The sequence below is a fragment of the Phoxinus phoxinus genome (genome assembly GCF_949152265.1).
Source record: "Phoxinus phoxinus genome assembly, chromosome: 17".
NCBI classification, from domain to species: domain Eukaryota; kingdom Metazoa; phylum Chordata; class Actinopteri; order Cypriniformes; family Leuciscidae; genus Phoxinus; species Phoxinus phoxinus.
This window is the reverse complement of record NC_136892.1, coordinates 6,081,745-6,192,926: the sequence shown is the minus strand read 5'-3', so window position 1 is coordinate 6,192,926 and position 111,182 is coordinate 6,081,745. Positions and strand designations below refer to the sequence as shown.

The following is a 111,182-nucleotide window of genomic DNA, read 5'->3' as shown; positions in this document are numbered from 1 at the left end:
TACTCATATATTCCCTATAGATTTATAGAATTTACATTTACATATAACATCTGCAATACAGTTCTTGACACAAAAAAGATAGCAATACAACTTTATGTATTAAAATTTTGTTGTAAAATGATGTGTATATCAAAGTGTATCTGTGTAATTATATTTTCGTTTTAGTTGCTTTTAAAAATGATCAATGATTACCAAACAAAAAAATATTTTTTTTAGACATTTCAGCTTTTTTCTGAATTTATACAACCTCTGGTTTATGGCTCACAAACTCCCTTAGCAAGGCCTATCGTGAAACAATTAGAAAATGCGTCATCTCACAAACCTAGCGAGGAATTTGTAAAAAAATAGTCTCGTAAAATACGCTAAAATATGTGATTGGGATTTTTACCGCGTACGTTTCGATTTCATGTCATATTAATGAAGCTGTTGGAAATGAGCGTTAAACAAACAGTGGCTTGGTAACACACCGAACACAACAACATACGCCAGGTGACGACAATCGGCTGCATTGCTGGAAACGAACCTTTAACCCTCTCTGCTCACCGTCAGTTGTAATACTGTACATGGCCATAGTGGCTAAATTAATGGCTGAATATTGTCAAATGACCAAATCTATTGTATTTCTTTTGAAATAACATTGTTAGTTCAATCCTTGAATGTTCAGTTGTCTTATACACTCATACAATGACAGTTCCAGAAATGTGCAGGATACTCAAATGCAACATGTATCTTAAAAAAAGGAAATATTTCAACCAAAAATGTCAATTCTGTCACTATTCACTCACCTTCGTGCCGTCCCGACCCCGTATGTTCAAAGAAGACATTTCGAAGAATCTTCACACGGCACTTTTCAACACAACAGTTCATAGCGACGGAAAAATAACAGCAAGAGTTTGGAACGACATGATGATGAGTAAATAATGACAGACTAATAACCATTTTTTTCCATTTTTGAGGGAATTATTTCCTTAGCTTTGAAGCGTAGCTGGTGCAGACACCCTAAAGCGCAGTAACACACGTCACAAACACACATACTCGAGCACGAGAACAACAAATGTTCCTTTTGTTCTGATGTTGCCAAAAACAAAAGTGGGTCAAACCGTGTGGGCCTCGTGTGGGTTACCAGATTTAGAATATGCAGAGAATATTCCACAGACATTTCAATTTAAATGGTTTCCAAGGATGACAGGAAATTAAATGCATGAACAAATAATCCGAGACACACTTAAAAAAAAAAAAAAAAAAAAATCAGACAGACAGACATGAACAGACCAAAGTGGAGAGGGGGATGCTGGGATATGCTAATCTGAACATGGCCAGAATGGACAGGAGTTTGACTAAATAACCCTGAATTATCCACTGACTCCTGGACTTACCAAGTGCTGATGGTCATTTATCTGACGTGAACCTGAGCTAATAATTAACATAAAAACTCAATTAATTTAATAATTAACTGTCAATATAATGTGTTTAAATTTCAGTTAAATAAAAAGTTCACCCAAAGACAAAGAAAATCGCTTTTTTTTGTCAGTGTTATTTTAGTATAATTGAGATACTATTATGTATTTCCATTTTCATGTTAATTGTAGTAAAATAAGTTAGTTTTTAATATTTATTTAAAAAAAAAAGTCTCACCCTCATGTTATAATAATAATAATAATAATAATAATATTATGTTATTCCCGTATGAATTGCTTATTTCCGTGGAACACAGATTTATTATTAAAAAAAAATCAAAATAATGGAAGAGAGTGAGGACCGATTCATGAGCGAATGATTCAAATTCACGATTCGAATGAATGATTCGTTTATGAATCGGACTGATCTGGTTCATTTTCAGTGAATGAAGTCTTAAATCTAGGTTTGCTCATCCCACCATGCTATCTCACTAATTCAGCAAACCTGAAACACACAACATGAGTGGTATACGAGCCACTTTAACAATACATTCATGGCGCTTGTGTGTATTTTCTGAAGCTTGAAAGCTCCAGCCACCGTTCATTGCAGCTGAACTGAAAACTGCGACCAGGCAATTATTTAGAATTTGTGTTCCACGGAGTAAAGAAAGGCATGCAGGTTTGGAACAACACGAGGGCGAGTAAACGATGGACGAGTTTTCATTTTTGGGTGAACTATTTTAAAAAACAACTTAGTATGTTCTGCCAGTCATGGAACAGGTCTTGAATTGAGTTGAATTATCATATGGCATTTCCCCGGTGCTGCATACATGCTTGTTTTGGAACTTGGATGAGATTGAAAAACAAAAGAAAGGGTCTCATGTTTCATGGGCTGCTTCAAACTGTTGAGCGCCTCAGAGGACCGTTAAGCTGCCACCCAACAGAGAAGCGTCGAGGCAGGCTTGGACAAGAAAACAGACGTGACGAATGGGAGTCGTCGACATGAAGTGTGTATGCCAAGTCATTGCGTTAGCCTGAGAAATGTCTGAAATTGATTCGCAAAGCGCAAAAAAGGCACATTTCCCTTTTTTTGATATACCTTTGTAAACATTTCAGCAGTGTACATGCAAAAAAAGAGAAAATATCACTAAAATATGTCTTTCTGAAAGTCATATTCCGTCTGCTCCGAGTACATGACTCTGCTTTGTCCTTTGTCCTGCTCCACAAACACTCGTGAAGAGCGAACTTCACCTCTCTCCTCTGAGAATCAAGCAGGAATCGCTCAATCCCTTCAGGATGTTCGGGGGCAAGCGGGCAGGTTGGACTGGCGCTGGTAAGGGAAGGGTGGCGTTAAGGCATTGTTATGATCTAAGGCAGTCATTTCTGATGGAACAGAAGAGGCTTGACACTCCCGTCTTTAAATTTTGGTAGCTGATGGCTGATGATCTCTGCCAACATCTCAGGAAACTCCACGCTCAGAGATTTATTCACAAACGTGTAGAAACAGAAGTCGAGGAGCCCCTCCACCATCTGTGGACAGAAGCAGCATTTCAAAAGAGCTTTTACATACATGGCACTAACAATGCAACCGCAGGACAGCATGTGTCCTCAGAAATGTCAGTGGTACAACCGTCCCAATATCATCATGAAGAAAAGAGCCGAAGAAAAGAGCCGAAGAAAAGGCAGGAGGGAGGGGCTAGTTTTGCATGTTTTATTATTGCTTCTTTTAATATTTGCACCAAATCAAGTCATGTGGTGCAACCGACATAACATTAAACATTAAATAGTATCATAGGGAGGACAACTGCAGACTCTCATGACTGTCTGACAAGTCTTAACAAGTCTTTCCGATAATTTTAAGTACATTTTATATGGGATTTTTATTAATGTTTTGGTTTGTTCAGGTAGTAAAATGTCACGTGGTACAACCTCCAAGTTAATATAATTAATGATATCTGTATAAAATAAAAATCACAATAATGACTAAAGTGTTTACATTCACAAGTAGTGGTGGAATGATATACGTGTCGTAAAAGTCCCGCTGACTTTTATTTTGATAGCGCCGAGAACCGTCTTCTGTAGTTTACTGTCTTTGTTGAACAGTTCTGTCTAATAATAAAAAAGGCAAACACTATAATACTTTTTAAAGTATTCTCGGCATTCAGTTTCCCCCGGAGGCGCATTGCTTGTCGGTTGAGTCATGTAAGGTGGTGTTCAAATTTCAGATAATCACAGGACTGTTGTTTTGTTCCTGAATGAATCAGGGTTTTTGAATGTGTTGGTTGAGTGACTTGCTCATAAAAAACATCAGAATCTTAAACAATACCGTGATACAGGTTTGTGGTCGTACCACCCTGCACTAGTATCTTCCAGCAAAATTCAGCTCCAACCCTAATCAAACCGAACCAGCTGATTAGGGAACATCTGAAAGTTGCAGACAGGTGTGTTTGAGCAGAGCCAGAACTAAACTCTGTAAAGGAAGCTCTCTAGGGACAGGGTTGGGCTTTGAAGGATTATTCACTTCAGAAGGAAAATTTCCTAATAATTTACTCACCGCCACGTCATCCAATATGTTCATGCCTTTGTTTCTTCAGTCGAAAAGAAATTAACATTCCAGGACTTTTCTCTATAGTGGACTATGGGACAATGGGAACCAACGGTTTGAAGGTCCAAATTGCAGCTTCAAAGAGCTCTACACGACCCCAGCCGAGGAATAAGGGTCTTATCTAGCCAAACCATCGGTCATTTTCTAAAAAAAATTAACATTTATATACTTTTTATCCACAAATGCTCGTCTTGCACTAGCTGTGATGCGCCACGCATTACGTAATCACGTTTAAAGGTCACGTGTGTTCTGGTTCAAAAAGGTAAGCTATGGCGAAAAACTATGAAAATCGTCCGACGTTGTTTTACCTTTTATTTTTTTTGTAAAGGGCGTTTGATTTAGCCTTTTTGCACGTTCGCTTTGTAAACACTAGGTCGGTACTTCCGTCTACGTCACGCGTGACCTTTCAATGTGATTACGTAATGTGTGCCGCATCACAGCTAGTGCAAGACGAGCATTTGTGGTTCAAAAGTATATAAATGTTTATTTTTTTTTAGAAAATGGCCGATCGTTTGGCTAGACAAGACCCTTATTCCTCAGCTGGGGTCGTGTAGAGCTCTTTGATGCTGCATTGAAACTGCAATTTGGACCTTCAAACCGTTGAAGTCACTATATGGAGAAAAATCCTGGAATGTTTTCCTCGAAAACCTTAATTTCTTTTCGAATGAAGAAAGAAAGACATGAACATCTTGGATGACGTGGGAAATTTAATCACCAAATTATCAGGACATTTTTATTCTGAAGTGAACTAATCCTTTAATGCAGTATGTGCAATAAGCAGAGGTGGGAGCAAGTCTCACGTGTTCAAGTCACAAGTAATTCTCAAGTCACAGTAACAAGAAACAAGTAGCCTAGAGTTTATATTGGCCACGACCTGCTTAACTTCCTTAAAGGGGTGGTAAAGTATGATTTCACTTTTTTAACTTTAGTTAGTGTGTAATGTTGCTGTTTGAGCATAAACAACATCTGCAAAGTTACAACGCTCAAAGTTCAAAGCAAAGGAAGATATTTGTAATTTAAAGAAAAGGACTACAACAAACGGCTGGTAGGGACTACACAGCATTCCTCCCGGGTTAGTGACATCAGCAACCCTAAAATTTACATAAACCCCGCCCCCGGGAACGCAGTCCATGTTGAGAAGAGGAAGAGTTGTTGTAGTCGAGCACATTTGTGAGTCAGCTCAAACTTTAGCATCCATCTTTTCACATGCAATAGAAAGTCACTCTGTGTGCATCTCACAACAGTTCCTATAGCGATTTATAGATTACCATGACAGAATATGCTAAGTGAAGATAGTTAACTCCACATCAGCAACATAAATTCATCAACTAACCATTCAGAGACGTCCTGTTGCATTCTACATGTTGTCACTTCTTCTTGAGTCTCTCCATCTTTGTCTGACTCCGTTTTAACATCAATAAAGGCAGAACCGTTTCTGTCATGTTAGTGTGTCTGCGTGAGGTAATCGCAGCTGCTAACACACACATGAGCTCTTGAAACCCCGCCCTCTGCAGCAGCTCATTTGCATTTAAAGGGACAGGCACAAAACTGTGCGTTTTTGCAAACCCTCAAAAAGTGACAACTTTAACATGCTTTATAAAAATATCTGTGGGGTATTTTGTGCTAAAACTTCACACACACACTCTGGGGACATCAGAGATTTATTTTACATCTTGTGAAAATGGCATTTTACCACCCCTTTAATTTTACATTTGAAACCTAATATTAATAATAATTTATTATAAGTAGTCCTTAAATTTGCGACTCGTATCAAGTCACGTGACTCGGCTCCGCCACCTCTAGCAATAAGTATGTAGGCCAAACATTTGCAATGTGCTGACCACACGGTTCCATACTTGCATAAACGTTTCTAGTCAAGCATGTTTTCCTCTCTTGTATGCGCAATAATGCCGTCAGTGCCAATAACGTCTCTTGTTTGTGTTTGCTGATTGTAAGAGAAGCCCGCTTACCTCCTGCATGGTGTCCAAAAGCTTAGTGAGCTGGTAGAACCTCTGCCAGTTCTGGCTGGAGTTCTCCTCTCGTTTAACAATGGCTTTTCCCAGCTCCTTGATGTACGACATGCGGATTTCATCAAACACAGCTTGGCTTTTAAGGCCATCCTTTGGTACTGTGAAAACAGATGGGGTCAGGATTAGACGTTAACATTACATTATTGCCTTTTAATCAGAAAAATATTCCAAGGAGTAGCAAAGTCTGCGAGTCATTATGTCATTAAAGAATCAGATTTAAACAAATGCCAATACTAAGAGTGCGTTCACATTCAGGAAAGCTCTGACAGAGCATAAGAACATATTTACTATGTCAGAATTGCCCTTCTGACTTAAAATCTGCACATCAATCTTCATGTTATATGTATATATACACCTTTGAGCTGAGACACACCACAAAGCTTATTAAAAGAGACTACACCATATGTGAGGGTTCCTCTTGCAACGGTGCTACCGGTTCACGTTCAACTCAAAGGAAAGTATGCAAAGCTGAGTCCCTGAGGGGTTCAGATCAATGGCGTATAGGCCAGGATGCTGGACTCCAGCCCAGGCAAACACAAACGAACCTATGCAAAACGCAGAAGACGTTGAGAGTCTTGGTGGAGTTATATCCTGACCTCTAATCAGACAAGACAGCAGGACTTCAACATAGAGAGATCTGAGGCTCATCGGAACGTACGGCTGTTTGTCAGGATGTTTACTGAATTTTGTGCAGTAGAAACTATTGCCAACTATGTTTAAAACGGTACTGAAAGTAAAACAGACTGCAAGCATGCAAAGTGTTCCTTCTAAATTGTTCTCATATAACCTTACTATGTGCATGTTCAATTCAGCACTGGTGTCCAGTTATCATCTGGGTTATTTTGCACGATTTTTTATAACAGAAAAATATCCCGGGATAACCTGGCTCTCGAGACTCTCGAGACTCCCCTGCTAGTTCACCGGTAATGATATGCTAAAGCCCGCCGGCACATTGACGTGATTGGTTACAAGGTGGTTTGTGACGTAAGAAACACCAGCGATTTCAAACCTTGTTTTTGAGACTGTTTTTAGTTCTCTGCAGTTTTAAAGAGAAAATACTCAGCAATGGTGTTGACTTATGAATTTGCACATGGTTTGTCTTAAAGCATATTAAAAACACCACATAGACATATAAACAACATTAAACACTTGATTTTCACAAGACATACACAATATGTAAAAAAAAAAAAAAAACATACAAACCTCTCCTGTGTAAAGTTATATACAATTTTTACAACTTTGTTTGTAGAATGAACTGCCAAAAAACCCTACAACCACTGTAAATACGATGGTTTAAGGGGGTCATGTAGTGTATTTTTTATTTTGTTTCCTGAGGACACGTTGTTAGGATTTTTACATCAAAAACGGTCAATTTAGAAACAGAAATAAAATGTTCTACCCTGCTTTTAGCCCTTTGATTCGAGCACTCTGTTTAAATGGGCTTCTCTTCGATGTAAACTGCTGTGATTGGGTAACATTGGTGCATATGAAATAAGTATTACATGTGGAGCTCTTTTGAAAACTTGACTAGTTTTTACTATTACAGCTGCCGAGATGAACTAATCATGGAAAGTCTTGGTTACAGCATTATATTTAAATAAATATACTCTAAATAAAAGCTTGCAACACGAAGCATTTTAGCCAATCAGTCAAGTCTGTTAAACACACAAATGAGCTCACTAGTACTACTTGTACTTATCTTACTACTTACTATACACTACTTTACTTTCACAAATACTTTAATCATAAAACTAACAATGTAAATATACGCTATTCATTGATCAGTGTAGACAGTGTCATTGATTATAAGTTTTATACATTGAGTTTTGGCGAGTGAGTTTTGGAAAGGATAAAGGGAGTAACTCAAACTCACGGTGAAAGCCCTGCACAATTAAATCCATATTGCAACTCGTTATTATTGTTTGTTGCATATTTGTTTGTTTTTAGTTGTCAACAGACCTAATAAAGTTATTATTTTTGAAATGTTATTGAAACGTTATATTTCATATTATATATTATTACTGTGGCTCTTTTGGAAAAATGCATAAACCAAAAATAAAATAAAAATGTCTCTTTGATCAAAAAAGGTTCCCAAGCCCTGGTGTAAGCATATTCTATTACATAATAAAAAAGTAGAGAACGAGTCATTGTGGAAGCTTGGTTTCAATAAAAGCTGTTTTTGGACTAACAAGGAAGTTTTAACTTTTATAGTACAATGACTTCTTAAATGAGAAATTTTGATTTCTCAAGCCACGACAGATGAAAATGAGGAACCAGTCTAAATTACAAATGTATTCTTGTAATCAACATTATGTCACAAATGCTGTTACTTAAGCTCGTCTTGAACTCGGAATATTCATTCAAATAATTTTGTATAGAAAATCTTTCGACATTTGGCTGTGCAATAAAATAATAAGTCAACAAAGGCTGTTAAAGTGCACTTAACCTCAATTCATTCACAACCATCTTTAATGTAATTAAGTGTTAAATTAAGTGTTATGTCCATTTATTTTAGTTATAAAAAGAACAATGTAATGATGATCCATTATTTGTTTATTATTATTATTATTATTAAGTAACAGTTTATTAAGTCAAAGAAATGACATTATATCCAATTTGTGTTATGCACTATAATATAGAAAGCAATTATATACATATTTTAAATTAATATCATCGGTGTGGTTTAACCATTAACTGATAGTTGATAGAGACCTGATTTCAATGGAGGAGATCGGGTCATTTGTCACATAAATAAAAAAGGAAACTCGAGAGCATTGCATTGTGGGACACAGTATTCCATGCAGTAAGACACTGAACACTGCACTGGGAAGGAGATGTCCAACTCTGCTGCATGAAATATGTCTCTGTGGTACAGGCCATTCAGATACATGATATGATACGATACATATCATTTTCATTGACACTAGCTCCATCCGCCAATTTTTATGCGCATTTTGGAATATCGCATAAAAAAAAAAAAAACTGGATGGAAACATCAAAATGTGCATAAATTCTACAAATGTGCATAAAAAAACGTATGCGCAAAATTGAGTCGCATAAACCTTTTACCCGATAATAAAATATCCGATGAACTACGACGGAAACACATTTACCGAATAAATTCCTTGATGCACATCAAAAAAGACATGTGACATTGCGATAGGACGCATAACTGGACCAACCAGCGGACCGATCTCATTGGACAGCATCTGAAATTATGTTTTGGTCACTAGTTCGGTATAATTACCTCCCTGAACTGTCTTACAAGACTGCGTTCCCAAACACCAGGCTTCTACCTCGGAAAGCTAAATAACTTTATTGCGCTTTGTCTGCGCGCTCTGAGGCGCAAGTCATTTATTATACACAAAAATATGACATACAGAAGCTTCTCCAACTGCAGCAACTTCCATTTTCTTAGTAATATTTAGTGCCAGTTTATCAGGAAGTGACGATTTTGTTCTCTTCGGCTCACTGGATGGAAACGGTGCATTATTCGCAAATGTTTGATGCGAAATTCTGATTCTGCGCACAAGTTAAATTTACAACTTTGGATGGAAACAAAGCTAAGGTAGTAAATGGTTAAATAAAACCAGAGAAATTACTTCATGAATAAAAGCAATTTCATTAAGAGGCAATAGAAGTGCATCCTGATGTTTGCTTTTTCTAACATTCCGGGATTATAAGAAAAATAAAAAAATATATATATAGATTTTTTGAAATATTTTATAAAAAGTTATTTTTATAGACAACCTGTTGAAACTCAATTACTAGAGTTTATTTACAAGGTAGTACATTAACAAGCATATGCATAAAATAAATATTATACTGGTTGGTGACGTTGACGTTGTTACAGTGTAATTTTACAAATAAGTTTGTTATAATTAGATGTAAGGTTAGGGTTTTGGTTAGTTGTTTGCTATTATGCATAATTTACTGTTATTACTATAGTATGTACTGTACATGTAAGATGTGTAACAAAGACACTGTAAAATAGTGTCACCATATAACCAATATACTATAGAAAATCTGCATAGGACAGTAACACAGTGGCCTCAGAATCTATTTGGACACTGAAGTCACATGAATGCATTAATTCACCTCACACAGGCATCCTAGGAAAGTATCCACAGGTGTATTTCATCACATTAATTATGAACATGTTCCACTGTTGTCTGATAAAGTGTCCGAATACATAAATTATACATTCTTTTATAATTTGAAACCACAAAATTGTGAAATATGTGCTTTCTTTAAAATAAACACTTGACATCCGTGCATTTTTCAGTATGACTTAGGTGTCAAAATACTTTTTTGAGGTGGCTATAAGTGCGATATACTTGTGTATTCGGATGAGTGCTGGTGCAGTACCTGTGCTGAGGAGGAGAAGCACTTTCATGCAGAGATACTCGTCGTAGGACACCTGCAGCCGGACCAGCTCACTGGCAATCTTCAGCATCTGGTTACACTGGTCACCCATGTAGGGCAGTTTCATCCTCTCCCTTTAACACACACACACATATTTATATTCTACAAGCATTTCACAGCACCAAGCGAGAGAGAGAGAGAGAGAGAGAGAGAGAGAGAGAGAGAGAGAGAGAGAGAGAGAAGGCCAAAAATCATGGCAGACAAAAGAAACGGTTCAATCATGATAACGAATATGGCAAAGTTAATGTATTTGGTCTCGACTGACTAGATCTTCTACGTATGAACTTGCACACTGCTCACAGTGAACATGTAAGATACGCTGCTGCTGCAAATAGATGTCCAAATAAATCCCGTAGGCAGGTGGAGCTGGGGAAGGTGAAGGGTTTTACCCAACACACAACACTGAACCAGACTATTTAAATGTTGAGCAAGCAATCTCATTGGCTGCGGGATCAGCTGAGACATGTGGTAATGATGCGATTGCTTGCAGATTTCATGTAAAGGACAAACAGCCTGCGCCATCTAGAGTTTTATGAACTAGATATTTATTCTTACATCCGATAATGTTATCTTTGACATGGACATAAAGCAGCATGCCTGTGAAATTATACAGGTTTAATTGGATTTATTGACGATGGGATTACAGAAAAGAATATGCTATATAATGTGCAATTCCCAAACTGACAAATTCAACATGTACGATTTGCATTTCGTTGTTCTGGGTATTGAAACATCAAATGTTTCAATACCCAGAAGCTTTCATTTCTCACATAGCATTCCATGCAGACTAATATAAATAAAACATCTCGTTTAATTCATGAAATGCATTCTTTCCTTTGTTTTGTATTCTTAAGACATTTACGAAAGCAATACATTTGGAATATACAATTATTATTTTTTTTTACATTATACAGTTATTTTTAAAATATTATTCACATTTAGAAGTTTTTGTCTATGTTATTTTAGTAATGCAAATTGTATTATAATAATAATAATCAATTCATTTGTTACATTAATATAGCGCTTTTTCTGAGACCTCAAAGCGCTTTACATAGAAGAGGGGAATCTCCTCAACCACCACAAATGTGCAGCATCCACCTGGATGATGCGACGACAGCCATATTGCGCCAGAACGCCCACCACACACCAGCTTACTGGTGGAGAGGAGACAGTGATGAAGCCAATCAGTATATGGGGATGATTAGGAGGCCATGATGGACAGAGGCCACTGGGCATATTTTGGCCAGGATGCCGGGGTTACACCCCTACTCTTTTTCGAAGGACATCCTGGGATTTTTAATGTCCACAGAGAGTCAGGACCTCGGTTTAACATCTCATCCGAAGGATGGCTCTCTTTGACAGTATAGTGTCCCCATCACTATACTGGGGCGTTAGGACCCACACAGACCACAGGGTGAGCGCCTCCTGCTGGCCTCACTAACACCTCTACCAGCAGCAACCTGGATTTCCCAGGAGTCTCCCATCCAGGTACTAACCAGACTCAGCCCAGCTTAGCTTCAGTGGGCAACCAGTCTTGGGCTACAGGGTGATATGGCTGCTGGCTGCCATATATATATATATATATATATATACAGTCTTGGCCAAAATTGTTGGCACCCCTGGTAAATATGATCAAAACTGGCTGTAAAAAATAAATCTGCATTGTTTATCCTTTTGATCTTTCATTCAAAAAATTGCCAAAATTCTAACCTTTCATTGAAGCAAGAGAATTGAAAGTGGGGCTAAATCACATTATGAAATAAATGTTTTTCTCCATAACACGTTGGCCACAATTATTGGCACCCTTTTATTAAATACTTTTTGCAACCTCCTTTTGCCAAGATAACAGCTCTGAGTCTTCTCCTATAATGCCTGATGAGTTTGGAGAACATCTGACAAGAGATCAGAGACCATTCCTCCATACAGAATCTCTCCAGATCCTGCAGATTCCCAGATCCATGTTGGCGCTTCTTCTCTTCAGTTCAGCCCACTCATTTTCTATAGGGTTCAGGCCAGGGACTGGGATGGCCATTGCAGATCTTGGTTTTGTGCTCAGTGACCCATTTTTGTTTTGATTTTGATATTTGTTTTTGGATCACTGTCCTGTTGGAAGATCCAAACATGGCCCGTTATAAGATTTCTAGCCCCGGCTGTTAGGTTTCGATTTTTTATCTGTTGGTATTTGATCCAATCCATGATGCCATGTATCTGAACAAGATGTCCAGGACCTCAGGCAGAAAATTAGGCCCACAGCAGTAAAGATACAGCAGAGTATTTCATTTTACACATGGGGTACTTTTTTATCCCTGTGTGCACCAAACCCATCTTAAGTGTTTGCTGCCAAAAAAGCTATTTTTTTGGTTCCTCTGTCCATAGAACGTTTGAAAAGTACCTGACACTACTGGCACTTCAAACGGGACGGGTTCTATTGTCAGATGAAACAAAAAAATAGCTTTTTTGGCAGCAAACACTTAAGATGTTCATAATGTGATTTAGCCCCACTTTCAATTCTCTTGCTTCAATGAAAGGTTAGAATTTTGGCAATTTTTTGAATGAAAGATCAAAAGGATAAACAATGCAGATTTATTTTTTACAGCCAGTTTTGATCATATTTACCAGGGGTGCCAACAATTTTGGCCATGACTGTATATATATAATATATATGCAATAAAGCTCCTAGGTTGCTACAATACGCATGTCTGAGAAAGAAGTAGTTGATGACTTGCTAACTTTTGCGAAGTTCAGTGGATTGAATCTTAACACACCATGTTCCATGTCCTATTAAATTGACATTTTCGTCCCTCTAGGACCAGAGCTAACATCTCAAAAGTCAGCGCACATCCCTGCTTTGCTCATTATTCAGATATCAAAAGACCTAGACTTTCATTAAGAATAACCCAAAGGAAACACTTACATTGAAATAGAGCACATATCACACTTACAAGACAGCTCTAGGGTTTTTCATCATTAGACAAAAGTCATTTCAAGACAAAAAAAGAAAAGTCTGATAACCAATAGAGGAAGATAATTGACTTATGGTGCCAGTGTAAGTCTGGAAGTTGAAAACCACATGCCCTGTCATTTAAAGCCAAAACATTTCAATAGTGTGTAGTAAAGGTGGGCTCACTCATTGATGACGAGGTCTGGAGCGAAACACAGCATGCCTCCGTCACACTGCTGGTAGGATCTCCAGCCCAAGCCGAAGGACATGAGGAAGAGCCAGGAGCACTGCAACAGCGTCATCTGGTCGTCCAAGTGCAGGTTTCTGAAGCCTGGATATGACAGGGACGTTAACTCTATAGGAAGTATACATCTTAAAAACACCATAGCCAACACAAGCAAAACAGTTCATGACATAAAGAACGTTCTCTGCTGAACCAAAGAGCTGCAATGAATCATCTAACCGGGCCTCATTTCAAAATGTAAAATGGTTTGAATTACACTTTGTTTTTGAGATTGAGCCTGTACCATATTACACGATTGCTCTTGCTTCAGATCTCTCTAACGCAACTTCATAATGACATCTCTCTGTTCTGATTTTGACATGATTTTGATGTCACTAAAATCAAAACCAAATATTCTTTCCTGACATCAAAACCTTCCTAAGACACTGGGCTTTATTCATGAAACTGGAGCAGAACAAATTTGTGTAAATTGTTCATGAAACCATTCTTACATAAAATGTCAGATTCAATTGAATAAAAAAAAAATCATTAGGGCCAGATATACACATCACATTAGGAAACAGAGGGAAATCTTCATCTTTGAACTTCCACTTGTGTGTCATGTTTTCAAGAGGTGGCCTGATGGAAAGAGACTGGTAACCCGGAGGTTGCGGGTTTGATTCTCGATACTGGCAGGAAATGATGAGCAAGGCATCAAACACGCAATCGCTCCCCGGACGCCGCAGTGAATGGCTGCCCACTGCTATGGGTGTGTGTGTTCACGGTTTGCAGTGTGTGTATGTGTGTGTGTGTGTGTACTAACTTGGATGGGTTAAATGCAGAGGACAAATTCGGAGTATGGGTTACCATACTTGACCTCCACGTCATGTCACTTAAAAAATAATGACTTGTGTTGTCAGAATGCTAAAATGGCTATAGTATATTTTTTCCATCTACTGTACATGTCTCTTTAAAGGGGATGTACAGCTCGAAATGAGTTTGCTCAACCATGTGGTTCTTTTGTAATCCTCTTCCACAAGCATTTTTGCCCAGTAAGCCCATCACACACTGCCAGAGCAGAATATCATGTGCTTCTCTTCTCACGTCTTTGGTCGGTGATGAGTTTCTACTAGCCCATTAATTTTAAAATAAAGCAAAGTAAAATAGTGCTGAGAAATCGATTAATCGCATCGAACATACTAGTTTGTATAATATATGTGTGACATAAACATAATAATATATATACACACATATACGTATTATATAAACACTTATTTATATATATATAAACACTATGCGATTAATTGCGATTAATCGAGTTGACAGCACTAGTTCTGGCATGATATAAGGTATGGATCATTCTGAGGACTCACCAGGAAGGGCTTTGGCCCACTTGACTGCAGAGACGACTTGGCGGCCGCCCAATCGGTTAAGTGTCGTCATGAGGCGGGTGGAGGTGTCCGGGATGGTGCTGTCGTACCCCGAGTAAATGATCTCCGGCTCGATGGCTTTGAGCAGGGACAGCATGGTGGGCACCAGCTGGGGCATGGCCTTGGGCACCAGCGAGCACATGTGCTCATCGGGCAGAGTGGGCGCCTGCTCACTTGAGGACGAATGTCCCCGCAACCGCATCAGTTTCTTGTTTTTTCGAGCTGAAATAAAAGAGAAAAATGTGAATCTTAATGAATCAATGAAGACATTGATCTAACAAACGATTTCATCTGAATGTTTAATATGGCAAGACATTGACACAAATTTCATGATTCGATTTAAAATTTCTTCAAAGAAAAATTATGTAAACTATACAAGGTACATCACTATATTATTTAAGGTTAAAATTAATTGATTTACACATAAGGAAGTTATTTGTAACAATGTTTTAATAATACATTTTTATTGACATTATTATGTTTCTAATCATATACTTTTTTTAAATATAAACATTTAAATGGTGGCTGCCATAAAAACATGAAGGATTTATTCAAACACATTAAATACTGAAGAACAGGTTAAGTAAAAATACAATGAATATGCAATATGATGCATATATTTAGCAAAATGCTCCTCTCCATGTAATTTTTTCTACCCGATTAATGAGTTTTTGGGACATTGAATGTCTTTCCTGAGGTAAATGTGATGTCCGTGACATTAGGTGCGCTCACTCCATGTCGTAATTACCGTAGCGATTCTGAAATGTAAAAAAGCCTTCACGTGCTTGTAGAACTTGTACTTACAATGTGTAATTTTCTGAGAGCTATGAATTGTGCCATGTGGCCGCTGTACCACCTGACCACTGCAGATTTAAGATGTTTTCGGCTTGAAGCAAAGTGCCGTGAGAGCGATTCGAAAGCATACGGAGCTTTATTTACGGTAATTACGACATGGCGTGAACGCATCAAATGCTTACAAGTGGTTTTATTGAAGACTTTACGCGATTGAAACACTGATTGCGTGATGACATGACGGATTTCTGTAAGTTGCACTGTATCTTTTAACATACCTCTTGTTGTTCATTCATGTTTTTTTGTTGTTGTTGCTGTAACTAGTAGTAAAGCGGAAGAGATGATATGTTAACGCGAGCTCCGTTCTGCCGCTTCGCTTAAACTGCTATGCGATCTGTCGCGCCAAAAAAATAATAATTTCACAATAAAAATGACAGAATTTGACAGCTGAGACTTTGTTTTATACCAAAAGTAACAGCACAAAGCTTATTGCGATTTATTTGATTGGAAGCGATACGAAGCTTTGTTCATACAGCAACTGAAAACAACACAGACTGAAAGATCGATGCTTGGGATTTAAGTGCAGACACTTACATGACTAAATAGACTTTGATCTTTTATCTTGATACAGCCTTTGGGAAATTAATTCTCACATCTTCTGTTGCTGTTCAGGTTTTGTAAATGATTCAGTGACAAGGATCTCAAAGATGAATAACAAAGCAATCTAGTTTAAACCACATGTGCCAAGTTCTAAGAACAATCATTGCTGAACAACGTTTGAACATCTTCAAAACAAGTAAAAAATTCATATGGTGAGTACAAAGTACATTTTCTGTGCACGTCAAGTCACATTTATTTACAATTAGTTCCATTAGTTAACATGAACTTGCCATGAAAAATACTTTTTAAAGCATTTATTAATCTTAGTGTTCATTTCAGGTTTCAGCAACTACATTATTAAAATCAAAAGTTGTATCCAATAATATTATTTATACTACGGGGCTGTTGAATGCTTGAATCTGATTGGTTGACAAACGTTTTAAGGTGTGATATTATTTTCAGGGAAACGCATGACTAAAGTAGACCCAGGCAGGTCTTGACCGCATTACAGTTGCATATCACCTCGCCAATTAATGTCAGTTATTTCAAAGGTCTTTACAGCTGACAACAGAAAAAAAAAAAAAAAAAAAAAAAAAAACACACACTGACCAAATAAATCAATATAGTAAACAATAGGAGAAAACAATCAAAATATTTCCATGTTTTTTTTTTGCCACACGATTACATTTTACTATTTACGGAAAGTAAACTCTCTTTCTCCTGCTCTCTCTCCCACTCAAACACACACACACACATACAGTAAGCACACACTCGGACAGTAAAATAGTTTAACATGATATTTCTCATTGGCAAGGTAATACTGGTGCTGTTCTTGGAGCAGATGGACGTACAGTTTCGCTTTTAGTATGACACCGTTGAGACGCACAGACTCGGGTAATTCACATCCGCTTAATCTCTCTCTCTCTCTCTCTCTCTCTATAACTGTATTAATAACTGCAATAGACTGCTATCAGCGGAAGTGTCGAAATCTCAGAAAAGCCAGTAAACTCTTCTTTGTTGCTTTGTTCAATAAGGCAACTATCTGAGGAATCATTTGGTGTTCAAAAAATGTGGTAATAAGGTAATGTCAAACGTTATGTCGTATATCAGCGGTCTACTTCTGCAGCATTATTGTTTTCAATTAGTCAAAACAAAAGAGCAAGACAGTTTCCTGCACAACAAGTGTTATTTTCCAAATATTCTTTTTCATGTCAAGTCTTTTCTTTTAGGAAGGAATGTATTTTGACGTTGTTAATGAAATTCGGTCTGATAAAATGACCACAGGTAAATAAATAAATAAAGATGAGAATAGCAATAATAAAAATGTGTATTCAAGTTAATTGTATGGATTTCTGTGTGTGTGTGTATAAACAGACCTGAACAACCAAAAGCAGAAGCCCGCATCAAAGCTAATTAAAGTGAACAAATCCAGATTCTAATGTTCTATTAAAGACAATGTTCTCAAGTGATAATGAGAGTAAATAAGAATTAGCATGTGCTTTTTAGTCATTTATTGTGAACTCTGAGATCCTATATGAAGGAATATTCTAGTGAATCTTTCAAATTTTAGCACTGACTATATGAATGGAGCTTAATACGGAGACATGACCGGCTGTGTGTTTTGATGTGCGAATGCCTCTTAAAGGTTTTCTCTCGTAAAATCCCCGTTCTGTTGATTGTGAGCTTACCATCAAGCACAATGTCATTTTGTCCCACTTTCTAAATTTTCTGCCATAAATGTTTCTATGGCAACTAAAAGCCTCTCTGGTACAACCCCAGATTTAGTTAGCAGCTCCTGCATCAAGGTCTTTTTTTCTCCTGTTTGGTGCTTCACGCAAATAAAGCATCCATAATTTTAAAGGCTTGCACGGAGACGGATGAATCCTGACCAATATCTGTGAAGTACATCACGCTGTCACTGCACTGCTGCCCTCTCAAAGCTTTCTGGACATCTTTTGCGCATGAAAGAAAAGTCTGCACAAACAGTCTTTGGTCTGACCGTGCTTTCACCACCTACTTAAAGGGGTCATGACATGAGAAACCAAATTTGCCTTGATCTTTTGGTATATAAGAGGTCTTTGTACCAACGTGTTTGTTTAAAACGTCCTGCAAGTTTCATAGCTTAAGACGTCCTCCCCATTATAAACGAATCATTTATTTAATCAAGCTCTAAATACAGCTCGTTCTGGATCCATGGTAAGAAGTGACGTCACGGTACGAAGTGACGTACCAGCGTTTGCATATAGACCGTCTCCAGCACAAGACAACTACGCTTAAAGCGCAAGGCAACTACGCTCATTTCGTATCGTTGTCGCGCCCGCGCGCCTCACAAGTGTTCAGTCGACGGACAGCGAGTGGGTCTGTGTACAGGGAAATTACGATGCAGCAGATGTGCTGTTCCTGGCTGTGGACAAACAACATCTTTGAATACGCTGCGAAAGATCCAGTCGTCAGGGAAAAATGGATGCACTTTATTTTTTGCGGACGTCTCAGTCACGGCAGTGTTAGTTTAAGCGTTTGTTCTGTACATTTGAAGGATGACTGTTTTGAGAACAAATCCCAAAATTATGCTGGCTTTGCCAGAAAACTGTTGCTCAAAGATAAGTCCGTGCCGACTATTCTGGGCTCAACGACGACGCAAACTGTAAGTAATGCATTTAAAACTTTAAACTACTTTTAAAATACACTGAATGCGCAAATGTTCTGGCTGGGGGCGTTAATAATTGATGCATAGGCACTGACGTTATCCAATCATAACAGTGGGCGTTAACACTGAACTCTTAAAGGGGAAACACCCCCAAAACAGACTGTTTGAATCAGAGGATGAGAAACAGGGAAAAGGTCATAAATCACTACATTTTAAAAGTTTTTTGTAAAAAAAACTATAGTAATACTATAATTGCACCTAAGGGAACATAATAATAAAATAAAAAAAAACATGTCATGACCCCTTTAAGGACGTGCACTGGAAAAAAAAAGTGTATTCTTTTAAAAGAAATACTGGAACTGGATTATTTGATGACATTTTATTCAGTTGACATTTCTCGATCATTAATGCGAAAAGTGTACCATATTAAAATTGAGTTTTTTCCTTCAAAGCGGTTCAATCGGAATCTATAATTTTTGGGAAAGTCCTCACAAATGTCACTCCTAGTTACTTGCTGGTTTGCGCTCCTGTGCTGTGGCATATAAAGGTCATATAAATCACTCAAGTGAGCCACATGACAACCGCTCATCAATCCATCAGAGCATCCTCACCTTCCAGATTCATGCCGGCCTGAAGACACTTGCGGAAGCGGCATGCCGGGCAGTTTTTCCTCCTTATCTTGTCGATAATGCAATCATTTCTTCCAGCGCAGAGATAGTTGTGCTGCCCTGGAATAAAGAATTACAATTACAATGAGCGCCTCTGATGTTTTGGGGTTATAGCCCCCCCAAAAAACCCCAGATAGACTTTGCAGTAAAGTGACAACTGAATCCATAGTTATGTAGGTTTAAATTTTCACTGTAGGCTCAGCAACAATCAGGGAAAAAAGTGACAAACCGATTAAGTGTCCTAAAAGTAAAGGTAGAAGTAAAACTAACTATAGGGGCTTTCGCACCGGAGGAACCTTTTCATAGTTCCTAGAACTATTGGCTGGTGTTCCCGGTTTTTGGCGTGTTCGCACCGCAGGAACTAGGAACGATTTTAGTTCTAGGAACTCCTTTTGGACGAACTAATTTAGCTCCTACAGTACTTCAGAGTGGGGTCTAAACCAGCACTATAGGAACTATCCGTGACGATTGTCCGAACGCACGCGAAACACCAGCACCCGCCATTTTTTAAAAAGGCTGTGTAAACAGATTATAGCCTATATATTTACTCCAGAAACTAACTCTACGGACATGGAAAACAGTGATTGGTCCTCTTAACCTTTACACTGAGGAGAAAATCCAACGCGACTTTGAGGGGACCAAGAGAAACATGATTATGCATTTCTGCTTAGCTAGCAACACTGGACATCAACCACACGGCATACGCTAATACCTTGTCATATACTGTCTACTTTCTATGTATAACAGTTCTATCTAATAACGTATTACAGGACTGTTAGACAGATCGTGAACACGGAGAATGCGAGCGCTGTGAGCTCAGGCTCTGGCTGGCGTTCTCAGAGAAGTCAAAATAAAGGTCCTATAAAAATCCACGCTATAAAAATTAATTCACAACAACACTTCAGAGTTCCTACTGGCGGTGCGAATGCAACAAGGAAATGTTCCTAAGGGAACCATTAGTTCTCGGGGAACCATCCTGGTGGCTAGATCCTAGATCTATCCGGTGCGAAAGACCCTCATAGATACGGTTAAATGCAGTGCTGACATTGACAATCAAATATGAGTATGGAACACTGTGAATAAAAATGAAATGATATTCTGCATTTCCATTTGTGTTTCATGGAAATAATAAAAAAAAATGATACAATTCTTCTTAAAGAAATAATAGAGGGCTGGATGACGTGAAGGTGTCGATGACATAGTAAAGGTGTTGTGACACAATGTTTAGTTTTGGTTGAAGCATCCCTGTAAAAAAGCCATTCCAGCACATGCTGTACACATTCTGAGAACATAACGGTTCTGAAACTCCTGAAAGCTTTAAGTCAGACATGCTTGGAATTATTACAGACTTGTAAGCCAAACCAGATGAATAATCAAACGCCACCTCTACCAATCTACTGCCAAGCACTCAGCCAAGGACCTTTGAGGATCCCTCCATTTGGTGTGGAGAACGTGCCATCCAACAGTCTGTAGAGACCCAACTTACAGAATTGTTCATTTTGAAGCATTTTGAAGCATCCAATTGCCAAGTATATGCTGCCATTAAAAACAGTTTCTGTCTCTTTGCTCTATTTCTCTCTAACTATAACATTGCATGGAGGTTTTAGTGTGACAATCTAATAAGAAGCTATACAGAATGTTCTCGAATTGTTATTTTTACATTATATGTGATAATGAAGTGTTCTGCTGTTTAGTTACTGTCTATATGCATGTACTATATAATGCATACATATGTTTGATGCAGTGTTTGTCCACAATGACCTTGAACTTGGGAAACGCACTTTTAATGTCAAAAAACAACATTACCAAAATATTTCGGGAACCATGCATGGAAATGCATTTAAGTAGTGACAATTGTTTACATTACATCTGCATAGAGAAGATTGAGAAAACTTTAGATAATATATCTTTAATTAAGCATATTTTTTATAGAAGCAACTTTATTAAGCATATTTTTCCCCTGATGAATAAAGCTTGGAAATCCATTTATGTGTGCCTTTCAACTAAATGGATTAGGAAAAGTTATCAAAAGACAATTTAGCTTTATCCTCATTTCCCGGAAAACAGCTTGACACCCCACGTCCTCTTTTCATTAACTGTTCAAATAAAACAATAATGTCTCAAACATGTTTAGCAGGCTTGAAGCACTCTGACTCAAATGTCTTCCCATTAGTCATAGTAAAGACACATCAACAAAACCAGTCAATGCAAATGCACTCATACGGCAACTCACGGGCACTAACTGTGATGCAAGCAACATCAAGTCAAGTGCAAACTATGATGATTATCAGAATGCAAACTAAAGGCTAATAACTAATGCAGTTAACATGCCTGTGAGCAGGGTCAGAAATCAACTTGGGTTGAATAACAGTGACAAAAATGTCCTAAAATATGAACAGTATCAGAGGCAAGAGCTGTTCTAGCTAATATAAAATGCTGAAAAATCATAATCAACTTTTAAAAATTCAAACATTAAGAAAATATTCATAAACTTAACATAGAGGTTAGTAGATTGATGTAATCAAACACATGTGCCCGCCAATTATTTCAAATATATTTGAACAGTGTTCATTGTGTTATAATATCTTGTGCATTATTGTCAGCTACTTGAATTTAATGCTGAATTGATTTTACACATAATGGCCATAACTGAGCCATAATAATGGCCAATATTGAAAATATGTTGTTTGACATAATTGGAGAACATGTTTTTTGTGTTTTTATTTGGTTAGAATGAAAAAAAAAAAAACCCTGATAAAGGTGAAAAAAAGGAAAAAATCTAGCTAACCATTAATTTGTGACAGTGCTTGTGGGTGATTTCTTTTCCCGCTCCAAGGATTGAGCTTCATTGTACCAGTGTTACTACTATGAATTATTAGACAAAAGCATTTAAGCACAGGTGCATTGTGGGGCGACTGTTAGCAAAAGCATTATTTAAAGTGAATTTATTTACCATCTGTGTTTTGCCGCGCTCTCCATCCTTCACCATTGCCAGAGCAACCGAAGAAATCAGGGAAGAAAAACAAAAATAACAGATATAAGTGTTTCAGGTGCTGAAAACACAGCTCAGTTCATGCTGACACTTTGACAACAAATGATGTTGGTTAGCGGAAGTTATTCATTTCAGTTTAGCTACAACTATGAATTTTACAATATGAAGAATCCTCTATGCAGGACACATTCATATCTGTTATTTTTGCATAAAAAGATTCACGCCTTCTCGCCACAAAAACAGTCGTTTCACAAAAACCACCTTTAAACAGTGTCCAGCTGTCCACACAATTAGTCTTTTAGTCACACTGAAGGCTAAAATACTGTGCAACTGTTACAGATTTTTATATAACTGTTTCGTTTTCATGGACTTTTAGTTTGTATATCTTAAAGGATAATTCCGGTATTTAACACCTTGAGTCTATATTGTAGTTTGTTTTGGATGAACAAGAGTGGTGGACAACATTTTTTTGACAATGGTTCCTCTCTTGAGTTTTTGACTATATAAGAATTGGCCATGGACCCATTTAACATTGGAGTCAATGTGCATGTCCGAAAATGTCATTAAAACAACCTTTAACATTAGTTTTCAAAACTGTGCAACTCACCGAGTGATTAGTGGTGTTAGTTGATGTTCCAGAAACAAAAAGTGTTGCGAAATACAGTTTCTGTCGTGTTTTATTCGTCATTGAGCGGAAGTTACACGGTTGTGAAGTGTCTGAAAAAATAGTTCCACTATAGCAAAATAAACGGATTGGAATCATATATTGCGACGATATATTGTTTATAATCATCAACGAACACCACTAACCACTCGGTGAGTTTAACAGTTTTGTAAACGAACATTATTGGCTGTTTTAATGACATTTTCAGACATGCACATTGACTCCAATGTTAAATGGGTCCATGGCCAATTCTATTATAGTCAAAAACTCGAGAGAGGAACCATTGTCAAAAAAATTTTGTCCACCACTCTTGTTCATCCAAAACAAACTACAATATAGACTCAAGGTGTTAAATACCGGAATTATCCTTTAAGTTTTCTGGTTTCCTTTGTTTGACTTTCCCACCACTCTTTAGTTATCATGGTTACTAATATGATTCTTTCTTTTAGTTCAGCTGTGTTTCATTTATGAACCTTGTTTGTACTACTGCTTAAGGTCCTCCTTTTCTTTTGTTCGGTGTCCGGTCTCACCTGTGTAATAGTGATGGGAACTTCCGATCATTTTACAGACTCTCGTTTGATCTCGTTCATTAACATTATCTTTATACGAGTCATTTCGTTAATTTGAGTGGCTTTAAATGTTATACTTTTAACAGCCAAATTCCCTGAACACATCCACCTACACAATCTTGATCATATTTTGAATTAAGAAATCATTATAATGCATCCTTCTGAGTCTTTTGTTCATTTGTCACAGACGAAATTAATTCACGAATGACCCATCACTACTGTGTAAAGAGTGTTTGCACCTAACTTTTGTTCTGTGGCTATGTGAATTATTATTAAAACTTTGTGTTAAAACTTCACCATCATCTTTGGGCATTTGTCTGCAACACATCGTGACAGAAGACCGGATCCAGAATTGATTATGCAGCTTAATTTACTGCATTGGCCCGGAGAGGCCTGGAAATGATGAACTTTACAGTAAAGTTTTGCTGCCTCGCCAGCAGCGCTTCTTTTGACGAAGAGACCATCAAGTCATTGTATTGATTGGGGCAAATTACCATCAACCTGTAGATCTCCCAGAGCGTCTACCCCAATCAGACTACAGCTAGACCTAGACCCCAGCCCCATGGAGATTTCGTGATGAATGAGCCAGAGCCAACTGAAGTGAGGACACCGCCGTCCATCGCCCCGGAGCCGGACCCCCCAGAGTGAGTCTGACCAGGGGTGTGAGCCAGTGACATCTGTGGCAGGGGGAAACCTGGTGGAATTGGACAAAGAGGCCTGGCTGATAGATTGGGACACTGAGGTACTGCCTCCCACTCTGAATCATTTGTTCCTTCATCACCACTTGTTCAAGCCCGCATTGAGAATGTATCGTCAACCTTTATGGACTTTGAAATATCAACATTGATCCTGTCGAGCTTCCCTCTCTCACCCTCATCGCAGAGTTCAGTCAGTCCTCCAGCTCCGCCTCAGCTGGATGCCAGCAGCCCTTCATTGTCCCCTGTGATGCCTTGAGCTGTTGTAAAGCCTCAGGTCGGGCAATCACCAGTTTTGCTGAAGCGAGAGGATCCCTCGGCTCCACCTTGGGCCTCAAATCCCCTCGCTCCACCTCACACCGTCGACCTGTCGGCTCCTCCCACCCTGGGCTCCACCAGAGACCCTCGGCCTTACGGCTTCACCGGGTTCCCTCGTCCCGCTGGCTCAACCTTGGTTATTTGTCAGTCTGCCTGCGCCATGGACTAACAAGCCTTCGGCTGCACTAGGTCTGTCCACCCCTACGGCTTCAGCGGGTTACTCCTTCCCCCTGCCTTGATCCCACCGGCTCCGCCTCAGTCCTCGGGCACTCTGGCTCCACCTCAGATGCTCGTCACTGCAACTGCACTTTGGTCTCCAGTGCCAGCGGTGTCACTCAAGTCCATCAGCTCTCCGTCTGCACCATGGGATCCCCTGACATCGGCTCCATCTCCGTCGGGCGTTCCACGGACGTCATCAGCCACAATGTAAACTTGCAACTCCTCCCTCCTGCGACTCCGCCGTGGGCTGTCAATCCATGCTGTGCTCTGGGTCTCTACCACCTGGCAACTCCGTCACTCATCACCATCATGGATACTTCCACCATCATCGCCTGCAGGGTCTTGTCTGCCTGCTCTTACCATCCCTTCGCCATCTCCTCGCCCTCCACCTAAGCCGCCGCATTCTCCATGCCACGGCACGATATATACCCAACGGAACTTTTTTCTGTACTTTAGGCATGTTTACCTCAATAACTGTAAAGAAACTAAGTAATTTATAGATGTGTCATTGACCTTATGCCATTTCTGCCTTATTCACTGTCTGCATTTTTTTTTATGTTAGCATACTGTAATATTTACCTGTATGAGTTTATTCCAAAGATAGTTTCTATCATTTTAGGTAGTTTTTAATCACACTGATGTAAGTTAAAATATTTTTTTAATTTTTTTTTATAAGTTTGGTTTTAGTTAATTATTTGATGCTATAAAAATGGGAGTGTGGTGTCATGATTGACAGCTGAGATTGACATATTCTCTAAAGGAAGTAGTCACTGAGGCACCAACGGACTTTTTCCGGGAGGAGATTGGAGCTTTACCTTTATTTTCTACTTTTCCATATTTCACATCAACATAACGAGTTGTTCTGCAGTAAACTGTACTAACCGATTATGCGGGAGTGTGGGCGGGAACTTGATACCGAGGCTCCACTTCAAGCTCACTTCACAGGTTCCGAATCAACGCAATATTGGGACATTGGTGGCTTCACTTTTCTACAAAAGAAGATAGTGAAGGTGTGTCATCCATCTTTTTGATGGGGTTTTCTTCAGGATTATGGGTAACGTAGTTCTCCACTGTTGTTGTTTTTTTTATGCAACTGAAATGACTTGTGTACATAGCTTCTACAGAAACACCATCTCTTCAACCTCTGAGTACGTGAAAGGTCTGTTCTGAAAAGTAATCTAATTTGAGGAGAAAATGAATTGTATTTTATTTGTGGAACTTTATTTTGTGCTCTTCAGAGAATGGATGGTGGATAAAGCCAAAGGAGTAGATATTATGCAGGTGCCCTGTGGTTCAGTATTCGGATGGAGCATGTGTTTAAACAGGAGGGTATTTTGTCAGGTAGCCAAGCACACATGCTTTATTGCTGCATGCTCTTTTTCTAGACACATTCTGTTACAACTCTCAAAAAAATCTCTCATCTCAAGGTAACACCTCCACAGGAAACCACACTATGACAATGTGACATTTTTTTTTTTCCTGTGATTAATTGAGGCAAACCTGATCATCTGTCTACTGAGGTTTACAGAAACTCTGATTGATGGAGTAGATCACACAGAAATGACTCAAAGGATACAGATTAAGCTTATGCTCAGGACACAGTGTAGGTGACTCTTTTTAGGGGAAAAAAGAGCAGTGGTTCAGAAGTGTGTGTAAATGAGAAATATTTCAGATTCTCCACTGTTTCTAGGTCACTAATTCTGACACTGACCATGTGAACCACATTGCACTAAAGGTCAGATGTTCCTGCTTTCATTAAAAGCACAGAAAATGCCCTTGTGAACAGTCTCAAACCGTGCTGAATGACTTTAGATTCCACTTGTGGAATGAATTTTTCCTCCCAACTTTTGTTCCCTAATGTTTTTACACTTTTGAGCTACTCATGCTTTCAAACACAAGCTGGAAATGGCTACTTATGACCACATATTGAGTGATTTACAAAAGGATCACAATAATAAATCTAAACCTTGCAATATCAGAATTAATGCACAAATATTAAATGCACACTCACCGGACAATTTCAAATAATACCATTAGTGAGTATATTATTTAACCTTCATTAAATAATACATAAAATAAATGCTCATTTAATTTCATCAATTGTCTGTGCAACTAATTTGCTACGTACTATTAAATTGTTTTTATGCATTTCCTATATAAACTAGAGGTTAGGGCATTAAATATCAAAGGGTCTTGTGCTATAAATTAAAATGTTGTGTACATTCCAAAAAGAAATCACACTTTTAACATACAGATGGCCTAACAGACATGGACAAAATAATCAAAACTCTATTTTGAGTGCATTTTATCAGCCATTGTACGCTATTCAAAATGTATTCAACAGGACAACCTAATTACATGCAATTAATTTGTTGTTCACTGTATAATAAAATGAGAATCAACGCATTTGTCAGCCCAGTGCGGTCAAAAAGGAAGATGAAGTAGTAAGTGTAAGTCGTGCAGGCTCACCCTCTACGGCTCTCTTGAAGAAAACCTTGCAGCTGCCACAGGTGAGCACCCCATAATGGCATCCGGAGGCCTCATCTGAGCACACCAAGCAGATCTTATGGCTGTTTCCGCTGGGCTTGCCTGATCCGGACGGATTGGAACTGCTCACTTCAGGCCTGGCCAAAGAGAAACAAAAGAATACAAAGAAAAAAAAGTTTAAGGCATTTCAAATGAAATTAAATAGCTCTTCTAATACAATCACCAAAAGACCCATATTTCACATTGGACATTAAGTGGCCACCTAAAAAAGTATTTAATATTGAGTTTAATGTAGCCTGCCTGCTATTACCAAGTCACAAATAAAGAGGCCTATGCACCAAAAAAACAAAACAAGAAATTTGATTGTACACGTAAAAAACACAAGTTTACTAAGAAAGTGCAGCACGAGCTCAGAACAGTTTCATTTCAGGCCGACCTCGATCGCCGTTACTACACCGAGCTGGGAGATCAAGCGAGAGAGTGTTTGAATTCGCCACAGTATTAATAACATTGAAGCGAGATCTAGTGAGAAGCATTCAAACTCAGTGCAGAATTATATTTAGACAATAGGAAAGTGACTATTATAAAAATCATCAAGAAATATTTATTGACAAATTTGCCACTTTTTTGAAGTATGAAGTAGCAAAAGTCTCATGAAAAACTAACTTTTCTATAAATTGCAACTGAATCACACAAAGCAAGATCTCTCCTTTCATAATGACTGAAGCTGTCGGTCAGTTCAGTATGATACTATAGAAAAACAATGGTACTTTTAATAAGTGTAAAATATATTTATAATTAGGTTTTTACACATTTCTGTTGTTAATAAAAGTTACATTTTATCTGCATCTCAACTCAAGCTCAGTGCTTTGCTGTCAAATGTCCAAGACATAAACATGTCATATTATTAGTAACTGCACTTATTAAATTACTTTTATGATTAAAAAAAGTTGAAATAAAAAATTTAATAAAAAAAGGTGCTGGTCCCACCATGTGTAGAAACTAGTGGCACCGGTGCTACTGCTCTCAATGTTAGTCTGAAGCCCTGGGCAATGTGCATGATGTATCCTAGCCAAAAAGGGCATGCTTGAACTGGAAGGAACATGAACCTGATAAAACGTAAAACCCTCGTGACAAAAGTGACCAAAAAAATCAGTTGTATCATAATCTTAGATTTAATTCAAATAATTGTGTAGCAATCTTTGTCAAATGTGGTAAAAAAAAAAAAAAAAAATGACATTGTGTACAAATCTTTCCAAATCTAGAAACACCGACATAAGGAATTTTAGTAACTCAAACAAAACATATCTTGCACAGATTATATGGCTTTGGCAAATCCAGGAACTATTTCTGGATTTGTTTCCTAACTTTTGTTTCCCGAAAGCATAAGGGACTGTTCACCCGGAGCCCTGTGTACCCTGACCTGACCAGCTCATTGCCATTTTAAGTCTGCAATACCTAGACAACTTTTACCCACATTTCTGCCCCGATTTACAGTCTGGATAAGTCGACGCTAGTTGCCGATTAAAGTCAGAGCAAGTCTGTAGACTTGAGCAGACAGATTTCACAGGAGGAAAAAAAAATTGCTTTAAACTTTGATTCCCAGTCGTAGGACATCAGATATTTTTTATATTTTAAGCAGATTTTAAAAATAATGTTTTTTTTTCATTTGTCATGCGCGAAGTTTGTATTCTCTGAGCTGTTTTTTTAAATTATATATCTATATTGATAATCTCTCAATGAATGGATGTTGTTTTTGAGTTCTAAGCTGTGAAAAAAGGCAATGAAAAAATATTTTCCTCAGTAACCATTTACAAAGTCAGCAAATGTATGATGCCTTGTGTTTTCAGATCTGTTCTATTCCAGCGTACAACATGACGCCATCCGAGGGTTAACACCATTAATCATCTGGCAGGAGATGCTCAGGACAGCTAATAATCACCGGTGGAAGAGTGCCACTGATCATCAACAACTGGTAGAGCACTCTCACTCTCCCGATAGGGCTTCATTTGTGCTGGTTTACCGCTTTGATGATCTGCTTTTCGGTATTACAAATCCCTGACACCTTCTCAAGTAACCAGAACTGTCTGACAGGTTAGCCAACATGCCGCAAGCTGCCATATTTAGCTCCCATCTGCATGAACACATTAAGCTGTGTGTCAGCTGATTGACAGGCTATTCGGAGCAGAGAAATACATTGTTGCGAGTAATACCTTCACACCCGTTTAAAAACGACACCAATTGCTATAAGGGTTTCAGGTTTCAGAATACTGTAATACCAGGCCCCATGTTTAGCTCACAAGAACGCTTGTATTCTAAAGCCCAACAAGTCTGACCTAAAGTTAGGTCTGCGGTTAGACCAGAGGGGTCACTAGAAAGATGATACCGCTCAAACCGGTGAGGCAGGCTCTGTTGTGGCAGCCAAAATCACTCACGCTATACTGCAATTCAGTTCAACTGACAAGTAGTATGAGTAATCATTTCCTTTAAACGCTTTCCTCCCTGTGAGTTACAAATGCTTATCAATCAGACGACCGTGCCTAATGATTTTTGATGAGATTCAACGATTTTGGATCCATTTCCATAAACCAGCAGTATTCAATTAGTTACAAGAGGTCCAGTCGCAACACTTATTTCCCAGCAAACTTGTGTATGGCTATGATGTGCATTTCAGAAGTATTTATTGTATGAATAGAAGGAAAAATAATAAACCCTAAAAAGTCATACAATAAATCTTAAAGGCACAATATGTAAGGTTTTTTAATTAAAATTTCACTAGATCAATGTTACATATTTTGTTGACTTGTGTACTTATATTATCCCAAAAGTTTCCAGCAGTGTTTAAATCCAGAGATATCAGCTATTTAAACCAGTGTAAAGTGTGTGTCATTGCGTCGCTAGGCCGGTTTTGCTTCTGTAGAAACCATGGAAAGTCGCTTTAATATATTATGTTTTATTAGACAGGTGAGCAACTGTTTGGACGTTTATTGACAGAAAGCTAATCATTGTTATATAGCTCGACACGGTTAGTCTGTGAATGTCTTGTTTTACCACGAGTGACGTATATGTAACATGCCTCAGAGACAGCACTATTTTGTCAAGTGGCTAACACAGCATAATCAGAAAGATCTAGGCTAGCTTCAAGCGTCAAGTTTATTTGTCATATGCACAAGATGTCAGTGACAGTTTGAACATTGTAATGCTTGTTGTGAGGCTCAGGCATTCAACAGCAGCAAATACAAATACAGATACAAATAAAAAGAGTAAGATGTGCAGCATGCGGTTTTTCAAAATCGTTGTTGAATACTGTTGATATATTAAAATGAACCCAAACACACACACCCCTCCCTTCATTGCACATTTATATTCCATTTGAATAAGATGTTATTAAATGTGTGCGCATACGCGGTTCTGGTTCATGTTTAAAGCACTTGAGTATATTAAATATGCCCATAAAAATTGTGAGCGTTCTTCCAATCATCGTGTTGTTCTTCCACGCAGAAACCTCATGTTGTTTGAATTCTCCACAGTAATGCGATCTCATGCGTAATACAGCGCCGTGATTGGGTTAAAAGAGTTCATTCTCATGAATAAATGCAGAGAAGCATCGTTCCGGCAGCCGATCACACACTCCGAAAGTACGCTTCTAGCTCACATGTGACGTTGCTTCGAGCAAGAAAAACAAAAGAGTTTTCAGCGATGTACATATGTTCACTTCTCTAAAAAAATAGTTTTGGGGTTACTTCAATATTATTCAATTCCATAAACCATTAATGGTATTAAAATTTCCTTTAAACTGCAAAACAATTAATGGCAGTATTAATGTCAGGTTTGCTACACAAAGACAGGAACAAAATAAGATTTAAATTAACCAGAAAAACAGGTACTAAAAAACGCCACCACCATAACTACCACTTTATGCACACTACTAATATTATGTGATCATATTTTAAACAAAGTTAGCAATAACATAAATTAATAAACAAGGACTGCAACGCCTGACGCAAGACTTGTTGGAGATCAGATTAATTGTCAATCAAGTTCTAAATAAAAAGAGAAAATAATCAAATTAGATGAATTACTTTTCATTTGCAAATGATTTAATATTATTGTAGCCAAAACATGGTGTAAGATCACTTATTTTTTAAGATAAATAAATTCAGATTTGGGTTAATCCACCAATATATTTATATTGATAATATTATTATTTTTCAACAGCAGAATACATTCTGTATAAGGAACAGCTCATCCAATGTGTATCCTGACGACCATAGTTTAGTTCTTCATTTATAAACCACATGCGTTTGTAGCAAGTCTGTCATTTTCTACATTGTGTAGATTATTTTTCCTGGATTGCAGGCGGTAATATTGTTCTGTTGCATAATCCAGCCTCTAATACCGAGAGTTATAGTCGAACGCTGCCAAATCCAGCGTGTGCCTGCGGGGTTTGTTGGTTTCTCCCTGCAGGATTTCTGGGATGTCGATTCGAGCTCCATCCAGCAGGTGGTGTGTGACCGTCTCTCTTCTTCTTGATATATTTCCTTCTACTCTCTGCTTGCACAACAAGCCCTTTGAGAATCCGAGACCTTCTCGGCACAAACACACACAGCTCCACATCATGAGAATGTAGTTCACTGACCTCAGCAATTAGTCGCCGCCTACTTGTTTGCAGGCCGAGCAGAAAAAAGATATGATCATAACCTAGTAGTGAGCTACCTAAACACTTTTAATGTGAACTGCTAAAGTGTTTTGGCACCACTGATGGTGAAATAAATGCAAATTCACTTGTGCCCCCGTAAAGCTCTGAATCATTTTCCAGACTGAACTGCTTCATTGCGCTCGAATAGTGAGGCTCTGAGGGCTGAACGTAGGCCACTATGCCGGGACGTGTGTTTTTTTCAATGGAAACTTTGTGTGTAGAATACATTTTAGAAAATAAACTCCTTTAAAACACTTTCACACTCTCACCAGTTCAGTTAATTTGTAGCAGTGTAAATTATGCATTGATTTTGTAGTTTTCTGCAGTGGAAATGACGAAGATTGAAACGTTTTCAGAGAAAATGCTAATTTTATAGCTAACCTTTTATGTATCTGTAAAAAAAAAAAGTACATTACATAATGTTTTCACACTATTTGAAAAAAAATGACAGCTTGATTATGAATGATATAGAATAAAATGTTCTGCTATCAATTAATATTTACCTTGATTTTAGTTTTCTTTCATTTCATATCAAGAATGCCAATAACTGTTGCCACCTTGGTATATATTGCAACTTACCATTTTAATATAGAATTCAATAGACATTATTATATATCAATATCTTGTGATCTAATCACTTTATCAGGGCTTGGTAATAACACAGATTTCACAAATCGGTTCGATTCTGATTCACAAGCTCTTGATTCATATTGGTTCAACTAATCTCTTAACTAACTACATTATAATAATAAAGGTTAAAATGAACAATGGTCCAAATCCAATTCTATTTATTTTTAGATATAATAATCGACATTCAAATAAAACCAGTTGCATACAAACATTTAAATTGCACATTTGGGATCTATTAAATCAACTTTTTCATGATGTTGTCGTGTTTCTATTCCAATCTGTTGTTGATCAAATGAGACTAAGTATTTAATAATCTATGGTATACATTAAAGTTGAAAGATATGATGGTACTTATACAATGAAGATTGTACTATATAGTTTATAGCATCGTCATTAAATAAATAACTAAAATGTCACCAAGCAAAAAGTTAGTCGTAATTATGAACTATTACTATTCGAGTCGATTTGAGTCTTTATAATTCAAGTGTTACAGTATAAAGTGCAACTCTACACTATATGAGTACAGTATGTACTGATTCAAGGATCATCATTCATGTCTATAACTATTTGAGAATAATCTTATCTTTTGTTTGTGTCCATTAAGAGGATATGATTCTTGGTTAAAGAAAAATGCAAACTCTTCACCCAAATGCTAGAGTAACGGGGTTGTATTACATGTGATCGTATACAAGGCGCTCCCTTCTCCTTCGCTATTTATTTTTGGGAGATGTTTCTTGCAGCAAGAGATCCAAAAGATACTCTTCTCCCAGAGCCAAGTACACACCAGCAGCGATACAGCCGCGCACACTCCTCGGTGACCTGGGACAACCAGAGATCCGGAAGCGTCGTCCCAGGCTAAACACACCAAAACTACCGAATGATTATTTGGGAAATTGGATCCGACATGTGGCATACAGTTGCTGCATTCACAGATTCGCTTCTCCTCTCAAACACAATGCTCTGAAGTATTAGACTCAAGTAGGAGGCATGCGTTTAATAAATTATAGTCACATTAGCCTTGTGCCTGAGGCAAAGTGTCCGATCCAAGCAATCCCTTAACCAACCAATTTTGCTAAATCAATAGAACATTTAACAACTATTACACCCAGAACTTCAAATCCAAAACATCCATTACAATTTGAGAGTCCTTCTGCAGGACCCCTTTATCTTCATTCTCGAAAGCAAGTCCTTAAATGTTGCGGGTAAGTGATAAATAAAATATGCTAACAATACAAATGAGAAACGGAGGGGCTGTTATCGCCAAGAATGCTCGTCCAACAGGAAAGGCAAGTTTCATAACAGTCACGTTGCTACACAAAATTCCTGATACGTCCCATTAATCACGGCTCCATTGGCTGTAAAGTGCAAAGATGCAGTGCGGGCATTTCGCATTTGCAAGTGGAAATGTGTCCGAAAGTGGAATATTATTGGGCAGACCTATGACCCCCCCGATCAAAACACATACCTTTGATTATAATTAAGCTCCCTAATTCAGCAGTTTTTCACTGACTTACACCAAGAAAGTTGCGTTTTTAATAGGGGTGTCACGATTCTCCAAATCCTCGATTCGATTACATTTTCGATTCTAAGGTCACAGTTCGATTCGATTCTCGTTTTTTTTTTTTTTTTTTTTTTTAAAGCACAGGTTATGCCATTTTTAGACCAGACTTTTATGCATAATATCTGACCTTTGTTCACAATGTACCACACTACATTGTCAAATTTAAAACATTTATTAAGAACCTAATGTAACAATAACTTATTTCAGTCAATTGAAAACTTAAACAAAATAACCTCGATCTAGTTTCTCTTTTGTAACTGCAGTCTTCTTCACAGAAGATGACATTCAAGTTCACAACAAAACAAACAAACAAACAAACAAACAAACAGTTTAACAGATAAATCTAAGCGTCATGCAGAGCCGCGTCTTTAAAATTCTAACATTCTCTGAGTGTACACACACACACACACACCGGCGGCGCCATTCGGCGTCTGTCTACGGCGCCCAGCAACGGCTCAGGACCTTTGTTAAATTAATCCTGCCGCGCCACAGAGCGTCCGGTGTGCGATACCTCGAGTTGTCATGGACGCGACGCGGCGCTTCTCGTCCGGTGTGTGCGATACGTTTATATACTGTCTATGGTGCGATACCTCGAGTTGTCATAGACGCGGCGCTTCTCGTCGGGTCTGCGGCCCAGAGAGGAGGTTGACTCGCAGCATTTAAGCACGCGTGTTTTTTTCATAGACAGTATATAAACGGGTTTTTTCCGCTTGACAAGCCGAACGAACATAACATGGGGGCGTGGCAGCATCGACGATTCCATTTTTTAATTCGATGATCGAGATTGTGACTTAATTTCGATCAATTTCGATTTAAAATCGAAATCATGACACCCTTAGTTTTTAAGGCAACGTGTCAACATTTTCATGGTTTGCCTCTACAGCCCTGATATCTGTAAGTATTTCTTTCTAAAACCCGCACTGTAAAGATGTGAACGTTGTGGCCCACACTGTAAAAAAACAGCCGAATTCTGACATACCGTTTTCCATTAAGGGTGTGTTCACACTTGTAGTTCGGTTTGTTTGGTCCGGACCAAAAAACAAAAACATTTAGTCCTGGTCCGCTTAGCGTTCAGATTAGCATTGGCATAGGGATACGTTCACAACCTGATTGGTCGGCTTTTATGACGTATTGCCTATTTTGAGACTGAACTTACCGGACATCCAAAACAACGCTGTGTTCTGGGATAAATGCGCTCGTTGTGTGTGTAGCCTGCATATGATGGATGGTATTTTGACCAGCTGAGAACTCGTGAACGGCTTATAAAATGTGTAAAGGAGACAAAACAGCGGCATGAATCCCTCCGTCACACACAAAAAGATCTGCTGCGGGGAGATGCGGTTCTGACGCTTATACCGAACTGTGATGGGCAACATCACGACTATGACGTCCTTTTTAGGGTTTCATCTTTGTCTTTGGTCCATGTTGCGTTCATATTTCATTCGAACTGCACCTGTTCGTTTGGAAACACACCGAGACCAATCTTTTTAGGGGTCTCGGTCCGCTTGTTTGGTGGGCACCAGGGTTAGGAATGGCAGCGTTCACACTTATTCAAATGAACCGCACTAACAGAGCAATCGACCAGGGTCTGTTTTAATCTAACCACACATGCCAAGTGTGAACACACCCTAAAAGAGTAAAACAATGCATTCTGGGCAATATTCTGCACGGTAAGGAACTGCTTTTAATTTAAAGCCCATTTGCAACACTAATCTACTGTATTTATGCATTACGGTTCTGTACTGTAGTATGCAATGCATTGTGGGCTAGTGCATTTGAAGCAATAGCACAATGAGTGTTTCACAAACAATATAGGAGTTTGAATCAAAGTCTTAACCTCTCCTTGTTCGCGACAGGAATATGTGTAAAAAATTGAAGAAAACTAATCCAAGCGGAAAGAAGAGAGAACTTTGAAACGAAGAGCACATTCTGTTAAAACTGGATTGGTGACTGTTCTGAGCTGAAGAGTGGAAGAACTGAAACTGAAAAAGTGGCGACACTTGGCACTGATGGCACAAGGAATCCCATAAGAGAGAACTTTAAAACTGACTTTAGGGAGGACTGTATGTTCTTTTAAAACCACAGGTTTTTGTCTGAGTGTTTTCTTTCACATCCAAATCACCCGAACGTTGACTGATGAGCTGGAACTGAACAAGCCGGAATAGCGCTTGCTTATAATTGAGTTATTATAAACGTATTAAACTGAGAGGGTAAAATCCAGTCGATTCACTGAAATACATAATTTAATCCAAACCTGCAGGGATTATAACAGTTTTACAGATTGTGTATTTCTTGGTGGCACTCAGCTCAGCCTGATTGGTTTTAGTCAAATTGGTTAAAAAAAAAAACACTAAAAAAAACAATGACTGCTTAAATTTGCTCTAAACATTGTGGATTAAAATTTTAAACACAATTTTGTTTACTAAGCTGACAAAAAACAGCCTTCTTTTCAGCACCTTTTCTCACCCACATAAAAATGTCCACGTTGCTTTTACTCTTGCCTATATTTTTATCCATTTTGGGTGTTCTTGCTTATAAACATTTTTCGCCTTTGCCTATTACTGTTGCCTGTACTGTTTTTACAGTAGTAATTTCCGGTGTGTATTCCCAGAGCTGTGTTGCCAAAATGACCCAAAAATGGGATTCTATTGTAATCATTTTTTTAAGTAAAAAATAACAAGGGCAGCGAAATTAACATTCTTGAACTAAAATTGAACTTTAACAGTGTACATTTAGTTGTATAAAAATTTCTGCCGAATGCATTCATGTACTTTTAAATGCCCTCGGAGGGAAGCTGAGAAACTGATATACAAATATACATCGATTTTTTCTCTCTCTTGTTTTGGGTCTGTGCAGCTGGCAACCATGAAATTGCGGGTCAAATTGATCCTCGGAAATCCAAATCGTTATAAATTGTGTACATGCATTCCACAACAAACCTCACATATTCGTGACCCTAAATAAGAAATTAACACAAAATTTAAAAATTGCACTCAAAAAAAAATCCTAGGTTAACCAGTATTTCCAACAACTCAATTTTGTAGGTTAAAGGTTAGCCTACAACTAACCCACTTTTTAAAGAAATATAAATGATCAACACTCAAATAAAAAAAACGTATATAAATATTTACATTGCTGTTTTATATCAATACATAGAGGTCAACTGATAATGAATATTGCACAACACATATTTTTAAAAAGGTAATTATTGTGATTATATTCAATGTGTTATGAAATGTTCTTAGCCTTTCTTTTCTTTATTTTAAGGTGACGTAGTTACATGTCACTACATACTATAGTAATAACAGTTCATTATGCATAATTACAAGTATCTAACCCTGAACCAAAACCTATCCCTAATCGTAACTCTACAGTAAGTACACCTAGTTAATTAATTTTACTCAGTAGCCTATATATGAGTAAGAATAAGCCCCATTCACACAGCACTTTGAACCCGGCAAATTGCCGGCAAATTGCCGGAACGCCTTCTGTGTGAACGCAAACACGACCCGGGTTTAATGCCGGGATCGATGCCGGGTTGGGGACCTAGTAACATTGCCGTGTTCAGACCCGGAACGCGCGCTGTGTGAACAAAAGCCAGGACAAATGCCGTAAGGGGTGTGTCGTAGTGATGATGCACGAGCCTTCGCAATGTGGTAGTTATCGTGCGACTCTGTTACTCTGTTAGAAGAAAGTTTGTGTTCGTCATCGATACAAGAAAGAACGAAAAGATGTCTGCAAACTGGACTGAAGCAGAGACCCGAGAGCTCCTTGCAATCCGCGCCGAAGCTGAGATCGTTCGTTCGCCACCTTATACGTCACATCATAACGTCACGCGTCTATCCGGGACATACCCGGGTTGTGTGTGAACGCGCTCTCTGATTCCGGCAAATCACTGGCAGTGTGAATGAACCATTTTCAAACGAACCCGGGTCAAATCCCGGGTCACTTTATCCGTGTATTTTCCGGAATCTCTGTGTGAAAGGGGCTATAGTTATGTCACCTTAAAATAAAGTGTAACCGAGTTTATGTAGAATTAAATGCCAAGTATAATTTATTGTAACTAAAATACCAATAACAACCAGAAAAGAAAAAAAGTGCATAATACTGGACTTTCAATTATAAGAAAGCCTGAAATTCACCAGGACTCTTATTTTGAAATGTCTATGCTTTACTTCCAGCTGCTCATTCAAAAAGATGGACTTGATTCAAAAGACAACCATCTGCAACATATTAAAATATGAACACCATACAATATTATAATAATTTATCAACAGTAGATCATAACCAATCATAAACGTGTGGTATATCCACTGATTGCAAACTGTTCTGAAGCTGCAAGTGTGTAAAATGTGCACCAGCGTGGCATTTTTACTTGGTAACATTTATTTTATTAAATCGTAGTCTTTTAAAGTTTAATAATTACATTCAAGTCCTGGCTGAATTACTATCCATTCATTCATCTATCCATTTTTCACATTGCTTGTCATGTAGGACCGCGTACACCCTGTATATCCTACAGTTCTTCAATGTTTTTAGTTTGTTTTCAATGTGCATACATTTGTATATTGTGACACATTAATATTGTAGTCAAAAAATGAACTCTCTGCCTTTAAAAACGGTCATGAATGCTCCTTAACAACACTGTAAAGCCCTGGGTACAATGTTCACTGTAGTGCAGCCGATGTCACATCCATATCACATGTGTCGTGGTGGAGGGAAGGGCCTAACATTTGACTTACCCTGAGGAGAAGACATCAGCTCTTTGGGCCTTTGAGTGGAAAGAGTTCTCACGGGTCTCACTGAAAGAGTGTATTGGAGAGACTACAGAGCCCTGCCCTCTCTTCCTCCCTTTACTTTCGCTCCAGCTCTGAGGTGCTTATATAATATCTAAACTAACTCTATGGCTGGACTTGCAAAGCTTGAGCTGAGCCAATCCTGCTACACATGAAAAATAAAAAGGAGGTCACATGGATCATGGGATTATCCAATTTATCCGCCCACAGAAAGTCAGAAACACACATGTAGAGTTTTCTTTCATCTCTTTGCACTCTTATGGCAATTGTTTTTTTTAGTTTTTATGTTTTTTTTCTTGGACAAGGGACCATAGTGCCATAAATGGCGCTTCAGTCAACTTCTTCCAGTAATGTAATGTACTGATTTATCAAATAATAATACAAACTGGACTGGAAATGAAACCACTGTTATGAATATTTAAAGAAATAGTTTACTATACCCTCATGTTGTTTCAATCCTTTATGCTGTTACTTTTTCAGTGGAACACAAAAGGAGGATTTTAAAAGTTATTTTCCATAAAGCAAAGATAAAAAATACTCCTTTCCTGGTAAAAAATAAATAAAAAATGAGCTTGATTTTTAAACGTCAATGAATTTGCGACAGCTGAATGTAACATTTTTGACAAGCCAAACATGTCGGTCTCTGAGTAACATGTCATTTATTTAAGCCAAGAAATAAACTCAGTCTGTGAAATAAGTATAATGAACCAAAGCAAAGAACATTTTATATTTTTTATAATTACCCAAAAATCAAACATAGTTCACCTCTCTATCCGAGAAGAAGGAGAAAATGGCGGCCTGAGCAGCTTCAGAGACGATAATGTGCGCAATACATAACCATAACCTGAGCATAATTTGTTCTTCACTCGCTCATATTGAATGGGAATGATTAAGGAACTGAGACACACTTCACACTGCATGCTAAAGGGAATAAACGCCAATACACTTGAGAAACTTTTCTGTGTTAGTGAACATCATTCAACGTGTTTGTTTTGACATTTTTTATGCACAAACTACGCATTCTCATTCTGGATTTGAATATTTTAAATAATTGTCTATTCTTGACTGATCTTATTTTCATAATTTTGGCAATGCTGAACTGTTAAATGAGTGATCTTCAGATGAGTCCCTGTAGTCGTCCAATTTGATTCTCATATGCTGATGTAATATTATATGTTTTACAGGTGGTTTTTATAAAATGTAGTTTGATCACTATTTTTTCAGTTGTTTAAAAGGTTAAGGCAGTTATCAAAGTTAGATAAAATGTTTAATTTTCCAATAAAATATGATACATATTCTACATGATTTGTTACATTCAATTACCCCTTAGCAGATTACGACTTTAATACCTTGTTATTTAATAAAAATACAGCTGTTCATTGACTTCAAAAATGTATTTTTACATATACATTTAACATATATTAAATGTATAGTACATGTTAAAGTATTGCTCATTGTTAGTTCATGTTAACACTATAGTTAACTAATGTTAACAGCGAGACATATTGTGAAATGTTACCAATTAAATGTAATTGATTGAATGAGCAGCATTAGATGATGGAGAAGATAATCAATGTAAAAATAAGGGAAATGAGAATGCACAAATACACATATAATACTACTCAGTAGATATACAATATTGACCGATACGATAAATTATTAACTAATAATTCCGGACGTTAATCAAAATGTACATTTCTGCATTGGCAGATGCTTTTATCCAAAGTGTCTTGCTTTGCATTTAAGCAAGCTATATCAGTACATGCATTCCCTGTGGCTCGAACCCATGCTCTACTGTTTGAGGTACAGGAATGATAGGTATAACAATAACATCAATATCATGCTTCAGTAGTGTAGTTATCTGAACAAATTCCCAATAATAAAAGCCGATACAGAACTCTCCAGAGAAAAGGACTTCTACATCCGCTCATGTTGATGTTTGCGTGTTTTATGTTCATTCTCTTTGGCAAATAAAGCGTGATTAGCCAAACTTGCCATGCTTCTCATTACCACTAATTTCCACATAGGCTGCCAACAGAACAAAGAGCTCTCATGCTGGAAAAAGAATGGCTGCTATTTCAGCTAAATATGACACCATTTGTCATTCATTACGGCACAGTGTGACCTAATAACAGTTGTGCATTACCTTCCCTGTTTTATACACTGTAAAAAACAAAAAATCAAATTTGCTAATTGTTTGCTCAGTTTATAATTCGACAGCAGCCTATAAATACTTGTTGCTTTCTTTATCAGTAATGTTAGTCGAACAACAAAACAAAGCTTTAACAAATATTACTCAATATTTAATTTATACACTGAACACAATAGTGCTATTTTACATGTCATTATTAAATTTCTGTACTAGACTTTACATTATTTGTAACTTTATTATATTGTATTCATCTATGCTTGTAATTTGTGCATTTATTTTATTACAGACTATTCGCTTGACTTTAATAATGACCCCCCTTTGGAAAGCAATGAAGAGGCATGGTCAGAAGAGACAGGATTATGATTACCCTTCAAATTATGCAAATTTAAATTCGAATTGAAAATACGCCCAATGGAAACATGCCAATTTCACAAAAACTCTCTAATATCGCACAAAAAAACGAATATTTAGCCAAAATGCAAATGGAAACAGGTTTTTATTATTTTATTATTATTATTTACAAGTCACCTAACATACTAAAAAGTCAATCTTTAAAGATGACGCAGTATGTTTGGACAGAAGATGAGACAGAGTTCTTTATTAAACTCATAAAAGATAAAATAATTGCAGGAATAATGGATTCTAATCAACAAAGAAATGCCATGATTTATCAAGACCTTGAAGCAGATAGGAGGAAGAAACCCCGCAGATGTGGCTCCCAAGTATAAGGGGCTTTCCTTGCCATCTCATTCCTTTAAAAATAATGACTAGTGTGGTGGCTGCGATATACGTAAGCCATGTGTCCATGATATTTGGAATGACTTATTGCTAGATAAAAAAATAATCACCTTTTAGGCTCATAACATTGGTTAATAGAAACAGCGATATTTCGCAATAGTTTATCAACATCTAGAAAATATCGCAAAAGTTTTGTGCAAATCTGTAATGGAAACCTGGCTAGTCAAATGTTACAGACAGCACTGTTCTCAAAAAGTGCAACTCATTAAATATTAAGTTGAATGAGTGATACCTTTTCGCTGTCTAGGTATACAGCACAACAATGAATCAGGGACATTTTAGGAAAATACAAAAGCCACACTGGTGAGTCATTGGCAGAGGAGCTTGCTGAATTGATATCAGCTGAAGTGCTTAAAACAGATCCTGTTTTTAAAGCCACTTCAAAGAAGGGTACGCTCTCAACAGATTATAGAAGGAATGCTTATTTTAAAGAGCATTTTTAATTGATCCCGTGGAGTAGCATTTTGATAGGCTACACCAAAATACCTTTGCGTATGTCTCAGTGTTGAGAGTTGTTAAAGTGTTACTCAACAGACATATGTCTTGGAAAGAGCTGTTAAGGAGTTACTAGAACAGAACACATCTACTCGTAGTAGGCAGTATTAAAAGGAAAACCATCTTTTAGGTGTTCAAAGTGATTGCATTGCAGTTGGTGTCTACATTGATGTTTGCAATCCCCTGTGCACTTCGAAAAATATTTACAAGATCACAGCTGTTTTTTGGGTGCTTCTAAATTTGCCAGCCAAATTCCAATCTACACTTCCCCCAAAAAAACGTATTTTACTCAGAATAAAAAAAATATCACTTTTCTTTTTTGATCCACGGTTAAAATACATGAAAGACCTGGAGCAGCAAGGTGTGTTTGTTGAAGCCTTGAATGCACATCTTAGAGGAATGGAGTAGTGTGTATGTGCTGGCAATCTTGAGGCTCACGGTCTTCCTGGTTTTCAATAGGCCTAAACCTTTTAAGTTGAGAAGCTGTGTAGATTTTGCAAAGTCAGCACAGATGAAATACAGACACGAGATGCTAGTTGTTTTCAGCTTTGAACTGTTGAACAGCACAACTCCATTGCAGATTAACTGAGAAACCACCATGAGCTTCAGAGCAGCCTTGATGTAAAAAAAATAATGTGTCCTTAGAAAGCACATTTATTTATTTCACCCAATGACTGGGTTCCCACCAGATGTCCAACATGACACATTGGAGGAAATTGTTCCATTTTAGTTATCAATTTGCTTGAAAGAACTCAACACATTTTACTCTGAACAACTGTATTGAAAAACAAGCCATTTCCTTACAATGACTCTGAGTAAACAGACCAAGTAATTTCCCAGTCCAGCTTTTCAAATAAAACCATAGGTGGAAATGGGCATGAGAATTGGGCATTGCTACGCTTATTACCTTTAATGATTGGTAACCTTGTATGCAATTCTGAGCCTCCTTGGGAAATTTTGATGGACTTGAGAGACATAGTGGAGTTGTCAGTCCAGTTATCAGAAGCCAACCCTATGCTTTTTTAGAACACCGACAGCTACTCAAAGACAGACACATCCTAAACCATGAAATTGTGACCAAAACACCACTATGCGAAGCACTATACGCACTTGATTTTCTGCTTTGGGCCATTAAGTCAAGCTCTGAACAATCATATTTGAGACCAAGCACACCTATTTCAAAGGTGTGGTAAGTGACGTCCAAATTTTCAAAAACATTCCATTCACCTTAGTCTGTTTTTACAGAATATGTGATAATATTAGGAAGTTGGATATTTTGAAACATCTCACTTCAGTCGAACACAGAATTCTTGAAGAAACAATCGAAATCAAGGATGACTTTCTGATTCAATGTGAGGTTCCTGAGTTCGAAAATTAACTCTGTAACTTAACCTAAATAGCAGAGCTTCCACCAGATAGAGCAGTGCTGAAGATACTGAAGTACCCGAAGAACCAGATTCAAAAGCCTCCATGACGTCATCCCCATCCAACAGCTCAAACCAGAGTTCACCTTCTGTGACTGTCAGACAGCGTGAAATGTCTCTACTTTCCAGATTTCTAAGTTATCTTATGATGTCGAGTTGCGGCTTGCCAAAGCGAATGAGAATTTTCAAGATAAAACACTGCTCACAATACCAAGATAAATGAAAACGGACATCTTGGAAAGCATAGCTCAAGCTATTATTATTTTTCATTCAAAGCGTATCCAAACAAATCAAGAGTTAGGCTACAGTCAGTGTGTCTGCTGCATTGATTGAAAAGCATCCATGTCCTAAGGATCCAGGCTTAGGAACAGGTAAAAACTATGAGCATCAAATATAAGGTTGGGAACTACCGCCAGGTTGCTCTGAAGTCGCTGTAAACCAGAAAAGTGCAAACAAGGATTCTAGATATTTGAAGAAAGCAAATAGATGTGAGGTAAACTTCCTCCCAGACAAAACAGTTGGACAGACAGATTATTCCCAACAAAGGAACAAGATGTACTAGAGGAAGATTTGAAGAAAAAACATCTCAAAAATGGAACTGACATTTTCACTGAGAAGGAAGGAGATAGTTGACGAAGAACCTCTATTGGCTGATGCCCTAAAACAAAGGCTAGTATTGTTTTTTGGAAGATCAGGAGAGTTTTTGAAGATTAATTAACTTGTGAAGTTTTTATAAACATTAATCAACTTGTGTACACTTACTTCTTACTGTTAAAGGGTTAGTTCACCCAAAAATAAAAATTCTGTCATTAATTAATTACTCAAGCTCATGTCGTTCCAAACCCGTGAGACATTCGTTCATCTTCGGAACACAAAAAAAGATATTTTTGATAAAATCCGAGAGCTTTCTGACTTTTTGGACTTTACCTTTCTTTTAGTGTGTAATGTAGGTATTTGCGAATGCAATCGATCTGCAAAGTTACAAAGCACAAAGTCCATGTCAAAGTTATATGATCTCTCCAAAAGAAAACACCAGCCTGAAATGCCTAATTTGTAGATCCTAACATTATTTCCATCACTTTTCTGCCAACATGTAACACTTTTGCGTAACCTAAACGGGCTAGTCATTTTCTGTGTATTTAGAGAGAGGTACAAAATAAAAATATAACACTGTAAAATGTCCAGCACAAGTTGTGCTTGTGAAGGTGGTTTGGATCAGCTTGTTCTTTTTGACTGTCATTATAGGACAAAGGCTCAAACTGATACGGCAAAACTGATGCCGTATAGTTAGGGTTAAAGGTAAAATGGTGGCATCTAAGTCCAATGCTTCTGTTTGGATATAACATGCATATAATTTGTTCTTTGTTTTTCTGTGTCTTTCAGTCCTCCAATGTGCTACAGCTCGCAAAGGTCTACCTTTGTTTATGAGGGAAAAGTCAACTTCCTGAAGACTTGCCTGGTAAGAAGATGCGTGTTATCAGCATAGACTCATACCTGCGATCCTTCACTAGATCCTGTCAGGAGATCTAAAACTAATCAACTAACTCTTCTATCAGCCAAGAGACACGGGAAGGAGTATAAACCAGGGGACCAAAAGTGATGGCTAAAAATGTATTGAATAATCTTAGTTGAATCTTTATTAGTGGTCAGTCTGATTTCAGCTAACAGCACAAATTCAACAAGTGTTATACCAAAGTAAAGACAATGGAAAAGTACTGCTTCACAAAACTGTCCTGAAACTCTTGAATGTTGTTTGATTTAGCATGTTTGTTGCATGAATGTACCAAATGTTATACACAAAATCCATGCAAGTGTGACTTCTGAGTGTTTTAGAACTTCGAAGACTTGTATTTCTGCAGCATTGTATGATTGTTACTCTAGCACTGTAAGAACAATTTTGTTACTCCAGCACTTTAAAATGATATTTGTTGTATTACGCCAGCACTTTAAAAGCATTACAAAGTGAGTATTTGTATTTGTTTGTTTTTATATTTCATCTTGATGGAGTAGAACATGTGCCATTTTGCAGAATCGTCAATAAACGTTTTCTGGAATGACGACAGTCTTTTGTATTGTATTTAAAGTTAGGTTTGTAATCCCTGCATTTGGATTCTTACTGTCAAGGCCATACAAGAACACTGTAGAACAGATTTTTATTTTGTACTTATACATTTTAATAGTTCTTAACTTGAAATGTTTGAGTAGACTAATTCATACAATTAACTTAAAACTTTCATGTAATCTCAATGCGAACAATTTTATTAGTATAAACTTAGTTAGCTTTAACATGCTAATCGGCTAACATACTAATTTGTTAACATATTAACAATAGCATGTTATACTGAAGCACTTGCTGTATGAGTGCAAACAATATAAAGGTATTATTTGCTCTCAAATCAAGTGCATGCATCACTCGTCACCATGATGGTAACTATCATAAAACCAACATTAACAGAAATTCTTCTAAATTAGCATAACAAAACATTAATCACTACTAAATCTCCCACTTAACATTAATCTTGCACACACAAAAAAAACATTATATTACACTTAATTTTAGCATTTACTCTCCCTTTCGAGTGCCATCGCCAAAGCACGCTGGGAAATAGACATCCCAGCCGTTTCAGTTAAACTTAAGTTTGTCTAAATGAAAAGAAATTATTTAATAAAATTTAAAACAATTAAACAGTTCAGTTTACTTAAAATATATCAGTTTTGTGAACTTGAAAGAAAAAGAAAGTGCTAAATACTCATAAAAGTTAATTTGACTGAACTAATTAGTTTAATTTAAGTTTGTCCTACTCAAACCAATTAATTATTTTGAGTGTTAGGGTTTACAATGAATCTGGGTGAGAAAATTGGATATAAGATTTAAAGCTATACATGAATATATATTAGAGATAGACCGATAGATAGATAGATAGATAGATAGATAGATAGATAGATAGATAGATAGATAGATAGATAGATAGATAGATAGATAGATAGATAGATAGATAGATAGATAGATAGATAGATAGATAGATAGATAGATAGATAGATAGATAGATAGATAGATAGATAGATAGACCGATAGATAGATAGATAGATAGATAGATAGATAGATAGATAGATAGATAGATAGATAGATAGATAGATAGATAGATAGATAGATAGATAGATAGATAGATAGATAGATGAATAGATGAATAGATGGATAGATCTATATAAAAAAGGCAACCAAGCAAAGCTTTCTTGAATTTCAGGCCTATATTTGTGCCTACTCATTTCTTAAAGTTTACTCAACCTGTTCTCATGACTAGTTAAATGTACTTGCTGAGGAAGGTATACTTCAAGGGATAGTTTACACAAAATTCTGTCATCATTTATTCAACCACACCTGTATGAATTCCTTTCCTCTGCTGAACACAAAAGAACATATTTTGAAGGTTGGTAACCAAACATATGATGGGCCCCATTGACTTCCATAGAATAGAAAAAAAAAATACGATGGAAGTCAACGGGACCCATCAACTGTTTGGTTACCAACCTTCAAAATATGTTATGTTGTGTTCAGCAGAGGAAAGGAATTCATACGAAGCCAGAATATGTTTTTTTTTTTTTTTTTTAACTATCCCTTTAACTGAAACCAATAGTTTCAGTGAACTTTTAAAAATTATTTGGTACAACTTTAACCACTGAAGTTGAGTAAACTCAAAAATGCTTTGCAGCTAGTTACTTTATTTTTGTAAGTTAACACAACTTTTTATTAATTTTTATATAAGTTTTATAAATGTTTCCATTAGATCTCCACAACCCTTGATCGAGAATATTAAATAATTTAAATGCAGTGGGCATGACAACAATCCCACAGTGTCCCTTTTGTGCATCCAGTTTGGGTCTGGAACACTGAAGAATGAGCTTTCTGTTTCCTTCACAGCATTTATGTTCGAGAATATAATTTGGACTCATTACGGAGTACCATCTGACCTTGCACTTGCTAAACTATTTTAGACCTACCATGGATACATCAATCTCTTCAAGCAATGGCTGCATGGTGTCCTTTTGTAATGCTATGTGAAAAATCTTTGGTCTACATTAAGTGAACAGACAAGATCTCATTAAAGTGAATCATACATTCTGTATCCATCCCCTGTGTTAACCACACATGGTTCAAAGAAAGAAAAAGAAGCAGTTTCTGCACAAAAAGTAAAAAAAAAAAAAAAATAGTAATAAACAACAAAAATCACTTGAAACCTGCTAGTATATTTCACAAATACAAAGAAACGCAAATGTTGCATTGAATTAAACATGGAATTATGAAGTAGATAGAGTAAAAAGGGCCTTGCAAAATGTACTAGGATAATCTTTCATGACTTCACACTTAAATATAATCAGGTATAAAATATGCGTATTTGGCGTGCTGTCTGGCCCGAACCCAGAGTACATAATTTTAATTTGCTTTACACACAACTTTGAAAAATCTTTTTTTGGTGTGTGTGCAAATAAAAACGCAGACAAGATTCCATGTTTCTGGATTGCTAGCTGACTCGCTAAAGGCTCTACCCACTCTCTTGTTTTCATTTGTGATAATTATTGATATTAACTTTAGACAATTATTTTTTTTTAAATGGCATACAGGTAGACAAACCTATAAAAAGCTTTTGATAATTTGACAAGTTAATATGGTTTAATCCACGGTGCCATTTCTGAGTGCCATATTTAAATCTTTATCTCAAAAATACACTTAAAATTGCATTTTTATAAATGATTGTGCCAAAAACAAAAAACAGTACATATCTTTGAAAAATCTAGTCATCACCCTAGTGAAACAAACCTATACCAAAATGTATTTAAAATACATTTATTTCATACTAAGTATACTACAAATCCATTAAAATATCACTTGAGACTTATTGAAAAATTATAATTCAACTTTATTCTGAGTATTTCTTTATTGCACAATGCAAATTAAGCTTAAAATGTGTTTTAATATCGCAATTAGTAAGGATAGTATGATCACTGTATAATATCAGTCTTTAAAAGCAAGATATTTATGAAGTATATTGGCAATGGTTCTATTTTAGCACAATCAAAGTATATTTTTAGTTGGACCTCAGTACTAATTTCAAATAACTAAAGTACATTAAGTACAAAATTAATTGTTCCAATTTAGCAGACTTTAATTTAGTACACCAAAAGTACAAATGCAGGATATGTATTTTAAGTATGCAAACATGTAAATGCATTTGTAGTATACTTAGCATAAAATAAATGTATTTCAAATACATTTAGCTATATTTTATTTTTCACAAGAGCAATGGGTTAAAAAAACTATGCTTTACACATTTAAACACAGAATATTTAATGCATTTGTAAAGCCAAGCAGCAACATGTTGAATACAGCAGTGGGCCAATGCTTATGTCACACTAGCCTGTCACTGCACTACACCGCTATCACTACAGAAAGTCCACAGTTCCATGTGAGTCATCACTCTTTTAGCACATGTGTAGAATCATGTTAGAACGATAAAATGAATGAACACAGTAAGAGATAAACAAGAGGCAAAGACAGCTAAGGCTTCTTTGCAAAATGGCTTCAGCTTCCATTTTAGAGTCTTGACAGACACGAATATCTGCAGTACGACACGAGGCCGGCCAAGGGCAGCGCGACGGGCCAGCCGACAGCTAGTCGTGATGGAATTTCACCTCCCAAACACCTTTCTGAAACCTCAAGGTTATTTAAGTAAAACAGAGCTCCCAAACACGACAGTCTTCTCACATTCCCTAAAAAATGCGAGCTCTGGCATTTTCAAGGACGTTTCTGTGGGTTGTGGTGACACTTCTATCAATCCAGTTTGCGGGGTTAATGCTCAAATGATGCTGCTTTTCAGTCCCAAAGGGCAGCAATAAAAGAATTCATGGATTGGGTGCAAAGAAGCCAATTCGATTAACACCTGACACGTCCTCACAGTTAAAGCAGACGGATGGCCAGGGAGTCAGTGGACGCTGCCATTTCCTTGTCCCGTTTTATGCGATTAGCCTTCATTTAGAACATTACAGCTATAGCGGAGCTAATGGGAACACATTGTTTGCACACATTTGACATTAAAGCAGCCGGGCGCAGACTTCTGTTCGCTTTTATTCCTCCACATTTCTGAGATTTCCGTAGCTGTTGGTTTTCTGGCTTGGAAAAAAAAATAAAGTAAATGCTTTGGTGCTCTTCAAATCCTAGCTTAAGAACAAATCAATGTTCAAAGCTTTCAATCTAGGTTAAGTCAACAAAAAAAGGGAGGGGGGGGGGGGGGTCTAAACACTTTTTCAGAGAATAGTCATGTTGGTAAACAATTCAAGGTAAACTAATCTGAACAGCAAATTGTGAAGAAAAACGAGTGAAGTAAAAAAAAAAAAAGTAAATTATTTTGAAAAAGCATGCACAGATTTAGATAATATTCTTGTTTATTGAATATTTTAGTATATTGCTAAAACTGTAACTACAATTGAAAAGTGTGCTATTCATAATTCAAACATTCCATCTGCTATTGGTTAAGCAAACAGCCGATGCTGGAGTGTGTTTCCTGTACAACAACATAACTCACCGATTAACCACCACAGTCACTGCACTGTGGAGAAACTAACTAGTTAGTCATGACTCTTTCCTAACACCCTAATAACATGCGCTCACCACAGTCGTGTGTGAACCACATTGGTTCAGGGTGGTGTTAATGACATCATGTGCAGGTGGTGGAGAAAGAACTTCTGCTAATGAATCAATTCAAGATCGCAATTAATGTCCAATCATTAAAATTAATTCCGCTAACAGAAAGCAGTTCATAAAAAAAAAAAAAAAAAAAAAAATCATGTTAACAAGCAGTAAGTGAAAACTAATAAGATATTTGAAAACAACGAGCATGACGGGAATACGTGAGTTTTCTTGTCGGTGATATAATTATAATTTTAATAAAAAAAATATTTTATTAGTGAAGGTGAATTGTTTGTCATACTTTATTTTATAGCATCAAAATGTATATTCCTGTAGTCAGTTCGATTACTTTTCAGATCTGGTGTAGTAATGGCAAAAACATAATATCAGTCTGCTAAGAAAACCTTCAAAACACAGAGCAGAATATATGACAACAACACATTTGTGGAAATAAAATTTAAAGTGGTGCATGTCATTTTTTGACTGTACTAAAGCATACAAATACCATATGTTTGCAGATATTTAGGAAACATGGCAAGTTCGCATACTTGTTTCTCCTAAAAACAATCCTACAGCCAGTTATTCTACTTTGAAATGGGTGTTCCGTGTCGGAAAGTCTATTTATGTTTTAGTCAAATTTATCCCAAAGTATTTCAACCCCCCCGGGTTTCCAAGTTGGCAGAAAAAAAGCGTATTGCAGCCATGAAAGCCAGCAAACAGACTACAAGACCTAAAACGCATTGGCATCCATCTAAAAAGCTCTATTTATGGAGCATACGTGGATACATCAACTCATCGACTTACATTGTGTAAGTCTCCTCACCTTCTATTGTCAATTGCGCTCGCTCCTGTTGCGTGAGCGTCAAGTCCGAGGAGGAGAGGGCTGGAGAAACAACCTCCTCCGATATTTTACATTTGGACTGCAGTTCCCATTTCAACCTCTAGCTGTCAACATTACAGACTACACCATGAAACATGGCTTAGTTATGCAATGTCATGCACTTTATTCTGCTTTCATGTTCAAGGCCTTTTTGTTTACCTTTTTAAAGCACTTCTGAATCACAATAAACTTGAGCAAATGGCGCCACGCACAATAATCCCCCCCGTTCTACAGAAATTGAAAACAAAAATCCAACAAATATATGATTTTTCAAAACTCGAATAACCCTTAGTACTCTAACTTTAATACTAGAGCTGGACAAGTATCTGTTCTTACTTGAAAGACACAAATGAAAAAGGTTCTTCACCACCATTTGTCTTTTATTTGTTAGCATTTGCCCGCTGTAAACAACCCGAGCGTCGTCAGTCCACCTGGCAGGCCCTCAGGAAGGGCAGTAAAACGCAGGAAGTCTATGTCCTCAGATGGAAGCATTTACGCACCTGTAATCAACATGTGTTTGTAAAGGCACAACAACATGCTGATAAACCTCAAAAAGCCATTAATGGGATATTGCAACATTCCGCCTCTGTGAAACATTTAAAATGTATAGTCTTTGCTTGATCTAACAATCATGAAAAGGATTTCTAAGTGACAGGTCAGTACAAGAGGAAATAGAAAAGAGGTCACCTCTGTGGAGGATGCATCACTCTTCATGTGTGCATGGCATGCTTTACTTCCACCCACCATCTCTACCCACCCATGAGGCGGCACGCTCAAACGAAACAACCGAAAGGAAAGAAAAACTGAGTCAAAGCCTCTGCAGGAACAAGCTTGCAGAACAGTTACTATAAATTTACTTTGTCACCAGAGTATTGTAATCAGGCGCATGCCAACAAAGCAATTTTTTGATTCAGTTTATTTCTCATATATCTTCCTCCTTGTTATGGCGATTAGCCCAGCGGACAACATTGTGGTTTTACACAGTTAGTTCACTCAAAAATGAAACCCAAAAATTTCAAACCCATAAGACTGACGTTTATCTTTCAAACACAAATCAACCCTCTACACACTCTGGATAGTATTTGTATTACTCTCCTGTCAGACTTTTGACACATGCAAATGTATTACGCCTATTACACATTCTATATTAAAATCAGCTTCTCTTCACAAAATGACAGATTTTTATGTGATAACATTTAACATAATAACTAGGGCTGCCCCCGACTAGAGATTTTCCTAGTCGGCTGTCAGTCGTACATTTAAATGGAACCTATAATGACCCTTTTCACAAGATGTAATATGAGTCTCTGCTGTCCCCAGAACGCAACTGGACGTTTCTGAATGGTTAGTGGGTACATTTGTGGAGTTGAGTTGATTCAACTCCTATTGAACGCATATACCTTTATGTTAATCTAAAAAATCTTTCAGAAATAACTTCTGTGCAAATCCAGGATTGAACTGACGCTCGTTTGTGAAGCAGACATGCGTACAATTATTTGCACAAAAATATAACACTTTAACAACTTTCTTCAGCTCATTTCTTTCATACATGAAATTCAACCATGGTGTCCTCAGTGGCTCAGATGCCGGGGAGTCTAGACTTTTTTTATGTTCGTTGATACATCCAATAACAGAATATTTGTAATGTTTTTTGGCGCAGACATTGTATTTCTCCAGGTGCTACAGCAAGGAAACAAAAATGGCGCATTATGAGAAAAGAACACGAGTTTGTCCAGATTGTCGGGAGAAGTGAGATCCATGTCTTGCTGAAGCCGGCCTTTGCACTTTGATGGCACAGATGTCAGCGTGGTACTCATTTAGCTTCCACACTTTGCACGAACACTTGGATATGCGCCTATTATTAGCGCACATATATCTAGGTTATTGTTAGTGCGAGCAGCAATGTGACGTGGCTAACTTTACGTTTTAAATAAATCAACTTTGAGGATCTACGTCACCTTTTTATGGTCATTCTTTACCCTCTCGAAATGTTCCCACAGACCAGCCATGTTAGCGATCCGTCACTGCGTGACTTCAACAATTTCAGGTTGTCGTTGTTTTTTTGCGACAAACTGACTTTCTGTCTGTACATTCTGACGCGTTCCTCACTTTAGCTTTTATTCTCATGCTAAGCTAAACAGCCAATCAGAGTTCTTTCTCTCACAGATGTCATCAGACTCAGGACATATGTGGGAGAAACAACTCTGATTGGCTAATTCAGCGTGCTGAATCGGCCCAAAAAACCCAGACAGCGTCCAACTAGAGCCAAAGGTGCAGAACACGCTTTAAAAAACTATGCCGACAGACTCTCACAAACGGCCCTACACTGCCTGACGGCTATCCATATCCTTGCTGTGTCCCGGCCTTTAGGGGGCAGCCCTAACAACAACTAAACTTTTAAGAAAACATCAATCAATTAACCACTTTTATGACAGAACTTTAGAAAATAGAACTAGGGCTATGTAGCCTATGAAAATGCATATTTGTCACATATTAAAGAGAATTATGAATTGATGGTGGTGCTTGAGAATTATTGGTAATTTAATGATTCTCTAAAAAACTTTAACTATAAGATATAATATTATATATTAATAATTATATAAAATGAGCTACGGTCTGAGGACTGATGGGCTCATGTCTACTGTATCAATCAGGTTGCCTGTGTTCACTGCATTGCTGAAAACAAACTGGACAGTGATAATTCTAAACTCCATTTTGACAGGAAAAAAGACATTTAGGGTGCTTTCACACCTGCCTTGTTTAGTTCGGTTGAATCGCACTAGAGTTCGTTTTCCGAATTGGTGCGGTTCGTTTGGGCAGGTGAGAATGCAGCAATCGCACTCGGGTGCGCACCAAAAGCGGACCTAACAAGCGTACCGAGACCTCCTAGGCGAGGTGGTCTCGGTACGCTTTCAAACGAACTCTGGAGCGGTTCGTTTGTGGTGAGAACGTGATCCGACCTCGAACAGACCCAACTGCCAAATAACTGTGCATTTTTGGACTAAACCAGCTGCCGTAGTCAGCCGCGCTGTGCATTATGTCAATGTTTAGCAACATTAATGCACGCGTCGCCTCCTCCTGAAGTGACTCGCTGCGTGCATTGCATAAAACATTATTTTCAAGCCGCATTCTCGCTTCATTCTCAAATGTTATTGTTTGCCTAAAGTGGTGTAGACAAACTAATATAATAAACTATGACCAGGGATACAATCAGCCCACAAAGTCATTTCTCCACAGTAAAAAGCGGCGTGTTGTCTGCCGGATTATCCTCCTCTTTGTTTACTTCCGTCAGTTCTGTTGGATTTTTCCCGCACGTTAATTCTGACAATCAAAGTGCAGTTATGAAAATACGTTCAAGACCCATCTGGCCAACGAGTGATGTGGATGTTGTCACGTGACTGCATTTTGGTTCGTTTCATCAACTGATTCGGACCAGAGCAATCAGTGTGGTGTGAAAAGGAACCAAAACGCCTGAAAAATGCTACAAAGTATAATTTTTCTCCCTTGGTCCGGACCAAATGAACCGAACTACAGATGTGAAAGCACCCTTAGTAGTCTTTTCTAAATGTTCATTTACAAATGATCAAAAAAGATAATTTACATGTAGTGCATCAATTCTACCTATTAAGATCCTTGCTTTCTCTCTCTTTGCGTGTGTGAGCGTGCAAGTCTATGATGTGTCAGAGAACGCTGAGAATCACAGCAGTCTGTGGTCCAATTTAATGTGTTTCCATTTTATTATATTTGGAATGGTTCTAAATGAGCTTATGCATTCTTTCTTGTCAAACGCTCAGAGTTTCGGTGTGTAGGCGAACTAAAGAGGTCATACTGTAGCACACAACACGCAGTGAAAATATATGAATGCTAAACTTATTCTGCTCTAAATCAATCACTTATGAGAGAAATCTAACTGTTTATTAGCCTATGACTAACGACATTCATTTTTTTAGTCACCTGGAGTGAAATCCTAGTCATTTATGTGATTGATTGAATCGCAATGTAGAGATTTGTATCTCTCCATTGAAAGTGAATCCCACCAAAATGTTAAACTTTAAAACATTTATAAAGTTATGATAAGTAATCGCTATGAATAATGCTGTTTAATCCAAGTCTTCTGAAGATACAAGATCACTCTATATGAGAACATATTTCATTTAGGCTATTATTCACATATAAATTCTGATCAATGCACAAACATAACATTAAACAAGGTCAATGGCATTTGAAGCATATTTGCTTGACGCATTGTAGGAGTTGCATGGAACGCTTTTACGCTACTGCAACTCGAAACCCTCCATTTGTCTCCATGGGGACAAATTGAATGGAAAATGTTCCACACTTCCACACAAGCAAAAAAAAAGTGGGTTTGAAAAAACACAAGGGTCTATAAATTATGAAAGGATCAAAAAGGATCTAAACTTTTGACCTGACACTTCAAATAACGATCGCATCGATCACACTGTTACGCCACCAGGTAGCGACAAGTGACTGTTAATGTATTTGTCATTGAATCATTCATTCAAGAGACTCGTTCAGAATCAAAAGCACTGATTCTTCAAGTAATGAAACAAGATAATTATTCGAGTGTAGGGCTGGGCGATATGGCCCAAAACAATTATCACAATAACTTTTTTTATATCAGTCGATATCGATAATTATCACGATAAATGTCAAATCTTTATTTCTTTCAAGTTTAAAGGCAGATTTTTGCTCCTAAGAGAAAGTTGTAGAAACCAGAGTGTTAATTGTGGTTTTAAACTACTCTTTATTATCAGAACATATCATGACAAACACTTGCCAAACAGGGGAACATTCACAAATCTGAGGTAGAACGTTCAAACATTTGTCATTTTTTTCTTAACAAAATAAATATCTTAATAGAAAAAAATATTTCTTAGTTTCTGCATGTGCTAATTTTTATTTGGTAAAATGTAATATTCTGACTGTTTGAGTTTTATTCAAATCAACCATTGATCATCCAGCATCATGATAGATCATGATAACCACAGATAAAACCAGCATAGCCTACAGCACCTCGCTATCATGGCTATATGTTATTTTATGGTTTCTATGGTATTTGTATGAAAACCAGTAGCCTAAATACATTATGAAATACTGTAATTATATTCCATTAGTCCTTTAATACACTGTCTACATTAATAATATAGTACAATTCAATATGTACATTTCATGGTGCAGTTAATATTACTAGGCTAACGTTACAGTAAATCCGTGGTAAATGATGGTAATGTGTCAACGGAAAAGCCTTCTGTCTGTATCGCTGTGCACAGTGTTCGTCAGCGCGGTTTCATCTGCCTTTAAACTAGTTTGAATCACTGAGACATTTGTGTTCTTCGCTGAATTCAAGCGCTTCTCACTGGATATCGTGACCGAGGGCGATCAGAGTAACGTTAAACGCGTCTGCTCTAGTGAGCTTGCGCTGCTCACTTTGAGCCGAGCGGATAAACGGTCCGTGTGGCGCAATTCAAATGAGTTTCGTTCCGCTTTTGGCGCATAAATATTATCGAACATTAATCGAACTCTTGATAACGTTTTATCGAGAAAAATTATATTGCGATAATTATCGTTATCGTTTTATCGCCCAGCCCTATTCGAGTGAGTCATTGAATCATTAATTTATTTTTATTTTTTCAGATTAAATAAACATTTTAAATAGACTGCAGCAATTAGCATTTTGTCAGAACCTTAAGTAAATTACATTATATTTTGTTCAGTTGTCTGTCCAGAATCGTGGGAGAATTGTGCTGTTTGAAATAAAACTTCAAGTTATTTGTGTATTCTACTTTCATTTTATTAGTATAACAACAGCGCCCCCACTTAATAAATACAGTAATTACCGGGTGGTCACTAGGACCTGGAGGAAGCTTTGCTGCTGTGGAGGCTTCTGCTCACACTAGAGAGTAGAGAGTGACTGTTGACGGGTATCGCACAACCGACGCGTCCTTCTGTACTCGTATTCACAAAGTCAAGGCAGCAATCGAAAACTGTGAATCTAATCACCATAAATGCAAAAGTTAACTTCAAGAAGGACCACACTGCTGTGCTGACCTGATCTTATCGCTAGCACTCCTTGCACATGTTTTGTTATTGTATGCGCATATCAACACATTATCATATCGGCAAGGCATTAATCATATCATATCATGCCGATAATATCATGCATCCCTATTCTCAATTTATGCAGAATTGTGCAGCTCTAGCATGTTATAATCAATGTAGCGGATAACACTTAAAGCAGGACAATGCAGTTAGGGGAATTTCTTCGCTGTATTCTCGCTTTTTGCTCGCAGGTTTCTCTATAGAGCTCCCCCTACAGCTTCACAATAGATATTTGACACTGTCTAGAAAACTTGTTGTCGACTCTCAGATACCAGAGGCTAGTAGATCAACGACATCAAAGCAGACGGGACATTCTTTACAACGTCTTCTTCATTCTCTTTAGCACCACCGACCGATTTGCACGTCATGTAGTAAACACGAGCCAGACGCAAATACAGGATTAATCGCGCAATAAAACCCAAGAGAGGTTTGCAGTGCCGAGTTGAGGAAAAACAGTCTTTGCATTGCCATCCTTGTAATCCTAGACAGCGTGAATGAACTTCGTTTTTAAGATCGCGTCAGTAAGACACTGTTCGTTTGTTCGCTTCATTTCACATTTCTTTTTTTCTTTTTTTTAACACCATCCGGCAGGCACAAGCTTTTCAAAGAGACTGAAAATAAAAGATGATGCAGTGACGAACATTGGATCCGACAGAATTGTCGCAACACACAAATGTGAATAACAATGATTTACCATGTGTCACTATTGCTTTGTCTGATATAGATCGTTTGATGTACTGACTATACTGTAGCACTGCAGTCAAACTAAATAGTTGTGAAAGCTGTGATTTGCGGTTCTTTCCTCTGCTTCGGCATTCATGTGTTGGATTATCAGATACAGAGAAAGCACGTAGAAAGAAAGCACGTAGAGAGCGCTTTTGTTAATGATTTGAGCAAAGCCATTTGCTGTAATCCTGAATAAAAGCGTCAGTGAACGTCATCTTGTGTTTTGTCATCAGCAAGACATTACAACACATTTCATTTTATTTCAAACACGACACTGCACTTTATTTGCCACAGCCATATGTAACTTGCATGTTTCACATTGTTGGCAAATGTTTCAACTATGTAACAAAGACATTTTTCAACATTGGAATGGAAGTTTTCAGAAAAATTCTGACTCTGAAATTAAAATTAAAAATTATTTTAATATGCAAAACTGTTACCCAATCATTTCAGTGAGCATTTACTCACAAATCTTGAATGCAGAACACCCATCAAAACAGTGTTTGAAAGACAGGTTCCAAAACAGGATAGAAAATAGGATGTTTTTGATGTAAAAAATCTTGATAACATTATAAGTGGACCTCAGAGAACATTATACAATAAAATAGAAAAAAATGCAGTTCATGACAGAGAAGAAGCAGCAAGAAATAATCTCAACCATGAAATACTTAAAAATAATGTAAGACTTTCCTTTCGCTTGCACACAACAGGGTTTCAGAAGATGCCATTGCAAAACATTTGACATGTAGTCATTTCATGAAGTTGATTTGCCTCCAATACAGCAAAAAAAAAAAAGAAAAAAAAGAAATGTTTGCACATTTGCAGCAGAAATTTCCCATTCTATAGCTAAATCCTAACCAACACATGTAGGTGATGCACGTCAAAACTGAGTGCAAGTCTGCATGTTTGTAAACGGTCTGCTCTCCGGTTTGCAGTCTTGTGTGTTACACTCAAAGCAGCCTTTTGATTATGATTTCTGATAAATGGGATGATTGAGTTTTGCAGACTGCTTGGTAGAGGGCCTAGCTTAGGGAAACTCAATTAACTGATCTCACTTTAATTTGTCTCTAAGAAACAGTAAAGAGATGGAAAGGGCCTAAGATAACAGGATACCAACAGTGATAAAGTGGAAATGTTTGTGTGGGGGTTTCCCCACTGAGCGCTCAGTAGAGGTGAAAGATGAACAAATGTGCATGGTGCAAAGCTCAGAAAAATTCATACCAGATAGCCTACCTGACCTCAACAGATCCAGGAGACAGAAACCGGTTGCCAAATGGAATTAAAACTTCACACATATTCATTTAATTATTTCATCAATACAAAATGAAACATCTTTTTCATTATTTCTCAATGTAACCCTCTGGTATTGTTCATTTGGGAGTCACACTTGTGTTTTTTACAGTCAAAAGTGACCGAACACCTGAAACTTTTTTCTTTTCTGTAAAATCAATGTGATATAGGCCTATTGTTTATATTACACGTTACTACATACATGACATTGTCAAAGTAATATAATATTTAGTATTTTGAGAGAATTGTATATTACTAATTAATATACAAGCAATAATTAGTATCAATAATATCAATATTTTCCCATTGAAAAAAATGTAAAACTGTATTTCATGTTAAAATATAGAGAAGAATACACATACCCACTTAATTCAAATAGAACCACTAGATTCCTATATAACTCTATATAAAGATGCTTGTAAATTCTATAGCTGGTTTTAGACATAAAAATGAACTTTTATTAGGTTATGAAATTGGATAAAAGACTACTTTTGTCACAGAGACAGAGAAATACCTTTTGTTACACAACATCACAATTCAACAAAACTGAACAGGAATGCTTTATCAGAGCTTCATCAACCTGATTTCAACCACATTTGAGTCTTCTGGCTCAATTTTGCCATTGTTACAGCCACACCAGTTCATTTGTGTGTGTATAATAATGTGCTGTGTGTGTGTCTGTGAGTATGTGTAAGCGAGTTTGTGTTTGAGTGAGTGTGTCTGTTTTGAATTTTTAGAGTGTAGACCTCTAAAAGACCTCCTTTTCTTTTTTTTAACTGTATCTTGGCTGAATTATTGATTTTATTACACGCATTTGTAAAAACAGTTCATTTATGTTTGGGGATGGGTGGAGTGTATCTATTTCGCAGTCTTGATATTTTAGTGTCACCCCTTCACTGCAGTGGACTTTTTTCTGCATTGTGGCTGATTTGTAGATTGTACCACAAATTTTTAAAAAAGCTATTTTTTCGGTCAAAAATGACCAACACAAGTGTGATTTTTTTTTTTTTACGACCATTTAGCCTAGCTTTTCGAATTAATTCCACAGCATGAAGTGGCAATTTTTTTTTTTTTTTTTTTTTTTTTTTAAACAAAAATGGTTCGGTTTAAAATTACCAAAAAAAACACCAGGGTTAAGCGGATTGTTATTTTTTTAAATCCTTTTTATCCTTCCTTTGTTTGTCAAACCAGATGGGGAGAATGTTTAAGGAAACCTGTTTGAAAACTAAAACTTTGCAGTTCTGTTTGCTGACACTAGTTGCACAGAAATTACAAACAAAATTACAAAAAAGTTGGGAATGTAAGCAAATTACCCTGAAACAGAAGAAGCAAGAACTGAAAATGAAAGTCTAAATTAAGCAAACGTAAGAATAGCACACCTTGAACTGTGCAAAAAATCAAATAATGAACATTTCAGTTCACTGTCTCACCATTTCAATGCATATCTGTGTGTTTCAAAAAAACAATATGAAATATGAGTAGAAAAATCAAAGACAAGAGAAACTGCAGCAGCTCCATTATCAAATTGAAGAGTCTCACGCATACGCTAGATGCTTATCGTGGTGTGAAACAGACTGAGGTGGTAGTGTGGCATTCATGGGAGTTTCACACCAGCTAGAGTGATGACCACATAAGAGTCGAGAACAGACAGGAAGTCAGAGGTAAACATGAACGTTCACAAGACCCTGAGCTTCACCATGGCAACCAATGCATCAGCGGAGACCTGCATTAAAATCAATAACTGGTGCTCTTACACGTATAGCTCTACAGCTCATAGATCTGTTTTCAGCTACTCAAATGTTTTTTTCTTAATTTGCTATTTGTCTTGTTTTTCTTTCATTCAATTTTTTGTTAATAACCTTTATAGACTGTTAATTTTATGCTTTAAACAAGAACGAATCAGGCAAAGTGGTATAATAATAATAATATATTCTAAAAAAATTATATATTACATATTTTTGTTTCTCAATTGCTTCCTGTTTTAATGATGTTTAGATATTTTAAATTAAAAAAAACGAGACAGAAAAAAAGCTGATTAAATAAAATATTTTTTCTTTGCAGTGCAAAAGAAGAATTGTATAATTGTGTCATTTGTGCTATTATAATTAAAACAATAATACACTAGATTTTAGCACACTAGATCAACGGGAATCAGCTTTGTGGCTGGTTAAAGTGGTTTTATTTTATTGTTTTGTTTTTTTTAGCAAGGCAACATATTACTTTTCTCTTTTCAGTCAAAGATGTACTTTTTATGATGCAGGCAATCTAGTTTCTACTTTTGATCCAAAAGAGGAAAACTAATTTTGCAGAGAAAAACATGTCTCATTTAGTGGTGAAAACAAACAAAGCTAAGTGGCGTGTCAATAGGGGCTAAATGTTGCTCTTCGCAGTCAGAGGTCAAGGACGCGACCGAGATGTTCAGAAAAATCACTGGAGCGGTGCAAAATGGACCAGGACAGGACAGAACATTGACAATAATTACATGTGAAAGAGGCCACGAAATAAGCAGAGGCCTGAAAGACAAATGGACAGAGAGCAAGAGAAAAAACACTCTGTTTGAAAGAGATAGATTTCATTAGTTGCTTATTAAGAGATGCTTTTGCAATTGAATAATTTATTATTTCAAATATACATCCAATTGCTGTTCGGCTTCACATGGACCCTGGTTATTATGTGTCCCTAACTAAGTAGATAGAGAAAAAAAAAAATTCAACCAGTATAAATCTGTGTGTAAGGTTGTGAAAAAAACTAAATATTCCAATCACGTGAAAAATCCCCATGAAAGGAAGGCATATCTTTATAATAATGTGTCATCCACTGCTAAGCCCCACCTCCTCAGTTACTGTTGCTATCTCTGTCATGCTTTCCTTCTTCTGCTTCTAGCAAACATGGAGAGGCAGAATCAGATTCAGTGAATTACCTTTGCCATTATTAAATAATAGGGGTGTAACGGTACGCCAAAAAAACACGATTCGGTACGTACCTCGGTTTTAAAGTCACGGTTCGGTTAATTTTCGGTACAGTAAAGGAAAAAAATGCAAAACATTAAACTGCTGGTTGTTTACTATAAACTTTTTTTTAACAATTTGTTTACACTTTTTTAAACACACTTTTTAATTAAATATAATAAATAAAATATATATAAAATAAAAAAAGAATAAGAAATAAAATACTGCTGCAAAGTTCTCCACAAAATAAAACACTCTCTCAAACCAATATTGGCCATGAGAGCTAGCGAGAGGCTGGGCTAAAGCGTGCGGATCGGGTCGAGTTTTTCTGTACGAACCCGACCCGCGTCCGACAGGCATGAAGATATTTATGTCCGAGCCCGACAGTTAAAATGCAATTTTTTTCTCATACTAATGACACATGTACATTTGTTTGTGTGGAAAGCCCGCTTTTATTAAGCAACTGAAAGGCATTCGGGCACGGAGCAACAAGCGCTCTTAACACAGGCGCGCATGCACGTGTTTCGCTGTCACAGCAACTAATTTCCGCACACAGGAAGACAGATGTTATGGTAATATTTTAGATGTATTTCATTTGAGCGGTGCGCTCAAGTGCAACGCATAGACTTCCGACACTTAATATGTTCGTGTGGAAACTCGGAATTGAGGTATGTTCCGCACACAAAACTAGCCTAATACGTGAAAGATCGCATTCGGTGCACCCGTAAGCCCTGTACCGAAACGGTCCGGTACGAATACATGTACCGTTACACCCCTATTAAATACTATATGGATAAACCATGCAGTTTGATCTAGTAAACACACACAGAAGCCAACAGAGCTTAAAGTGCCTTGACGTGAAATTAGGGAAAAGAAATGCCTACGGAGGAGGCAAATGCTTATGTTTGAGGCTCATTTTCTGTTTATTAATAAAAAACAATGCCTGTATCAGATCGATTATTATTATCCTTATTATTATTATTAATTGTTGTTTCATACTGGGCCACTTTTCATGAAACAAAGCATTTAATTTTAATTAACCTAATCCAGTCCAAAGGATGGTAAACTTTCACAACCATATCCTGCTGTACATCTCCTGACTTAGAGCAGAGGACATCTGTCTGAGCACTAATCTTTAGATTGGGATTTACATATGGGGGGGTTGGACACACACAGACACAGCTTGTGTGTATATAACAAACACCCACAATTCAATGAATTTTCAGTGAAAAGTGCGGATGAGATTTCCACAGGATTCAGGTACTTCATTCCACTGAGTGCAATAACTCGGCACCCGAGAGCAAAATCCATCTCGAGCTTCTGGAAAACTCAAAACAAACAGAGAGAGGGGAGGAATTCGCTGAGCTTGAGGGCGAAGTTGCAACTTTAGTCCAGCTGGCTCTAAGCCCACGTACAGTACAGCTCGACTCCTCCTCCAATCATATCGAGGAAACCAGGCCAAGGACTCCCACTTGAAGAGCAGAGCGAGAACGCAGGTCTTAAAGGAATAGTTCACACAGGAATGAAACTTAATCCAAACCCATGTGACTTTATCATCCTCTTTTGTGGAATACAAGTGGTGAATTTGTTTTTTAAAATAATATTCTGGCTACTCTTTTTACCACCAAAAACACCATGAGCTTACCCGATCAGCAATGTTCCCTCTCATTTTTTTCTTGCTGAGTCAATCTTTTCTATATTGGGCAAACATTTTGGCCACCTGAGCAAAAGCATGTTGTATATCTGACCAGTACAGCACACGCTCACACAAAAGGTGGTTAGCCTACATCATGCAGCTGTAACATTTAACTTTAATGTGCTATTTATATTTTATTTGACCCTTGATGTAACTTAGTGATATTAAATCATATTTTTTGACAACAAGCAGTTAATTTAGAAATTACTAAATGAAGCACATTTACCAAGAAATTCTATAATAATAGGGCTGGGCAAAATTGTTATTTTTCGATTAATCGTTTCGTAAAAAGTGGTCGATTCAAAATTGATTCTCAAAGGCCACGAATCGATTTTTTTTTACATATTTATTTATCTATCACCCAAAAGCCAGTATTAGTTTTCCTACACTGTCCATAGCCTTGCAGCCTCCATGTTACAGCTAATGCTGTGAGATTTTATGTTTGTTTTATCTTAAACATAAAATAACCTGATCCTGATTGATCAAGGCATGCGACTGTTCTGACTTGCAATTTTCAGCATAAATTTTTCATCTTGCATCAAAATCCTGTCTATTCATTATATGCATTTGAAATATAGTTGGGTTCTGTTTTAATGCACCTATAATAAAAAGAGTTTAATATACAAGTGTGTGGCCACTTGTAAACTTATGTTCACTGTTCTTTTTTATAAATATAGGATTTGTCGGAGTCGAATTGGGAATCGAAATCGAATCGAATTGGAAGATCTGAATCGATACCCAGCCCTATACAATAATAAAAAAAAACATTTAAAAAAATCTCACACAGAACATTTAAATTATTTTAATATGAGCCATAAACAATCCCCTAGTGAGATCAATTCTTTATTAGCCTTATATAATATAATATAAAAACTAATTCAAGCATTTAAACTGATATAAATGTTATATATATATAGTTTATTAACAGTTTCAAATTCAATGCTTCAATTTGTTCTATTCAATATATTATATTAATTATAATATGAAAGCAAACTTAAGCATTTAAACAGATCTAATAGCTAAATATAAAAAAAAAAGTGTGAACATTTTCCTATACTAAACATCGCTTAAACTCTATAACTGAGGTAGGCTATTTTGAGGGGTAGGTCTGTAATGTCGCAGAGTTTTGTTGCTGGTTATTTCCACCACTCAATAAAGTCACTCTTCTTTAAAACATGATTTGACATGTCTTTGTGTTTCGCATTGCCTCTGGTATTTGGTCGGCATTAAAGTACATCAACTGATATGGCTGACTGCCGCTCACATTAAATAATTCTCTTTCTATGAATCCTGTCAACCGCATTCTTCGGTTTAACTCTATAGTGACACTAACTCTATAGTGACACTAACTCTATAGGGCACTGACTAGAAGTTAAAGCTGTTGTTGGTTATTTAAAATATCGAATGGATGAACTTGCGATCTGACTCATTTATTTAATTATGCACTATCAATCATGGTAAAACTTCAAGGTTATATGGACACCGCCATGTTTGACACTGTCGCTCGCTATGGTTAGTTAGAATAGACCCCTTTTCAGTTAGTAAACATGGTGACGTTTTTTTGTGGGCAGAGCTTAGTTGGTGGCAGACAGATCTCTCTGGCCGCTTCACTAACGCTAGTTTGCCAGTTTTGTTAGCTTTTTTAACAATGACTGGAGAAAATTCGATTTTATCTTAATGTGCAAGGTCACTCGCTGTCCAGGACCGCGATTGTTATTTGCAAAAGTGAATTTTAACCGACGGAACCAGATTGGCTGACCCATGCCGTCAATGGATGGATTATCTGACAGGATAACGTTAACGCTGCCTCCGGTCGAGAAGCCTGACATCTACACCTACCCGATAGAGAAACTGAGCATAAAGAGAAACTGAGGGCATAAACATCTTCAGATGCCTATAACTATGTGCTGAATGGCCACGTACAAGACTTGTGGTACGATCCGAAGTTCTGCCGAGCCAGCGCCAAGGCCAGAAGACGACAATGTAAACTTAAAGAGTGACATTACGGTGCAATTTTAATTATGTGAATATTTTCTTGAAATAAAAATTCCAGATACAGCATATTCATTTTTTAACTATGTATTTGATTACCCTTTCTTACCAGGATCTTCAAAAAGTCTAGTCCCAATCAATCAAAACAACTATCATAGATGATTCACAAATAAATCACAATCATTTTGAAAACATTATGCGATAAAATGTAAAATTGGAGCCTGTACTCCGTCGATTCTAAAACCCAACAACACAACAAGATGATATATAATAATAATAATAGTAATTTAAGCTCCTCATTATGTAGTCGAATCTGTGCTGGTTTGTATTGGCCGCCTCCAGTTTTCACGCTGTTTTACAACCAGCTCGCGCCGTGACGTAATTGTGACGTCGGCGCAAAAGGGGTCTATACGGTTGTGGGGGTCTAATATATTCAAGCAGCTACTTTAATCTGCTGACTAAATTTTACAGGATTATTCAATTAATTGAACAATTAATCGATAGATTAATCGATTGAAAAATAATCATTTGTACAGCCCTAACGTTATCACAGTACTGAGCTCAGCATATCACACTTTTTTTTTAAATCGCAATAGTATCGTATCCTGCCTTAAGTATCGTGATAATATGGTATCGTGGGGCATCTGCCGATAAATTCCCAGCCCTAATATAGATGATACCCTCGATATAACAAACAAAGTGACACTTTGACTAACCGATTCATTGTGCAGAAATTACGATGAGTGACAGCTTTTTATTGATTATAAAGGGACAACTCTTTGCACGATAGGGTATAAATAATCCATTTAGAATTCAATAAAAATGTTTTTCATAATGCTAAGAGGAACAACAGACAGGTACAAGCTGCAAAGTTTCAGAAGTGACATCTACATATACATGCGGGATTCACTCTCTCTTGCTATTCTTGTCGTAGTGCTGAAGCCATTGCACATTGCATTTGCAAAAAAGTAAGTGCATGTTGAGCACATGGCCAACTGATGTCTCTATTCTGGCTGAATAAGTACTGCATTGAACAAACGGGGTGAGAAAGGCAAGGCAGTTAAAAAAAGGATGCATGTTTGTTGGTGGCGCCAAAGTCACCCACATTCCACTAATCAGAAAACTGTAGCGTCTCCCTTTGTCATGTTCTGCACAGTAAGCTTTTTAGAACGCTGTGCATCAAACAATCTATTCCTAGAAATAAGCTTTGCAGAAAAGTATTGCCCCACTAAGCCCTAATACTAGCTATTCAGATTCACACAGGACATGTATGATTATTAAATGAAAACTGAAGCTAATGTTTCTGGAGAAAACCAAATAATAATAAATCTGTTTAACCATATGCACAACAGTTTTGAAATATCAAGCAGTCAACTCTCGTTAAGTATGTATCATTATACGTTAGAGCTGCACAATTCTGGATAAATTGAGAATCACGATAATAATAATAAAAATAGAGATTGGGATTCTCCCATGATTCTGAAAAGACAACTAAACAAAATAATTCATTAGATTTTTTTTTTAAGCGTTTTGAATGAATGATTCAATGACTCACTCATAAAGACTTTACTTGTTTCCTTATTAGATGAATCACTATTTTTGAACGAATCTCTTGGACGAACAAATACCTTTTTAACGGTCATTTGTCGCCACCTACTGGTGTAACGATGTAATGATACAATCTTTATTTGAAGCGTCAAGTTACCGATTCACTTTATTTTGAAAAAAAGCTACAAAGCGGTCACTGGGGCAGTACCCTATCAGGTACAAACGCTAAAACTAATATGTACCTTTAAGGTACAGAGATGTACCTTTTTTGCTTTTGTACCTTACCCAGTGACGGCGTGTGTACCGTAGACCAGTGTTTATATCCAAACTATTAACTTTTATCTCAGTACTTCTGTTATAATTAGAATTATTTTAACACAGAAATAATGATTCTGTGTTGTTGAAAAGACTGTTTGTGACGCTGTTTGGCACAGCGGCAGCGCGGACACATATTTGAATGCGCTGGGATTGTACTTGTCAAAGGTTTAATAGACACTGGCGAATCATTGTCATTTAGGAATAAGATTGCGAAGGTGTTTGAATCGAGATCGCAATATATATGTGTATAAAAATTAAATCAATAATTGTTTAAATGCACCCATCTAAAGACAGACTGAAATGGACAAAAAATTACAATTCTGTGATCAGTCCTCAAATTTTATAGGCCGTAAAATGTGGTGGGTGTTTCACAGAGTACATTAACGAGTATTTAATAAAGAATGATTTCTGAAAGGACTTGTTTTTCCCTGATCAGTTACACAGAAACGTTTACAAAGTTTATCAGTAAGTTGTGGTGCTTATGCAACCCTGCAAGTTTGAATCTGGCTCATTTTCGGATCCCATCCCCCCATAATGAATGTCACCACCCCACATAGGCTAGTTTCTATCCAACAGAAATAAAAAAAAATATATATTAATATAAAATAACTGAACAGCACTACTGTCAACAGAGAACATTCCTTGAAAAATATCTGTTTCTGAACTTTCACTTGCAAAGAAAAATAATACCAAAAGCAGAAAAAAGTTAGAGTGGGCTGCTTGAGGGTGTAAAGTCGCGCAACTTCAGAAGAAACACCAATTATTCACCGTTCACCTGACTCATGCATTTGGTCAGAGTTCAGTGGAATGAGTCTCATTTTTAAGCAGAAATATTCTTCCGTTTGTAGAAACAAGCAAACCTCTTCTGTCATTCTATGACATGCAGAATTATAGGAGTAGATTACATCACTGTGCTCATTACTGAGAACTAGTCAATAATACAACGAGAAACTATTCAAACTTATTTTACTGTTTAATTATAAAATTAACAAGTGACGCACAAAAATTAGAATTTCAAAAATGTCCTATAATAAATTATAGGTGTAAGACATGAATCTACTGTAAAAGACACTAGAAGCTATTTGAATGATAAACTTTCAGAATAATAAAATACTGGCACAAGGAATGCAGATAATTGAATTAGAAATCCCGTGGGTTGTCCTGGTGGGCTCTAATCTATGAATGCACCCTCTTGAAGTGAAATAAAGAGAGTCAGTGGGGGGTTGTTGTGACACGTCACTACGCTCAACACAGAGCCCTGACTTCTAACGATGATTACATGCCATCATTACATGTAGAGATACGTTACATGTATTAGGCCTATATACAATCAATCAATCATGCGCTCTTGACTCCATAGAGTTATTTAGCGCTATGCCAACTTTGTTTATGCATATTCACAGCAGTGAGACAGGACTTCTTTCAGCATAGCAAAGTGAGAATTGGTTCCCCATAGCATCAACACCGAGACACAGCGTCAAAGCTCCACATATGCAAACCTGATCCCTGAGAAGGGGAATGAGACTGTCTTGAGTTGATGACGTGTAACTCAGGCAGCCTTTTATATTTGCGTGTGATGCCAGTCCCTCGTCTGCAAACGAACACTGGTGTGATTACACCAGCTTCAGACATCGGTCATGCTGATGGCGTTCTTCATAGCGTCAACACCAATGCATCTCCTTCCCCTTCTCGGGGAACCAGGTTGCATACACAACCTGAAAAGTTTTTTTTTTTTTTTTTACTAAATCGTATTTGATTAATTAAAAAATAAGTTCATTCATTTTTCTGTCAATATATTGATAAGTTTCCACTATTGGTCAATGAAAACATTGATATTGGCAGACCTGTATTGTATACCCTATACTAGGGTTTATAACCCTGTCAAGTTTGACTAATTGTTATCAGATGGAGAGATATCATTTACACTGATCCAGATATTAATTTACAAGAAGTCTAACAGCTATAAACTACTGTTTGACTCCTTTCCAGAAGATCTAGACTGTCTTTGACCTTTCCAGAGAACTTCCATCTGGGGGAAATTAATATCCAAATTAAACGCTTTGCTGCTGTATCACCCACTGTCAACATGAAGAGAAGCAACAAACCTGCTGGTATGTAGCCCACAGGAAAGAGAGCAGAATAGGCCGGTATGGACAAGATATTTATTTCTGCTGAAGTATGAGAGAGAGCTACCAGAATTAAGGCCTGCTGTTGGAAATTCCATTGATTCTCAGATTAGAAAACAAGTTGAAACAAACCTATGAAACCAGATGTTGGTATTAAAGATTACCAAAGGTGTGATTTAGGAAACAGCTAAAGTTAACAAAACTAAGTCCAAGTCAAACATTACTCACTGGCACGGTTTAAAGAGATTACTGTTTTAAACATTAGACCAAGTTTTCTAGCTACACTGCACATGTACAATTATTACTATTATGACTGTTTCTGAAAACTTTTGTAACATTTAAAGCCACTTATGCACTCAAAAAAAGTTAGTAAAATGACTTTAGTCAGATATAGGCTACACATTTAAAATGTACTAGGGTGGAAAATGGGAAAATGAATGAAAAGGCAAAAGTGTCTGTAAAGAAAAGTGTGTAATACTTAAATGTTCATAAAACAAATATAAGGGCATTAACTGCATCAACAATTATAAACAAAACAGCATTGTGTTTTTAGGCACAATATAAAGCAAAAGACCTGACTGGTGACAAAAGTGTATAGAAGCCTGTTCTTATTATATCAAATCTCCAACAGACATGTTATGTACAGTATTATGTAAACATGAAACTGTCAGCCGTTTTGACATCAACACTCCAGAAATCAAAGTGCCACACAGCACTTTTTAAGGGGCTGTTCACACAGAATGCATTTTTGCTTTTAAAGATGTGAAAGGCAGGGCAGTGGAATGAGGGGGAAAGGTCTCAAGTTTAACTGTAAAAACACACTGCTCATGCGCAAGACTCACGGTGGTTCAAGTTTCGAAAGAACAATGCAGTCATGATACATCGAATTGAACTGGATAGGCTAACACAAAACATTAAAACGTAACCATGGAACCAACATGTCTTTGTTAATAACTGGTACGTCTGCCAGCCACACACCTAACATTTAGCATTTGAATGTGATTTAAATTTGTTTCACAAATATTCAAAATTGTACTTTGACAGTCATAAAGTGTATAAAGACTTCCTCTTCCAAGGAAAATAAACCAAAAATGATTGCGGACTCATCTTGAATCCAGGGAAGGAAATTTTATTTTATCCCACTAATAGCAAGTGCCAAATTACCTCTAATTCAAATGAGCAAATGATCCATGAATGTGATAAACTAAAGGCTATTGGCTATTTAAACTGTACTGGCTGTATCATTGTAACTTAGGCCTTGTCCACACTAATACATTTTCTTTTGAAAACGCACATTTTTCTCTCCGTTTTGGCCTTCCGTTCACACTAAGAACGCTTTCCCAAGTGGGTAAATTTGTAAACTATTTGAGGTATCTATCACAGTTCAGCAAATATGACAGAAAATGTACTTGCAAAACATGAGACCAGTTGTGGTTTAGACCTAAAAACATATAATGGTGACTGAGTGAGACCTGGACGCATCAGTGAATGGTGAGATATTTTACTAAATAAAATTATTCTGCCAGAAGTATAGGCAAGGCAAGTTTATTTATATAGCACATTTCATACACAATGGCAATTCAAAGTGCTATGCATAGAAATAGCATGCTATTCTCTAGCATAGAATAGCATGATCTGTATCATCTCAGGGAGCTACGGTGAATTGAGCGCTTTCCAACGCTTCAGTAGCCCTTTTCACACAGAGATTCCAGAAAATACACGATAATGTGTCCCGGGATTTGTCCCAGGATCGTTTGATTTTGGTTCATTCACACTGCCATTGATTTTCCGGGATCTGTGAGTGTGTACACGCATATCCCAGTAAGATCCCGTAAAGACATGTGACGTCAGGATGAGACGTGTAACGCACGCGTCGAAAACATGTAGCTACACTAACGCATCGCGTACCGTTCCACAAAGCTGGCGAACGCTCTCAGCTTCAGCGCGGATAGTGAGGAGCTCCTGGTCTCTGCTTCGTTCCAGTTTACTGACATTTTTTCGTTCTTTCTTTGTTGATGACGAACACAAACTTTCTAGAGTCGCGCGATGGCACATGTCATCACTATGACACACCGCTTACGGCATTGATCATGGCTTTTGTTCACACGGGGCGCGTTCCGGGACTGATCCCGGCAATGTTACAAGGTCCCCAACCCGGGATCGTTCCCGGCATCAATCCCGGGACGTGTTTGCGTTCACACAGAAGGTACTCTGGCAAATTCGCGCCAATTTCCCGGGATCAACGCGCTGTTTGAAAGGGGCTAGTGTGAATGAGAAACTTTTGGAAAAAGTTAATGTGGACGGAGAGCGTTTTGAAACAAATGTATATTGAGTTAAAAAGTACAACTTCACTGTGTGAAAAACTTGGATCAACCGTTCAGTATGGCCCACCTCCTGTCACATTTAATGAGAATTTATTAAATGTTTGATTTATCATCACTATCCAGCAGCAAAACACATTCCTAACCTCCAGCAAAACAAACCTGCACGACTGGTAAAATCCTTCGAAGCAAACTCGTCAAAAATACAGCAAAAAATGTCTACAAGATCAACAAATGAAAAATAACTAGGCTAACTAATAACTAAAAAAGTAAACCGTTTGTTCACAAAAACAAAAATGGTCTCGGTGGGTTTCCTTACATAACATGATTGACATCTTCTTTTTTTTTTTTATTAAAAACATAGACTTACATTTCCTGAACAAAATACTAGCCTAGTGCTCGCAAGGCACTGAAAGAATAGTTTTAGTTTTTTGGCTCTGTGCAAATGAAATGTCACATCAGAGTCGCTTTGCTGTTGTCATGACTGTCAGACCATGTCTTGTTTTTGTTGCTGCACACAAAACATTCAGTGTTAAGACAGCTATAAATGGTTGAATAAACCAATAATAACAATTCAGCACACAAACTGGTCTAAGAAAGAAGACCAATCGTAATTCAGTTTGCTAATATTATAATGCAGGCATGACTGCTGGTTACGTTTTAAATGCATTTAATCAGTGAACGCCAGGGATATCTTCAGACTTTACTCTTGTGAAACGTCTTAATAAGAACAAAGTCTATGAAAAGCAACAGCAAAATAGCACACCTAAGTAGTCTGTTTTTAACTGAAATTGCAGTGTTACAGATTTACTATAATTATTCAGTAAAAACCGCAAAAATATCTAAGAAATGAGTCTGGTGAAACTACACTGATACGTTTCCCCCTAACAGAACTACACAGTCCAGGTTGGTTTAGTGGCAGAATCATGTTGACCCAGATATCTGTAGACTAAGTAGACTGCCAGATTAACATTCAGGACGGCCAATGGGAAAAGTTTTAGGGTTTTTCTTGCACAGATGAGATGGCAGCACAGTGGATCAAGTTGGATGGGGAAAAAGTAAGTCCCCTTTTCACGCTTTACCTTGACAGATCAATAAACCGATCGTTATTAAACGTACAGATCAGAAACGTGAACAAAAGCATAACCGGGAGGTCATGAAAAGTCCCTATCTTTTAGGATCTGCCAGAGCGTATACATTTACATCCAAGTAGAAGGGTTGGCCATAAAACACCACTATTCATTTCATCAATTTCATATTTACTCAGGGAATTTTAATACATAATGACTCATAGCTTCTGGTCCTCTCCACGCTCACCGAAAAACAATATCACAAACTCCAGCAACAGCAATAGAGGTGAAGTGTTCCACTCGATGATTTTATTGAAGCTTAAAGCCTCCTGAAACGAGAAGAGGTGTGCATGTGTGCCGTCCTGGGCCGAAGAGAGCTCCGCGAGGCCCGTGTGTTTGCTTTGGACAGGCACCGCACCAATACAGATCAGCACTCATGGGCTCCTGGGAGAAGAAGCCGACCAGCACTTGCTCTGTTCAAACTAATTAAAGCTGCAAACAACAGCTTTATCAAATATCAGACACTTATGAGAAGTTTTGTAGCCAGTTTTTCCAAGGAATACTACCGAGTCTGGCAGACAGAGAATCACTCCACATTGCCATCACTCATGTCATGTCTGGATCATGATTTATTTAATCAGTTTATTGAAATGACACCCACAAAATGCTATTTTTAGCCAGTGTATATTCACCATAAAAACTTTGAACTTTTAAAATACCTTTTCCAAGTCTGGAAATCACAATTTTAAAATTCCCCCCTTAAGTTTTCCATGATGTGGAAATCTACTGTACATCAGTGGGCATGTCTGCAACACGCAAACTGGATTTAGTCAATATGACCCATAGGCTAAAGGCCAGGATTTCCCATAAAAGCCATAACTTTCCAGCTGATTAATTCTCTTACAGCTCAGCATAACTACAAAATGTATATTGACTACAGAAAAGATTTGATTATATTCCATATCTTTCTCAGGCCTGGAAATCAAAAAAATTTACATTTCCATAAGTTCCATGAGCCTAGGAAAACCTCGTGTTAAAACAGCCAGATATGCAAAATGATGTGCACAACCTCAGCCTTATTTCATTTTCGATCTAATTATCCACTATTTATCCATATCATCGTTCATAATCATAAAGCTGCCTTTTAAAGTCAATCCTACCTGCTGAATGGATAGGTGGACGGAAGTACTGTCTCATTGGCTCTCTGCATCCCAGATGAATCTCCATATCCATTTCCTCTACCCCAGACGTCACTTAAGCCGGGTAAGTGAGCAAACAGGCCGAACGGAGGTTTCTGATCGGGTAAACTCGCAGCTGAGGAGGTGTTGCCTCCATAGTGGTATCCCGGGCTGCCCATATCTCCCAACGCGGTGGGCCCACCGTGAGACCCACCCATCCCTGACATCTGACAGTAGCTCCGCCTCTCACTTTCCTGTTTGATGACACCCGGTGTGCAAAGCTGGATAAAGTCTGTCTCTTTCTCCGTCTTTATGACCGGCATGTTGACACTGGCTTCCACCATCTGCTGCCGTTTCCCTGTGCCGTTCACATTTGTACACGCTGCACTGTTGCCAGTGACAACAGGGCTGGTATCCTTTAGCAAGTTGCTTTCTGCCAGCAGGGCATCATCCACTGCCAGCGAGGAGAGAAAGGCAGTCTCGTCCGTAACGTAGAACTCATTCAGGTCAGTGAGCGAGTCAGGTAAGTCCAGATCCTTTAGGATGTCCATGGTGTTGTCTCCAATAACCCTCTCGTGGCCAGCCATTTCCTTCTCCATTTGGCCATAGGATGGAAAGTCCAGCCTATCTTTCTCCGTGGGGGAAAGCTCCTCCATTTTCACTTTAAAAGTGTCCAGTGCCTGGATGTCAGAGTCACGATTTAAGTCTGCGATGCTCTCGTCCAAGAGTGAAAAGTTCTCCCCAATGTTGAGACTAAGGGGCTCTTTTGCCTTTTGCTGGTGCTGCATTCTGAAGGGTTTAAATACTTTGACATCTGGTTCTTGTATGTTACGTCCCATTAAGGATGGATCTACCATAGACAGGCTTCTTTGAACGTCACTACCGCTCAGTCCGTTTGAGAAATCTTTTGATGTATTTAAAGCGGGCGCATTGACACCAATTTCCGGAACGAGGCCTCTCTCAATACATTCCCCAAAAGTTAAATTATCAGCGTTGTTACTGCTGCGTTTCAGTCCACGATCCATAACTCAATCCTGTTGTGTAGACAGAAAGAAGAAAAGGGCAAACCTCAGTTAATTTTATAAAAAAATTTACAATATGTTCACATATAAAATAGAGCAGGAATTGATAATAAATTTTTGTATTTTACATAGCACTTATGTTTACAAACTAAGTTTTGCACCAAGGCCTCCGACATTATTTGATGATGCATTTATTCATCAATATTACAGATTCAGACTTTGAATCGTACGTCTGGACTGGACTCCCACCTGAAGTCCGTCTCAGCTCCAAACAGAATGAAACTATATAATATGAAACTACATTTCTATGCATATTCTGCCACAAAAGCGCTCTTGAAGTGACATAACGAATTGATTATGCAGATGTTAAAGACTTTTTCAGCTAAACAACCATTCAAGTTGTTTTGACCCTTGTACAAGTAATTTCTCCTGACAACTTTTTTGAATCAATAGTCTGCATTACAGCAGTAACACATTCTGCAGTTTCATAAAACTACCGCAAAGCATTTAAACTCATCCCACAAAATGGAGCTTGATGAGGCGATTGTTTGCTCAGATAATGAAGGCTTCAGGCACGTAGAGACATTAAAACTCATACAAATCCTTCAAATGCATTAGTGGATGCACCGCAGTGCTGCCACCTGTCAGTTGAGCTTAGCTACTGCATCCGAAATGAACTTCAGTCTGACAAACCGCTTTAGTGTACATTAAAGCTTGCTAAACATTCATAAATGTCATACAGAATGCCACTACTAATTTACTTAACGAGAATTAAAACCAATTCTAAGGATATGGTTTAAACGTAAAAAAGGCCCGGAGTGCCCAAATGACGCAAATGTTCAAGGTAGCAAGAGAAGCTTTGAAACATATAGGTTATATAGGAGCTATAAGAGCAGCTATATGGGTTGTTATTCGAAATTTCAACCATTAAAACAAGAAAAATATGCAGATGGTATGTCAATTTAAAATAAAATGCACTCTGCATTCACCACGCATGGAAAGCAAATGACCCCAAGTACATTAGACGGACTTACCTTTAACAGATTTATGACGAAAAATGCATTTCTATTCAAGTCCAAAGCTGTCCATGCGTTTAGGTGGCGTTCACAATAGTTTCTCGTTTAACTTCCCGCATGGTCAATAGATTTAACAGGACGCGCTGCAGCTTCGACACTATTTCAACAGCAGCGAGTCGCAAAAACAACTAAATGCGCCGTTGTGACGACGCACACAAGTCGTTTCACTAAATAAACTTAGCCGCGCTCTGAATACTCGTTGTTGTTCTTCGTCTTTTGAGGTCGAGCGGGGAATCGCCAGCATTACATAAGCAGCTTGTCAAACTCCCGACAGCCCGTGATCTACCCGTCAAAAAGCTTCTGCTAGCTTCAACATGGTAAACGCCCCTCCAACACACACGCACACACACACACAAAACTACAGTACAAGTTACCCTTCGGCCATTCGAATACAAATCACAATAAAATAAAACCTTTATCAAATCCGCGGCGAATCGACAAACGAGCTGATGCTAATGTCAAAAGTGTCACCGTATACAAATGCCGCGCGGCGCCGCTTCAGACAGTTGTTGGATGCGGTCAAACAGAAACCCTATGTGAACACTGGCGTATGTCATTCCCTCGATGTCATTTTAAACCGACGACACCGTATACAGACTGCCAACCGCGTTTAAAAAGCACATTGGTGCTAAAGAGTTTGATTAGACGGGCTCGACTGCGCTAGCTAATGCACATTAGCAGTCGCGAGAGCTGAGCGAGCGCTGCAACTTTCGCATAACGCAACTTTTGCATGCGCGTCACAACGAACTGAACAAATACGAAAATCTCTAGACAGATATCCGTGGAACAAACGACGGAGAGCTGAAGACTGTGAGAGAGAAGCATTCAGGATGGCGCAGTTCAGTCCGTAAATAAAAGGGCAAAGGGCACATCCACGGGATAAAACCGAAATTGAGAAAAAAAATATGATTATACCGATTCTAACTTGGGATAAAAGTAACAGCTGTCCAGTATTGCACTGTGTCCGCTTATTAGTCCACATCTGCGCAATAAAGATATTTGAAAAATGTGAGACTGTTCAGTAAAGAGAAAGCGACATGCGCACAAGGGCTCAGTAATGTCAATCGTATTTACACTCGCGTGTAAAATATTGCATGTTGAATATGATGCAGGCTATTATAATAAATTATTCAGTTCAGTAATATGCGACTGCAAAGGTTTTGAAATATAACTCGTATATGGTGACAGAAACAGTATTACAGCTTATGTAAAGTTCCCAGATTGCTGAAGTAGGATATGGTATGGGGGGGGGGGGGGGGGGGGGGGATAACATCCGTAGTTCACAACTTTTTGCTTCAGGATTCAGATTTTAGATTGGACTGATGAATGTACCAAAGTGCCCTAAAAAATTAATTACAATGCAATTTTATTTAAAATAACATATCGTCCCCTTGGAATTATAAGGTTCTATCTGACATTTTTGTAAAGATTGAGTTATTCACATATTCTTATTCTGTGACCACTTCTTTACATTATGTGATGTTGTTTTTTTAAGTTGTGTATACATTTTGGAACTTTTTATTTAGAAATTAAAAAGGTTCTTTCTACACAGTCGAATGGAGTGCACAAATTGTAAAGCATTACAAGATTAGCATTACCAAACATGACGTTTTATTATTATTTTAATTTAATAGCCTACTGTGAGGCTGCTTTGATACAATCTGTATTGTGAAAAGCGCTATGTAAATATTCTTGACTTGACTTGACTTAAAGCTCAATATCTCAAAACCAGTCAGAATGCAGATAGAACCTTATAATTCCAAGGTGGCGATAGGCTAAAAATTTGGAAAATGCGTAAAACATTTGTGTGGTTTACTAGCCTAATAGGCTACTGAATAAACACTTTGCTAAGTAGGCCTACTGTATACATATTATATTAGCCGACCAAGTGAGAGATGATTTTAGTCTTACTGGATGCAAAACAACAAAAATGAAACAAAAAGCATTTTATCCAATTTATTGTCATTAAGCCTTAACTATGCCTGAGTATATAGTTAATTGTGTTTTATTTGTATTTAAGCAGTGTTTGAAAAGACAAACTTGGAGATAAAATGGGCTAAAATCCATACTATTTTTTTTTCATTAGCTTTTAATTCACTGTGAGCTTCTGTTGTGAATGTGTGGTTTGTCCTTGTTCTTTATTTTGTGTATAGTTTCAGCATTTTGGTCAGCCCTGTTTGCTGTTTTTAAATGTGCTATATAAAACGTGAAACTAACATGGTGTCCAACATAGTTCAATATATTGCTTGAAATAAATCAACAACCTGCGCTTCTCGTCTGGTGTGTGACCCCCTTAAAGAGAGAAAAAAAGCAGTGTTCATGCAGTAGATGCTATGTATTTTGTGCATAGTAAGCACATTTTCTGTAGTAGATGATCTTCTACAGAATATCTGTCAAAATGAGCAGTTTACAACAGAGCATAATGCATGGAATAATGTAACCCACAATGCAATGTTCTCCCTTGACCCTTCATTTTTTGAACTTCCGGTTCATCTATCACATAGGAAATGGGGGGTCATGTCAAGAGCATTGCATTGTGGTATTACTATGCTGTGCACTCTTGTTGTAAACTGCAATGTATTGTAGGTCATTTGAATATTTGCATATACGTAATAGCCTATATACTGCAGCAATAGTGTGTTATTCTGAACATAGCTAGAGTAGAGAATTCAGTTTTAAGCCATATTACTTTTCCAGTCTATTTATCCATTACAAAATTTCACATTTACTTACTCTTGAAATTTTTTCTTAAACTCACAGAATTCAACAGCCATACTGTTGCTTGGCTATTAATCTCCTGCTATTTCATACTTTGACTGCATCTGAAAACCTCCTGAGCTCCAGATTATCTGTTTCAGTTTTACACGTTCATCTCTTTGCTGACTTTTACCAGCACTGGGTGATTGGGCTACATCCGACCCCACATACTCCAATATAAAATGTATACAATGCTGGGGTGAAGAAGGCAGAGTCTAATGTAGAGAAAATGGGAAGGTGTTCTAAGCTGTTAAAGAGTGAAGAGAAGAGGCAGATTCACTCCCCCATGCAAACAAGTTCATTATGGGGTGTGGCGTGGGCATGTGGATGTTTAATTATGCCGGTGGAGAGAAAAAGCATACAAACCATCTCCAGGGGCCAACTAGAAGAAATCGCACTGTTCTTTGACTCTGTGAAGTAGCACCAGGGAGCACAGAGCCTCCAGATTATTGTGTGAGACACGATCATTACTGATCCAACGACACCCTTCTCTAACTGCAATCATGGGTCATTAATAAACACAGCCACTTCAAAAATTCTGCAAATTGTGTTAGGTTTGGGCAGGCAGCTATTCAATAATTGCAAAATGGTCTTCAGTTGAGGATGATGGTGTGCTGGAGGAAAGAGGTCTAAGGAATAGTCCACCCAAAAGTGAACAATGTGACAGTGATACAACTTTATATCGTAATAATTAAAAAGAAGAAATTAAACTTAAAGTTTGGCACAATCTTTTTAATTATTACTTGTTAGAAAATCAAATGTATGTGGTGCCAACAGAAAACGAACTGATAGAGAACCTAATGACTGTTTATCAATGAGTCTCTTAAAATATCAGATCATTTGACCTTTATGACAAGGCTAGTGTAACGTAGCTTGGCAATGAAGCAGACAAAGACAAAGTTAAAGTGAACCCAAGTGCAGTTTATTTATCCAAGGACGTGAAACAAACCATGAATAGAATCCAAAACACGAAAACAAAGCATAATCACGAACAACTTTAAACTTGATTTGAAACAATAACCTGATTTGTGGAGAACGGGACATCAAACGTTCTTCAATGCACAACAAGGACATGAGGGTTTAAATACAAGACAATGGGTATTCACATGACATAAACAACCAATGGCAAAACAGAACTGGTAACAAGATAAGACAATAAACCAATGAAAACATGACACGTGAACAAGACGGGAACAGGGAATCACATGACATGAACAGGAAACACATGGCTATGACTAATTTCAAAAGACTTGTTCGACTTAAAGTGGACTGCTCCGTATGCTTTTAAAATCGCTCTCCCAGTAGTTTGTCATAAAACGATCGGTCTGTGCAGCGCCGTTTCAAGTCGAACAAGTGTAAAATAAGATGTGTCAGCTAGGTTAAAATGCCATAGTATCGGGTTGATCACTTACTTAGTCACTCACTAATCAACCATAGGAGGTGAGAAACACTTCAGTAAAGGTCAGTAAAGTTCAATATTCCTTTGAGAGACTTGACAATGTTAAAGTGCAGAGCTCTAGACTTACTCTTCCCACTGGTCACACTGGTGCGACTAACTTTCAATTTGACCGCACCCTTTTTTTATATCAATCATAAAGACCTTGCATGTTGATGAATTGTTCTCTTCATTTGTATGCTGGTTTTGCATTGATGTTAATATTGAAAGTGACTAAAAGCTTGATATTTGCTAAATATTTTAATCTGAACAATGTTTCCAACAAGCATAAATTTAAAAGAAAACATTACTAAAATATGACAGCAGCACCATGATTTTTTTCCAATGTTTTAGACCAAGGTCAGCAATGGCGTTTATGGTTGCAGCATAAATGCCTTAAATGAAGCCAATACATATCATTAAATATGTTTTATCATTAGAATTTTTATATTATATTTTAAACCCACCATACACACTTTACATTTAACTTATCTGCATTTATAGTTTAACACTGTAATCTCCTTTTGGGGATAAATAAATTACTCCACTATATAGCCTATGTATCTGTCCATCTATCTGGATTTAAATGTGGACCTCTGAGTGAATTCATGTAGTGTAACAGCGCAGCGCTTTTGGGTTGTACGTCAGAACGTAGGCTCACTGTTGGCCAGCATCACACGCATCACACATGACCAGTGTCGGCCAATAGCAAGCCTACGTTCTGACGTACATCCCAGAAGCGCTGCGCTGTTACACTATGTGAACTCAATCAGAGGCCCACACAGAAGAAAATGAGTCTAACAGAAGAAAAAGTTGATATTTTAGGGGGGTTTTTTGCGAACAAATTTTTTTCTCGTCGCTTGATAAACTTATGGTTGAGCCACTGTAGTCACTTGGACTATTTTAAACATTGTCTTTACTAACTTTCTGGGCTGGCAAGTTTCAATTACAATAGAAGCCTATAGAAGAGTGAGAAAGCTCTCAGATTTAATAAAAAAATATCTTAATTTGTGTTCCGAAGATGAACGAAAGTCTTACGGGGTTGGAACAAAATGAGGGTGAGTAATTACTGATAGAATTAAAATTTTTGGGTGAACTAACCCTTTAATGTTTAAAACATTAAAACCTAACAGCATCATTATCATTATATGAAACCCCTTACCTTCTGCATGTGCGTGTTCAACCTCAATATGACCAAATCGAACATTTGAAGGTCTTCCATTGGAAATGACACAAGCGTAGACAATCTCGCATTCTCTGGTGGAGATGTCTGTTTCACCATATATCATAAATGATTGGATGAGGAGGCAATTACTTCAGCAGTTGTCCGAGATTACACCGATTATCTGGGCGCAGGCCACGTCATTGGCATAGGTCGGGGTTTATATGTTATGTTGTGATTTAAATTTTGTGAATGGTAGTTCTTCTTTTGCTTTGTAGGCCGTGTTGAATTTTAAAATCATTTCACTTTCCTCTGCTGACCGATTACTGTCTTCTACCCGTTGTAAGTGTAAGTGTAAGTGGAGAGAGGCTCAGAACTTCGGGTGATGCACTAGTCTCTGCAGGTTTTGTGTTTTCTACTGTCATTGTGCAGCTTTATAGATTCCAGCTTAAACTGCATTGATCCGGTTACAAGTTTTGAGTTGCCTGCAATGGCTGGGCCACATGGATTGCAGTTGATACACGCTTTCCCATTGTACCACAACCACTGGTACTGTGTTAGCCATTTCTGTCTCAATCTCCCTGCTTGCACCTGTACCTTCACCTTTGTGATCTCTTGATGGTCCTTCCTCTGTCTCCTCTCTCCTCACTCTATTAAAATAATCGGCTATAGACCGCTTCAAATTCGTGCTTTAGCACTGGTGTACATTTAACACTGGTGTACATAGCTGATGAACGGACAGCCGGGGAAAGTGGAGGTAGGGAGGGGCGAATAAAACCTGATTGGTTAATGGAGTACATGTGCCAGCCAGGTACCAAAACAGCCTGAACATTTTGCACATGCACCAATGCGGCTGTTTACAATTTTAATTAGCACATTATAAAAAAAATATAGCGTTTTAACGTTTAAACCATCTCAAGTCAAGTCATCTTCATTTATATAGCGCTTTTAACAATGTAGATTGCTTCAAAGCGGATTTACAGTAATAAACGGATAATTTAAGGTAACAGAGATTGTTTTGTCTTTATAGCGGTTCTTGAATAAAGATATTTTCCAGCCAAAGTTAGTTTTGATTGATTCACTTCCGTCGCAAGGATCATTAGTTATTAAATTAGAGGCCGCTAAGACGACATCGTTCTCTCTACACAGACTTTAAACGTGAACCTGTGAGAAACGCTGATGGCGCTCACGTGCGCATTAAGAATTAATTATATAGTTATGCGCATTTGAATATATGTGCGCAGGTTTGTAATTCCCTACAAACCAAGCCTTAAACTACTTGTCTGGTCTTACAATTTTGAAACAGAATTGTATCACTTCGGGGTAGATACGTGAAACCGAAATTATCCCGACAATGCTTTATCTGTAGAGTGGTAAAGGGGTCCTTCACAGGGAGAGACTAGTTAGCACTTCAGCACTGCGTTGTCATCGGGTCCAGACGAAGGTCCTTCGTCAGATCTGGATACGGCCTGGATCCGGCAGGCTGCGGGAAAGCCTTGGGATAAACAAAGACAATAAAATTATCATAGATGCCATTCTTCTTATGATAATGAGTACATCAGGATTTATGGGAAGTGTTCCCAGTTCTGGCTGACCTAATCTATGCAGTCTAACATTGAATTATAGAAGTCTTTAATCTAGCTTTGAACTGACAGAGTGTGTCTGCTTCCCGGACAATGGTAGGAAGACTGTTCCAAAGTTTTGGTGCTAAATAGGAAAAGGATCTACCGCCAGCAGTCGATTTTGATATTCTAGGTATTATCAACTGGCCGGAATTTTGAAATTGCAATAGACGTGAAGGACTATAATGCGTTAAGAGCTCGCTCAAGTACTGCGGAGCTAAACCATTTAGTGCTTTGTAAGTAATCAGCAATATTTTAAAATGTATACAATGTTTAATAGGTAACCTTGACCTTGAGGTCATGAACGCATTAACTAATTGTTCCGCATTTGTCAATGAGAACATATGGCCTAATTTAGATATATTTTTAAGATGGAAAAATGCGGTTTTACAGATACTAGACACGTGACTTTCAAATTAAATATTGGTATCAAAGAGCACACCCAGGTTCCTAACCAACGACGAAGACTTAAGCCCTGGAGTTAAGAAAAAGTGGACACCTGACACCATGGACACTGATCTAGGTGATTGACGATCCTAGGACAAATTCAGGATTTACAGTACTGCACAACACGCACTTGGGTCATCATCAAGGAGCAGAGTTGGAGGGGAATCACCAACCTTGCCAGGCTCTGTGGAACTAGACAAAGAGCCATAGTGAGGTTTGATATGTGAGGCGTGGAAAGTGGGTGCAGTTCTATAATTGGTTGGCATTTGGAGGCAATCAAGAACAGGGTTAACTTATTTGGGTTAACAAGCTTTAACTTTTTGCAGGGCAGTCAAAGCTGAATGTATTGTAAAAAGCCAGACCTTCTGCTCGAGCTGGTTTGTACGGAGGTGGAACGGATTGCCGAACGGAGGCCTCTGCCCTAGAAGCAGTGGTCATTGGCATGTACATCTGATGGTTCTCCAGAATAAGCGAGGTTGTAAACTAAGTATGTGTTGGAAGGGGGTAAATCCAGTGACAGGATTACAGAGGAAAATCTGGGCCAGGAGGAGAAAATGGTTCCAGCTGTTCTGTTGGTGATGCCAGAATGTCCTCAGGAAATGGACAATCTCTTGGATTTTAAATTCCATCTACCCATTTTTTTTTTTAAGATGGTACCCATAGGAGAGACTGATGAACACCTAGACGTGTGAAGACCTTTCAGTCTTTGAGTTTGGGATTGGGATATTGAGGAGAGAAGTTAGTTGAGCAGAAATGGTACTGAAATTGTTTGATGAATTGGTGGTAGAAGTTGGCAGAACCAAGGAAACGTTTTTATATGGTAGGTTGTGAGCATGATTGAACCGCTGCCCGGGTCCATCTGCACATCCTCGGGACAAATGTTATACCCCAGAAACTTGACAGAGGATTGATGTAACAAGCACTTTTCTACCTTGAGGTAGAGACCTGTGTGAGACGTTACCTTCTCCAGCAACATTCATATTTTGTCCAGCTCCCCCGGCATAAAAGTATAAATAGATTTTTTTCTATACGTCCATTAAATAGTTTCAAGTTACGTGTTGCCAAGCCACAACATCCCAGCATAAACGCTCCAGATAAATTATTTGTTATTAAAGCATCAACATTCTCAAACCACTGTTAATGTGACATAAAAGCAAGCATAGGCTGCTGCGTGCATGGTTTGGCATGGCAGAATATGCGTGCAAAAAACGCTCCCTTTATAATCACTTTTAAGCTGACATCTCAGTTCATCGCTATCTCACACAGCTTCGTTATAATCAATGAAGCTGACTCCACAATGAATATTTCATAATGTCTACACTTTTTTGTTATAATCAGAGGATTCGCCAGCATGCAGAATGCACTGAACAAAAACTCTGACGTTTTGAGCAGTGAGTGGATTCTTACTTAAATGCATCTCAATAAATCAACATATGTCTGTGATTGGCTACATTGCCCAATAGGTTTTATTTCATTTGAGTTATTTTTGTTGCTTTTGTGCAATAGATGAATAAATTTTTTTTTGGTTTTTAGATGTTATATATTTATATTTTGTGGGAGTCCCGCGAATCGTTTATTCTCCCGCAACCCGCACACACACGAGTACCTTACCGCCCGCATCCAGCCATCAAATCTTATCCCGCGTCGCACTCTGTTTTTTCGAGTCCTGCGGGAGAGCAGGTCTCTACCTTAGAACAACTGGTGTTCAAGGAGTCTTTGGAGAACCAGACGGACATGCTGATGATGTTCCACCAAGGTTTTGGAGAAGATCAGAATAGTGCCAATATAAATGAGGACGAAGTGATGATGCTGTTAATACTCATGGAAGATTTTGATTATAATTTCTTAAAACACAGAAGTGCTGGTCAGCTATATAGCGTCACCCGATATCCTTAGTGCCTTTCCTCTTATCTCTGCTGTATTCAGATGAGATCTCTTTGCAAGTAGAGTTTCTCTAACGCCAATGCTTGACCTGCGTCTTTCTTGGCTACAAAAAGAAGCTGGAAGCAAGTTATGTTGAGAGATGTATGAACTCCTGGTTGAGTTCCTCCTCTACATACACCAACATGTCTTTCTGTTCTGGGAGAAAGCCTGCCGTGACTGGTGGCTAAGAGGAGAGAGCAGGCATATGGTGGCAAAGAGGAAGAGTAAGGCACTCTATAGCATTGGTCTTCCTCAATGGTTGGCCCACTACATAGTGGATTGGGAACAGGCAATGAAAGGATGGCTGAGCATTCTGGAGTTGTAATTTCATGCCGAGCCTGAGTCGACAAAGGCATTCACAAGAGCCTTGTGTGTGCTGGTTGTGTTGAAGATGTTATCCCACTGAGTCCATGTTTGCGGTCAAGTCTTCTGCAAGGAAGTGAACACACTGGTGTAGCTGATGGACCCAGTTGTGGGTATATTTATTAACAGTAAATATACTTAACTGCCAGAGACTGGATGACTTGAGTGAATGGTAGCCAATGGGGAGTAATCCACAATAGAACAAAATCAATGAAGGAAGGGAGTAATCCACCATAGAAGGCGAGTAACGGTGCAGAATATCATTAGTGCAGAATGCTTATATCATAACTGACGTGACAAGTTTGATGCGTCACCATGAAACGGGAATGCAATACATTCTCTAGCAATACTATTGCTTTCAGAGCAGCGAGTTCTTAAAGTTTCCTCTTTTCTCACAGTGTCTGCAATTGTTTAGTAAATAAATATGTCTCTCTAAACCTCTCCTTTTAGAGGGCCTTCTCTGCTCTCACTTTAATAAAAACAATAGTCTGAATATAATGAGTAACATTAATCAGATATTTATGGCCCAGGCATGAACCGAGTTTTGACACCCATGATCTTTATTATTTTATATCATATTAATTTAGATGTTTGAATCTTTTTAAATGTTCTAAAGTCTTGAACCTCTGTGCTCATTTCATTGGAGCAACATGTCCTGGCTTATTTTAGCTGTGAGCCATGATTTCCTTTACCTCACAGTCATTCTGGCCACCATGCAAACATGCTCAGAAGCTTAGTGCAACTGTTTTCTTAGAGAAGTGGTTGCCATTTTTTTCCCAATGAGTTAAAGAAATAAAGAAGCCCTGAAGAACATGTAAGTAGCTCCCACAGTTGCTTGCTTTCCATCACTGTCTTATAAAAACACCAGCTAGAGGGTGTTAAAACTGCATCACTATTTGGAACCATGTGGGGCTTTTTGCTTTGGCTCATCTAGCAAGCTTTCTACAGCGGCAGCTGTTAAGCATGAATATGATCTGTCTGACAGGGAGGCATTCCCCCAAAATGCCTAGAACTCCACTGACCCAAATAATCAAGCTACCCGCCTGGGTAGTTAATAGCCTGTATTGAGAACCTGTCATAATAGTGTAACACGAATCATGTCCTCAACAAAAGTGAGAGTAACGGTATTTTAAGTACCTGTGTGAGTGTAGGCCAGATGAAAAGAGCTCAGCAAATTGCTTAGCAATTGTTAAGCAAGATTAACACATGTAGACATATTTGTTTATGCTTTGTAACTGTGTAATTCAAATGGATGTCTTCCTACATGTAGCATGATGATGTGAAGTCCCTGGTGGTGTTTATGCTTTCAGATAAATTAATCAGGTTGACTCACAAACCCACTTTGCAAGCACAAAAGCTGTGCAACACAACACATTTTGTTGAGCAGATCAATACAAGAACGAAGGAACTAAAAAAAAAAAAAAGATTAGGACTGCAAAATGTGGTTTCCTCCTTCCTTGCGCAGAATTTTGCTGCACTGCAAGATCTCTTATATACAATATGCCCATATACTCCAAATACTCTCAACATAAAAATTACGGGTAAAAAGTTACATGTATATGCGAAGTCGTTTTAGTTTTTTTGGCTTGTAGACGTAGATTTTACTTTGGACATCAAGTGGCAACCCAAAACAATGCGGCCCGGCTTGTGTTATCTTGTTTATATCTTGTGCAGTTTTGTTCATGGCATGTCACCTAACCTGTCCATGTTGGCATCTACCTACTGTAAAAGCACACTCTAAAAAATGCTGTGTTGTTTCAACCCAATTTTGGGTCAAATAAGGACAAACCAAAACGTTGGGTTAAAAATGTAACGCAACGGCTGGGTTTGTCCATATCTGACCAAAAATTGGGTTGAAACAACCCAGCATTTTTTAGAGTGCATGTTCACACCATGGACGATAACTGTAACGATTAAGATATAGTTTTAAAAATCTTTCTAAATATATAAAAAAAGAATAGCAGAGTCTGCACCACAACTATAACGACAACAGCACAGAGAAAATATATTTGTTGGAATCACTTTCGGAACAATTTATGTCTTGTTGACATTGACAGCATTTAAAGTGACAGACGACAAAACTGCAGTGCCTGCTTAGAAAAAACAGAACGATATTGTCCGCTGGTGTGGATGTTAATATTGTTATTGAGTTAGCATCCTTGGTGTGAACGGGCCATAATTCATCTAGCTTCTAGCAAGTGATGGATGTATTTAATTGGAAGCACAGCCTATGTTATCTGTGTTACTAATATTGTCTGCATTGTGGGGTTTTTTGTGTGTGTGTTTTTTTGCAGTATAATTGGACACCAGACGTCAGTGGATGGGTTGATCTCTGATAAAAGAAATAAAGCAGTCTTTTTAAACTGTGTAAGTTTGCCCTTTTCATTTCTCTCCCATCCAAATGAAATTATAAAGATTTAACTATGTGACAATAACATATACCAGATAAAAGAAATAAAGCAGTCTTTTGTGTGAGTTTTCTCTTTTCATTTCTGTAAAATAAATATCATGTGCAATGTAATAATCAGCATGTGCTTCAAGTTTGCTGACAAGAAAATGAATAATACTCTGTGAAAACATGAAAAATCAATCATAAGTGAAAATAACATTATCAACATAAACAAACTGAAAACGTTGAAAGCTTAGATTAAACTAGATCTATTAGAGCTTAATATACAGTAAGCCTACCTCTCCCATACAGACATAGTGCCTAAAGGGAAGGCAGGAGCCAAGGCAGGAAATTATTAAAATTCACACATTGCAGGCAGAAAATTGAAGGGGAAGACACATGCATATACAGACAGGCGCACCAGGTATGAACATTTTGTGTAATTCTATATGAAATATGTTACATAACATACTACATATTTTCTTTCACACGTATGGAAATGTTTTACTGATGATTCTGTGGACAACATAAACAGAAGATGCTTTTGCCTCAGAGAATACAATGCCGTGTCTTATGGAGAGCAAACGATTTTTCAACAGTCTTCATGGATTGCACTTCACTGTCGAGGTGGAACTCCTTGGCAAATTTGCCCTGCGTCCCGGTTTGCATATCCATCCTAAATTGTATGTGAGATTATACAATAAGTGTGTCCCAAAGCATAGTATATTGATAAGAGTACGGTATGCCAAAAGTCCCCGGATGCTCTACTATTTCCGGTAGATTTTCGAAGTTTGGATCCGTGCTCACTATAACGGCTAATATTGCCCACAACCTAATGCGCTTTGGAAGAGGATTTCGGTTCAGAGCTACAGACACGAATAATAAGTGTTAAAAAACTACAAACATGGTGGGTACGCATGACCGACAGTTAAGTAGAGAGCTTTAGATGAAGGGTTTTGAGAGACTAATAATCAACATTTAACCTGATAAAGAAAAAAAATATTTAACGTTATATTTCTGTTATATTTAATCTGCAACTACAATGTGGACTTTTATAAAAATCCGTTTGGCCATTAACTTTTAAATGCATCATAATGCAAACATGCTCACGACTGGCAGATCAATGTGCAACTTCTTTTCTCTCCAATACGGTCAGAAATGAAATGAAATGTGGAGGACTTTAACTGTGACAGGCCAGTTTACGTAACTATGCGACAGATTGTCTGTTAAAAGACTCGATTTAATGACGTGATAGTACGTCTCAAAGCTTGTCTACTCTTTTTGCTACACACTCAAAATGATGTACTTTTTCATAAAAAGAGTATTCTTTTTAGAGCATATAGTATATAGGCGAATTGTGATGCTGCAAAAGTATCATCTGAAGCTCTCACACTCACCTCTCTATCGCCATCTCTGTTTGAAACATACATTTTTTTATTATGTGGGTTGTGCTTCGCCACTGCTTCTTCATGGATGAATCTGTGATAACCACATCAGAGAGACATCTGTCATTGTACGGCAACAAGTAACATAACTGTGCTTTTGTTCTGAACAAAACAAGGTCACAGGTTAGTTGCCGTTTTGTAGGTTTATTGGTTGCACTTTATTTTACAGTACGTGCATGTATGTGTACTTACAGTGTATAAGAAAGGACTGAGGAATATAAGGTAACTACATGGGTTAAGGTTAGGTTTAAGTGTAGGTTCAGGGTTAGAACCTAGTTATTACCCAATTATTGTAATTTCTATAACAGTATGTGTAGGGAACAGGACTGTAAAATAAAGTGCTACCGGTTTATTAATCGTTTTAAATCAAACCTATTTTAAATTAATATTTTTTTTGGAGTTCACTTAAAAGGTGTAACAAACTAAATTTTAAAAACTGAACTTCTGTCTGAAGAATATCTGGAGTTATACAAGATTGTGTAAGTAAGTTTATGGTAAGCTGCCATACAAAATCATCCCAGTGTGAACAAAAATGGCAAATTTTGCAATACTGAAAAATGTCCTGAATTATAAGAAGGGGGAAAAAGTACATTACCAAAAATGTTACAATTAACATTGGTTATCTATACTTTCTTTCATAAGTCAAACTCAAGCAAACACAAACACGAGACATAACCCTGACAATATATTCTATACCATAATGCATCTGAACAAAGTGCTGTAACCACAAACACTGTTTGAAGATGAGAAACGTATCGATGTTTCTTTGAGGACTCTATTGTTGGCAGTGGCAAGTTCTTGTCGTGCTAATTTATTATGTTCTTTTTTGCCTACTCAGCCCTAAATGCCATTAGCATTTCTCTCTATCCGAGACGAGAGAATCTTGTAGCTACACAGAATGATGCATCTTAGGTTATTAAAAGCAACCCAGCCAAGCCAAAATGAGGCAGCACTCCAACCAAGCTTTAAGATGCTGTAGAAAACTATATTTTAGGTTATAAAGGTTAGTGTTTGTTAAAGGTCCCCCTTGTAGTCAATAATTGTATCCCTTAAAACTCATCTTTGATCATCAAAATGACATATTTAAACATTTTTTAAAAATTCTTCATGCCTTAAGATAGTTTGAATGTAACTCTACACCCTTGCCTCATTTAGTATACGCGGTTCTATGAATATGCAAATGAGCCCCGCCTCCACTCACTCACTCACCTCAGAGATCCACTCGTTGACGATCACACGTTGATCTGATTGGTTACAAGGTAGTTTGTGACGTCAGAAACATCAGCGATTTCAAACCGTGTTGTTGAGACTGTCTTTGGCCCTATTTGCACGGGATAAGTATACCTGGTGACCTCTAGTCATTTGTAATAATTGCAGAAGTTGCCCGTGATCTTAATCCCGTGCAAATCGGTCATGTCTGTAATTTGTAAAGTGAAAATTCCCCCGCAAATGACCTACCATATTTCACCGAACACCGAGGTCCTGTGATAACATTAGTCCCGTGCGAATCGGCATCTCTGTGATCATTTAGCGGGTCATATATAATTTTTTCAAGGTTTTTGTTTCCTGTGCGCCTTTTTATCAGTCTTTTGCGAAGAATGGAGGCTGCGTTGGAGTGTTTTGATAGTATTTAGGGTGCTGGGTCATATCGCTACACCATACAACTATACAATTTGCAAAAAGAGAAAGCTGAAAACCATCAGAAGAGCGGAAAAAAAAAGAAGATTAGATGGAGATGGATGACATGTATAGCAGCATGCGGTAAAGAATCTTCTGTCTATGATATATCATACAGCTAGACCTAACGACAAGACATTTCCAAGCAATAGCCTATTGACATCATATCCGGGAGATATGTCAGTAAATTTGAGTAAAATCACAGGCTTCGCTTATCCCGTGCGAATGCGCCACACGAAATGCAGATGTGGGGGGTAATTTCTAAATCACACGAGGTTTAGGCAACATATCCCTAATGATTTGTACGGAGCCCCTAAAGGGACGTGGTGGTGGAAAAAAATAGGATGGGAGAATTCTTTTTTTTTTTAGAAAACTTTTGCGTTCCCTCACAAAGATATTTGCGTTTCCAAAAAAAAACTTGTTGTGAGCTCGGATAGACACTTCCTGTTTAACGTCCCGCTGGCAGTGCTCAGTGATCGTAAGTTAATGGAGCGTTTCATAGTGTTTGAACTTGGAAACTTCCCTCAAAATGAGCTTCATAATATAAATTTGTCTCTAAACAGCCGATTGAGAGACAAGTCCGAATAAGGGGCCGTCTGCAAAGTGCAAATCCCAAAACCCTTCTGCACATTTTATATTATTAAATAAATTCAGTAGCTTCACTGTGACACACTGTACTACTGTCACCAAATTCAGTTCACACATCACTGCTCTCCTGCTGGTTATACTACAATACTTAGTTTGATAAAAATGCATACTTTTTATGATTATGTATTATGAAACAAAATCAACAACTTCATTAAATTTGTACTGTAACACACTAAATTTGGTGTGTTACAGTGAAGTTATTGAATATTTTTCATAATATAAAATTTGCAATTTGGTACATGATTTTGATTTGGTAAACAAACAAAATCTTTTCAATAATTAAAGGTGCAATAGGTGATTCTCTACAGAAGCATTTTTGATATGTTGGTTGAAAGACTCCTCATATCCTGATAGCAATCATGTTAAGAGGTCTAAATATATTTTTATAAATATATATTGTCTAGCGGAGGCGTAGGACCATAAAATGTTCGTTCAATCATTGCATTCGGTCCGAATCAAATGAAAGCATGTGTTCCCTGTCAGTCAACATGTGTCTGCCTGTACCTGTTGTTCACACAGACATCATGCGTTCACGTACGCTGTGCAGTTGTTCATGTTTGTTACTGTACTCTTACTCACTGTAGGCCTACTGTAAAGTTTTCTCACTGGTGAATGACACATGATGTAATCCAATAATGTTGTCTCTGGTCGTCTCACTTCTGGTGTGTTTTGGAGGAGGAGTGGCTTTGGACGGCGATTTGCAGGGATCGTATGATTTCAATGCTAGCAGGCTAAAGTTAGCATTTCCCAGATCACCTATTGCACCTTTAATAAGCAGTTTTGTTAAATAGTAGTTTAATAGTATTAAAAGATTATGCCAAACTATTTAGATTTCCTGAAGATTTTATTTCATCATAATGATATCAGGACAGTTGTGTCACCTCGGCATTTTTGACTTTATGTCCCAGAAAATATTCAAATCAATCTTAATGTTAAAAAAAAGTAATTGTTTGCATTATGTTGGACCAAAAATTAGATACCAAAAAATTAGTGCCATATTCTTAGGCCAAATTAACAAGTTTAGATTTCATGTCTAAATCAATATAATACACGAAATCACATGTAAATCTGCAGTCCTAATCATTTCACGGCTCATATGAAAGAACACTATGCAGTGAAGGTTAGAACATGCTGCTCTCCTAGATAGTGACCCTAGTAGTTCATTTGAGAGTCAGTGTGACATTTTCATTGTGTATTCAGGGAGCTTGTGAGTTTTTGCCAGTTGATACTACGTCTGAATGATTGTGGGAGGGAGATTATTCTCTATGAGTGTATGAAGATATGACTCAGCCGGGGAGGGTGGGAGGAGAAAGAGGTAGGCACATAACCGTTTAGTGAACAGCAGGCAAACAGGATGGCAACCTTCCACACGTGTGGAATACTTTTACTTCGGTGTGATTGAGATTCTATTGAAAACATACGCAGAATGTGCTTTTGCCTCAGATAAGACAATGCCACCTCTTGTGGAGAACAAACCATTATTTTTCAACAATCTTCCTGGAATAAAGCATCACTGTCGAGGTGGAACTCCTTGGCTGGAGCCCCACAAACAAAGCATCATCTGACTCACTCACATTAAAGCTGCAGGAACGCGCTATCGCCATATCTGTTTGAAACATAAAATGTTATTTTTATTTTAATGTGGGTAGTGCTTCAGCACTGCTCCTCTTCGTGGATGAATGAGTTATCACCTAATCAGAGAAGATCTGTCATTGTACGTCAACATGACAATAAGAAGCACGTCATATGCATATATATGGGGGGAAAATAATCTGAACAAGCAACATAACTCCCACTTTTGTTCTGTTAAATGAAGATGTTTTAAAATAAATCATGTAACTGACGTTTAGATCTAATGATTGCTAAGTTAGATCAGTTCACACATTGCAAATTAGCTAGCTACTGTAAGACTGTACGGTCGTGCGTTACTGTCTTTCCTTTTAAGCAACACAACAAGATTAAATGGAACACATTTTCTCATATGTATTTTCTCGTTATTTAATCTGACTCCACAAATGAAAAAGGTTTTAATGATATATGGGCATCATTAAAAATGAACGAATATTTTATTATTCTTTTCTTAACTCTTAATTATATTTTACCAGCTCAGATTTAGGAAACTATATCACTTTGAGGTCCAATTGCGTCTCTCGACTAGTAATGGGCGATATAAACGATATGCGATATAAACGATACAAAATTGGCCTACGATAGAGATTTTAATTCTATTGCACTATCGCGATAATGCATGTTGATGACGCAATCTACCCGCGAAATTTAGAGCCACGAGCTGCAACCGGCTGAAACGCATCATATTCGTCGTCATCTTGAGTAAACATGGCTGACAGCGAAACGGAGGAGCTGGTGAAAAAGATCGGTGCAACATCCATTATTTGGACTCCGTTCGGATTTAAACCGTCCGACGAGCAGCAGCAAACTATACAGAGTGCGTGGGGCAACAGTTCGGTAACACACACGACTAATCTGTTCTACCACCTCAAAACTAAACATGTCACTGAATACCAGCGCGTATTCACAAAATAGTGGTGTAAACACAAAATCTCTGTGTGTGCCGGATTTTAAGATTCGTTGTTGTGTTGCTTTTTAACTGAAAAAACATCAGTTTTTCTGCTCTTTGCATCTTTTGTGTCCTTTAAAAAAATAGCCAAACTAAAACTACATTTAATTTCGAGTGCCTTCTGCACTGTTTTGCACTTTTTACTGTCTATGGCATGGCACTACTGTAAATAAACTTTTATACTTGAAGCATTTTCTTTAGTTGAGTATAACAGGAGAAACTCGAAAAATTTGAATATCTTTTATTGTGTAAAAGGACACAAGCTGTTGAAGCTCCGCCCCCTGTGCCGGGAGCAGCAGCTCATTTGCATTTAAAGGAACAGGCACAAAACGGTGCGTTTTTGCTCACCCTCAAAACGTGACAACTTTAACATGCTATATAAAATTATCTGTGGATTATTTTGAGCTAAAACTTCACATACACACTCTGGGGACATCAGATACTTATTTTACATCTTGTGAAAAGTGCATTATACCACCCCTTTAAGTCGTTTTCACAGAACGTGAAACCTTTCAAAAACTTTTCCGTTTTTAAAGGGATAGTTCACCTCAAAATGATGGACATCATTTACTCAGCCTCAAGTTGTTCCAAAACTGTATCAATTTCTTTCTCCTGCTGAACACACATACGAAATGTTGAAGGATGTCGGTAAGCAAACAGTTGACGGACATTGACTTCTATAGTATTTTTTTCCCCCATACTATATGTAAGTCAATAGGGCCCATCAACTGTTTGGTTACTCATATGACATGTAAACGCACCCTTAAATAATCTTCTTCAGTCTACAGATTTAAAGGGGAATCTACTATTTAATTTCACCCTTGACACTGGAATAATCCACTACCAGTGTCAAAACACTGATGCTTTGCTGTGTGCATTTCTAGTGTTACTCTAACCTCTATGTTTGCTGGTACTGGATCTTCCATTTACACATGGACTGGATGACAACCAGTGCCTGGGGATTTTTGGAGAGGAAGTTGGAGGGAATCACTAGCTGACCCACACAGACAAGATACAACAACCAGTTACACATTCAGAACAGATCTTAACCAGAAATATGATCGTTGGTGAAATATTCTTGGTCTTTCATAACAGATCGATGTGGATCTAAAGCACTGTAAATGGAAAAAATATTGGTTCTGAATAGCATGCAAATACACAAAAGGCCTCATGAAGTATCTTGAGGACAATATCAGCTTCTTCCGAGAAAATCTACAGCATACTGTATATAACCAAGACTGTCCTCTTCCTCAGATGCTGCCATGGCAACCCCATGCATTTCTCTAAAAAACAGAAAAAATGAATGCGTTTAACTTTTACTGTATTCGCACGAATGCAGCCTCATTTAGTTGAATGTGCTTGACTGCCAAGTCTTAGTCATTCATTCATTCATTCATTCATTCATTCATTCTGGCACGTCTATCACATTTCAAATCAAATTAGAAAAGCTTAAACTTTGGAAGTCATAAGACTATTATATCTACTGTCTGCTTTCAGTGATTTACATGAACATAAGAAGTAAATTCATGACAATGGGTTTGTTTCCTATTGTGTGTTAATGTATTTCCTATTCAGTTATAAGTTCAAGTGCTAGGAGTTACTGTACACAATTCTGGGAGCTTACAGACATAAAGGAAGACAGAAAATGATACATAATTGCTGCCTTTATTGGTGCTTTATTGGTATATATTGAGCAATGATAACTGTTTATATAGGTTAAGCCACAATGCATATCATGACCATGCTGTCTTGACAAACATAAATACTTCCATGAGGTTTTTCTGAAAGCTTTTTACTCAATATAATACAAGATGTGACGGCTGTTCCTCTAAAACCCCAATATAACCCACATATGCCACGCAAGTTTTGGTTCATTCAACACTATCTGAGATAAAGTGAACAGAACCATAAAGTTGAATTCCTCCAAAGCAAAAGGTTTATGTGAATAGCATGATTCGATTTTAAAATCACTACATAATTGCAGCTGAATTGATATTATGAAGAAATGGAATTTAAAATATGGTGGATTTTCATAACCTTTAAATGGTTTTCTATTCTGCAAGGAAAGGTAAGTAAATAGCACATTACTTTTTGTTTAGTTATGTTTGTCTAAGCAAATACCACTACTGATTCAGAATTAGTTTTAAAAATGTACTATGAATACTAACGAATATAACAGCAGGAGTGTTAGTAAGAAATAAAAAAGACCTGATTTTGATAAAGCATTAATCGTTTAGTATGAGAAGTATGTAGTATGACAGAACCGAAAAGAAAAAAAACCCTGCAGTCTGACCATCAGTAAAGCATGAGTCACACTATGGTTTTAATGGTATCATTTTCACCCCAGAGATGTGTATAACCATAATGACTGACAGATGTAGTCATTTCTAGTAAACAGAGTCATAACCTGGCAAGACACGATCTGGAAAGATGCAGTCATGCTCAGAGGGACCATACATAGCCAAGACAGATATAAATTATAAACATAAGTTAAAAGATAAAACGGAAACATACATTAAATATGATTGCACAAATCACATCTAAATCTGCTTCCATGGTCATTGGAATCATGACTATTGAAGTATAATTGATGGATTGTCATTTAAAATGTTTAATACCGTAATTTTATTTTTTAAAAATACAATAACAGTACCAGGTCTATAATCATATCAATTAAAAATAGAATTTCAAGATGTCAGATAATATTACATATTGGATATTTAATGCATTCATTTAAGCTGTTGAACGAACCTAATTAAATTAAGGAAAACTTTTCCACGAAATTGAATTACATTTTTCCAACAAAATCTAATTTGTTTGAAATGATTTGTTGTAATTTTGTTGTATGAACTTAAATTAATTTAGTCAATCCTGCTAGATAAAGTTTAGCCAGGTTAGTTTTTGTCCTGCCTAAAATAGCCAATATTATAATTTTATAATTTTTTTACTCTACAATAATGCTAGATGTTACTAGCATTCTATTTAATTAACCACTTTTTACAAAGTAATATTAAATTTTACTTGTGCAGTCTTGCGAGTGAAATTTAATGCAATTAAAATGTACACTGAGTGCCTACAAAAATGATTCATGTAGTTTTCACTCAAATTAATTAAGTAAACTTCCGTTTTAAATATTTTAGGTTGATTGAACACAGTTAAATGAAGTTCTGATCAAATATTAAACAATCGTGTTACACTCTAAAAAATGCTGGGTTGTTTTAACCCAATTTTGGGTCAAATATGGACAAACCCAAACGTTGGATCAAAAATGCAATTTAAAAATTTAACCCAATGGCTGGGTTTGTCCATATTTGACCCAAAATTGGGTTAAAACAACCCAGGATTTTTTAGAGTGTACTTTTGCTATTTCAATTTAATTAAATTTAACAAGAGGCCAAAATAAATTTTTTGAGTGTGATGCATTTTTCACAAAGGCTGTTAGGTTAAAACATATCCAGTAGAACAGGAACAGGCTTCATCTTAAATGACTGCACAAAACAAATTATAGGATTATATATATTTTTTAAATCCCTTAATCTATTTTAATGATCAAATCTTAAGTAATGTAACAAAATTAGTATATGTATTGTAAAGTTAATTTTAGAGCTTAGAATTATGCTTTTAAGAAACAATTATATGTTTCATTGCATTTATAGCGGCTTTATGGAGGCTTAAATGGGTGGTTGAATATGATTTTACATTTCTAACTTTAGTTAGTGTGTAATGTTGCTGTTTGAGCATAAACAACATCTGCAACGTTATAACGCTCAAAATTCAAAGCAAAGGGAGATATTTTCTTTTAAAGAAATTGCTTTTTAAGGACTACAGCAAACGGCTGGTATGGACTACACAACATTCCTCCCAGGTTAGTGACATCATGAACCCTAAAATTTACATAAACCCCGCCCCCAGAACACGATTTATAGATGATCAAGACAGAATATGCTAATCAATGACTAGAAGATAACTACACATAAGCTACATAAATTCACCAACTAACCATTCAGAAATGTTGTCTACATGTTGTCAGTTCTTCATAATTGTCTGACTTCGGTTTGTACATAAAAGGCTAATTTTTTAAAATATATTTTCAGTGCATGTCTGTGTGAGGTAAAAAGACAGGAGCTGTTGAAGCTCCGCCTCCTGTGCTGGGAGCAGCAGCTCATTTGCATTTAAAGGAACACACAAAACGGTGCGTTTTTGCTCACCAACAAAAAGTGACAACTTTAACATGCTATATAAAAATATCTGTGGATTATTTTGAGCTAAAACTTCACACACACACTCTGGGGACTCCAGAGATTTATTTTACATCTTGTGAAAAGGGCATTATACCACCCCTTTAAGCAACACTATTGAATTTGGTCATCATGAACCTTCTTAACCGTCTTATCTGTGTGTCTAAAACACAGGCATTTCATTACCTTTGTTCTTGGTCTCCTAATAGAATTCTTGTTTATTTGTCGAGGCAATTTGATGCTGTTATTACAGACTATTAGGAAGAGGCCATTTTAATTAGCTATTAGAATGCTCTGTGAGTGATGTTCCCTTACCCACTCTCCGATGGACGCAGCTGTTCACCATGCCTTGTTCATATCAACAATTTTCTCTTATTTAAACAGCGCTGCTTACATGTGGCTGGACACTGAGAGACCACGGAAGTGGACACAACCAAATATTAACAGATGTGAAAACAAGGGGGGTAAGGGGCTGCATTAAACCTTCATTAAGGATAGCAACCCGTACATGGGGGTGAACTTTCCTCAAAAATTAGGCCTGGAAATAAAAATGCGGAGAATTATCACTTGGTTTTAATTTCTGCATATGTGTGTTCACCATGTGTTAACAGGGAGCAGTAAACAAAACACTTTCGGTAAACAAATTACCACTATTTTGGAAAAGATATGAAACCATAAGGTCAAGAATGTGGAAAAACCTGTATCCGAAAAGAGATAAAGAGGAAGAAGATGAAAATGTATGATATAAAAAGAAACAAAAACACAAACACGCATTCATATAATTTACTGGACAGGCTGTCAATCATACACAAAAACATACAGGTTTGGAATGACATGAACAGTCTGTCATGTACTCACCTTCATTTTTGGGTGAACTATCATTTTAAGCATCCCTAATCTCATTACTTTATTAAAAGAAATCAATCTTATTTGAGATGTTTCTTTTCCTCTTGGCTCTTATGCCACAAACGGCAGATGAACGGAGACACTGTGGTGTGTTTTACATGCTGTAGATCTTATGATCTATCTGTCACGGACACAAGCAGGTTTTTCTTCTCTGACACTGACGAGAGATTTATGACATGACATCACGTAATTTAACTTGACGGATGCTGATCCGACTCCTGCCCACGACGTCAAACATGGTCAGTCATCATAAAACAGCACATGAGTGAGACTGTTATGTATGACTATTATGTCTAGTCTACTGTTAGGCACATATTACTGATTTGATTCGTCATGTCAGTAAAAGATTTGGTCACACTTTAGTTTAGGGTCTCACTATGACTTTTGCCTCAATAAACTCCTAATTATTGCTTGTTAATAAGGTAATAGTTAAGTTTAAGTATGGGGCACGATTAGGGATGTAGAATAAGATCATGCAGAATAAGGCATTAAAATGTGCTCAATAAGTACCAATAACCTAGTAATAATGCATGCTAATAAGCAACTAGTTAATAGGGAGAGTTGGACCCTGAAATAAAGTGTTTCCAAACATTTAATAATCAACATGTTTTAGGGAAGGGCTTATCTGTCTATTTACAATAAGCAACATTTTAAGTGTCACAATTTTCCCTTTATAGATGGAATTCCTCTATCCATCACATTGTGGTTAAAAGGAAGAAGAGTATAGAGAACGGAGCCGGCGGAGGAGAAGAGCACGGAGGAGCCTGAGGGATGGAGACACAGGGACTGTTCAAATACACACACTTGCAGTATTGGCCGCTTGAGAGCGTGTGCACTCAACAGGAAGTAAGTGGAGATGGTCCTCACTGCAGAACACGAAATCCATGGGGAGGAGTTGGATCCAGATCCAACTCCTCCCACCTTACATATACCTAAACCTACCCATCTCCACCCGATCCCTAAACCCACCCCTAAACCTACCCATCTCCACCCTTTGATCCCTAAACCCACCCCTAAACCTACCAATATCCACCCTCTGATCCCTAAAACCACCCCTAAACCTACCCATCTCCACCCCCTGATCCCTAAACCCACCCCTAAACCTACCGATCTCCACCCCTTGATCCCTAAACCCACCCCTAAACCTACCAATATCCACCCACTGATCCCTAAACCCACCCCTAAACCTACCGATCTCCACCCCTTGATCCCTAAACCCACCCCTAAACCTACCAATATCCACCCACTGATCCCTAAACCCACCCCTAAACCTACCAATATCCACCCACTGATCCCCTAAACCTACCAATATCCACCCCTTGATCCCTAAACCCACCCCTAAACCTACCAATATCCACCCACTGATCCCTAAACCCACCCCTAAACCTACCAATCTCCACCCCTTGATCCCTAAACCCACCCCTAAACCTACCAATATCCACCTCTTGATCCCTAAACCCACCCCTAAACCTACCAATCTCCACCCCTTGATCCCTAAACCCACCCCTAAACCTACCAATATCCACCCCCTGATCCCTAAACCCACCCCTAAACCTACCAATCTCCACCCCTTGATCCCTAAACCCACCCCTAAACCTACCAATATCCACCCACTGATCCCTAAACCCACCCCTAAACCTACCAATATCCACCCCTTGATCCCTAAACCCGCCCCTAAACCTACCAATATCCACCCCTTGATCCCTAAACCCACCCCTAAACCTACCCATCTCCACCCCCTGATCCCTAAACCCACCCCTAAACCTACCAATCTCCACCCCTTGATCCCTAAAGCCACCCCTAAACCTACCAATATCCACCCACTGATCCCTAAACCCACCCCTAAACCTACCAATATCCACCCCTTGATCCCTAAACCCACCCCTAAACCTACCAATATCCACCCCATGATCCCTAAACCCACCCCTAAACCTACCAATATCCACCACTTGATCCCTAAACCCACCCCTAAACCTACCCATCTCCACACCCTGATCCCTAAACCCACCCCTAAACCTACCAATATCCACCCCTTGATCCCTAAAGCCACCCCTAAACCTACCAATATCCACCCACTGATCCCTAAACCCACCCCTAAACCTACCCATCTTCAACCCCTGATCCCTAAACCCACCCCTAAACCTACCCATCTCCACCCTCTGATCCCTAAACCCACCCCTAAACCTACCCATCTCCACCCCCTGATCCCTAAACCCACCCCTAAACCTACCCATCTCCACCCTCTGATCCCTAAACCCACCCCTAAACCTACCCATCTCCACCCTCTGATCCCTAAACCCACCAATCTCCACCCCCTGATCCCTAAACCCAGCCCTAAACCTACCCATCTCCACCCTCTGATCCCTAAACCCACCCCTAAACCTACCAATTTCCACCCCCTGATCCCTAAACCCACCCCTAAGCTTACCAATCTCCACCCCTTAGATCTGGATCCAACTCCGCCCCCTGGATCTCGTGTACTGCAGTGAGGTGCTACTGAGTAAGTGCGCCAGACTGTCCCAGCTCTTAAAAACGCCAAAGGTCAGTGCCCTTATCGCACACCAAACCCACACGATCTCAAACTTTTATTTCGGATCACAAGGAATTCAGGAGCACAGGGAAACTTTGAGAACATAAACCAGCACTACTCATACGAGATCAGACACGAGGGAACTCAAACACAGTTATACAGGTGAAACTCAAAAAATTATAATATTGTGCAAAAGTTAATTTATTTCAGTAATTCAACTTAAAAGGAGAAACTAATGTATTATATAGACTCATTACATGCAAAGTGAGATATTTCAAGATTTTATTTGTTATAATGTTGATGATTATGGCTTACAGCTTATGAAAACCTTTTCACAATATTATAATTTTGAATTTGGGGTTTTCATAAGCTGTAAGCCATAATTAGTTTCTCCTTTTAAGTTGAATTATTTAAATAAATTAACTTTTGCACAATATTCAAATTTTTCGAGTTTCACCTGTATAACAAGACACAGGTGGGACTTAAAGGGATACTCCAGCGTTTTTTCATATTGAACTATGTTATTCCCTTAACTAAGACGAGTTGATACATACCTCTCTCGTCTCAGTGCGTGCACTAAATCGCTCTGTCTTGCGGCGAAACTTTGTTAGCACTTAGCTTAGCCCAGTTCATTCAATAGGGGCCAAGCAGAGAAGCTACCAAACACCTCTACGTTTTCCCTATTTAAATACAGTTACTAGAGTAGTGTAACTCGACCTAGGACGGTGACACAAAACAAAACGTTGCGCTTTTCTAAGCGTGTAAAATGGATAACTATATTGTATGGCGGAATACCATAGCAAGTGCTTGGGAGCTCTTCGACTTGGCGCAGTAATATCTTCACTCGTTGGGTCTATTGACGGAAATGAGAGGGAAGAGGAGAGTGAGCGGGGGCCGGTGAGAGGATTTTTCACGAGTGAAGATATTACTGCGAACGGTCAATTGTCAGTAAGAGATGATTTTTTTATATGGTTATCAAATAAGCCTGGTGTCCTCCATGATTCCTGTTCTTGTTCGTGTTCAAAAAACACGCACTTGAATGCAACGCACTCATACTCATGACTTTTAGAAGTGGGAACTAGGACATTTCCCACAGCACGTGAAGGCGGCAGTTTTATTTTTTGTCTATACAATGGAAGACAGTGGTCACCAAAACAATTAGAGATTACCAAAATTCTTCCAAATATCTTATTTTGTGTTCTGCAGTAGATAGAAAGTCATACAGGTTTGAAACAACATACGGATGAGTATATGATGACAGAATTTGTGAACTATCTCTTTAAGGCAACAATGATATTTTCAGATCTGATGAAGAATAATTGAATTGTGAAATGTAGAAAATTATATACCGGTATATATGGCAGAACATTTGAATGTAGGAAGTAAATTGAACCTCTGGTCTATCATCATTACAAAGATTTTCATGATTTTTAAATGTGTTTTACACACACACACACACACACACACACACACACACACACACACACACACACACACACACACACACACACACACACACACACACACACACACGTGTGTAGTTTTCATAGAATTCTGTTTTTCTTTTTTTTTTGTATGCGTGCTTGTTATTAGCGCACCTTTTATGGTTATATCTCAATAACAGTCAATAGATTAAAAAAATATATTTTATGCAGTGATCTGAAAAAAATGTAGTGAGCTTTGTCATGCTTTATAACATCTGTTTTAATGGCCTCGCATCCACTTATAGCCTCAGGTGTTCGCCATCAAATTCATACATGTTTGGATTTCAAGACCTTTCCTTCTCTTTTCTTTTCTTTTCTTCAAATATCTGATTTAATCTAGTCTCACATGTCTCATTAAAGGGATAGTTCACTTTAAAATTAAAATTCTGTCATCATTTACTCACCCTCAAGTTGTTTCAAACCTGTATTAATTTATTTCTTCTGCTGAACACAAAGAAAGATATTTTGAAGAATGTCAGTAATCAAACAGTAGTCTGTACCCATTGACTTCCATAGTAGGAAAAAAAAAATACTATGGAAGTCAATACATTTAAGCCATTGATGCTGCAACCATGGGTACAGACTACTGTTTGGTTACCGACATTCTTCAAAATATCTTTCTTTGTGTTCAGCAGAAGAAATAAATTCATACAGGTTTGAAACAACTTGAGGGTGAGTAAATGATGACAGAATTTTAATTTTAAAGTGAACTATCCCTTTAAACACACATATCGCTTTAAAATTAAATTTCTGGGTAAAATACACAGTTGATGTTTGAAGCACACTAAATTAGCATAATATCCACCCGTGAATTTCAACTACGTGAATTAACAGAATGAAATAATAAATGGATGACTCTGATTTAGGTCGTGTTTGCAATGTGACGCCGGTTAATTCTACTTTGTCGAGGTGTAGTCCCAATATAGCCTATATGTGTATTAAGCATTGCTGAACCAACAGTGTTGAATTTGAAACAATGTGCGAGGGGTCCCTCTGCATTCCTGCACTTTTCCTCTTTTCTTTGCTTCTCAGCAGGGAGCGCGTTGGCCCTGTATCGTGCAGGTTAGCATCCTTGCCTGGGCAGGCAGTGCAATCATGTGTGACAGAGGGCCACTCATTAAATAATGTAGAATGGAGAGTTCATCTAAGGCGCTGTCATAGCGCGTTACATAGATGAGTGCTTTGTGTACTATACTGCTTCCATACCACATTCCCCCATGCCAACAGAGCTACAATTGCTTCCAGTTTTGTTCAGAAAAAAAGAGGACAGCCAACATATGCTACATTTAACTGAATATTCTTGTCAATGAAACACTCTCCCCACTCTCATTAATGTAATGTGAAAAACTAATATATCTTTTTTTTTTTGTAAAGTAAATATGAATCAGGGTGTAAATGTCTTGTAAGCCTTTTGTTCATAAAAATTGTATTACAGTAATTGTAACTGCAATACAGTAAAACATCACTGTATCACGATAATGAGAAACAAATTAAAATCTTCATAAAAAAAATTAAGACCTAGTTTTCTTTATATAATGTAATTTCTTATTAAGTAATTGTAATAAAATTCAATATAATAAACAAATATGTGATTATATTTAAATATTTGTAAATTTTTAAGGGGGTGGTAAAATGCCATTTTCACAAGATGTAAAGTACATCTCTGATGTCCCGAGAGTGTGTGTGTGAAGTTTTGGCACAAAATACCCCACAGATATTTTTATAAAGAATGTTAAAGTTGTCACTTTTTGAGGGCTTGCAAAAACGCACCGTTTTTTTTGCCTGGGCCTTTAAATGCAAATGAGCTGCTGCAGAGGGCGGGGTTTCATGAGCTCATGTGTGTTAAGGCCAATTTATACTTCTGTGTCGGGTGCGCGCAGTAGGCGTAGCATACGCATAGACGTGTACCATACGCCGTACCCTGACGCGCACCTCCTCAAAAATGTAACTACATGTTGCGACGACGCGGACCGCAAGATCTGTGATTGGTCGGCTTGGTAGCATTGCGTTTCCGGCGTGTTCTTCTGCACCGCCCGTCATTTTTAAATTCAGAAGTTCTGTAAATTCAGAAAATTCACTAAAAATGTTCCAACTCGATAAGCTCCAGCTCCAACATGATCAGCTTTCTTTCAGTCGCCATTGCTTGTAGTAGCCACATCAAAACAGCCACGAGGAATCTATACACAGTGGAACATTAAAACCCGCCCCCGCCAACTAGCGTTTCAGCGATGTAACTGCAGAGCAACGCAGACATAAACGCAGAAGTATAAATGCTCACGACGGCGTCGCCTACGTGCGTAGCCTACGACGTACACTACGGCGTACACCCGAAGCAGAAGTAGAAATCAGCCTTTAACAGCTGCGATTACCTCACACAGACAAAGCTTGTGTGTGTGTGTGTGTGTGTGTGTGTGTTAGCAGCTGCGATTACCTCACGCAGACACACTAAAGTGACTGAAACTGTTCTGCCTTTAATCTTCGTTAAAACGGAGTCAGACAAAGATGAAGAGACTCAAGAAGAAGTGACAACATGTAGAATGCAACAGGACGTCTCTGAATGGTTAGTCGATGAATTTATGTTGCTGATGTGGAGTTAACGATCTTCAATTAGGATATTCTGTCATGGTAATCTATAAATCGCTATAGGAACTGTTGTGAGATGCACACAGAGTGACTTTCTATTGCATGTGAAAAGATGGATGCTAAAGTTTGAGCTGACTCACAAATGTGCTCGACTACAACAACTTTTCCTCTTCTCAACATGGACTGCGTTCCCGGGGGCGGGGCTTATGTACATTTAGCCGTTTGTTGTAGTCCTTTTCTTTAAATTACAAATATCTTCCTTTGCTTTGAACTTTGAGCGTTGTAACTTTGCAGATGTTGTTTATGCTCAAACAGCAACATTACACACTAACTAAAGTTAGAAAAGTGAAATCATACTCAACCACCCCTTTAAATTATTTGCTAATTTGCATCCACATTGAAGAGTTCTGTGTTTGTGGTTTAACTCAATTTAGTATTTCCTTTTATTGGAATGAGAGAAGGTTTTGATTGTTGAATAGATGGTTAGACCAAATATATCCCAGATAAAATGCTAGCCATAAAGCAATGCTTCAAACATTCACAAGACAAGTCTCATATCATCAAGGCTGTCAAGAGGCCTACCGCAACATTTAAAGAGTTCCAGCTCTTTCTGGCAAGTCTCATGTACTTTAACACATTTATGCTTTTATATTTCTGTAAAATCATAATTTATTTGTGTTTTCAGAGATACTGGGTATAAAGCATTTAATCTGCATTGTTAATGTTAAGTGAACATTAAATGTGTAGATTACGAGTATACTAAAATGTTTCTGAAATGCCTCTCGATGCTTCTGAAATGTCAAACACTATGTGGCACATTTGCGTCAGCTGGAAATACTCTTAAAGGAGTTCACCTTCTCTGGCCCAAAACATACTACGCAAGTAAGTGAATACAAACCCCTGTGGCTACATTTTGTGCATATAGTTCACATTTAATTATTTGGCAGATGCCTTCATTCAAAGCAATTTACACTGCATTGAAGGAATATATAATTTTTGTTCATTTTATACATTCCATGGAAATCAAACCCATGATGATCACGGTATTGCTAAAAGCGCTATGCACTATGATTTCTCAGCATTGCCACAAGGGGTGCTATAGCATAAATTAGTATAAACTTTAGAATGAAATTAGTATAAAATGTGACTGTGTTTGTGTGGACACACAAGATTTATCTTTACTTGATCTGGGACAGACAACACTGGGACAAACTTGACCAAAAGCTGGTTACCGGACAGTGCATCACATTGCATGGATTTCAGCAGGGAGAGATGTGAGACTCTGCTGAATATACATTTTTACAAAGTGATCGTGAACATATAGTAGAATAAAATTCTAAAATAAAACATACATTAAAGAAATAAAATATAAATCACTGTCTCTGTTCTCATCACTTCACATAAATACAGAGAAACTATAAACTTAAGTAACCATCTTTTACATATTTTTTATAATTGAAATATAGAAAGAGAAGAACGCAGACCTAAAATGGCGCAGTTACTCAGTTCAGCACGTGTGAGCATATAGTGCTAACACCCAACTCGGCTAATACATTTCCACACAGAACATGACAAATCTGAATACAAAACATACCTGGGACAAACACAACCAAAAGCTGGTTAACGCCGGACAGTGCATCACATTGCATAGATTTATTAAAGGAAATAAACAGAGATACGGAGTTCACAAGCAGGTTAACACATACACACACTCCATTTGAAATTTAAAAATACTACTGTTATTGTGTCACGAAATGTAGTTTTAAGAGTTGTTCAGTCGAGAATGTAGTTGTTTAAAGCTCAAATCTGTGGTTTATTTATAAAGATAGCGCCTATTTAAAAAAATTGATCTGACGTTTCGGAGTTGTGAGATCCAGGGGATCACCGGGCGCTCAGCGCTCATGTAACACTTGAATTTATTTGCAACCAGTTCTCAATGAGCCGGAACAGCCTTACCTCGGCTAGTCCTCCTGATGTTTGCCGCTAGTAAACTGTTTAAATTCACAATCTAGCTTCGGTTCTATTATATGAAACATATAGGCCTAAGTTAAAATACATTAATGACTCGTTATAACGTAGGTCAAACGACTTCTTTAATTATGTGAGTTTTTCTTCATCTCATTCAGAAATGTAGCCTATGACTGCAAGTGTTCAGTGTCAAATTCATAGTTAACATCTGAACAATGTCATTCCTTCTTTCACGCGGGCATTTAGTCATTACAAAATAATTTATTGAGGCCAAACATATAATAAGTTATTGAGGCCAAACATTTAAAATTACATTATAATCTGAAAAGCGGGTCTGCCCCTGTTTATCACGTCACTTCACCACGTGACAGCAGCAAGCATGCTCCGATTGGTTAACGCGGCGGGAATTGACGCAGAAGTTCATATTTTTCAACTCGGGCGGCAGAAGCAAATTCGCGACAAACGCGTGAATGCACAAAAAGCACTACATAAAATAATTTGCGCTTAACGCGCAAGACGCTCAATTCGCGCGCGAATGAGGCCTATTCGCGTCTACCGCACCGCACTCTACACCTCATTCGCACTGCAGGATTTTTTTTACGCACGTAACGCGTCTTTGCATTGACTTAACATTGAAATCACTCGCGTCTGGCGCGCTATTCGCATCCGGTGTGAACGCACCATTACTGCTCTACTAAAATAGCTAATCAATATTCTACTGTATATCCGGTTCTGTTCAGTCAGATTTTGCTTTGAAACATCCATGACAGCTTTTAACTTGCAAATAAAGCTGGCAAATAATTATTGCCACCCGATGTGAATTATAAAATAATTTTAGTCGCTTTCACAGTATTTACTGGTAAATTACCGGTAAAAGATCATGTGTGAACCGGACTTTTTCAAAAAATGCCGGTAAATTGGTTGTAACATTACCAGTCTGCACTGTGTGAACGCAGAATAAAGATTACCAGTATTTTGCACGTACGAGGTCAGAACACGCTGACGTAAGAAGTAATTTGGGCCAATCAGAAGCCGTTAAAAGAAAACGGCTCTGGGCCATTCATAAAATTATGTCACAGCGTTACTTAGCACTGTTAAAGGAACACGCCGACTTTTTGGGACTTTAGCTTATTCAACGTATCCCCCAGAGTTAGTTAAGTCCATACCTTTTCTCTGTCTGTCTGACGCACCCACCGCTAGCCTAGCTTAGCACAAAAACTGGAGGTAAACGGCTCCAGCTAGCATACCGCTCCCAATAAGTGACAAAAAAAAACATTTTCCTATTTACATGTTGTGATTTATATAGTCACACTTTGTACAAAATAACAAGGTCACATGAGACATAGTTATCTTCTAACCGTATACATACTGGGAACTATATTCTCAGAAGGCGAAGCCCTGCTACTTGGGCGGAGTGATTAGCGCAACACTCTGAGCGAACTCTCTGCTCCTCACCACGGGGCTTCTCAGGTGCTGCGAGCAAATCACTCCGCAGAAGTAGCAGTGCTTCGCCTTCTGAGAATATAGTTCCCAGTATGCATACTGCTTGAAGATGGCTGTGTCTGTCAGGTGTGGGGCTTGAGGAGATGAAGCAAGGACTCAATTGCAGGAAGATATGGGTTTTATTCCTAGAAAATAAAACAAAATACAAACAAAAACTACCACGAGGGGGGAAACATGACTTGGCTCGACTTGATTAGACTTGACTAGATCAGGAAGGACACACAAGGAAAATGACATGTACAAGTGACATGCAAACGACAATGAACCAGCACAG

General features: G+C 37.8%; 1 protein-coding gene across 2 annotated transcripts; it reads right to left on the bottom strand.

Annotated features, from left to right (window-relative positions):
- Positions 1-2,125: 2,125 nt before the first annotated feature.
- LOC306984308 (glucocorticoid receptor-like) lies at positions 2,126-78,233 on the bottom strand. Of its 2 annotated transcripts, XM_079585536.1 has the most exons (10): positions 77,209-78,233; positions 75,135-76,186; positions 27,685-27,839; positions 22,712-22,738; positions 19,702-19,818; positions 14,995-15,273; positions 13,585-13,729; positions 10,401-10,531; positions 5,973-6,130; positions 2,126-2,927 (listed from the first exon to the last, which is right to left on the bottom strand). In XM_079585536.1, the coding sequence occupies exons 2-10, from the start codon at positions 76,175-76,177 to the stop codon at positions 2,775-2,777; spliced, it is 2,208 nt and encodes a 735-aa protein (XP_079441662.1). In that variant the 5' UTR covers positions 76,178-76,186; positions 77,209-78,233; the 3' UTR covers positions 2,126-2,774. The 2 variants fall into 2 exon arrangements, with proteins under 2 accessions (XP_079441662.1, XP_079441663.1); XM_079585537.1 differs by lacking the exon at positions 22,712-22,738.
- Between the last annotated feature and the right edge of the window lie 32,949 nt (positions 78,234-111,182).

Bases quoted from the DNA above. Each gene is read 5' to 3' on its own strand.
- LOC306984308 (XM_079585536.1), bottom strand. From the start codon at position 76,177: ATGGATCGTGGACTGAAACGCAGCAGTAACAACGCTGATAATTTAACT. The intron at 19,819-22,711 runs GTAAATAAATTC...TCTTTATTCCAG, and splicing joins AGCGCGGCAAAACACAGATG to GGCAGCACAACTATCTCTGC. The intron at 6,131-10,400 runs GTACTGCACCAG...CTGTTTTCACAG, and splicing joins GCTTCTCCTCCTCAGCACAG to TACCAAAGGATGGCCTTAAA.